Source organism: Diadema setosum, chromosome 18 (assembly GCF_964275005.1).
Source record: "Diadema setosum chromosome 18, eeDiaSeto1, whole genome shotgun sequence".
Classification (NCBI taxonomy): Eukaryota; Metazoa; Echinodermata; class Echinoidea; order Diadematoida; family Diadematidae; genus Diadema; species Diadema setosum.
Window position 1 is genome coordinate 33,825,066 of NC_092702.1, and position 144,179 is coordinate 33,969,244.

The 144,179-nt window shown below is 37.9% G+C and overlaps 3 protein-coding genes across 3 annotated transcripts; 2 read left to right on the plus strand and 1 right to left on the minus strand.

Annotated features, from left to right (window-relative positions):
• Positions 1-14,335: 14,335 nt before the first annotated feature.
• Positions 14,336-52,841, minus strand: LOC140241838 (alpha-1,6-mannosyl-glycoprotein 2-beta-N-acetylglucosaminyltransferase-like). Its single transcript, XM_072321593.1, has 8 exons — positions 52,173-52,841; positions 50,909-51,006; positions 45,418-45,517; positions 30,619-30,749; positions 22,338-22,413; positions 19,990-20,079; positions 15,500-15,624; positions 14,336-14,660 (listed from the first exon to the last, which is right to left on the minus strand). Exons 1-8 carry the CDS (start codon positions 52,752-52,754, stop codon positions 14,441-14,443), a joined length of 1,422 nt encoding a protein of 473 aa, XP_072177694.1. The 5' UTR covers positions 52,755-52,841; the 3' UTR covers positions 14,336-14,440.
• Positions 52,842-58,569: 5,728 nt separating this feature from the next.
• LOC140241557 (uncharacterized) lies at positions 58,570-87,042 on the plus strand. Its single transcript, XM_072321293.1, has 6 exons — positions 58,570-58,774; positions 74,497-74,628; positions 77,853-78,056; positions 79,809-80,042; positions 81,390-81,471; positions 83,892-87,042. The coding sequence occupies exons 2-6, from the start codon at positions 74,553-74,555 to the stop codon at positions 83,941-83,943; spliced, it is 648 nt and encodes a 215-aa protein (XP_072177394.1). The 5' UTR covers positions 58,570-58,774; positions 74,497-74,552; the 3' UTR covers positions 83,944-87,042.
• A 3,449-nt stretch (positions 87,043-90,491) lies between these two features.
• LOC140241471 (uncharacterized) lies at positions 90,492-94,676 on the plus strand. The gene has a single exon (XM_072321200.1). The coding sequence runs from the start codon at positions 90,492-90,494 to the stop codon at positions 94,674-94,676; it is 4,185 nt and encodes a 1,394-aa protein (XP_072177301.1).
• Positions 94,677-144,179: the final 49,503 nt, after the last annotated feature.

The window sequence follows — 144,179 nt, forward strand, 5'->3', positions numbered from 1 at the left end:
AGTCAAAATATTCACCTTTTATCTGATGTGTTTCTAGGAAAATAGAATGGCACATGTATAATCTGTGGATATATAGGCTATGCTTGTGAAGGCTGTATAAAACTGAATGTAATTACATGAGGATAGGAGTGCAATAGCTCCTACTGTACCTTACTTCTAACTGAACTGCATAAGATTATACAGTCTACTGTTTATATCATTCTGAGCATAGTAACCCATGCCAACATTGCTTTATAGAGGCCTTTCAGCATAGGAGTGGATTGGCTGTGGCATTTGTACCATCTGTTGGGCTTGGTTTACAAACAAAAACCATGTCACCTCAAATATGTACATGTACTTCTGGAACACTTGTGGTAGACGCACAGTTAATTTATTCATTTCTCTATTTTTTTTTTTCTTCATCAGAAAAGTTGGTCTTAGGATTATGTTTGGCACTAAACGATTTGTTGGACAACCTTCGAGGTATAAATTGAACTCCTGGACATGAACAACAGGGCTGCCAGTCTACCCAATTAAGCAGGAGACTTGCAGGAAATGTGCTATCATGAGCAAGTTTTAAAGGGATGGTTTAAAGGGATGTTATAGTTGTGGTTGAAACTTGGCTTCAGGTTGCCATCTTATTTGTGAGATAATGAGAAACCTCTGATGAAATGTGAAAGCGCACACAATTCTGAGAGGAATTCAAAGTTAATTTGATGAAAATTGCTGTTTGAAATGGCCGAGATATTACAAAACAAAGAGATTCTATTAAAAGGTGGGACCCACCTTTAATTGGGGCCACTTTGTTTTACTCTTTGTTTTTTTGTTTGGATATCTCAGCTATTTCAAAATTGATTTTCATAAAATAAACTTTGAATACCTCTTAAAATTGTATGCTCTTTTTCATTAGGGCTTCTAATCATGCCACAAATAAGTTGGAAAGTTTGGAAGTTAAAATCTGAATCCCCTATTTCAACCAAAAATATACATTGAACAATCCCTATGATAATAGAGATAGGCATCTCCCTGATATCCAGTGAGAAATCCCTCAATGCTCTTTGGTTGTTGCATTTTAATATTCAATGAATGTCCATGGAGTGTAGGTTGATTTAAAAACCATGCAATTTTTGAAGTATGATCAACACCATTTGAAATGTCTGATATCAGAATTTATTTATTCATGTGAGCCTCTACTGGCAGTGATAAACAATATTTTCACTATGCCTATTACAACAGGGTCATCTAGGAGATTTTTCCTTTTTGCATGCATGAGTGATATACATGTAAGCATATTATGACAGTTCTTGTAACACAAATTATGTATGTACATTTTGCAGATCTAACAAGTTAGATGGTAGGTCTGTTTACATTAGACAAACAGTTTCTTACTTTTTTCATAATGGGTAACTTGAATCTATAAGCTATGGTGTATTTTGTAGTTTGTTTTCTCTTCATTTGTGCAATGCATTTATATGTTATATGACTTACAGTGTAGTTTAAGCTGTATTTTTGTGTCTATTCATTGAAAAAATGAATACAACATTGGTGTCACTGTTCACAGGAGTTGATTTGTGTGTTCATAAAAATTGGACGGTATGGCGTGACATCTTATTTATGTCTCCTAACGAGCATTCTGTGAGACTAGCTTCCGTAATGTTTAAGAGTGCAGTGCTTTACTTCTATGTAGGAGTAGGTTAACATTTCTTATTTATCCTGTACAATTTGGTGTTCGGGCTGGACATTTCGCAGACCTTGTGTCGAAGAACATTGTTTTTGCGCTGTATAATATATGCATATTTTGGTTTGTTTCAACATGCAGGTTGTCAAAGACTGATTTCTTCAGTTATATTGTAGATTTCAAAGCGCATAAAGAACTGGAGGGTATTGAAAATGAACTGCCACTTTGTAGAGCATTAATGTCACAGTCACATTTTACATTGCTTCTTTCGTACTCTCTATCTCTCTCATAATTGCTCTATCTGTGTCTGTCTGTCTGTCTGTCTGTCTGCTCCACTTCATAGAATACCATGCAATCACCAAAGCTGCCTGTGTCCTGTAGGAAGTACATTCAAAATTATGGAATGCAAGTGAGGGATGCTATAACAGTAATCTGTGGGAATGAAATCACACAGTTATTATTTGTGTGTGTGGGGGGGGGGGGGGAGGGATCATAAAATAATGGACAGCAAAGCATTAATAATATTTGACACACTAATATTTGTCTGTTGGACAGTTTTGAAGTCATTGTCTCAACTATTTAAACTTCACCTCCTGAATGGTGACTTTATCATTGAAGCATTTGAGCAAGATGTTATGTTCGCCTTGTTATTCAGTTTTGCTTTCTTTTTTGGAGCAGAAAAAAGCTGTGAAAGACAGAAAATTTTGACATGTACGTAATGGAAGCAGAAGAATGTGAAGCTGTACTCCATGATTACAACAGTAAATCCAAACAAAAACCCAAATGTGATGGTTTGCATTTGGCATGTCACTCTTATCTGTTCACCTGGTAACATTTAGGGCCATTCATAGTGTCAATGCCAGTGATGTGAAATAATATTGGTGCATGAGGGTTTAATTTCATCGCATTGCCTTGTTAGAGATCAGTTATTTTCGTAACTGCTTGTTGAATGTTTTTGTTGCATTGGAAATTGTATGTTACTTGTTTATCTCATTATCAGAGAATAGAGGACCGAGTGGACTAAAATCCTTTACTTTGCATTCTCATCGGCTTTCTTGGTGTGCACTCAATTTGTTTCTTTACATTTTCTCAGCTCAGGATTAGAGGCATATGGAAAGATAAACAGTGTTTTCTTGTTGTCAGCTCTTCATCTCCTGAATCTAATTTTCATTAGCAATTACTTGGTCTACTTCAGTTGATTGTCCTTGACTGTTATGTTTTGTTCCAATTATAATGATTATCCATTTGCTCAATGGTCAAACAGACAATAGACAATACATACATAGAAAATGTGAAGTACACACAACAGAAATGATGATCAAAGTAGAAACAAAGACTGAAGAACAGGGTGGAAAAAAAAAATAGATTGTTGGCCAGGTCTGACGCACTGAAACTCGACATCATTGCTTCAAAACATTGTGTATCCATACTTGCATCTCATTTTCATAAAACAAATAATGGCTGAAAGTAAGTATTGCATGTAGGACACCTAATGCCATTATAAAAGCCAGTTTGGATTTTGATACATTCTGTGCATGAGCAGATAAAGGTCATTTGGAAAGAACTACATAATGAGACAGAGAGTTGTAGTGAGCATGGACAGTGCCTGAATATTCAGTGAAAGAACATTTCTAAATATTTGAGGGAGCCTTTTAACACAAAAGCTAATTTGGATTATGTAAGTGGGTGATATTTAGCCTTCAACTGTTTTGATTTGATGGTTTAAAATCTAGGGTCATTTGAACAACTGCTACCTGCAAACTGATCAAGTGTGTTGTGTTTGTGTGTGTGTGTGTTTGTGTGTGGTTGTTTTTTCCACGAACAAGTATGAACTTGTCAACTTTAGACGAGCAAGAAGTCGTCAGTCTTACATTTGATTTATTATTTTAGTTGGACGGAGAGAGATTGGCGAGTGCTCTGACATGTTTGCTTGTCAAACAGTCGATTTGCACGTCAGTGATGCTTCATGTTTGCAATTGTCCAGTTGTATGAGTTTTTACTGTCGTTCCAGATTGGTAGGTCAATTAATTTGCTGCCATACCATAAATGCATTGCCATCTCTTGAGTGTTTGTCAGGTGATGACTAGCTCGTGGAGAATATTGAGTGGGTCAGCACAGCGGGAAATGGTGGACTAGAGATGATAGCCATTCACAATTCGTAGTGCTTGATGCAACCTATGTTCAATTTATTTCAATTTTTCACCTCTAGGGGAAGATCACAAGAGTCATAAGGTGTAGGGGTTCGGCTTCAGTTTTCACAGGGTCTTTGAGAATAGAGGCAACGCTGGCTGTAAATCTTCTACCTTACGACAATTATGAAGTGTCTTCTTGTGATGTAGGCAGGTGTGGCTGTACGAAAAACAGTATGGGGTCAAACAGTCAAAAACAAAGTAACATACTTCGACTCAAGATGACTTTGGAATACAGCACAAGGATGTTTTGTGACAATATGCCAGATAAGTACTGAAAATTAATAGGCTTTTTACTAAGTCTTCACAATTTTTTTTATTTCGTATCACAGTGAGAATGAGAAGAGTGTATTACCGAATAACACTGATGTGGTGGAAGTGATTGAACATTAGGACAATATTAGGCTTGGATAATTGAACCAAAGTGCAGATCTGGTGTTATTGAAATGTTTATAGTGTGGTGGACAAATTGTACATCCTCTTTCTTCACTTCTTTGATGTATTTTGTTTGTTTCATACTTGTTATTTCATTTTATGCTCTACCATACTAGGCACATACACTGCATATAAAGCTGTTCTCTATGCATATGGTGCAAATATCTACTAGTTTATCGTCTATGGTCTTCTCTAAAAAAAAAAAAAAAAAAAAAAAAGATCACCACTGATACAAATACATCTTAATTTACATAGTGTTTGACTTGTATCAGATGTCCCTAATAAAATGACTTGAAATAGGTGATTTTGGTAGAAGGGGTAACAGCTATGCTCATTTTCTGTCTGGCAACGTATTTGTCTATGTATAATCATATGTGATTTTAAAGAAAAATGAAACACTGAAAAACATACTTAATTGGGAGCATGAATACCTATACTTTCTTCTCTTTTGTGTGTGTGTGTTTGAGGCACTGGATTATGTTAACTGTATTGGTTGTAATATTCAGTAGAAATGCTATGTACAGACCGCATTCAGAGGGTTGTGTGGAATATACTATGATTTTTATGCTCTTCCATAAGGCCTATTCAGTATTGTTAAAATACGAGTCAAATTTGACTCCCTGTAGAGGGATAGATGTACGTCTCATAGGATGGCTTTGGGAATAATTCTGTATCATCTTGCCAATATTGAGGTAGTATTGGATGCATTATAAAATTTGCACAGGATTAAAAAAAAAATAAAAGTAAACAGAAGGCACACAACTTATATAACAGTTTGAATACATAAAGCCATGTAACATGACTCTGTAAAGTCCCTGAAATTAATTTAGCTGCACCAATGGATAGGCCATGATATCTTGTGTTATAAACCGTCATTGACTGCTTGCAAGAAATACTAGTCCTTTATTTGCATTAATTCAACCTATTGGGAGAAATTTCTTATAATTTCGCACTGTCTTGTCTTACACATTAAAGCCATTTTCCCATTTAGAATCACGAAATTTCAAAGTATAACCTGCTATGTCACAGTAAACGGCATAATTTTCCTACTTCTGTGTTTGTTTTTTCTTGATGCAATTTCAGGCTCGTTCTCGGTTCTGTAACAATGCCATCATTACATTTGACTTGCAGTGCAATGTTTCCTTCAGATTTTTTCTGGATTAGCACAGAACAGACTTTAGAAGTTTCGTTGTGCCAGGCCATGCCAAGTTTTTACCGACGTAGTGGGTATTTTGTAGTGGTATTGGTTCAACTTCTACCAGACAAGACATACTGGTAGTTGATTGCATTGCACTATTACACTGTCAGCCTTGAGGGCTCGATGATGCATGTCGTTGTTTTCTTCTTTTAATCGGCAGCCTTTTGGATGTTGGCAATGCTGTAGTCTTGCTCCAGTAGCATGGACCAGTTGAACTTCTATAGCAGAAGAGGAAAAAACAGGGAAGAAAAGCCTAAAAAAAGCCATATTCTATTAGCCTATGCAAAATACCAATCTCCCCTATTTTTGTGCTGTACGAATGTAATTAAAGAGCACAGTGGAACCTTCTTTATACATAGAGGTCAAATATACTAAAACATTGCGATAACAAGTTGTTTTAAAATTTCGAACTCTTTATGTTTTTGTTTCTGTAAAGATATAATGAAAACCCTGATATAACGGGGTTATTGTCATTTTTTTCTTAGTCCTCTTTATAATGAAGTTCCCTTTTCTGAAATGAAGTAGACATAATTTGTACCATTCAGAGATATGACAGACAAAGGTTGCCAATTTGGTACTTAGTGCGACTAACTGAAACAACTCAGTAGCCTTATGTATCAAGCAAGATCATCGTGAGAAGGACAATTTTTTTTTTTTTTTTTTTTCAGGCCTTGTTGCTTGGCGAGTAGTGGTGTTGGTTTGGGTCAGTTATTGCGCAGTGCTTACTCAAAGAATTTTCACATTTGATATGTCTTGTATTAGTATGAGCTTGTTAGTTTTTTTTTTTTTTTTTTTTTTTTGGACCGTCTTTCTAAACTACCTTCATAATTGATTGGAAAGTTCACATATTTATATTTGTATTGATTAGCATACAATGTCTTTTTAGTTCCACTATGATTGAGTGCAACTCGTGTGCCTGCATGCACCCTCCTCTAAAAACTCCTGACACTTCATAGTTATTTAAATTTGCTCTTCAGTTGGCAAAATTTCCCTATCAAACCATGAGGATGGTAAAGCTATATTGCCGTCACTCACCCAGTTATGCAATTCAGACTGAAATGGGGACAGCATAGGTCGGTGACACTATGATATTGTGTATATACGGCATGAACTATAACCAATTTACTGAATTGACTTTAAAGGGGGAAAAAACACAAAGAGAGAGAGATGTAGCCGTATGTTTTGACTACTTTAGATTTCTATGGAGCAGAGGTATGGTACCTTTTATGATGTGTGATATACACCTGTATGTAGAGTTTCAGAGCAGTGCACAATAAATTTTGAGAAAAAAAAATGTTTGTTCTGTGTGGTCTTTTTATCAGTGGCATTACTGTTCAAAATATTTCAATTAACATAGCAAGCCTGTTGCTTTTCAGTTGGGAGTAAAGAAATGCTAATAGTGAGTTTACAGTCTCCTCGATAGTATAGGATTATGTAAGCGTATTACGACTGACTATGTATTGCTATGGTCAAACACGTGCTGGTTGAGTAGCATGAAAACAGGTATGGTAGTGTTTAGCTGTGTGTGTATATATACATGTATTTATTTTATCTATCTATCTATCTATCTATCTATCTATCTATCTATCTATATATCTATCTATCTATCTATTGATATCTACCTACATGTATATCTACGATGTATATATTTCTGTATACAAATATGATGCATTCATAAATATCAGGACAAGAAGGAAAACAAATACACCCATCACACATCTGCACTTTAACAATAGAAACACCAGGGACATAATACCAGTTACCTCTTGTCATTTTATTTACAATTAAAAGGCATTATGTCCAACAACCAACATGTACTGGAATACAATCATAACTTTTGTGTTTTCCAGCTGATAAAATGACAAAACTATTTTAATACAAATTGCTATTCTACCTGATAAGAAGTTTTCTGACCGAAACCCACATTAGTCCACTCCATTTCTACCTTTTTTCTTATTCACACACACAAATAAATGCTGCTCTTTTTGGAATGTACAAATTCCATAATGGGCAAATCTCAAGAATATAATCACTCTTTAAAAGTTTTTTTGGGGGAATTTTGCTGCAGAAATAATCATCTTGTCCTATTGGCAATGCTGAATTTCACCACATAGCTCATACTGGAAAGAGGTTATATGGACTTGGTCAATATATTCATTTAACATGCACAAAATGTACTAAAAATTTCCAAACCAAATAAGGAATTTTAAACTGTAATCTTTGAAATATATAGCTAATCTAATAATTGGGTATAACTTTAGAGCTTAAGAGGCTTTAGAAAATTCCGTTACTGAAACAATTATATATGAACAATCAAAATGTCTTAACTGAAAAATAAGTTTGAAATACATACAATAATACGATACAGCACCAAACCAAAGAAATACAATTGTTTCAAGGAATCGGCAGGTTAAATGACAACACTTTAAGTTCATTTACATCTCAAACTTATACCATATTCAAAATTACAACAAATCCTTTATGTAATTCTTATAAATAAAAAGACGTGTTTGGACGTGTTCCATCATTTTAATTTCTGGTAATTTCTAGGTCTCTTTGGGCACTATCTATCAGACGGAATCTGTTGACAGAAAATCAAGCAAGCAATCTGTGGCATATTTACCACAAGCTACATGTATGTGTATGCACACTTCTCCATCTTAACAGATTGCCATGGTTTATGCATTTAAGGCTCTTTTCTGATGGGCATCACAGTCTCTTGGAGTTGGTGCTGGAATATTTTACTCTCTTGCACAAACACACAAACTAAATAGATATATTTAAAAGATATAATAAAGTCCACTGATAACAAGTCCACCCTCCCCCTTTCTGCATTAGTGTGAAATGCTTAGCACAAATGTGAACCGTTTTCTGTCCGTTCATGTAAAATATCGCTTTCTTTAATAGTGAGTTCACCTTCATCCTTTTCTTTCCACAGATAAGATACTGAAATCTGCATGAAATCAAATAAAATGTCTCTCTTTTAATCGAAGTTTTGTGCATCACGGTTGCAAAATAAAGCAAAATACAACAATTACAAACACTTTTGAGCTCACAGACATTCAGGAGAATTTGGCTGTAATGAGGATTTCCAGGGGTTTGAGGGTGAGGTGCTTAAAAATCACTTAAGTGAAATTATTCATTGCTTGTGGATTGCATTTTTTTCCCAGATATTTGATAACACTTTTGGTTTGCCCTTGTTTTCCCCAAAAAGTCACCTTCTGAATTTGTATGGCATTTAATATTAAAAAATAAAACACCGATGGAAAAAAAAAAAGACACAGTAAGCCAGTGATGATCTAGGTGTCTATTCTCTGTAATGATACGTGAACTTTCACCATGACAAGTATGAATATAATTATACAAATATTTTTCCTTTTTCTGAATCTTATGACCTGCTCCTGAGTATCGAAGTTTTAGGTATGTAAACAGCAAAGCGCCAAGTACTGACTGATGTCGTATTATTACTATAATACACTGTTAACAGCAATCCAGTTGATGCTTTTCAAAAGGAAACATGTTAGTAAAGTGATTAGTATAGGTACAGTGCACAGCCTCATCTGAGTGATATCTTCTGTACACATATTATATTACTGCATATGCTATGTACATTCCTGTAATGTCCCGTGACTATAGTAGTCTACTGGATTCTTTAATTTACTATAGTATGAAATACATATTGCCAAGTCTGACATTTATTTCTCATTTTCTCCCCTAACTTTTAAGCTATCAAAAAGAGAACAAGAAAATTGAGACCCCAAGAATGTAATTTTTGGGAGATGCTTCATATCTAGTATAAGATATATTTCCTAACTAATACTCTACATAAGTCATAAAATCAAACGTAAGTCCATTATCAGCCAATCAGAATGAAGTATTCAGAGATTTATGCTTGATTTTCAGACTTATATTTGATCTCAACTTTTCTGCAACAAGGCCTGGGCCCCGTCTTAAAAAGACTTGTGATTGATTTAAATCAATCACAACTTTACGATTGAATGCAAATCCATCTTACAAAGAAAGTTATGACTGAAATTAAGACGGAGAACTGCAATCAATCAATCGCAGGTTGCGATTGATTGCAGCTTTCAAGAGATTTGTGATTGATTGATTTCTATCACAAGTTTTGTAAGACAGGGCCCAGGTTATCATTAGCACGACTTCATGTACTCGTATCCTTGTATTTCTAAATCGCTGTTATGAGGAGGAGGAGGACGAAAAAAGAGGAAAAGGAGGAGGAAAAAAGATGAGGGAACTACTGTATACGCCATATATTTAGCATGTCTACATTTTTTGTGTGCGAATCTGGACTTTCCAACAATTTTCCAAGTGGTTAAATTCATGATCATGGAATACAGTAATGAACAGAGAAATGTATGCGTGCATGTTGTATCCATGCTGGGATCAAAGTTAATATTTTCCTGCGTTGTTGAATTTGCGAAGAGTGCAAGACTCGCAAAATTTGCGGGAAAAAAAAAAAACCTCCCATGAAATATATGGCATGTACAGGATGGATAGATATAATGTGACGAGCAAAAACATGATGCACCTATGGATGTCCAACACAAATAAAGTATGTATGGATAACAACAATACAAATCTTGAAAAAACTATCAAAAGAGAAGCAAACAATTGCATATAAAACAAATACAGGCACCAAAGAACGAAGATAATATGACAAACATGAAACCATAAACTCGTACGGTAAATAAAGCAAAGAATTTCAAAGACAGTGATGATCTACATATTGACCATTACCTCTGTTATATGACCCCTTTTAAGAATGTTACTATTCAGAGTGCAAACACCCTTTGGTTTCTATGGCCACGGGGTAAGTCATGTAAGGTGTATGTATTGACATGAGAAAATCAGGGCCCTGTTTCATAAAGCTGTTCGTAAAGTTACGAACAACTTACGAGCAACTGGTGATCAGTTCTTGTGCTGAATTATTGAAATTCTGATAAGTATAGCACATCAGCACTGATCACCAGTCGCTCGTAAGTTGTTCGTAACTTTACAAATAGCTTTATGAAACAGGACACATGGATCAAGAGCCACTTAGTTACAATTTTCTTCCTAGTCATTTAAAAAGATATTCACCAAAAACAACCATAGGTGACCAAATGCAGTTCAATTCCCGCCAGTGCAGGCACAACGCTGCAAAGACCATACGGGTGCTTGCGCTGTGAGGAAAATGCTGCTAATTGTACAAATTTGATATGAAGTCTTAATACTCATGAGCTTACTATGAAATTAAAACATATTGAAAATCTCTCACAGAGTTTGCTAATACCAAGCCCAGGTGGGCAAATGGCCCATCAACTTCTACCTCCAGCCAATATCACATAGTGCTTTCTTCACAACATGTGCTCCATGAATTAACTCTTTATTGCTCTTTCCACAAATTGCAAAAAGTCCATCCATGCTTATACCTTCAAATCACAATTGAATTGCTTCAATAATACATCAGTGTTTAGTGGGAATAAAAAAGAATCTATAAAATCTCTCTTACACACTGTATGCTCTGAATCACAGCACTTTGCATTGCACATGGAGACCACATTACAAGATATATTCAAGATATTTATCACAATCAATGCAATAATAGTTTACCGAGCTCAGACAATATCAATTCTTGTTTCTTTTTCTGACATCAGCCCCACGAATATTTGTAGTTGGGTCTCTATAAGTTGCATGTAGCCATAGAATCAAGGTACAGTCAACACTCTGACAGACCACAATCTCCTTTCTGCGAACAGATAAACACAATGCCATTTTGTAACGCATTCTAGGAGCTGCCACGGCCACCTTCCAGTATATTGGTACATGCTGTTGGGTACAAAAAAGCCTATATTGTAGAGATCAGTGCTCCGCAGTGACAACACTTGAACCATGATTGATGTTATAAACGTGGCAACTGGAGAATTGCATTTCAAACTATGTTCGTAAACACCATTCGAAACACATTTTGAAACGTGATTCTCTCTCTCAAGTTAGATAAACGCAACCTTAGACTGCAGTCCCCTATTAAAGTCAATTGTGTGTGCCATCAGATACTTGAACGCAATTTAAAATGAAAGCTGTTGTCGCAGCAGGGCCTGAAATTGCAAAGTGTTGCAGATGAATGTGAGCTGAACGTCAATGGCATGGCACAGACGGAACAGGCTCCAAGTTAAAGGGATGGTACAGTTTCGGTTGAGATGGGGCTACAAGTATCCAACATTTTTGGATGATGATTTTTTGTTGTTGAGATAATGAGAAACCTCGTATAAAATATGAATTTAATTCTAAAGAGAAATTTAAAGTTTATCAATGAAAATTGGTTTTGAAATGGCTGAAATATCCAACACAGAGCAATCCTAATAAAAGGTGGGACCCATCTTTTTTTAGGATCGCTCTGTTTTACTCTGTTTTTGGATATTTCAGCCATTTCATAACCGATTTTCATCAAATGAACTTTGAATTTGTCTTAGAATTGCAAGCTCTTTAACATTTCATAAAGTGGTTTCTAAGTATCTTGCAAAAAGTTAAAGGCTGAATCCTCACCTCAACCAATATTATACCATCTCTTTACCTGCCGCACTTCATAGTGTGGTCATTTAAAAAAATGCATTTTGACCAATTCGATGCTTCACATAAGTATCACTGATGAAAAAGCAAGGAGGGGGACAGCATTCAGGGAGTTTTGTTTGCACACGGGCCCCATTTCATAAAGAGCTGATATGATAGCAACTCCTGCTGGAAAGGCAATTGTCATGATGGTAATGACAAGAATCCAGCTTCCTGATTGGCTGTTGCTATGGGAAGCTGCCATTCCAGCAAGAGTTGCTAACATTTTTTTTTTTTTTCCCGAAATGGGGCCCTGGTCTTCCAAGTTGAGCTCTCAGGGCAGTGTTTCAAACTCTGACGAAGTCATACAAATTAGCTATAAAAACTCTACATGATCATTATCAACCTGCTAATATTTGTCACAAAAATGCTCACAGTAGAAAATGATGAAAAAAAAAAAGAAGACACACTGATAATACTGACCACAAAAGCAATTTGTCATTTACAATTCTGACGGTCAAAGAGGCAGGCATTCAAATTCCCACCTCTGTCGACTCTTCAGCCAATAAGTGACTTTAAAAGATGGAAGCGATACATATTACATATTGCAGTTCATCACCAGAGAGAGAGAGAGAGAGAGAGAGAGAGAGAGAGAGAAGCATACTTACACAAGACTATTTAGCAATCACATGACCATCACATGACACATGACCTAATACAATGGAAACTCAGTATATAATGAGATCCTTGGGGACCAAGACAATTTGTTCTTTATATCAGATATTTTGTATTATCAGTAGTCAATAAACAACACAAAACAAGGATTGAATTCACTGGCACTGGAGAAATCAGTTTGTTATATCAGGGGGGTGTTTCATCAACGAGTTCGTCGGAGGTTTTCACCGACAAATCTGCTATCAGCCAATCAGACGCAAGGATTTCAGTAGCTTTTAACAGTTGTCGGTGTAAATCACTGACAAAAAGTTTCATGAAACACCCCCCAGGTATTCTGTTGTATCAGATCTCTTTATATCGAGTTGACACTGTACATACTGTGCGGCATCAGTTCCCTAGGGCAGTATATTGGCACCCACTCTGGGCTTACTCTTCCATTTTAACTATCCCTAAAAGGATCATAATGGGGGGGGGGGGGAGGAAGGGTGGGTTGGGATAGTCCCATGTGCTTTATCCTGTCAAGCCAGTTTTGTTTTTGTTTTTACTCTCTTTTCTTTGATACCATCGGCTTTGTTCGATAAGATACTTCCTCCCATATTTCACCTACATGTACCACTGTGGCAGACAAAGGGGTATAGCCATGGGATGATTTCTGCTCAATGACGCCAGCCAAGTGCAACATGCCTTTGGATACTGCAAGTGTATGCATACTCACAGCCATGTGGCATACATTATAGTATACCAGTACATGTGACCCTGACACTCAACTGTATGTTATGCGCCTACACGAAACTGGCTTGCTCTTGGTCTACGCTGATGAAATGTTGACTGCAAAGGATTTATACTTGAAATTACATGTGCAAATGTTGAGCGGACAGACCTTGAGAATGTGATATGGTATTATAAAAACAAGATGTAGTAATTTCAGATATGATAAAAATTATACATAAAACAGCTTATGTGGGAGCAAATCTATCAAAAGAATCCTACCTTAAATCTCCCAAATGTCTCCAAATGTCATTGCTGATATAGATGAATATGAAAAGACATAACGGTAGATAGATACACAGATAGATAGATAGATAGATAGATAGATAGATAGATAGATAGATAGATAAATAGATAGATAGATAGATAGATAGATAGATAGATAGATAGATAGATAGACAGATAGATAGATAGACAGGTAGATAGAAATATAGATAGATCGTCTGATGAAAAAGTAGATTGATAGATATAATAGATAGATTTACGGACACTAGATAGATAGAGACAGAAAGAGCACCACTCTGATACAAAATATCTATTTCAACTTGATTTAATACATTGGTCACCTGAACATACTCCAGAACCTGAGACACTGGCAGCAGATGTAAAATAGAAATCAGGATCAGGATCAAGCAGGCTCACAGGAACCAGATGTATCATGTTAAAAAGCAGGTTACCCCGTTGAGGGTGAACAGATTTCCCTGAAACAAGCACTTCTTGTAGACATCTGCCGAAGTATGCTCTGGACTAGTCTTCAAAGGGTCAACTGAAGCGAATATATAGACTGCACAGACCGACAGCAGATTCGACAAGTGCACATAGATGAATAACAAGCCTATTTGCCATTACAGCATCTTTGTCAGTTCAATTTTAATATATAAATGTAAACATTTCATTACTTCAGAGTACAAAAGAAAGAAAAAAAAAACTTTAAAATGAATTTTAAACAGAGTTATAGTTCAGCCTTTATCATAAATTTTTGGGTGACTTTCCGTATGTCATGCAGAGGGCGTGGTCACGCACGTCGCCCCAGCCGCCGTTGGGTTTGGGCAGCTGTGCCTTGAGGGGTCGCGTGGATGGGGTCAGTACCAGCTCCTTGGGGAAGAAGCTGTTACTGTCTGCAGCAATGGCTCGATTGATCCGGTGGATGAGATCGTCGGCGCTGCACTTGCCCTTGTGATGGATACCACTGGAAAGGAGAAGGGACGGTGAACAAGGAGTGAGAAATCTCTCAGGGATTAATGGCTGCTTTGATTATTCAAACCCATCAAAACGTGGGGAGATTTTGCTGCAGAAATTATCATTTTGTCATCCTCAAATTGGCAATGCTGCATTTTACTGCATATTTTCCTATATTGGGGAAAGATTGAATGGAAATGGTTGATATGTTTATGTTCTTAACTACCTGCACAAAAAAAAAAAAAAAAATTCTGAGCAGTCCTTATCAGAGCTAACAGAGAAGTGGGTTGGGTTCTTAAAACATTCTAACTGCACCATATTACAATACAAGTATTACAACAACACCGCAAAAAAAAAGAAGACAAAAAAGAAGACAAATAAGCCTCTTGGGACGAAGACCTAATGCCATTGACTTCGTGTACAACTAGGTTGCTGTTGGAGTTGATGGGGTGGACAGGGTTTTTTTTTTGTGTGTGTGTGTCTTTCCACAGACTGACACATGGCAACTACTGTTCCTGTTCTGTCACCTGATAACAATAAAGGCATGTCAGGTGTGAAACAGCCGGGAGTGTAGGTTTGTTAGGTTCACTCATAGCCTCAAGTATTGCCACTTAAAATGGAGTTGAACAGGTCTTACAGCTGACACAAGCCACATCTGTAAGTGTGTTGTATGTTGGAGACTGAAGACATACAAATCTATCTCATACAATGTGCTGGAATGATTGTTTGATTTTCATAAACAGACATCTGCATTTGAATTCTCATGGTCTTTCCGACGCTGTGGCAGCCATCTTGTTTTCATTCCAGGCTCGTCTGTCATAAAGGTCACTGCAACATGAATGTACTCACCACTCTCCAATGTGGAAGATGCGCGGCGACTTGAAGACCATGACTTTCATTGGCGATTTCAGGCACTTATGGCTGACGTAATTCATGGTCCAGTCCCAGTTGTAGTCGTCATAGGTACAGAACACCTGTCAATCACAAATAGGAGGAAAGCATTATGTAACACCTAGGCCCTGTTTTATGAAGAGTTATAAATTGATTATAAAGTTGATTTCTATGGTAAGTCTATGGTAGCCTCCATGGAAAGGAAATTTATAATCGATTACATACCTTTTGATAAGACGGGGCCCTAGTATCATTACCTACAGCTCTACAAAGTATACATTCTAGATGCCTTTCCTTAAAACACTTTCAAAATGTGAACCTGTGGATATGAAAACTGACACTAACTTTATACATCGGACGAGACAAAAAGAAAAGAGTTTGCTGGTCTAAACAGAACCCAAGAGTGGAGAGAGAATCTTCAAGGACAAACACAGATATTGTTGTTTTCCTGCTTACATCACTGAGGAACTGTATCACGCATCATACAAGTACAATTGGCATTTTAATGTAATCTAGGCAGCAATGATGAGAATTTGGCTTCTACAATCATTCTCTAAATCTACTTCCTGTCAAGTTCGGCTTGGTACTTTCTTTTTTCATTTCAATTTTCTTTATCACGAATAGAATATTGAACATTTACATGCCCCGTTTAAGAGTCAAAGGGCAAGAGTTGGGAAGAAGCCACTTCATTAAAAGAAAAACAAATCATTTCGTTTCCCTATGTTTTGCAGGAACTAGGTTTGTTTCTGTATCTTCCTTTTACTTTTTTTCTCTCTCTGTATGGAGAAACACACACACCAACAAACAAACAAACAAACAAACATACGCAAATACACATACACAATCCCATTTGCAGCTTGCAGCAATAACAAAGCTTATTATAGTACACAAAAAACTTTATATTAAATCCTTCTTCCCTGGCCCGCAAATGATGAATCTCATGGCCAAAACATATCAAATGTAGATATTACATACAGGTTACTTATATACCAAACACATATCAACATAGTTATTTAAATTCAGTCTTTGTTTATCAAAAAATCACACTCAAGTATTTGAAATTTTCTTAATAAGCTTGTTGTGACTGATTTTGTGGCCAACAGTATTGTTCTTAAATGAATAGCAAAGAGATATCTAAATCTTGAAAACCTCAGACCATCCTTCTAAAGACAATAAGTTACTGTGTGTGGGTGTGTGTGTGTGTGTGTGATATAGACAGCAGCTGCGAGAAGAGTCCACAGAACTACCGGAGAGAAACGTTACACTTGGCTGTGTTACACTCTGCAGCAGATCCAAAACGCGGCAAATCTCACACTCAACATCACATGAGAGTCTATAGAGGACGTAAGCCGATACCCTGGAAAGCAATTATTCCTAATTGATGATTCAGCCGCAGCACATGTATACTTCCCTCTCTGTGCAGCTATGTATAGAGCCATGAAATCAGCGTCGTTGGCTGCACAACTCACAGACATCACACAAACTGTCAGTTCTTTGCTCCCCTAAATAAATTCTACATTTTCATACAAAATGTTCTTCTCAGGAGATGCTGTCATGAGGCAACTTATCTGTGAGCAATGTATGCCTTTCCTTCCTTTGTATGAAAGACTCCTGGTGAATTTAAAAGAAGAAAACCACTTACAAACTAATAAATGTAGGACTGTTCTAGACAAAGAGCTTGTAAAATTATTCAATCAAGAACTAAATCTCACCACGGTATATCAAATCATGATTCAATATTCCAGTCAACAATAATCTCACTTTTTTTTCCCTACAGGATCTACATTACCGTAATTAGAAGCGCACGAAACAATGGAAGTTGTTTCTGTCAAGTGAAAAGCAGAAAAGCATTACTGTCTCATGACTTGTATGTAAGCAGTTGAACACCCTTTTGCTTCATCTATTGCGAAGACAATGTTCCATTGCCCTCATCCTTTTCATGGGGACATCTTTTTCAGAGACTCCTACTCAAGCAGACCCAGATAAGGTTATCAGGGTTAACCAGTTGACACTTGACGTAAAATTAAAGGATCATTTTCTGTGGAAACACTATGAAACATTTCTGCTGCACCAGGCACAATCTTTCCTATGCCGAGAACGTTTGCATCAACAAGATGCTATTTATTTAAAAGACTCTTACTCATTATAGAATCAAGGGAACTCAGATGGGCTAAATAAATAGCAGGATTGGCACCTGAGGTATAATTAACCTTTCACATGCTACATTTTAGCTCCAACACACAGTAATTGTCCATGCATAGAAATCTTGGCAGATTGAATTGCACTTTACGTGTGACTGACTCTATCATATACATGTTGTCCCCTTGAGTCTACGAGGTTGTTTCATAAAGCTGTTCTTAAAGCTACGAACGACTTAAGAACGACTGGTGATCAGTTCTGATGTGCTATACTTATCAGAATTTCAATAATTCAGCACAAGAACTGATCACCAGTCATTCTTAAGTCGTTCGTAACTTTAAGAACAGCTTTATGAAACAGCCCCCTGGTCTGTATAGTCTTTTGGTGGAGTCAACAACTGTGGCATCTGTCCTTATATTGGAGGATTAGTTCCTTGGCAATGTCTGAAAATTTTGTGGTCACATTACAGGTTACTAGCACATCTCTGTCTGAAACCTTGATTCACTACAGCCACTCCAAGAGTTCACCCAAGAGGCTGTATACAAGATTACAAGTAGGCTTCTAGCAGTACTCATTATCTACATTTTATTACGGATTTCCTTGATGGCGTGAATGTGCTAGGCACATTACAATAATTTCAGATTCACGGCACTGATTATTATAGAAGTCTATACATATTAGATTCTGACTCATTACGGAAGCAAGTTATCACATACCCAGCCAGGGGCTCCTACAGTTGGCTCCTCTGTCTAAAACGTCAAACTGTTCAAGTAGCTACACATAACAACAACCAGCTACAAAATGAGCTGGATTTGTTCTGTAACTACCACTTACAGTAGTCACAGATAATAACGTTGCAAAATTTCAACTGCAATACCATATTAGTTGAAAAAATAACTTTGATATGGCAGGTGTTGCTTTGTTTTGTTCCTCCTTTTTTTTTTCTGAGGAGATCCTTTAAATATCCAGTTTTATTCTGCAAATGAGCAGGGTGGGGGGGGGGGGAATCTCAAATTGGAGATCCTGTTAAAAAAAAAAAAAAGTGTGGCATGTACATCTATAGATGAAATATTTTAGTCTCTTTGTAACTCTCCGGCTGGCCAGGTACATACAGATGGGTACATGGAAATAGTTCAGTTATATCAGGAGCAGGGTCATCTGAGAGAACAATGCTTAATACACTAATGAGGCTATCCTGTATGAATAGGACCAAATTATCATCGTCACTATCCTTCATCATACATCACTGACAGGAAGAAGAGAGAGTTTCCACCCAACAATATTCCTTGTGGGATACACAGCATGAAGTCGTTTGGTACAGCATTCATTACATTCCACAGCAATGAACATACAATCTACAAGACAGTCATCACTTACAGCTACAACAATGCAGTACTAGTATTAGTCCAGCAGCAGGACAAAAGGTGCACATGAATTATCCTATATTCAAACGTACAGCAAGCAGTGACATGGCAACAAATACTTCAAAGTGATAAGTCATCCCGGAAATGACACAGTCACAAACTATGATTGCTTTACATACTGAAGGGGGACAAAATAGCAAATGAAAGAAGAAGCTGATAGTAGCTCCAGCTTACCATTATGCTTAAGAACAATTCTTTACTTACATACATTTTTAATATTTTAAAAGTGAACTCGCAGTCTCTATAAATGACTATACTCACATGATATAGGCCTACCTGTATTTAGCATCCAATCATATATACCAATTAACAGCATGTATATTTTCTTAATCATGCAAACCTGCAAAAACACTTCTGTTTATAAACCTTTGTCACCTATCGACTCATCAAATGAATCATACTCCAAAAGTTGACACCAATCATACTTCTTGTTTCCTTATTTAAGCAGACATTTAATCCCCATTCTGTATTCTTTTGGTATTCTTCCCATCATTTGACACGAACACAGGATGATATTCCTTCCCAGTATATAAACACAGGGTAAGGTATGAGGTATCCTAAGATATCATATTAGACCCATGTACAGTTACAGTTGTTTTACTTCCTGGCACTTTCACACTACAGTCAATTTACAGAGATTAGCTCAACAATTAACTCTTCCATTCAAACTTGAATCCAGGTATTGTCTGATGTCTAGTAGATAAATGTTAAATACATGTATGAGTTTTGTTTTGCATTTCTTTTCTTTTTTGAGGGGGAACAACTAATGCACAATGTATTTTGCAAATTGGTCCTTCACAGCACCATAATCAGGGCTATATTTACCAATACTGCCCCATAGGGCAATATTTCATGCACACACACACCACACCTCCCACGTCTCACCTGTACACAAGGCTGTAGCTTCTCCCACGTTCTCCTGTCCAGAGACATGCCCATGTTGTGTTTTGACGACTGCCAGGTCAATATATCAACCTTAATAGACACCAGAGAAAAAAACACTGTGAAACAGGTGGCCGAGAATCATGCTCATTTTAACCTCACCAAAGTCACAGCTCCTCTATTCCTGGCAAAAACAAGCACTCCCCAGACAAATCAAACCAAAACAAAACAAAACAAAAGCCCAAGACCAAAAGACCAGCATACAAATTCTTTAAAAAAAAAAACTCCAAACAAACATGTGTTTCAGTAGCATTGAAAAATTAAATCAATATACACTGCATCATGTTAAACATAATGCCTCCCGGCACCACTTCATGGCAGAGGCATAAAAATGCAGGACAAAAAGTGGTTAGTGAGAAAATAAATAAATACATTACTGCAAAATTGCACAATATTCCTGGAACACAACCTCTAGCTTTCATTCCCGAATGTTTCCATGGAATTGATAGATTTTTTACTATTATCTATCTATCTATCTTTTTTTTTTGTTTGCTTAAAATAATGGGCACTTTCTCTAACAGAGAATCTGCAAGAATCATATTCATGAATTAGTATGCCCCCCTGAAGAGCTGATTCACAAAATATTAAAATGCACCGTACCAATTCTTACAATGCACATCTATGATTAACTGTATACGAGTGAGAGAGCGTGTATGTGCACATACACTGTATTTCTTGACTTAACATGTACCCTTCACACTGTTATGTGCAGGGTGGAAAAGCAGAGCAATATACCCTTCAATACATGATACAAAGGGGGGAAAAAATTGGTGTACATTACTTTAAACCGTAAAGTTCAAACCATTTTATATATCACTCTGAAATCTCCATAAACATAGCACAAGACCTGCTCAGCTCCGACAGTATACACAAAATTTAAAAGAAATTAAACAAGCATAAACAGGAGATTGAAGCTGCTGAACAAACATGAAAGCTGTGACTTGTTTTGTCAGTAATCAACACCAGCACCACCAAGACTTATGTTCTATCTTGACTTGTGTACATTGTATCGTGGAGGAAAACTCAAGAGCCTGTAAACGGAAACAGATGCTGAGGCAGGGCTTATATTGATTTTTATCTCCTCACTATTGCAGCATGAGGGTATGCTTCATTCAACCTCAAATAATGTGGGAATATGTAAGTGAAAAATCAATTTGTTTGCCTGGAATCAATGAAAACATCAACTGCATGAAGCCCTTAATGTAATATTGTACATAGCTCTGGTAAAACAGTTGACATTTTGATGGGAGCTGTCAAGTGTCTGTCTACTGATTATGCATATAATTCTGATGAGCTTGTAAATTGGATGAAAATTATCATTACAAACTGTAATTATTAACTAAAGTACATGTATTATCATGATGATGATGATGATGATGATGAAGACTGTGGCGTGGAGGAGTAGGATTATCATTATTATTGTAATTGTTGCATTATTGGCATCATTTCCTTTAATTAGTTATCTGAAGTAAACTGGTAGTTGTATCATCATCATTAATTTTCATCCCAGTTATTATCATCATCAATGGTTTTATCTACCATTCGATATCATGGAATCCCTTATTGACTAAACTTCAATCATTTTTAGGCCAACAGAATTAAACTCTACTTTTGTCTCTTGAATGAGTAAAAACCCCTAAACCACTGATTACAATAGGAAGGAAACCAACACACCCTCTGTCCCTGTTACTGCTTTTTTTTAATGCTTCCTATACATCATTTCCCATGTCAGACCAGTCAGAAATTATCGTGCTAACGGCAATCTTCACAACTTTGGCTACTATCTGCATAATACTGTTAAGGCAGCATATTTTGCAAAGCAAGAAACTCACACCTGAATTATCATGGCACGCTATACAGTATTGCAGAAGGCGTTGGAAGAAAAAAAAAATATCCCAAGCTCCTCAAACAACAAAGCCAAAATTTTACATAATCTACAGGAAGTGTGAAATAATGAATGACTCTTCATCCATACAACACCCACTCAGAAGTCTCTCCATGATTTAAAGTAAAAAAAAAAAAAAATAGATAAGAAAATAAATAGCACTTTCCGTACTAATGATATGGGAGCATTCATGAAGCTCACTGTGCATGTATGTATGACGTAGGGAGATATCTTCTATTGCTTCATGAAATTTGCAGGATGTTTGCAACACTTGATGCAATACATGGCGTAGGTTTTCATGTTTGGATTATGAACAAACCAGAACTGATAAAAATTTGCCACTTGTGAAGAATGGGTGACTTTTTGAGTTAATGCATGCATAAGATGGTTAAACAGATAGACTTACCTTGTCAATTCGATCTCTGTATACAAATGTCTTGTCATAATTTCCCAGTGTGAGGATGTCGCATTCAGGGCATTTTCTGAAGAAGAAAAAGAAAAAAAAAAGGGGTATAAGACATATTTGTTCTCCCACAGAAATACTTTGACATTGGTAAATGCAGCTCTCTAAATTTGCTCTGATATTGAATATGCCATGGGGTATAGACACGTTTGCTTCTGTGCCTAAAGAGAGCAAAGTTAATCTGGGGACTACTGATACATAACATGTATACATTGTACACTGTACAGTAGCACTGTGCTCGTGGTGATACTACCTAATACTACTCGGTCACAAATTTTGAGTGTGTTCGAATGTCTAGCCTGTTCTACATTCAGTAAGGACCAAGATGCAATCGGTGCTCAGATTCTTGAAATTTTCTCTTCTTCCCTCAGCCCAACTGTCATTATGGTAACATAATGAGAATTTTAGAATTCTAAGGAGCACTACAGTAAAAGATCATGCTGTACAAATGTATTCATATTGTACATTACACCTGTGCAACACTAATTTCAATCCACTTCACCTAGGGTCTATGAATTCAAGACCAGTTTGGAGTTGAAAACAGGACATTGTGACATATCTTCACTGGTTAAAACCATTTTGAGTATAGAAAGGTATGACTTGCTTGGACTTTAGTCAATTTTCAACACATAGACTGCGATTAATTTCAAGCTGTCAAGTGAATTTCAAAAGCCTTTGAACCTCTGATCAATAAGGGAAAGAAAATGCAACATGCTAAAAGTTTTGTAATTGTTGCCTCTATTTAGCTATAATTTGCTTTAAAACTTCCTGGATCATGCTATCATCTTGAACAATAAATAAGGATTTTTAACAATTGGACACAAATTGGACACAAATTTTGTAGTGGCATAGAATAATCCTCTGTAACTGTAATGTTCCAAAATAGATGAGATGCTTTAAGATAACCAGTAAGTTGGGTACAAGCAATACTATTTCCTTGAGAGAAAACATTTTTTTTTTTTTTTTTTCAATAGGATGACGTCACCATCTGTGGATTTAAAAATATAAGAAGTGAGACTGTCCACAAGTTCTGCTTTGCTGAATCGTTTGTAAGCAAGAATCAAGTTTGTGCAGTGGCTGATACTCTTCAGGTGTACACAGAATGCAGTCAATTCGTCGCCGGTCACACGAACCGACGAATCCCTCAGGTTTGCGTAAGAATGACAATTCGAGAAAATCACGTTTGAAGTTAGCCCATTTTTGACTTATGGTTGCTACACTTTCATGTCTATATTTTCCAATTAGTTTTGTAGTACATCAGACTGCAATTCTTGCTCTAACATGTGAAGTTTTTATCGAATTGTATTGTTAACAAATAAGCGGGAAATCGTCAAAGAGCTGCATGCATGTATTTTCGGTCTGCAAAGAACGTTGTCATTTTCCATGTGTGTCCATATGTACATGTACATTGAGCGTTGTCATTGTCAACACATGTATTACATAGTACGCGCACTGTGCGCGCGGTCAATGAACTGTTGAATCTCAAAAAACTACACGCAAGTCAATGCGCACTGATTCGACGGTTCGGTGATCGCGAGTACGCGCGGTCACCGAACCGTCGAATCGCCTGATTGTTTAACACACGCGTCTATGGGGAAAACAAATAATTTTCACAAATGGAATTACATACTTCTACAAAAGTGAGAACTACGTAAAAATTACACCGAATTACACACTGAGAATTTCAGAATATGTAGTATGGAATGTCTACTATCGAAATGATTGAAAATCTCAAAATCGAGTGATTCATCGGTTCGTGTGACCGGCGACGAATTATACTGTGAATAACAGCACACAGAACACCATGGGTAAACTTTGCAGAACAATGTAAGCGCTGGTAGTAATAAATGCTGCAATGGTTTGTACTATTATACTGAATAAATATGTTCAGGTGGAAACATTTTGATGCACAGCGGTTATTCACAGTTTTCGCTACAAAGAACAAACTGACATCTGGGATTGATATCAATTTTGGAAAGGTCCAACACAATCTCACACAAAGTAAACAATCCAAAAGTCCAGGAGTGGTGGTCCTGCCCAGTAGACATACATTGTACATGTACTATGCAAATCTGTTTAGCAGCGAATATTCATGATACAATAAGGCCAATTATGATAGAGAATGTACTACTAGTACATAAAGCTGTGATTTCAGTACTGAAAAATCAGAATTTTCTTGTATATTTTGATTTCATGAATTTTGCAAGAGCTACAAGATTCGTGAAATTAAAATGGATGCTAAAGTTCATGTCTACATAAGAGTACATTTCATGCATCGAATGCCAGTGTCAATTCCCAAAATTTTAAGCCGCGAAAATGGCCATCAGCACCAACTTGTATAAATTTCTTGTTTTAATACAATATTTTCAAGAAGGAAGGGGAAAACCAGTGTGATGGAGTCCAAAATGACAAAACCAGACATTTAGTTTTTGATGAGCAAAACTGCAAAATCTCAGTGCTGGAGTGCACACTGCAGCATGACATCCAATGATACCATCATTTCAAGCTGAACTTCATGTGAAAAGTTCATGGCTAAAAATGCGTGTCACTGTTCAAGGACAAAAACCTGAGTCTTTCAGCCAATCAGGGAAAAATACCAGCTTCATTCTTTAGTCGAGCAGGAAGCTGTGGAACAGGAAATCCCGGCATCAGAGGAAGCGAAAACTTACTTTCATCCTCTTTCATATTTGATTTCAATTCACTTTGAAGTTGATATTTATGATCAAAAGTCCCCCCCCCCCAACAGTGAAAACACCTCATTGAACAATGTATCAGGATTATGCATACACCCCCTACATAGTATGTACAGTTGTACATGAAGAGGAAAGGTTAAATACATTTCTCTTGGCTCTACACATATTTGATCAAACAAAAAGATATAGAAAACCTTTGACTACAGCAGATTTTGAAGACTCTATAAAATGGATGACTTTATTCAATGCCAGGCTTTAACTATACTTATTACATTACTGTTTTACAGTCAAAATACAATATTTGAACAGAAAGTAGAAATCTTAAAAAAAAAGAAATTGAACATGTACATATGAAATACACATACACCGTATGAAAATGTTTTTAAATCAATTGGAAGCACTTGCCCAATAGATTCTGATATTAAAAAGGAAATAACATCAAACTTTAAATTTCTTTCTGAAGAATGATGTGACAAGTTTGGCAAATAAATCATGACTTACAAGCTGTACTTTGTACGTACATGTATACTTTCCTTCTGCTACTATTTTTCTACAGCTCTTTATACATGTATCTTCTCTCTATCTCTCCCTCTCTTTCTCTCTGTCTCCCCCCCCCCCCCCCCCCCCCGTTAATTTAGTCACTTCTCCAGCAAAAAATTACATTCTTGCCTGAAAAAAAAGGCTTCTTGCTAGCTTTTCCAGCAAAGTGTGTCAGGTATTTATAGTTGCCCAAAGTGTGAAATACCAAGATGACATCATGACGAGGCGTGTTAAATCCTATAAAACACTGTACTTGTGACAAGTCGTCACACAGGAAGCTGAAGAGCAATGAGCTGGATTATGATTCCATGTGGGTTGATGAACTGGCCCATCCAACACATGTGTTATTAAGATGAATGCAGCATACATAATTATAGATAGGATCTGCAATTGGGGTTCACAAACTGTACAATTGCAGGAATGAGGTTAGGTACATATTGTAAGTTCAAAGGACAAATATGCACAGGAGGGAAAGTACAGGGAGTATCATGATATAAAGGGATGCCATTTAGAATGGATGGAAACTATATAGGGCCTCAAAGGGCCTACAGCTGTACATATGGGAGACTTTAATTACCACACAAAAGATCCTTAAGGAAATGAATTTGATCTGAGCCTGGGATCAATTACTTCTTAATACATCCCTGGTAAGAGTCATATACATGGTATGTATGTGAAACGATTGATACAGATTGATACAAACTACTTGTACAAAAGAAAATTGAAATGATGAGTGGCAAGAACTAACATACACCTTGACCCCAAGCTTTACCCTGGGTCATACAATGTACTGTAATAGGCTTTGCCACAGATTTTCTTGCCGTAGTCATTGAAAGAGTAGCAGGCAGAGGGTTGTTACTCAAGACTAGTCAAGCCATCAGGGAAAGGATCTTCAGAGATCTGCTCAAATTTCTTGACTTTCAAATACACCTTTGAATATTTCAAACCAAATTTTGCTACCAGCATTCGGTAGCAAAACTCTCAAATGATCAGCAGGAGTGCCATCCGAAGAGGCTCATGATACACATTTCATACTAACGGCCAATGAGTAAATTGAGCAATTTCATTGGTCGATGTGACTATTTGATATGAAATCATTCAATGACTGACTCATTTTAATAGTAGTCAGTGTTGCAAGGGGTTTAGGATTTCTCTTGGTCAAGAGTGGTAATCACATTGTGAGTGTCAAAAGGGCTTCAAGCTGACACACTAAGTCTTATAATAGCTTCCCCTCTTTCACCGACAACTGACGGCAACACTAAAAACAGTACAAGGGCCTTTTAAAACATCTAGGTTACCGGTACACTCTAGGCTTGTAAGAATCATCTCAGATGTTTCTACACCTTGAACTTTTGTTCCTAAAGGGTAGTAGATGTTTGTGCAGTGCCACCCACAATGTAAAACAATATAAAAAGTTTGACATCAGACATGTACAGTATCTCTCTCTCCTACAATGACATGATTTTAACAATCATGCATTGTCCAAACAGTGTGTAATCTCAACAGCAGCTGTTTGCAGAGCCTCTAGTTTTCACTGATATCAGGCACATTCAGGGCATGATTGCATCATCAGAGGCACAGAGTCTGGCTGAAAGTAAGAACAATTGTGAAATTCACCAATGTGGCGCAGATTTTGTAACTTGAAGTACTCACACACACTGCAAAATGATTGACATGCATGCACATTATGACATTCAATGTCATTTAAACAAAACGAAAAACGAGAATCTGTATACACGTGTGTATACGTATTGTAAAGTTGAATTAGAAAGTTTCTCTTTCTCTATTTCATTGAGCTTCACTGCACATAATCACATTCCTGTACTATGCGGGCTACATGCACAGATGAGGGCATCTTGAATAACACTGCTCCCCTACTGCTATCAATCATAGTGTGTATTATTAGTTTGTCAAATATTTACTTCCACAGAAGTCATTGGAAGCCATCCAGAGGTTACACTCAACAGTGTGCAATGTATGTTTTGCAAGAGAAGCCACAAAATGTTGGCATTGTATGAGGATCACCCTTTTATATAGTTCAACCACATACCTGGTAGGCCGACATGTTATCAGGCCTATCAATAGGGAGTTTTCGATTGGGTGAACGAGAAGGACGTGCCGCCGAGCGCAACCGTACATCAAGGCGGCACGTCTGTACGTTGACCCGCTGCTAAAACACATTTCGATTTCGGGCGTCACGTCTCGTAGCGTGTGCAGGAGGCAACCTGTGCCTTGGGTGCATATACGCGGAATTTGTGACTTGTTTCTGTACTTGTAATATTTATTTTGTCTTTGACTAGATGCCGAATAAGTATCCTGGGATGGATTTTGTGGATTTTAAAACATGATGCATGGTAAGACTACAAGGTACATGCAATGCACCAGCCTATAAGCACCGAGATGTGATTGCGTACAGCATTACGTGTAAATGCATGTGTGGGACTACGGTATGCAGTTGCAAAGTGCGAAACAGTGAAAGCGGGCAAATAAAATGGGTAACAGAGGCTGTAGTTTGTATGTCAGCGCTGCTGATGTGACGTATCAAGATCATAAGCTTTCATGTAATTAGATATCCATATTCTCTCGAAAGAAAAAGGAAAACAGGCGAACTGAGCACGGATTTCCCGAGAGTCATTGTGCTCTTTCATATGATTTTCGTCTATCGCGAGAGGAGTGTGACGTCATAGACAAGGTGGGTTGAGCGCGGCGCAACCGATTTGGGTGGACAGTGATAACCGGGATTAACGCGTTCGAAATTTGTGCGATGAGCCGAGGGTCGACACTCGCGCATGCGCAGTACGTAAAAACTACGTCATAACAGGGTGACGCCTGGCTCAACGTGCAAATCGAAAAGTCCCTAATAAAGTCAGCATACACCTCAGTGAATCAGATTTAGGTTATGTATTGCTATTGAATTCAGCAATATGCATTGATCACATCACACTGCCCCTCTCCCTTGACACTATGAAACCAAACGGGAAAGGTGCCCTGAAATTGTGAAAGGGGGGCTGGGTGGGGGTCGCGAGTTTCGTTCAAGGTCATATCCACTCCATGACTTCAGTGACTCATGGAATCGCTGGTCGATGCCTCATCTCCTTTTGACCGAGATAAAAATGGCTTTCCACTCTAGCTGCCTACGTAATTCAGTGAGCATTCAACTTGACTCTCGTGTGTGGTGATGTGCAAAGGCCTTGATCATCAAGGAGGTACACTGTATCTCCTGACAGAGGTGTGTAAGATCTTTTAATGCATTACTGCAAATGATAACCAATGTTTTAACCATATTACAATCCAAGTTTTGTGTTCGTTTGTAAGTGTTTTTTGTTTTTGTTTGTTGTTGTTTTCTCTCTCTCTCTGGGGGGGGGGGGGGGGCAGCTTTTTTCAAGAAAATATCAAGGCAACAAAGCAAATGATCCAGTCTTTACAATTTGTACATCAAGAAACAGTACCCTGTTTCTCTTCATTTCCTGTTCTTTAAGGCTGTTTCTATCTCCCTTCCTTTCTCTCTCTCTTTATCAGTCTCTCTCTCTCTTCCTAAAATATATAATTGTTTGTTTTCTTTCCTAATCCAAGCTGTTTTCATACTCTGCAAATCACAGAGCTCAATGTACACGGAAATGGGAAGGCAATCTTTTCAAAAGCACATTTTTTTCATTAATCTCACACACTTTTGTTTTTACATCTTGAAACAAGGCTGTCTAAAGGTTTCAACTGCTCTTTGTTTTTTTCCGGGTAAAGAGGACATGTTGTTTCAGGCAGAAAAAAAGTTCAAGGGTGTATAAAAATATAAAGACTAGCTTGTAATCATGATTGCTACATCTGATACTAGGGTCATATTTAATTCAATAGGTGATACATACAAATTATCAGTGACAATGTTATGTTGTTACCAATCAGTCATGTGTCAGTGGTTGAAGTATTGCCCAGGTATTTCTGACAACACTGATGACCTGGGTAGCTTGTGACTAATCATCACTGATTTAATAGTGGAAAAGAAAAGATGCAATGAGTGCTACATGTAAACTCTTGGCTCTCTTCAAAGAAGCTGGGTTGTGACCCTCATTGTTTAATCCTTCGAAGGGGATTAAAAACCATCGGCCCCATGGTTGGTTGCTTGCTTACAAGCATTCTTTGCTTCCTCAGCAGCCATGTAAAATATATCATAAAACCAAAAACAAAACACAACAACTAGAAAAGCACTTGGAGAGCACAGAACTCTGCCGAGCCAGCAACTCATTTCCACTTATACACGCATGCAGTTTCCCAATATAGAAGCCTTCTGTTTACATCATCAGTTTCCAACTGTGCGACACCTTGCCCGAGTAGCAGAGCACACGCATTAGTGCGCGTATGTAAACCTCCAGTGCGTGCAGCTTGAACTCTAAAGTTCTATGCCAAACGATCAGAAATCCTTCAAAACTTAATAAAAATTCCAAGATCACTACATCTGTTCCTTGTGTCATTACCGACTCTTCCTGTAAGTTTCATTCAAATCCGTTCACAACTTTTTGAGGTATTTTGCAAACAGCAATGGCGATGATCACTTAAAGGAACTGATAGTGCTGGTTGAGGTGAGGATTCCAGGTTTATAACATATTTTTGTGAGACAATGTGAAAACTCTTATGAAATATGAAAGAGCATGTGATTTCAAGAAGGATTCATTGTTTATTTGATGAAAACTGGCCTTGAAATGGCTGATATCCAAAAAAGCAATCCTATTAAAATTGACAGGCCACTACTTTTAATAGGATCTCTTTGTTTTTCATTGTTTTTAGATATCTCAGTCATTTCAAAACAGATTTTCATCAAGTAAACTTTTGATTCCCCTTAGAATTGTATGCTCTTTAACATTTCATAGAGTGGTATCTAAATATCTCGCAAAACGTCACAAGCTGAATCCTCACCTCAACCAGTACTGTACAGTCCCTTTTACCTCCTTCCTTGGTGGAGGTACAGTAATAAGAGTGGTAATGGTTGATGGTTAACTCACTCTTTCTTTAAGGTATACATCTTCTGGAGCATGGGGTAGAAGTCAGGTGCTACATAGTGGTCCTCTTCCATGAAGACTACCAGGCCTTCATGGTTCCTTGTGGCCTCCAGACCAGAAAAGATGTGTTGCAGCTGCAAAAAGAACAAAAGGGATTTTTTTCTGTTGAAATAATTGGTCATTTCATCACTGATATCACCATTTAATTTCATATCAAGGCAATTGTCCCCTGAGGACAATTACCCCTCCCCCCCCCCCCACCCAGGCTAAATACTGGTTAGTGGTAAGGTTAGAGTAGAGATTTAAAGGTGCATAGTCCCGGTAGTGTAGAGGGCGCTGTTGATGATACTGCCGACCATCATTAGCGTTGATACGAAGATTGCCGAAGTTGAGCTGTCATCAAGAGTAAAGTGCGTAGGTGTTGCTAAGTAACGTTGCCTTTGTTGTCTTCTCTGCGCATCACGCAGTCTGTAGTAATGCCAGGGTGCGTGCATATGTGTGTTTTATTATGACCTCACAAAAGAAGTTTACTAAAGCTGTCATCCCCTCAGCCGAATCATGAGCCGAACTGTGATCGGACCACTGGCTACAGTGGATCAGACTTCTTCGGATTCGGGGAAGTGGGCCACAGCGTAAGCGCTAAAGAGGAGTCGATAGCGTAGGTCTCTATAGGAAACTTGCGCCGTGCGCCCGTGTACGCATTTGACTAAACCACCGGGACCATGTACCTTTAATAGGGTTAGGGCAATGGTTAGCCAGGGTTTAGGTTTAGGATTTGGATTAGGATTAGGATTAGGGCTAGGGTTAGGGGAAGCACCTGGGGTAATTGTCCAGGGGGTAACTGCCCTAGAACCTTGTAATATGTAGCACTTCCTAATGTCGGGGATGTCTCCATGTGTTTGAAATAGGAAAAAAGGAAAGTGAAAAGTCCAAGTGAGGATTGCACCAATAGCATGTTGGTATATGAGTAGTACACTTTCTTATCATCATATCTTCCCAGGCAAAAATGCCCAATCTAGCCCCTCCACTGGTAACACAAAGGGACTGTCACTGTTATATCATGGACCTACAACATCTTGCACAATAAAACATGGTGCATGCATGCTAATGACAAAGTATCATACACAAATCATTTTGTGACTTTTTAGTTGGGCAAACTTTACAAGTGGACTAAAACTTGCCACCCCTTACATGAAATACTGCCACTCATATGATGACAAGTTATTAGTTGTAGAATACATGTATGTATCATATCCAATGAGGGAAATCACTAAATTGTAGTATTTACTGAAAAGGGATATTTACTATGTATTTCATTACTTCAATGGTTCCCGCCCCCAATATCAACCACCTGTGGTATCCACAGAGAAAACCTAATTTGCAAAATATTGCACTAAACAAAATTAGTAAGTGTTTTACAGTACTGATATACCCTTACCAGCAGTGCATGGGGGTGGGGCAACTATCAACATGGAAGTTATATTTATACCAGAAAATAAGAAATGCACTACTGTTATAGGCTTAAGGGCAAATATCTAAAAAGTTACACCTCCATGGCTGCCATTGTATTGTCAAGCACTGCATTTTAACCAGGGAGGTGGCTCCCTGATTTTAACAGGACATTATGATCAGCACATGTACAAAATACATAGACAATGATTTTTTTTTTTTTTTAAATCATCTGGCACGGTATATCACAGTTCCTAAACACAACCACGGACATTTTTTTCCTCCAGTAAGAAGTAACAATTGTATCACATGTCCCTCTTCCAATTGAAGACATTTGAGAACTTGCCATTCTGTTTGAATCTAATTTTACTGGTTGTTGCCACATTTACAGACTTGGCAAGCTTGTTGTTGTGGTCATAATCAACCCTGGCATCACAGGTGTGCATGAAATTTGAATATCATACATGTATGTCAGTAAACTGATCTAGAGCAACTTACACTGTATTCTATAATATGCAGACATACAAAGAGGAAAAGCTGACTAATAAAAAGTGATGCCTTATGATACAAGCGCGGGTATATACATAGGCCTACACTCCCCATATTTGTACAGTTGCTGCCTTACCAACTGTCACATAGCTTTTTACGTCAGCATATTACACTGAAAGTCAGCAATCTCATGAAATATACACATGTAATTGATGCAAAACACATGACCACTACTAGGCCTACGTGTATACCAAGCAAGTACCCTACACTAGACCTTGAGGATTATCCTGCCATCATTGCCTAATGGCCGGAGAAAAACCTTCATGGAAGAATGCAGTCCACAGAGCTCCGATGGGAATTGTGATGCCTTTTTGCCACCCCTACCCCTTCAATACTGTACTGGTAGAAAAAGCAGGTGGAAAACTACTTTCACAAGCGGGCTGGCACGTTAACCCCATCACACCCTAGAGTCAAAACACTTGGCATCTTGGAAATCAGTGTTGAAAGGGTTAAAATGCTTTCTTTGATTGACAACATTAATTTTTTGTCCTCCTATTAAATGTGTCATTATAATGTCCTCTAATAGGGAGTGAAAGTTGCTGTTCCCAATGAGGATCTACCTGTGCCAAGACATACTTTACAAACTAGGTCACAAACTGATTGTATATTATATACCCTGTATGTTGCAGTTGGCTGTGCAGTGGCAATGAACTGAATTCACATTATGAAGGATTTGTTGTTGTTGCTGTAATTATAATGTCTCAACAGGGAAAAAAGAGGCTACATATTGAACTGTGCTTGATCTAATTTGTCCACGATTACGCTGTACTTGCAAAGCATTATTAAACTTGCCTTCCAGTTTGCACAATGCTGGCTCCACACAAGTAATTTGAGCGCTAGAGTCAAATTTTAGCTGCAGACAGAGTCATTATTACTGCAAAAGAAACAGGAGTCTTGGATTCTAAGTTTACAAATGCTGTCATGACTACCACTCTTTCTGAAAAGACAATGGCTTTTCATGGATATGACATGTACTGGATATTGATGCAGTCATACAGGATATGATATATTCAGGCTTTCCATCATGGGAAATTGACAGAATCATACCATGTACATGGTCAGACTGAAAATTACATTGGCCCTGGTCGTAAACTTTTGTCCTAGTTCGAACTAAATCTATGCATTATAGCATTAGCCAGTCAAAGAAAAAAAAATTGTAAAATTCAAATGATTTTAGACTGGTAACAGCAACTTGCATCCTTCAGGACAAGAAGCCGCCATCTGTGTATGAGGGAATAGTGAACATTTTTTTTTAAAAGTCGGTGTGAGTTCTTTGATTAATGAAAAATTTACCATAAGACATACATGTACACCAATATAATTATGTACAAATTCAGTACCAATGACATTCCATGATACTGTATGTATGGGACCCTCATGCCCAGCCATACTTGTTCACATTTGTAGTAGAACACAGAAGTTCAAAATTTTGCAACGATTGCTGGAAACAATCGTTCATTATAATTGAAGTACTGTCAGTTTCTGATTGCCTGAACCTGGCGCGAAGTTTGCTCGGTTCAATCCCAAGCACTGAATGTACATCTCAAGCGCTCGGCTCATAATCCCTGCAATAAACTGCATGCAGTTTTTATATGCAGCACACAAAAAGCCGAAGAATCTTGATTGACTGGATTTGACTGTTACCGATGAGTGTGCGCTTCAGGGAACATATTCGCTGATGGGGAAGTCGATTCTAGCAGGCCTGTGCTGATTGTGGTTTCTGAATGTTAAAGGAGAAGCAGCGAACCGAGGTCAATTCAATCGAAGAACCATCAATATCTGATTTAAGGTGACCTTGTTCTTGAATCAGTTAAAGATTTCTTAAACATCTTGAAGATGTCAACACAGATGGCACATTGTACAGTCTGTGTTTCAATAGAGGTGACAGTGACAATTCCATTGACACTGCTTTCTGTGGCAGAGAAGAACTTGACTGCATGAACTTTTTCTGTAGCTGCTGTGCCTTCTACTTCCTGCTCATCCCTTTCTGATGAGAGAAACACACTTGAATTGTTTCCCCTTTCATGCGTTTTATGTAAGCCGACGCTTGCACACCCAGGCAGTGACGGGGACATGCATAACCTTCCAAAACAATAACGATGTGTAGAAACTGAGCATATATGAGCAAACCATGATACAGGGAACCTGTAAAAGCATCAAAGACACACATGTATGTGGTTCACGACAAGCAAAGAAATTATGTTTACAAAGCTTGTGATAGCTCGGAAGACAGCAAGAAATTAAATGCACACTTTTTAAAGGTGAATTTGAAGATAAAGACAATGATATTGACAAATCACGGCAAAATGACCATCATCAATGGTATCTTTCATGTAGCTGTTGTAAACACTATATTCTTGCATTTTCTAGTGGTACTCATGTTTGCTTTGTAAAAAAACATGTTGATTTTCAAAACAATAATGGATGCTGGGGTGTAAAGATGTATATTCATACAAACTAAACACCTTTATCTCGAGTAGGCAGTTGAACTTGATACCTTTGCAATATTACCACTATTCACATAAAGGGTGTCATGATACAGTATTCATCGCATAATCGGGACAGGTTGGGAGTAGCAAACACGGCCCCTTTAAGCGGGGTGCCCGATTTCGCGATGAGCACTCACCATACACTAACGGAATACGACATGTACATGTAGTGCACACACACACACACACACACACATGCACACACGCATACTGACGTACTGTACATATACATGAATACACAACCACGCTACCCCTCGGCACGACCCTCTAGCTCTCCCTGCATTCTCGCAATGATGCAGTGTAATCGCAACCGGGTTCTTCTTCTGTCACCTCTCTCCAAACACAAAATATGTGGATTAAAAGCTAGCACTTTCTTAAACATTCGTAGAATTCTTGGACACGTAGGGCGTTCCATATAAATACATATCCACAACCATGGGAAATGATTACCCAGAACTGATGTGGGAACGTCAATGAAAAGTCCTTCAATCATTCAATCATCATGGCTTGATTGTTTACTTGCCGCGATCACTGCACTGTACATGTGTTGTCAATATGTAGCGATCTAGCTCGCCATATAAAATGTACAGAAAAGCGAAGGCGGGCAGCGAGCTGAAATGTACGTGTACTGGATGGACGGAGGTCAAAACACACCAGTCCGAAGCTTGTTTTGTAAGTTCGATGTAAACGACAACTGATAGGGAATCTCTGAAATATTGTTGTGGTATTTTGGTAGATTTTTTGTGTAAAATATCAACAAAATCAAAGATCGCTTGAAGAAAAATTGTCCTGTTTATCAGAGGTCCCCGCCCGATTATCCAGTGAAAATAACGTGCATTGGAAATGTTTCTGGGAAACGTATGTCATTTAAGCGAGGTTCCCAATTGTCAGATGCCCGATTATGCGATGAATACTGTCTTATTACATGTATGCACAATATTGCATTTCCATGTGACTGGGTCTAAATGGCTGTATCAATACACCTTTCTCCTCTACACAATTCCATTGAATAATAAAAAAGAAAAAAAATCCTACACGAATAATAGCGGTCAAATCTATACAAAACATTATAACAGTTAATCAAACACATGGCATTATCGACATAGCGAGCAGCAGGCGGTAAAGCCATCACAACCTAACACACAATGGGATACAGTATTTAGAAGCACAAAATGTACCAAGGCCTGCTAAAAGTTGTAACAATGTATTAAGCATAATTGTGCATGTGCACGTGTGAGTACACTACCGCTATGAAGTAACTTTAATGCTCTACCGGGAAAACCGTTCCTTACCGGTAAAATATTGTCTTACCGATCTGCTTTCATTCAAGCATTACCATTAGAAAACCGTTGCAAAGCTGACATGACTACCGGGAAAATACTCACGTACAGAGAAGGCTTACCGTTGGCACAACTTTTACCATACCGTACCGTTGTTACCGTACCTTTACCGATAGCGCGCGAGTACTGGTCTAGCCTCTGTCTATCATCATTTAGTCTACACCCATTTAGTCTAATAACCATTGATCTTATTGTCATTTGGTCTAATAGCCAGCCTCCTTGTCCAATCATCGTTTCGTCTATATGACCAACTGGGCTATTTTTTATTTTTTATTTATTTATTTATTTATTTATTTATTTTTTTTTTTGGGGGGGGGCCCTTTTTATTGATGTGTACGCCAAATTTATATTGGACAAATTCGGTTTTATTTTAGACCATTTGATGATTAGACGAAATGGAATTAGACCAACTCATAATAGACCAAAAATAGACCAAATGGCTATTATTAGACGAATTGACTGTAGACCAAATAGTAATTAAACCAAATAACAATTAGACCAAACAGTAATTGGACGAAATGATGACTAGACCAACTGGTTATTAGACCAACTGATATTAAACAGTCTATTAGACCAACTGTAGACCAAGTGGTAATAGAGTGTAAACCGATCCGGACGATAACCTCTTTGAAATGGTTGTTTGAAGGTTAAATATAAATCAAAAACTCGCCTTTTGATATTACATGAGAAAAAGTACCAACGCACCCTTTCGGCAAAACCGGGTGGGGGCTTTGGACGAAGGGTGGGGTTCCAGTCAACGCGAAGCGACCCAACGCACCCTTTTGGCAAAACCGGGGGGGGGGGGGGGGGGGGGGGGGGGGTTAGGGTGGTGTTCCCACTAACGCGACGCGCCACCACCCAACCCACCCTTTCGGCACAAGCTGATCCCAGCCTCTTCGGTGTGCTGTATGTGTGTTGTCTTGTCTTTTCTAAATGTTTGTGTAGTTCAAAGGTGTTGATACTTTGTATTTGTTATTTATTTTCCTAGGTGTTTATAGCGAGGGACTATGCGAGCTTGATGTTGATAGGAAAAGGCTAAAATGATTTGAGTGATGTTTGATGGTGATGATGATAACTATGCTGGTAAAAAGACGGCTTGCTGTGAATGCTGAGCGTACGTGCCGTTTGTTTTATTTCACTTTCCCTCTTACTCTTTCCCCTTCAAAGAATGATTAAAAAAAGGAAATTACATACAACTCAAAACAAAAAGAACCACGTGCTAGCAACCTTCGTAAAGTTAAATCTAAATGTTCAATATCATGATATCACTACTATCAGCAAAGAATAAGGGGAAACACGAATGACAACTAAACTTGGAATTTGTCAAGACTGACAAATTAGGTGATCCGATCTGTTCGGAAATCAATGATGTGAGTCCTGATCCAAATACGCATGACCATACAGGTTTCATCGGTGTTGAGGGGACATTGGACGTGTGATGTTTGGATTCTCATTTAGAAAATGGAGTCAGACCTGCCATCTTTGGTACCGAATTCCGTATACACTAACAAAGATACAGAATGAAGTATATTTGACCTTTGACCCCACTTTGCGCATCCAAGATGGCGTCTGAGCAAAAAGTGATTATGTTATGAAATGATCCTTGTAGCATGGTCTATACGTGTGCAAAATATGGGAAAGATAGGACGTGTATTCATGAAGATACAGGATGAAACATTTATGACCTTTGATCCTAATTTACATACCCAAGATGGTGTCCGATCAAGTAGTTGTTATTTTATGAAATAATGTACGTGATATGAACTAAACATGTGCAAAATATGGGGGTAATAGGGGCTGTTTTTCTTGAGTTATTGTAAAGAAAGTTGCAGAAAGAAGGAAATATCTTAATACATCAAAGATAAGCTTTAATTTCAACCAAGTTTTTTAACGTGATCCCGACATCGTATGAAAAAACGAAGGGCACACATCCGATAGCCCAAAGTCTCAGCTACAACATGTTAAAATCTGGGAGAAATTCACCGAAGGGTAAGTGAGGTAGTGCTCGATAAAGACAATCATGTCAATTTTCACATCTAGAAAAATTCCCTCCCATAGAGATAACACGTCATAACGAAGATACAGAAAGAAGTACATATGACCTTTGACCCCACTTTGCACAGACAAGATGGCATCTGAGCAAAAAGTGGTTATTTTGTGAAATTATCCTTGTAATATGGTCTTTACGTGTGCAAAATATGGGAAAGATAGGACATGTATTCACCAAGATACAGGATGAAACATTTATGACCTTTGACCCTAATTTACATACCCAAGTTGGTGTTCGATCAAGTAGTTGTTATTTTATGAAATAATGTACGTGACATGAACTAAAACATGTGCAAAATATGGGGGTGATAGGGCCTGTTTTTCTTGAGTTATTGCAAAGAAAGTTTCAGAAAGAAAGAAATATCTTAATACATCGAAGATAAGCTTTAATTTCAACCAAGTTTTTCGACGTGATGTCGACGTCGTATGAAAAACGGAAGGGCACACTCACAATAGCCCAAAGTCTCAGTTACAACATATTAAAATCTGGGAGAAATTCACCGAAGCATAAGTGAGCTAGTGCTCGAAAAAGATAGTCATGTCAATTTTCATTTCCAGAAAAACTGCACTCCCATAGAGATAACACGTAAACTGGTCAAATTTGACAAGATTACTTTCAATCCATTTTTACGAGGTGATGCCGTCATCCAATCAAAATTTTGTTAGATACGTATGAAAGAGCATTTAATAAGTCACAACATACTGAAATCTGGGTGAAAATTGGCAAAGGATAAGTGAGATACGCTCGAATAAGCTTGAAATTTGATGACGTCATTTTGAAAATTTACTTTTTTTACTTTATTAAGAAATTTGATATCTTTTAATCATTTTTTCAGCATCAGCAACCCATGAAATGACATGTACGACTCATCAGCTTTCAGAATATGTAAAGAAAATGGGGGGTCACTGACCATCCTGACGAGTAAAATCGGATTTAAAATTGGCGTTTTTTTGGCAAAGTTACACTGTATATCGCCATTGACGCATGCGCGGAATTTCAACTTTGACGGGCCCGTATGACGTCATATTGAGACGGATTGACTTGAAACTTGGTATGAATATTCCTTGACATTTCAGACATCCGATCAATGTGAAAAAACGGGAATTTTCTATAGCATATGAGCTGTGCATGCTTATATGCGCGCGCGCGTACGCGTCCGTCCAATTTTTTCAATTTTTAAAAAATGCTCCAAATGGTCTGAAACGTGTGCAAAAAACTTTTGAGCTTGATTGGAGCATACAAATATTTCAACGCGCGCGTACGTGCTCGTTTTAAGGATATAGATGAATTTTGAGAATATGTGTAGAATCAGCTTGACTTGAACTATATGTGACATAAATTGCATTGAAAAATTCCATTCCGTTAATGATATATGAATGAAAATGTGTTTTCATATAATGATGTCATAGTGACGTCACGGTCGACTGATCACTTCAATTTTAATTGATCTGTCGTCTTTGGGACATGATACATATATGGTATGATTCTGAAATTGGTAGGTAGAGGACTTTCTGAGCTAACCTCTGCACAACTTTTGGGGAGAAATAAAGAAAAAGAAGAAGAAGAAAGAATCCGTACAGAAACAGAAGGTGATCCGAAAGGATACTCGGATCACCTAGTAAATAAAAGCGAATAGATTTTGTATGCAGTCTCTTCGGCCCGAAGAAACTTGACACCCACCACGGTTACAGTTTGTGCGTTATTCCGAAGGTTCGTTATTCCGAAGGCTCTTTAGTCCGAAGATTCATTATTCCGAAGGTTCGTTATTCCGAATTTCATTTTCGGATTAACGAATCTGCGGAATAACGAACCTTAGGAATAACGCCACAAATGTTCGGATTAACGAACCCTTTTTCATTTTCGGATTACCGAATCTCTAGGTATAGGGAATTTGTGTGTTTCGGATTAACGAACCTTCTTAATAACGAACCTTCGGGATAGCGAACCTTCGGAATAACGAACAGCACCCCCCCACCCTCACACCTCTCCCCCTGTGGAAATTTCCACAAAAGCAGGTGCCACACCCAGGTGCGTGCCTCTCACACTCTCACACTGAGGACTATAATTGCAGTTTATAATGTTCGGAACAACTGTATTCTTTATCTGGTATGTGTTTGTTGTTGTTTGCCATTTTCTTCTTTTTAGTTCTCTGTTGTCATGTTTGAACATGTGTTATATCTATCTTTTCATTTTTGAAGCGCCATGAGTACTAAAAAGTGGACCTGTGCGCTATACAAGTACAATTGCCACTATTATCATTATTATTATAATTGCTACTTCTGCTACTACCTCTATTACTACTACTACTACTACTACTACTACTACTAATTGAACTCTGCAATACATCTTGCAAAACTATGTCTGCCGATTCTGTAGCTCCTTTACATGTATCAGTGTTTTTTGTGAGTGAATATATGCTACTGTCATACATTGTATGTACAGTACATATAATATGCGTCAATAATGTGCACAGCTATATTTACCACATTTTTTCCTTTCATCAATTTCACATTTTTCACACAGGAAAACATTCAAAACTAAGCACTCTGAGAGCACAGACCTCCGCCAAGCATGCAGCTCATTTCCGCAACTGATCTTGTTCTTCCTAGAGATATCAGTGATTTTCATCCATACGTAGGATTGTGTGCTGAAAGTCGCCCGATTTCCAAATATAGAAGCCTTTGTTACGTCATAAACCCTCAGATGCACGGCCCGCTTCGCCCTAGCAGAAATTAGAGCATGCACTTTGGCACACACTTTGGCACGCACTTTTGTGCGCGCATGCAAACCTCAAATACGCGCAACCTGAACTCCCAAGTTCATTGACCCTTCCTGCCAAATTATCAAAAATCCTTCATAAATTCCCAAAAAATTCTCAGATCACTACCAAAAGTTAATCGTTTGTTACTTGTGTCATTCTCAACCTTTCCTGCAAGTTTCATCCCAATCCGTTAACTACTTTTTGAGTTATTTTGCACATGGATGAACAAACGGTAACAAAAACATAACCTCCTCCCTTGGCGGAGGTAATAACACAGTAACACCAGATTTGTGACAGAAGAATTACACAATCTACTATGTCTGCAGATTATCCTAGTATTGTTTTGAAAGCAGAAATTCTAAAGAATTTGATAGGGTTGAAGTTTTAGGTGGTATGGAATTATTAAATGGTATTGTTAAATTCTAACACATCAGAATGGCTAATCACTTCTAACATCCAGCTGAATCCCTGCTTGGCAAACTGCTTGGCACACTCTCTTATTGCCACAAACTAGCATTAGACTGACATGAAACATATGAGTGGGACTGTAAGGGCAGCAGCAATTCTGCTTAACCCACCACCTAGGCTTCAGTTTCTGTACCCGTTCACATGGGTGAACCAACATTTAAGAATTTTTAGCTGGCAGAAATGTATCAATACATTGCTTTGAAAGTGATTGCTATACAGAATCAGAGTGTATGTGAGTTTTGTCCTAGTAGCTGATATTACAGGATATTTCCACTGGCAAGATCATTATCACATGGTACTGGTAGTTGTTATATTCATGTTCGTGGTAGTTGTTGAATTCATGTTCATGGAGCACAGCAGTGAACACAGAAATGTACACATGCATGTTACATGATCAGAGTTGATATGTTTACAGGTTGATAACTTTGCTAATAGCACCCAGATCGCAGAATTCCCACAAATAACCCCAGGAAAACAGGTACGGTATGAAGTCTCATTTGAAAGATTGTCTAAATTATGAGTTTGAGGTGACAAAAAATGATTTCAAGTATCAAAACTAAATGCAATCATAAAATTCGCTTTGTGTTTGCTCTGTATTGTGGGCTGCTCAGGTACAGCCCTGTCGCGATTTATACAGCGACTGGGCTGTGTATACGTGTAGTTAGTGTACAGCTAGTGTATTTACATATACTGTGTATGCACAGCCCTGTACAGTGTACTTACATAATATGTGTATGCACAGCCCTGTCACATCATTATCACAGCAAGTCAAGACTGGTACTCTTTGTGGTCTCAGTCTGGTGGCCCCTGGCATCCTGGCATCAGGCCCCCTGCCTTGGGACCGCACTTAGGCTCCTGGCCTCGGCCCGGCCTTGGGCCCCTGGGCCACTGGGCCCGGGCCCACTTGGGTTATGGGCCCCTGGGCCTGGGTCCACTTGGGCTCTGGGCCCCTGGTTCCGGGCTAAGGCCCGTGGCCTTGGGTCCGGCCTTAGGCCCCGCCTTTGGCCCGGCTGTACTTTGTACATGGTCTATGGAAATCAAGCTTGTCTGTAACTGTATAATTACAAATAATTACAAATAATCACAAACAATCAATCAGGTCCGTACTACATACAGGATTATATGAATATATAAATATATGAATATATATATATGATTTATATGAATATATAGATATATGAATATATATATGAATTATATGAATATATAGATATATGAATATATATATGATTTCTATGAATATATATATGAATTATATGAATATATAGATATATGAATATATATATATATGTGAATATATAAATGTGATCAGGCATTCTGTTACGGTTTCGGATCTGCAGTCACTCATATATAACAAATTTTATGCATGTATAAATGGCATACATTCATGTGTACAGTATGCTACATGTACTTGATTGAACCAGCCAATGGAGAGAGATCACACCATTGAACAATACCTGAAAGACATGTACAGTTCAATGATTCAAGAGGTATGCAGCCCTCTTCAGACTGTATGTGGTAGTATTGCTGGTAAATTACTGACATACAAAGTCAAAAGTATATAAAAATGGTGGTCATGGTAAGGTATGCCATGCAGGGAACTCCAAGGATAGTTCGTATATACAGTATACAAATAATGACTGCTATGAGGGGCACAGTTAAAATTATGGGCCCAAGGTGATGTCAAAACCGTAACTAGGCCCGAAGCGAAGCTGAGGGCATGGTTATGGTTTTCACATCACCGAGGGCCTACATAATTTTAACTGTGCCCCGAATATCAAGCAGTCATTATTTGTTTTATATACCGAAAATATAGATTCCGAAATATAGATACCGAAAATATAAATTCTAGTTTCTTTTACAGCACTCGTAATCAATGCTGATCGACAGCGCGGCGGTCATATCATCATTGGTGCGTACATAATATGAGTGATCATCATGTGTACAGTGTACGGGGTCGCGACTGTCTTCAAACCTATTTACACACACAGGGCACAGTGACCACTAGTCTCTTTTACAGCACGCTGATCGAATGCGCGAGGGTCGTATCATTGGCGCGTACATATGAGCGATCTATGTGTACCGGGTCGCGACTGTCTACAAACTTATTTACAGGGCACAGTTATTTACTGTGCCCCGGTGCCGGGCACAGTAAATCAAAAATCGGGCACAGCTATTTTAATGACTCCGCTTTTAACCAATCAGATGGGAGGATTCTATAATGAATGAGGTATATAATATACAAGAACACCTGTACCTGATGTAACAAAGTAATTTCATAAGTCTCATTCGTTGAAGAATCTTATGCTTTATTGCCGATATGACAAGATGCACAATAAACTGAGAAAGTTTCAACGGTCCAAAGTAGCGAACAATGTTCCCCTGTAAGTGCATGTGCATTTCTTTTTTTTTTTTAATATTTGAATGGCTTTCTAACAAAGGATTGCTACATGTACAGGACTATGGTATGTTTACTACCATTTCCTGTTACATGTACATATAGTTACCTGTAATGTGTAAAGTCTTTCTGAACCTGAACCAGTCTACCGGTACATTAAAAAATTTTGCTCAGAGCTTTGTAGTACTGCACATGCACATACAAAGTGGTTGCATGTTATTCATGTCTAGCTTTTTTATAAGCCATGATTTCATGTAAAATTCATATTTAGTGTGAAATCTACATGAACACAATGAACACTATTGCTGAACTGATCAAAAGGTAGCTTGTTATATGTTGCAGTTGACTGTGAAAAGGCCTACAAGCAGGTGTATGTGCTTAAATGAGAAAAGGAGAAAATATGGCTAAACAAGACTCTTGAAGCCTGTCAGCACTCGCGGAAATGAGAAGGTCATGTGACTAAGACCATGTCTTCCTATTCGCAAGTGATGCAGCCCATGGGTGTTATATTTGAGCGATCTATGTGAGGACCACTCAAGTCAAGTTTAGTGAACTCCATTCTAGCATAGAGACAAGCTGAAATCTGATGAACCGAGACCACGGTACATGGGGTATTGATTTTCTTCACATGATACTTTGATGGACACATGAAGACATTGCAGTGCCACAGTTTAAGGTTGGAATCTTTTGTTTTTAAGTGATCCAATTACAGGGAGATCTTTGTATTGACTTTCACTCTTACTTTAGCATTCTCCAACGCATGGTAAAAACACTTGTATGTTTGGGCCACTAATTAAATCTGTTGGGCTTTGGAATGGCATTTTCATTTTCAGATGCTATCAAAATTCAAGTAGAAGAGGACAAGACAGAAGTAGATCCCCCTACACTGTTTGTAATTTAAATACTATTACAAAGATTTCAATAATACTTGTAAACTACAACATTTCCATTATTCCCATAACTAAAAATGAAAAAAAAAAATCCATTACACAGTTATCATGTACCAAGGCACATGGTGTCTTCAGATATTTTATATGCTCACAAGACACGTATCTTCACACTTACTTTGATTTTATAAAAAAGACAACGAGAACTCCAGGATTCGTTTTGTTTTGTTTTGTTTTGTTGTGGTTTTGTTGTTGTGGTTTTGTTGTTATTGTTTTTTATGAACCAAGCTGTTTAAAGTACCTTGAAGCATTCTGGACAAGCAAAAAGAAAACATGTAAACTGTAGAGAATGTGCATATTATGGAGGTACACAAGTAATAAATACTGCACTGGAGAAAAAAAAAAACTGACCTTCCAGAACCAGTGGTGCTTGGTCATCACATAGCGGACCTCCCTGTAGTGACCATAGCTGTCCGGATGTTCCCAGTTGTTACATCTTGTTTGTCTTGCTCTAAACAAAAATAGAACAACAACAAAACACAACCAGTTAAAATCAAGAATTGTCCACAATACAAGTTGTATTTGAAATTAACTATTCTCTTCCCTTTATTTTTTGACTGAACATACAATGTATTACCACAAAATATTCTAGAGCTATTAGCAAGTAAAGGGCATTTGTTCATAATGTTTTACAGTAAATTCTTACTGCCAGAAAATCACTGTAATTCACATGCAAAAATAATAGTGAATATACATTGTATATAAAGTACTGTACGAGCTGAAATTTTCGCGCACAGATATTTTCGCGAATTGCTACTACATGAAGGAGGACATTTTCCCGTGTTGTTAATTTCACGGTTGCGAGGTCTAACTGTACTTATCTATTCGCACGTTGTTATTTTCGCGTGTTGTTATTTTCGCGGTTTAAAGGCGATTCGCGAAATTCGCGAAAATAAAACCACCGCGAAAATTTCAGCTCGTACAGTATATGAACTTGATGCAAACATACACAAAGAATACCAGAATGAAAGTGAGATTTTCATATTTTGAACATCTGCTATCATAGAAATCAGTCAGAAACTATGTAAATATTACATCCATGAAGAAAATGCTAAATCACATCTGCCTAGCTGGATAGTACAAGATTTGATATACTGGTCATTTATACATTCTAAGACATTACCAATTTAGGGAACACATTCTTAATGGTTTCACTAATGCACTCACATGCTTAATGTTTGTAATTTGTCACAATTTGTTCTTTCTAACTTTTTATTAGAGCATTACAAGCAGTGTAGGTGTCGCTTTTATTGAAAAATAATGTGATCATAATCACGATATTGGAGAACATTCATTAAAATCTGTTTAAATCATCACCAACATTAGTAACTGCAAGAGAAAAAACACACATATTTGCTTTAATAAAGAAGGACTTGCTTAATGACATTAAAATGTGCATTCAACTGACAAGGGTAAAATAAACACTAGAAAGTGAGTAAAAGTATCACAAATTCAACATTCATTATCCTATTCATTTTTAAAACACCCACTTCATATTCTATCTGTGTGTCATGGTATAAGAAATTGCATAGATTCTTTTTTAATGCCAAAATTGATCACTGCACTGTTACAGAAATTTGCCCATGCAATGCAGAACAAACATAAAGTTTGCGTACAACTGAGGTCTTATGCAGTCATGTGTAACTGACTGAACATCACAAACGTGTGTACACAGCGTGAGAAATACAGGTGTGAGCAAACATAGAATACTGTTTCTACACTGTGGTATATGTCAGACCTTAGGAAAAATATGGGTGAACAAGTTATCTATTTTTGTAGATGAAAGCCACGTGGCAATTAAAATCACTATGCGTTGACGGTTATACAGGATGTCTAGGGTATCTTGAGAAATTACGATACATTGCACATCATTTGAAGTTACATGTAATATGACTGTAAGCTCATTGTGTAAATATGAATATGGTTTGTTATAATGATTACAATAATAATAGTTAAAATGATAATGATAATAATTCTATAAGAATGACAATGGTGACAATCACGATAATGTTGATAATATAATTACCGGTACTAATAAAAATTAAAAAAAATTTATTATCATTACCATCATTACTTTTACCATTAATTGTTGAAATCATTTTATCTACAGTATGCACAGTATAATCATCACCTACTGTACATCATGCTAATACTGAAACATACAATGTATAGTTATCGTGTGTATATCGTCAACTCTTAATACATTCAGTCAGTCTTAATATAAAACCCAGATGTGAAATAAAACTGAAAGACAGCATATAGGAGAATAGCTACAGGGATCTACATCTTTTTTCTTTATTTTTTTTTTTTTTTTAAGATTGTTTATGTCAGCCCACATAGGTATTTCCCACTAAATGCAAAAACCGTGTCTCTTTCAGTGATTTCATTACACTGAAAGAAACCCTGGAATGCTTGGGCTGATAATTATGATGAATTGCTTTGTCCTGATTATTGAATAAAGCTTTAAAGAATCATTTCCCAGCATTGCAGTGTGCTGATGTAAAGAGAGCATCCTGGGATTGATTCAAACAAAACCAAAGGTGGTCTTACGCAAACTTGACAAGTTACCATATAATTTAAAGTAAATTTATCACCACTCCCAATTTGAACTCAATGATGCATTGCCCTACATATCATCCAGTGTAATTGTAATCTGGACCCACACTACAGATCCAATTTGAATGTTCAGTCAATATACTGTACACCTGGAAATTTGAGTAGCCCATTTCTACTCTGTGTATTGCTTGACTGTGTATTCAACTTGACAAGTTGACTCATTAATAGCAAGTTGGCTCCTAATTGGTTTAGTCATCTCAACTACTGCAATTACAAGCCAATTTGTCTGGTTTCCTGCCAAGAAAATAACCAACACATCTCTAAATTACAAACTGTATATAAAGTATATGGCACAGTGAAGCAAACGCCTACGATGTAGACATGTGCATACACACACATGCACGCACTCGCATGCACACATCGTATGCATACGTAGTACGAGAGACTGATTACCCTGGGAATAGAAACAATGCATGTTCTACTTAAATAACGCAACACTATGCCAGCTACAGTACCAGAATACTGTTCCTGAGCATCACCTACAATTTGTACCAGTGACAACACGTAGCAACAGAAAAGTTGCATAATACACATAAAAGCTGTATGACTATTCTAAAATGCTTGCACCTCTTAACACAGTTGTCAACTCAGGCTTCACACCAAACAGTAAGCTTGAATGATTAAAGGGATCATACAGTTTTGGTTGAGACCTAATTTCAGGTTTCTAACATTTTTTGGTGAGATAATGAGAAACCTCTTATGAAATATGAAAGAGCATGTAATTCTATGAGAAATTCAATGTTTATTTGATGAAAATTGGTTTTGAAATGGCTGAGATATCAAAAAAAGAGCGATTCTAAATCGCTTTGTTGTACTTTGTTTTTGGATGTTTCAGTCATTCCAAACTCGATTTTCATCAAATAAACTTTGAATTGCTCTTAAAATGGTATGCTCTGTACTATATCATAAGTGTTTTCTTGGTATCTTGCAAAAAGTTAAAAGCCCAATTCTAATCTCTACCAATACTGTACCATCCCTTTAATGTCTGGTTCCTGTTTCACGCCATGCCCTCAACTTGGTTTTTGTTTTTTTTCTGGTCATGTAAAGCTATGAGCCCTCAAGACACCATGAATGCAAGTTGATTTTAAAAGCTCATCACAGGTCATTAAAGGCATTAATCTATCTCTTACCGAATGATATTTATGTCCATTTGGCTGACAGGCAAGTTACACGAGGTTTTACAGTACATCGTACTGTTACCTGGGATCTCACTCTCTCTCATTCTTTGTATGACAAGATGGTGTACTGTGTACATTTTGTAAGTTTTTCATATTTGATTATAGGTGTCATAAGTACTGAAGTACAGTTAAACCTGCAAACAACACCTGCTTCAGGCAAACACAAAATTTGGGTGTTATAGATAAGTGGCACACCTAGTTTGCTGTTTTAGACAGATGTGACATGGTAGCTTATCACTTTGACAGACATCTTCATTGCTCCATACATTGTAATTACGTGCATGTCAACTATACATCGTACATATCCACACTAGAATGTCATTGTCAATTGTGGTTAAAAAGCTATCCCCCACTGGGTGGCTGTTGTGCATCCTTTCCGATCATCCAATATAAAATCTACCAATATGTGGTCGCTGGTTGTGTTTAGCAAGTTACTTACACACTGTACAAGATAACCCATTTCATCACAATTTCTTTGTTGGGATATCAATCTGGTCACTATCACAGCGGGTTTTGACTGTACTGCATACTGCACGTGTATAGTTGTTTACAATTCAGACTTCAATGAATCAGTACATCTACAACACTGTATATGACTTACAATGTGTTAAACCTTGAATCACAAAACATATAAAAAGTCAACAGATTTTTGTTGTTAAAAGGTCAAATTTTGAAAAAGCTCATTTTCAGACTTTTTAAAATTATACACATGGGCATATACTCATCAAAATAGGATGTCCAAAAATCACTTAAATAAATGATAACAAATCCAACCTGTCTGAATGAACCGATCTTCAGAAAAGGGGCTTTGAAGCTACAGGTGTATTTGAGGAAGTATAACTGTACATGCATGCAGATTCGTCCATTATTTTGCAGCATTTTATGGGTTAAAAAAGGGATATGTGCAACTACAGTGTCGATGGCAACCACCACAATAAAGGGATTATCAGATTAGCCTCAAGGTTGGTGCACTCAATAACAGTCTATTGTACAATTGCTGGAGAGCATAAAGCCACTGTCGACAATTTTTTCGCTTTCTGTACAGGTTCAAGGAGTATTTCTATGCCAAACCACGTTAGATTTGAAGTTTGATAGAGTAATCTCAGACTTACAGCAAAACAGAATGATGGGAGTTTCATCAAAATAGTACTCGAAATGTAGTAAGGTTACCGAATCACAAAGTTTCATATGTTTTCACTAAATAGTTGTTTTGGTGACAACCACACATTTTAAATTGTATGCAAATTACCTTTAAAAAAAGGTAAAGATAAATTCACTTACTTGGTTTACACACAAATATAATATTTTTACAGACTGTTTCATGGGAACACACACACACACACACACACACACACACAATTGATGTGAAAGATGCATACCATGTACTTAAATTTTACTGTTTGTTCTGACTTGAAAAATAAATGTTCAAAGAATCTGTGACCACAGTGTTTCCTTCAAGTAAAAAGCTGAGCACTGAACAAGTCAATATCATAAATATGATGACTGGCAGTAGAGAGAATACACAGACTGATCCATGTGAAGGCACTAAAATGCTATTTTAGGGGTGTTATAAGTCCGGAGAGGAAGTCACTTAGAGACTTACAAATTTGCCAGAATAGCATGTCATACCCCGAGGCAACAACATTGTGCATCTTATCCACCAACAAATATCTGCTAATATCAGGTGTGTTGATTTTTAATCATCTTGTGAGTTTCATGTTCCTTCAACTGTAGAGTTTTGTCGTAGCCATTTCCTTAGCATTACCAAGGAGCCCAAATTTAGTTGACTAACTATGCTGCAGCGGTGCACAGACTACGTCTTTGTGCCTCATACTCACAGTCAATGCTACTTCCCTCAGTGGCTTTTCGTTTTATACCACAAAGCAGAAAATTCAGAGAAATATCATGCTCGTTGAAGAACATAGCAAATGGTTCTAATTCTATTATCACATGATTACGTGTATGTCTATCCGATCAGTGAATGGTATTTGACTCGCCACTACATACATTTGTAATATTTTCTGCCAAAGTGTCCTTGCACTTCTTACTTTTCTCTTGTGATGTCCCTTGGGCAATCTTTTGGGTCCATTCCAGGAAACTCGTTCTGATACACTTGCAATGAGTAGGGGTAGAATATTTGCATCATCTGTGGTAAAAAGAAAAGCAAAACAAATATATTTAGAGGAAATTTTAAACATTACCTATTCAAAACTGATAACAACAACAACAACAATGACAAAGAACAAAGTAGTGGCCTGTTTCATGCCCTGATAATTTCTCTGTTTTCTTGCTGAGCAGACCAACGCATATATATAAATACATTTGTATATATGATTAAGGGAATTTCTCAACATCCTGGTCTGTCTGTATGTCTGTCTAGCTCACTCTCTGTTCTTATGTCTTTCTCTCTCTGCAAGTATACATCTCAAATGACATATGGGTATTGCATCGAGAGAGAGGGAGAGGAAAAAAGTTTCAGCTGATTCAATATTACCTGATAATTAAATGAAATCGAGAAAAAGTGTTCAATATTCAATCTGTAAATTCAGCATTATTGAAGATTAAATGTCTTGCCAAAAGCAGAGAGAGAGAGAGAGAGAGAGAGAGAGAGAGTTATTTCAGCCATCCACATTTCAGTAGTCTGCCTGAAAGGATACAAGATTGTACATTCAGGATGGCTCTTAAAAGCTCTCAATGGAACATGGCATTTCTAGCATGCAACACTCTTTGATCCTTTCAATTGTACTTTTCTATGCTACACTTTAAAACAAAAATAATATAATCCACTACATGTACAAATGTACATGTATGTGTATACACGTGTCTACCATGTATAGATTTCAGCTAATATCAACCATTCTTCCATTAAATATACATAGACCACTTGGAGCAATTTGAATTTACGAACAACAAAAAAAAAACAAGAAAAAAGAAAAGGCTCACTTTATAAGCAAACCCTACATACAATGTAAAAGGAAACTCTACTGTGACAAAGTGATCATACCTATATGTACAAATATCTCCTAATCTTGTGACACCAGATTAAAATACATTCAAACTCATGCTAGATTTTATGGGAATGTTAACAACATACAGTGATTTGAAATTTTTCCTGTCTGCTTCAATCTTATTTAGATCTTCTTTTTTCTTAGTGGGAAATGTTCGTTACCCTGGTAACTTATAATATGATGATGTTCAAAATCTCTTTGAAAGCAGGCAAGCTCATATACTTAGAGGATACACTCTACTTTACAGTACATTGCATCACATGCATAAAATGTTACATAAAGACACAATTATTGGCCGTAATACCTGGCAGAAATCGACCCGTCTCACAACCCTATTGATGTCCTCTGAGTAGTAGTCATGGCTGAAGATGAGAAGTGCACTACTGATACCATCAGCCTTCCTCAGCGACTCAATGAGGTATTCCAGATACTCCAGCCGGTCGTGCACCATGACGACTATCACGATGCTGTCTTCAGGTCTCACGGGGTAGCGCTCTTTGTTCCAAATCTTCTGCTCGTGGTTGATGGTCAGCATGGCCTCCTTGACGCGCTCGCTCTGTGCTGACAGGCCCAGGCTGATGTTGGGCCTTTTCGTTGCAATGACATCCGGAGGGCCAGCCTCCTCTATGGCCATCTCTGGGCTGTCGGCTACTTGCCGTTTCTGCTGATGGATGAGCTTTTCCTGGCCAACCAAAGATTTGTCCTTCTTTGGTTGGCCATTCACAATGTTCGACTTAACATCAGCTAATGGTCTCTTTGCCACTTTAAGTATGTTTGCCTCGATAGAATCATCAGATTCCCATTTTAGAGCAGGTAGCACCATCCATAGAAGTATCACGAAGCCTACTGACACACACAAAGTCTTTATAGTTCTCCTTGGTCTCATTGTGTGATAGTATTGTGTGCAAGCATGACAAAATAACAAGCCAACTATCACTGCAGCTTCATTTCAATGATGGTAATGAAAAATCAGTTCCTCCTTGATGAAAATACTTGTGATGGCGCCTGTGAAAGGAATCAGAAATCAAGAGAAACAGAAATGTAAATCACACTTCATCAGAATAAAATCATGTACAATATTAAACTTGTTTGCAGTGAAGCAATGAGGAAGATCATGCTGCACATCATATAAAGCCCACTTGACATAAAACAATTCCTAGGACTTAGGTAAAGATACAGTTTTCTTTAAAAAAAAAAAAATAATAAAAAAAATTGCTGTTTCGAAGTTCCTTCTAGTTTCACATAAAAAAACAAAAACTACATGTCCTTCTACTGTACATTTCCACCATCAATACATCCTACATTACACATGTATTGCAAATGACCCTTCACACCACACTGTGCAATAAATGTTGGCCTAGTGATACAATTATACACAGGAGTCACAGCCATATTCATGGCTTAACTATTGTGATTGCTTTGTTAAACATAAAAAATAATTGGTAAACTTATAAAACTGCTGCTGGCTGGCTAGCCTGGCATGGTTCGGTCCAGTCCAGTCCAGTACAGAGAGTTGAACTTACTTAATTTCTAGTCAGTATTTTCGAGTAGTAGTAAATCAAGTAAATCAAGAAATCTATGTTACAGAGTTTGTATGAGTTGCCAAACCGATTACCACCACACAACATGACTACCAGGTATATTACGTACACTTGTAGGCCACAGCTACAGCTAGCAAGGTGATGTACATGGTAAGGCAAGGTCTATAAAAAACGTCTAGGTCCACTCATGCAGAAAATTCTATAAACATAGGCCTACATGCACATCATGTATGTTGATTTTTAAATTAATACTATAAACATAGGGACGCTGACCGCACCGTCGGTGGTGCCCTGAACATGTGCCCTACGTGAATGTTTCTTTGTGTTGCCGCCAATGCCGGATTACGATGTGAAAAATTAATCAAACAACTAAGATTATTCTATTTTCTAGATAATATCCTCTAGGCTCATGAGGCTAGTAGTAGTAGTTCCTCCTGGTCCTGGCGATAAATTATACAGCATTTCAGAGAGTAGCATAGCAGAACTTTTGTGTCCATTCTACATCTACAACTTGTTGTAGTACACTTTGTACAAGCAGTGCAACATGCAACATCCTCCAACTTCCAAGTTCCAGATTGCATAAATTGACAACCCGTGCCATGGTCCTGTCCTGGATACATCACACTGAACTCCTTGGGCTCATCGCTGATCGCTCAGGATTGGAACCGTTGAATGCCCCTCTACAAGTCTTTGAATTACTGGACGTCATCATAAAATAGGTAATTCAGGTAACTCAGTGAAACAGCAGGCAAACAAAGTCTTAACTCTTTAGTCTTCGAAGTTACGTTTTAACTCGAGCACAGAGATATCAATAGATGGGACTACACATTCGAACGGAACGCTCACCGCCACCGTCTCAACGATCGGCATTGGTAAGTGTTTACAGGGGCTAGGAGCATGCAATGCAGCATATAAAGAAAGACTCACAAGGGTTAAAGTTGGCAATCCATAGCTGTGGTGTAGATCAAAATGGGCGTTTAGCTACCGCATAAGCGAGAACAGAGCAGTTTACCGCCGTTTACCGTAACAACAGTAACCTTACAGCATTGCACTTCGCTGATGAGTGAACCTCTAAGCTCGCGGATAGCTGTCACCCCACCATATCCCACACGCACGCTACACACAGATGTATTCATCGAAGCTAGCTTCAAAGGGGGAAGAGTCCGAATACGTCATTGGTACGTGGAAGGAAGCCAAAATGCTAGTGTGTGACAAGTGGGAGAGTGTGATGAATAGTAAGCCGGTTTGGCTGCTGAATTTGTAGCTGAACGGGTGAGTGAACCGGCGTATCTCGTTGTTTCGATCCGGAGGGGTGCCAGGCGAAGGCCAGCACTGCCCATTCCACGTAAAGCGAACAGACACGTCACAATTTGATGAGATCCTGGCTTCTGTAATTCGTTCTTCCCGCTGCCATTTTTGTTTCCATGCAGTGGGCCTAACCATGTTCTGTTTTGATCTATCACCGAACGAAAGAGAATGCTCACCTGATAATCATGACAAACTCTGAGCATAATAAACAGGGTAAAATAGAAACCTGCAATAAAACCGATAGGGTCTACATCCAGGTGATGGTCACTCTCAAAACGACAACAACAAACAAACAAAAAGTAAACAAAAACATGTTTCGAACTCTTTTGAATAAAAGTTCATAGGTCTTCCTTTCTTTATACTGAGTTTCGAATGTTTGAGCATAAGACACAAACGTTTAAAATATAAAAAGTAGGCCTACCAACATGTATCATGTCATTATTCTACCACACTAATTTATATCCAATGTTTCGTCAATCAAATCATTCAGATTTCAGATGAAAAGTGCGGTAGGCATACTAATAATCACTAATTAATTTCATTGTCTCACAGATGGACCCTCGATATGATCTGCAGTTCAGGTTTTATATACAATATCATGATAAACGAATTTGAAATATACGTATACAGTGCTATGGTACATGAAAAGCGCAGTAAATCATCATCCGATCTATACTCGCATCTACCTCCATGACAGGCCCACTAACTGCTCAGAGTGTTTGAAACGCATCGTGTCCAGAGCATGTTATAGGTCCTGTTGGAAAGCAACATGAGAGGTATAAGTAGGCCTAAACAGAAGGTAATTAACAAGAAATGAAATTCCTAAAGACGACCTGAAACCACTTCAGTCTTACCACCTGTTGAAATATTATCACCTATAGCTCATCATATTTTCCACAACCACTATCTTCATAAATAGCTTCTTCCACAAAATTTGTTCCAAGGGGTTCACAGCATCATTGAGCTCTCATTTTCAGCGATCCCTCCATTTTCACAAATATTATAAATTTGCAACGTTATAGATTGACTTATCTAGTATTTTATGCACGTAATCAGTCATCATTGATCATCAGCGTTTACACATGTACATAGATTAAAAATTGAACAGAACATTTTTGTATTTTGTACTCTGTTGAAATATGAAATTAAAATTGAATTGATAAAAAAATAGACTATACACAAGCACCAGTCAGAATGTCGTGTAGCTCTTTTGAGTTACGGCCCACTTTTGCACATTGAACGCTCTGTGGCCTTAATATCAAAGAAGTTCTTATTAACCTCTTTGAGCCGACAGTAGGCGCCTACTGCTAGTACATGTACCATGAAGCTTCATTGCGACTTGCGCTTTTGTGTCATGGAACCAGATTCAACAAACATCACTGCTGCCATCTCGTGTTCACTGCATGCACAAGATTATACCCCCTGACGAAGCGACATCGACACAGTACTGTCTGTCCAGAGAGGCTCTCTCATTGATATGACGTGATGATAAACCATAACAAAGCGTTTATCACAAACAAATAAATTAACTAATAATTCATTAATGTCTCTATATGCACATTGAAGGAAGGAAAATGAAGGTATAAAGGGAAATAGACATGAGAGGGAGAGAGAAAGAGAAGAGGAAAGAAGGCGAGATGAAAACTAACGAAATTTTTACGGTTACAGCACCAAGGCAACCATCGTCTTTGGACAAGTTCATACGTTTTTCAAAAGACCCTCAGAAATCATTTACGGTATCAGCCTGCTTGAGATGCACAGGTAATCAGTTGTTCCATTATTTTAGATTGTCCTCATGAAACAGCAGTTGAATTCCATCCTTTTCATTCTTTTTTCTTTCAAAACATCAGCGACCTGCAAAAGAAAAAAAAAAAAGATGTCTCAGTGTGATAAACTCGTTAAGGCTTGCCAATGCGACACCACAACTTTGCACATTTTGCCTTCAGCATAAATAGACACTTTTTTCTCTCATCAATAATCATGTTTCACAGTACAGATATTGATAGCGAATTACAAATACAAAAGCTTACTCAAAATCAGCATTTATCTGGTTTGCTTCAAAAAGCCACGCAATGATGATTCGAGAATAAGTTAACTTTCGCCTATGGATACTACAATTATTGTACCAGGCATTTCACGGATGAACACCCCCCCCCCCCCAAAGACAGACAGACAACACACACACACGCACACACACACGCACACACACGCACGCGCACACACACACACACACGCACACACATATTACCACCATTTCGACTGAGAGTGGTTGGCAAAATCAAAACACGCCGTTAACGAGAAAGAAAACACTAACAAAAAAGGCAATCCGGTAGTCTTGCACGAACATTACGCAAAATACTTTCGGAATCATATTGCTATAGTGGTCATGGATGCAGCTGTTTTCTCTCTAATGACCTAATCAGAATTTGCGACAAGTTTGATAAGAATATATATATACGAGATGAGATTCATGAGAATACCAGCCATTTCGACAATGTATACTATAGCAGTCCACATGCACAATTTACTTCACTCGAAATGGAGTAACTGTACATCTTTCAACCCATATTTGGCGGCCATAAAGTCATTTTGCATATTATTTGGCAACATAAAATTACTAGTAGAATCTTGTTACCGTAAGTTTCAGTATGATGTTAATATCAATCTTTTCAGTGTACGCGTATAGGCCTATGCGTATAACTGCAGCCATTTTGAATACGGTTGATTTTTGGCTGATTAGACAAATTTGCTCCTCTGCCTTGTATCTAAAAATATGAATTATTGCTTTTCGCCATGCATGGGTTCAATCCCCTGCTTCACTTTACAGGACAATATTTCACTATTTATGTCAAAAACAAAAAGGAATTTCTGTTTATAGGACATTTTGAATATCTCAAAACTTTTAAAGATTCAAGGATTGCATCAACCAGATTCGGCTTTAGCACCCTCGAAATAAGGTAAGACCATCAAATTATTTCCAATTTTTCATCATTGAGGAAATAATTTTGCCGTCATTTTGGTAGTCATCTTGAATAACTAAAAAAACCTAAAGAATAAAAGATTTGCATTAGCCAAATTCGGCTTTCAGGATAAAACCCTCAAAATGTTCTCAAATTTTCACAATTTAGAAGGAAATACATCTGAAGTTTGATGAGCCTTTGATGAGTTTTCGATGGTTATTCTGGCAGCAGTCTTGAAAACTTCTAAACCTAAAGGATTCAAGAGTTGCATCATGCATATTCGGATTCATCGCCCTCGAAATAGTTTAGTACCGTCCATTGTTTTCAATTGTTGGAAAACGCGTGATTTTTCGTTTTGGGGAACCATCCCAGTTGGCGGCCATTTTAAATATCTCAAAAACATCAAGGATGCAAGGGTTGCATCATGCAGATTCGGACTCAGCACCCTCGAAATAGGGTAAAACCATTAATTGTTTTCAGTAATTCTTTACCACTTCAAAGGGATATACATGGGAATTCCCAATTTTGGCAGCCATTTTGTATAACTTAAAATCGTCAAGGATTAAGAGTTGCATCATACAGATTCGGATCCAGCTTCCCCGAAATAGGGTAAAACGAACAACAGCAAAAAAAAAAAAAAAAAAAAAAAAAAAAAAAAAAAAACACCAACAACAACAACAACAACAAACAAACAAACAAACAGGGCAGACGGCAAAAGAAGGTTCAGCCTCTCGCATCCAGACTAGAACCAAGACAAAAGTTAACCTGCTTAATCATTGGAACTCGAGATCAACAGACTGTCACGACGTCGGCTAGACACACCGGATAGTCGAACAACACAAGTACAGTATGACACACATCAGACTCGACACTTGTCGGACTGACTCGACGCTGATTGGACTTGCGACTGAAATTGGAGTCTAATCCGCGCCAATTGGGCATTGCCTCCTGCCAATGAACATGACCTCACTCCTTCTTCCTATTCCGCAGGTGGAAGCTGCCTGAAAGTATAGTTATACGCGCACATTCAGATTGCGTGCTGGTTACTTAGTGATTACGCCTTGAAGGAAGATAGTTTTTCCTAAACTCCTGAACTGGTAAGGTATACTATTTGACTTCAATTCTTGATGCCATGATAATGTACAATAATTTTCTAGCACATCGCAGAATAATTGTGACTTGAAAGAGCTGAGATGTTTTGACAACGCCGTTAATTTTGCATCCATATTATGTTTCACTGATGTGACGTACAGGCCAAACAGTTTCATGCATGTATGATTTCTGAGACAACATTCTAAATCCTTTGTACGGATGTGTCTGAAATATTTCTGATTATATCGTAACTTCCACGATATTTGTTTTTTTTTTCTTTGATAATCCTTCGATTTTGCACTATTTGCTGATTTTGTATAATATTTACGATCAAAACTGAGAATAGGAGTTAAAAAAGAAACAGTTGGTTTGCTTTTACCGGGGCAAGGACCGATTTATCACAACAGGGAAGGTTTACACAGGACGGTGGACTCTGCAGAATCAAAATCGGTCGCCTTTTGTAGCTATCCAATTTCCACGTTGTCCGTGACTGCAAGCAGCGCATTTCAAGGATTGACATATGCGATGTATCTTGCATACAATGCTTGTCCGATGATACCACCACCATTATTATTAAGTAGGTCCTTGCTGCGCAAGACCGAGTGATGAAAATCCACCCATTTTCCTCCGAGTTGGATTCAATTCGTTTTTCATAATGGATTGCTAAACATACCGTAGGATTTGAAATTCTTACGTCAAGATGTTTTCATTGCAACTAATTGACAAATTGCCCTACATCGACGTACATCGACGGCAGAATTTCATGAATTTGAATAATAAAGCAGTACCCGCTGCATGCTGTAAGGATTAGAACCAACACTTGCTGTCGGGCGAAAGCTCGGTGATCTAGTGGAGATGACGCCTGTCCGGTGATCAGGAAGTCGTAGGTTCGAATCCTGCTCGAGTATGTACGCCCATGATTTTTATCATGGCTAGTACTAAAACACTGATCAATTCAGTGCTTATTTACGTCGATGTAGGGCAATTTGTCAATCAGTTGCAACACCGTAGGACTCTTGAAGATATTTGCAGTTATTAGTGGCAGCATATGCCATTGGTTTACCACTGACCATTTCTTTGTGACGATAATTAATTTTCATCAGCGGTCTTGAACACTTGGTGTCACATCCTAAACGACACATCTTAATTTTTCCCCTTGCCTTCAAAATAGAGGGGGGGGGGGTGAAGGGAATTATGGGTGATAAATCACACCCATGCAAACACGCAGTTGGAATCAAGCATTATCGCGTACAATAATCGTCCGATCAGCCAAAATCGACTTGTGATATACAGAGATGACGACCGTTATGGCGATTGGGAGGAACGCGGCATTATTCAGCCGTTACAGCTCGTGCATATTCCAACATGATTGTGGCACTTGTCCTTCGGGTCAAGTGGTACATAGTGATCGTGAACTCCGATCTCGTTCACTTAAAAGTGCAGTTTACCTTTGGGAACAGTGATTTGAAAAAAAAAATAAGATCAAGATATGACATTATGCATATGTGTAGGTCTGTTGTACCACAAAACATACTATCTTATAAAATTTTCGCGACAAAGCCTAAAATATAAGGAGATGATCTGTATTTTTCTCAATAAACCATATAACTGTAGACGGTTTTTAATAGTCTGGAAACATTTTCATTATAACTAATGTTCACATTTTGCATATTTAACAATAGTTAACATCGATTTTACCAATTCAAATTTTTACAGTGGGTGTTTCTATCCACAACTCACAACATTTTAGAACTATTTTAAAGCACTAATGCTGGGCTTTTGTTTCATCTGCAAATGTAATGGTAAATTATGCCTTTAAAGTGACAGCCGTATACGCCTAAGCTGGCATGGAGCTAAGTCAAGCAATCGGAGCATGAAAGTGTCATCAAAATTGTACGAAATAAAGGAAAACCTCTATAGAGAGTATTAAAAGGATGGTACAGTATTGGTAGAGATGAAAATTGTGCTTTAACTTTTTTGCGAGATAACAAGAAAACACTTATGAAATAGTACAGAGCATACCATTTTAAGAGGAATTCAAAGTTTATTTTATAAAATTTGGGTTTGGAATAGCTGAAACATCCAAAAACAAAGTAAAACAAAACGATCGTAACAAACTGTGGGTCCCACACTTTATTAGGGTCGTTCTGTTTGGATATCTCGGCCATTTCAAAACCAATTTTCATCAAATGAACATTGAATCCCTCTTGGAATTACATGCTCTTTCATATTTCATAAGAGGTTTCTCACTATCTCATGATAAAACCTGAAGTTAAGTCTCAACCAAAACTATACGATCCCTTTAAGGTTACACATATTTGCCCAGATGAGTGATATTGCTCACAGTCTCATGTTCCGGCTTCATAAGTCTCCCATTTTGTTCAAAAATCTTCATAGTCACTTCCGTATACTTGTTTTCCTTTCCCTTTTGAAGCTGCATAATGTCCTCGATATAGGTCTGCAGGTCGTTGTCTCCGTTCATCTCTTCTGCTAGTCTTGTTAGTCTTGTCTGTATTGGGATTCTGAAGTTACTTTTTTATTGATTTTCTACTTCAGATGATCCCTCATATTACAAGAACTGTCTTTTTAATGGGTTCCTCCCTTTTTTTCGTACGATGCGTATAATAATCGTTATCCTGGTATGGGTGATTTATTTCAGTGTTTCGTTGTTACAACGATGTAGACCCTTCAAATTCATGAAATTCTTCCGTCGAGATGTTTCCATTGCAACTGATTGACAAATTTTTGTCAATCAGTTGTGATGTAGACCCTGTTTAGCTGACAATGACTGATTTTTTTTTTCATCTGCTACTCATTTTCATATGTACTTTGTTAAATCACATTCTGCAATTATTACAAATATCCTGTACATATACATTGTATATAATTTCTTTGTTTATTTGATGGAAGTGAAAATAAATTTGAATCTTGAATCTTGAATCTTGATGTGCACCCTGTCTCTTCACAACGTACAGTATACATTATCATTTTGTCACCAAAAAAGGTGACGTGCATGTTCTTCGTCTGTCGAAAAATATTAGATTTTAACTAAATTTGAATTTCATATTCCAGATGTCCAAATGATTGTGGTCAAACCGGAATGGTGGAGATTTCATCAAAAAACCGGACGCATGATAATGATCCTTTCAAAAATTTCGTTATAGAGTTTTAATGTTTTCACAAACCAGTGATATTTCAGTGTAGCTTCAACCACCGACTCCAATATTTATGGATTATGACTTCAACAAGAAAAGTCCCATAGAACTTCACCTCAGGTATAGTATGATTGTCACTTGCCACAGACTGTAGGTGCAAAAAGTATGCAAGAAAATGTGTTTAATTATCTTGAATGGTTCGGAGCTTGTCCTGTTAGTGGTGCGCTGGTTGTCCTGCTTATGACATGGTGGACATGGTTATCAATAGGTTATTCTAATTTATTCTGACTTTATTGTTGATGACATCATGAAAGCTGAGAAAACTTTTCAGAAATGGAATGAACACAGTGTCCCACAGTGTGTTCATAATCTGTTCACTTACATAGTCGGCTTTGTGAAAACACTCGAATTCAATAGTGTGAAGATGATGTCACACTGTGGTGTGGTTTTTCATATCAGTATTTACATATTGATATTCTGTTGCACATTGTGAATTGATGATTCACAATGTGTTCACAATGTTAAAACGCTCGAATATAACAATGTGAAGAGATTTGTGTTTCACACTGTGTTCCACATTGTGAGACGCTATGTTGTCTCCAGGAATATATACATAAGACGGTTAAAAAACCCCAATCTAACACCCCGAAATTATAGACATAATAAAATTTAATGATACACATTTCATCTTACTATTTCCTGACTCCGTGATATGAACCCGAGTTTGATTCCAGGGGGCCTTTAAACCCGAATGATGGGGTCAAGGGGCACGAGGAACGCATAGTAATATGCCCATTGTTGTTGTTTTTCTTCAAGCGGATAACCCCGCTTGCCATGAAAACCTGCGTGTAACCTCTGTTATGAGAAAGGTCAACTTGTTATTCTACCGCCGATGTTTTCATGTGTCTTGGCATCTGTCATTGCTCTCTGTACAAGGCAATGAGTAAGAACTACGTGCATTCATTTTACTCCATTTTATTGCTTATTTGGGAAAGTTATTTGAGAGAAAGTTGGTATGTAAAAAAAGTCCTTAGTAATCATAAGATTATGTAAAGACAACAAGCAGAGGTATTCTTCTGTCATTATTGTCACAATCATACTGGTGGTATGTATATCAACGATGTGTAAGATGCCTTCATATAAGAAATGTATGATTTTTATTTTATGATATAAAATCCTAAGAAATGCGATATCCTTTTGATCTCTTTCATACACAGGGCCTATAGGCCTATTTGTCCTTCATCCGTCCATTTCATCCCATGTGTCTATCACGACTTGCTGTAAAATGCATATTAGGTCTACTTCCAATGTATTCTATACCTGTCATTACTGAGGTGTCCGAATATATTACATCATCTTTAAGATTATTAGTGGGGGTGCTATATGTTATAGGATGGTGTTCCCTGAAACAAAATGGAAACGGAATTATTTAGTTATATAAGAAGCGCTTCGGTACCTGTGGTATAATATAGGAGTGCGGGTGTTGGGTGAGCTTCATATTTTGGTTACAACAGATCCGCCTTTCAAGCACCGCTTTGGCAGGTTTGGCTTCATAAGCAACGCTTGAGTTACTATCTAAAACTATTTTCTGATAACACAAATTCCATTTTGTGATATCAAAAATTCGAATTTTTTAATTTCACAAATTCAATTTGTGATATCAGTAATACCCATCAGGTTTATCACTTGAACCAAATTTTTGATATCACAATTTTCAATTTGTCATGTCACTAATTCCATTTTGTGATAATGCATGATTTACATGAATTATTTCAGCACTCACTTTATTAAAAATCTATTGAATTTCGAATATTACTTTTGTGCAGAAATTCAGCGTTTAGTTTGTTCAAAAATACATAGGGAATTCGAGAGTTAGTGAATTCGAACGTTAGTTTTGTGCAGAAATACTCGGGAAATTCGAAAATATTAAGTTCAGTGTCGAAAATCACTGTGAATTTGAGGATTTGAGAAACTCTGATGGAGTTTCAGATGTTTTCTTTGCATGAAATGTAATGATAGTGTGAAAATAATGAAACGAGACTTTAAATAGGACAAACCCGTCAAACAACCTTATTGTTCAAAACTTTGAATCTACAGTGTTAACTACACAAATTCAATTTCTTGATATTACACAATGAATTTGTGGTATCAAGAAATCATTTTTGTGATATCACAAATTCGATATCTTGATATCACAAACTTGACAACTTAGGTTCATCTGCTACAATTACGTAAATTTGTGATATCCCAAATCCAATTCTTTCGCAAACTGAGTTTGCGATATCAGAAAATCGATTTTCCTTTTTTTTTTTTTTTTTGGTTGATGTATCACAAAAGGGAATTAGTATCAGAAAATAATTTTAAATGGTAAAACGGTTAAAATGGTATAACCGCATAATACATGCGCTGATGGCGTGAGACGCGACACCAAGCGGGAATATTTTGAGTGGGGATGGGAGTACCATCCCCTGTGGAGAGAGAAAACGCGGGGATAAGAAGAGGCGCAAAGCCAGAAGCATTGCGAATGAAGATGTCAAAGAAAATTCAAGAAAAACGAAGGAGAATAAGACAACAGTTGCAAGGATGAATAGTCGACAGAGAGAGAGAGGGTGAGTATGCAACATCAATATGTTGCTGCGACGTTCTCGTTCCAGGGTTCATACAGGTCATGGAAAACCTGGAAAGTCATGGAATTTGGCCTAGTCTTTTTCCAGGCCTTGAAAGTCATGAAAAACTGATATTTCCATCAAAAGGTCATGGAAAGTCATGGAATTGCGAAAATTATAGAGGTTTATCTGTTGTTTGTGTGAGATGTGTATGTATTCCCTAAAGTTGCTTCACTTTGATTTGAGATCAAATTTTCAATCTAATGTATTTAAAAAAAAAAATTGTGAAAGTCATGGAAAGGTCATGGAATTCTGGCTAAAAAGGTCATGGAAAGTTATGGAATTTAATTCATGAGAAAGAGTATGAACCCTGCGTTCAGACATCAGAGAGATTCAGGTCACATTGTTTATAGCTCATCTGAGCCAACATGGCCAAACGTTCAAGTGAGCTATTGCGATCATTCATCATCCTTTATATCACCAAAACTCTCCATATTTGGTATATTCTTCTCATGGGATACCAGTCTGCAAGAATATATAATTATGTGGAAGGTGAACTTGCGATATTCAGGTGAGCGCGAGACCCCGGGTCTCTTGGTTATTTATCACTCTATGTATTCATTACATATCTTTATATTATTATGCTTACTTTTTTTTGGGGGGGGGGGGGTGTGGATAGGATCCAAGAAAATGAACATTGTATAATATCGTTCATCCGAATATGATAACAAAAGCAGCAAAAGTTCTTGATGGCATTAATTCAATTAATTAATGGCAAATCAGATTTGTGCTAATTTCAGTTTAATCCATCTCAATTCAAGAAGCTTAAATAAAAATTTTGAAACGTTTGAACTATTTTTAAGTTCCCTCAATGATTTTAAATTTTCCGTTAAAGGAGTTACCGAAACATGGTTGCACACCAATTCCCCGGACCTATTTGGCATTGAAAATTACAATTTTATTCGCAATGACAGCAGCGTGGCATAGGAGGTGGGGTTGCCATGTACGTTAATAATCAAATTGAATTCAAAATTGGAACCGACTTGCGCATTCAGGGAGCAGAACGTTTACTGATTGAAATCTTAGATGATAATGAGAAAAATATAATAGTTGGTACCATTTACCGCCCTCCACAAAATGACATTCAATCTTTTTTTTTGACAACTTCGACCAATGTGCATACGAAATTCTTGGAGAGAGAAAATCCATTTTTTTAATGGGAGATTACAGTATAGATTTATTACAACCCACGCATTTCCATGACATATTACTTTCCAACTCACTGTATCCCCACATCAATAAACTCACCAGAATAAACAACACCACCCATAGTCAAATATTAATAGATAGATAATATACTGTCTAACGTTATAACTGAAACCTGTACGAACGGCATTCTTTATTCAGATATATCCGATCACCTACCGATTTTTATGATTAATGAAAAATCTTTAACAACCCCAATACGCTGCCAACCCAAACAATACTTGAAAATGCATCGAAATGAAACGCCACAAAATATTGATTCATTGAATCAAGAGTTATTCGAAGAACAATGGAATGACGTCTTTAAACTCCAAGATGTTAATTTTTCTTACGAAATTTTCTTACAAAAACTATTAGATTATTATGATAAACATATTCCTTTAATTCCCCCCCCCAAAAAAAAAAAAAAAAAATGGAAGGAAAAGAGCTCGGCAATCCTGGATTACTCAAGGTCTTATACATTCTATTCTCTGATAAATATCTCTGAGAAAACCTACTCCTGAAAACGTGAAAAGGTATAAAACATAACTATAAAAAGAAATTAACTACCTTGATTCGAGTTTCACGTAAATCATGTATTTCAAATGAACTCGAATCTAATAAGGACGATAAAAGTGCTCTTTGGCGGACCGTAAATGAAATACTCAAAAAGAAAACTACGGAATGTCCTGATAGCATTACTCATAGTGATAATGTCATTACCAGTCCTGACCAAATTGCAAATATTTTTAACAATTTCTTTGTCAATGCTGGTCCTTCTCTAGCAGCATCTATTCCCATAAATGATATTAAAAAATCATAAAGATTACTTCCTGAAATTAATAAAAATTCTTTGTTCTTTACTCAAATTTAATGAAACGGAAATTATTGATACTGTTCGATATCTGAAATGTAGTAAATCCTGTGGGCCTGTTAACTTAAGGGTGAATTTGTTGAAAAAAAATAATTTACCCCCTAGCAGCCCCTCTCACCCATATATTCAATCTATTTCTACTTAACGGTAAGTATCCAGACTCCTTCAAAATCGCCAAAGTTATCCCCATTTATAAAAGAGAGGATCCATCAATGGTGAAAAATTATAGACCCATCCCACTGTTACCTGCAATATCGAAAATTTTTGAAAAAGTAGTTTACAAGTGTCTCTACTCGTTCATGATTGAAAATGAAATATTAAATCCGAATCAGTTTGGTTTTAGGAAAGGATTTTCTACCGATTATGCTATAATCAAATCTGTCGACAATATTATTGATGCGCTTACTAAAAAGGAGCACATAAATGGAGTCTTTATGGATCTTAGCAAAGCATTTGACACTATCGATCATGACATTTTACTTGAAAAATTACATAATTATGGCGCGAGAGGGATTACTTTGTCGTGGTTCAGAAGTTATCTAAGTCATCGAAAACAATATGTTGTATTTAAATCCAGTCACTCATCATATTCTAACGTGTCATGTGGTGTCCCTCAGGGATCTATCCTCGGGTCCCTACTTTTTTTGATTTACATTCATGATATTATCAATTCCACTCCTAGTTTAAACTTCATCTTATTTGCAGACGACACCAACTTTTTTTGTTCCCACAAGAACATTGTAACACTGGTTGATACACTAAATATGGAATTAAGCAACATCTCGAAATGGTTTAGAATTAACAAGCTTTCAAAGTTCAAAGTTCAAATTTATTTCATATTTCCATTTCTCAATGATGACATTACAAAATTATTGACAACAAAACAAGAATACAAAATATATACAATCATGTCTTTTGATCGTAGAAGAAAAGAAAAAGAAAATATACTTGACACAAATGTACAAGGTCATATTGTGTGAAAATGTCACTAGTAAGTATAAGAAATATGATGGGGCCTACATAAAAGCTTTAAAGCTTGTAAAACTGTAGGTTCCCGAGTTCATAGGCATATAATTTTACACGGAGAACGGATATGTTTGTCTTGACCAACTAAAATTACACAAGTACAAAAAATCGATGAGTAATAAACTAATGAACCACATAGATATCGCACAAACCAGACTGCATACAAATCTCGCAGTGTTTGAATAACAAAAATGCTATATTATTAAAAGATGTATCGGTACCATGAAATAACTTGAACTTTCACTGAATATTGATAAGACATGTTTTATACACTTTCGTACGCTTCAATCCCAACCCACCCTTCCTCAAAGTATTTCTATTGATGATACAAATATTGCTGAGAAACATTCAACCAAGTTATAGGAGTGACCCTAGACAGCAATCTAACTTGGGATATTACAACATCAAAATCTAAAGCAACTGGTATTTTAAGGAGAATGAAATACTTGATTAACGATCAAATTTTAATAATGTTATATAACACTTATTTTTACCATTATGAATGTACTGCAATATCGTATGGGCAACTGTCTGACTGTAGCAAAACTAAATTGATCACAATTTTTCTTCTCCAGAAAAAGGCTCTTCGTATATGCACACATTCAAATTTCTTGGCTCACACTGATCCCATATTTTATCGCCTAAAAGCTCTAAAGGCCTATGATATACATTTATACCTAACTGCCATATTTATGTGTAAACACACTCGAAATTTATTACCATTTTTTCATAATGCCCTAGTAACCAATGAACATATTCACTCATACCCTACCCGTCGTTCCCATGATTTTCATTTCAGTAATCCAAAGCTTTTACTTGCTCAAAAGTCGATCAGACATCACGGTCCGGATACATGGAACCCTCTTCCTGAGGAATTGAAACAGTATGCCTCCTTGTTTTCATTCAAAGCAAACTTAAAGAAGCCCATTTTAGTGTACTTCAAATACGAGCTAAAAACATATGATTTATATGAATAATGTTGGTCTCCCGATAGCAACATCGCATATCGTTCCCTCTTCCAACAAACCAATTCTATTATTCTAAATTCCAGCCTATCTGCCCTTGTCCACTTTCAAGCACTTGTACGCACATTCACCATCACCATCACACATCAGAGTTTATTTTCTCCTGCTATCTTCGCAATTTGTCTTGTTACGAATCTAATACGTCCCTACCTTTTCCTCGGGCCGGCCATCTTTTCAAGCAATGCTTACAATGGCGGCCCTCTGCATAATCGCTTCTTAACTACAATTGTTATTGTAATCCCTGCTGCATAGACATGCATATACTGTATAATATATCATTAATTTCCTTTTATATCGTTTTTTATGAAAGTCAAACGACTCTGTTTTAAATTTACTTCGTATATTTCCCACATGTTCATGATTATGTAGCTTATGTATATTGATTTGCAGAAAATAAAGTATCTATCAAACAAATTAAACAAATTGTTTAAGATATACTAATATTTAGGCTTTATTTGAAGCGGGCTCTAGGTACTAGGGATAATTTATCAACATCTCACAAGAAGGAGTTATCAAATTACAAGAAAATGATGACAAAGATCGTAAACATGGAGGGTTTTAGAAACTATTTAGAAAGTTGTAAGGATATATTGTTAGGATTGATTTGGGGATAGGTTTTATTCTAAATACGCTTCCATTTCTTTTTCATTGGTAATTCGATGTACTTTTTTTTTTCATTCCATTTGTTACAATGAAGCTTGAATAAAAATATGTGTCTCATCAGTTGTTACCTAATTTGACAGTTCCCATTTCCAAATGCGGGAATGTTACTGAAGAAACTATTTTCGTTACGTTGTACAGTAACAACAGATTGAATTGCTGTTTGGGGGTATTATTCGAATGAAAGTGATTTAGAAAAAGTGTGTGTGTGTCTGTGTGTGTGTATATGTCTGTCTGTCTGTCTATGTCTGTGTCTGTGTGTTTAACACGTGTATGTTGTTTTGTGTATTTACTAGCATGGTTCGTGTTATTGTCTGTTTGACAAACGGTTGCTGTATTTATGGTGCCAGGTAAAAATGTCAGAAGTAAAAATGTCAGAAGTAAAAATGTCAGCAATAAAAATGTCAGAGGTAAAAATGTCAGAGGTAAAAATGTCAGAGGTAAAAATATCAGAGGTAAAAATGACAGAGGTAAAAATGTCAGAGGTAAAAATGTCAGAGGTAAAAATGTCAGAAATAAAAATGTCAGAGGTAAAAATGTCAGAAGTAAAAATGTCAGAGGTAAAAATGTCAAAGGTAACAATGTCAGAGGTAAAAATATCAGAAGTAAAAATGTCAGAGGTAAATATGTCAGAAGTAAAAATGTCAGAGGTAAAAATGTCAGAGGTAAAAATGTCAGAGGTAAAAATGTCACAGGTAAAGCTGTCAGTGGTCAAAATGCCAGAGATGAAAATGTCTTTGGCAAAAATTTAAACGTAGAAATGTAAGAGGACGAGGTAAAAGTGCCAGAGATTTTTTCTTCATGTTTCTGACACCCTTCTCGCAACACGCTCTTTCCGTACCTTCTCCTGAAAAAGCATAGGGGAGACCGCAGAGAAATGGGACACGGGGAGAAATATGGGACACTCTTGTAACTTAAAAAATTCTCGGCCAATCAACAATCCAATTATATCAGTAACAAGATGAGCCTCGGTACACCTCAAAATAGACATTAGCTACTATACAGCTCTTCAGGTAAATTGAAAAAAAAAACAATTGTTTTTATAACCCCTTTTTGTTACCTTTTCATTGTTTCTTACTTTCTTGTCAGTAAAATATCAAACTTACTACATAGATCTGGTACGTCCTACACTATGTTAATTGGTTACTTAGTAAGTGTGCAAACTTCTGAAAATAAAATTGCTTGATAACAGACGTGTATAGGTATGAAACATTAGCAGGGATTTTTTTATTGTTTACTCTGTTACCACTGGCATAAATTTAATAGGACAGTGTTACATTTCTCCCCGCGGCACATGTAAATCCTACTTGTGTAATATAAATTTTATTGCTGTGCAATAGAAAACCTTAGAAAATCCTTATATTGCGCACTTCAGATTTTCTCCAGTTTAAAGCACTCGGAGTTGGCCTAGTTTAAAAAGAAATATATATATATATTTTTTTAATTCTAGCAATCTTTAGCAACACACTGTTATGATAAACTTACTACGTTAAACATAATAGAATCTGACTTTGGAACAACAGCTTAGTTTGAAAGGCATCAAACATTAACATTTTTCTCTCGCCTGCGGATCCGTTCAACAATAATTGCGTTACAACACAAGAGAAATCCCGTAGCAAACTATCGGCTTTTACCCTCACTAGAACAGAGTTCGTCTCCAGTTTTGATAGGCATAAGTTTGTAATCTGATCACAAAGTGTTCATTGAACTTCGAGATATTTGTTTTTGCGCCATATGATACTTTAAAGGGACTGTACAGTACTCGTTTAGGTGGGGATTCATGTTTTGAACATTCCTAAGTGAGATAATGAGAAACCTCTTATGAAATATGAAAGAGCTTGTAATTTTAAGAAGGATTCAACGTTTATTTGATGAAAATTGGTTTTCAAATGGCTGAGATATCCACAAAAGTGATAATAATAAAAGGCGACAGGCCACGCCTTTTATTAGGATCTCTTTGTTTCACCTTGATTTTGGATATCTCAGCCATTTCAAAACTGATTTTCATCAAATAAACTTTTGATACCCCTTAGAATTGCATGCTCTTTGACATCTCATAGAGTGGTTTCTGAATATCTCGCAAAACGTTAAAAGCTAAATCCTCACCTCGACCAGAACTGTACACACCCTTTAACCTTTTAATAAAATATTTTGCAAGAGCTTGCTTATGTCTGCAGGTACATCTACTGTAGTTTGTTTGCTTGCGTTTTGTATTTTTTTACTTGTACATTTATGTCGTGATTGGGCCTTTGCGAGATAAATACAAAACCTGAATTTGAGAAAATAACATAGAACAGGTGGAAAATTAGCGGTTTGCTTAGACTATGCCTCATCCACTTCTTCACACTAAACAGTTAAAAAATGAACAATAATGACTTTATACTAGCCTGGACTTAAGCAGAATTCGTTTGTGTAAGAGTGTGTATGTAAGAGTATGTATACGTTAATACTAAAAGTGGGTTAGGGTGTGTGTGTGTGTGTGTGATAACTTCATTGGGCGTAACAACGTAGGATTATACTGTTTAAGGGGTTTGCGGCATTGTTGGAACCTCTTTATGATAATAATAATGATAATGATAATAATAATAACAACAATAATAATAATAATAATAATGATGATAATAATAATAATAATAATAATAATAATAATAATAATAATAATAATAATAATAATAATAATAATAGTAATAGTAATAATAATTTCCCACGGACAGATTACGCCACTGTACTGGAAATAAACTCAGAATATTGAGAGTGCTCTAATTTTTTAAAAACATAATTCCCTGAATATTCTGTTAGTTATACCAGTGGAAGCTGTGAGAGTTTTTAACGTGTTAATTCGTCGTCAATGCACTCACTATCGCATTATGATAATATGAAGATGTACCTTTCTTAAGGGTTCATTCATAGGGGGCTTAATGTCCCCTAAAACACTTAGACAGTACTACTTAACAAAAATATTATAATAATGTGTGTAAAAACATTGTGTAGCAAAAACAAAAATGCTGAAAACTGCATATACAATCACGACAATAGTTGCAATGTAGTCAAAAGGGGTCGCTTTCGATCACAGCAGAGTCTTTGTCTGAAGCAAAGTGGCAAACATGTAGGCCTACAGGGGAAATACATAAGGACTACACCCAACAGACTAACCATCTGAACGATCTAGTGCCCAAAGATTCGATGCCCTATCATATCAGTAAATCTTTTGGAACTCGTCTTGACACATTCCGAACTTGCAGAGAGAAGCTCTGGATGAGACGTCTTCAGACAATCCAACCCCATGGCCTCAACATCCAGGAGGGAATTGTATACCTAACATAATTTCTGTGATTTCTTACTCTATGCATTGTTTGCTTCAGAATGGTCTCATATTCAAGTAATGTGCAGTTTAATGTTTCCAGGTTAGCATGCCTGTACAGTGTAGGGCATTAAAGTGCACATTACTTGAATATGAGACCATTCTGAAACAAATAATTTTCACACAACAATAAATGAATCCCACAAGAATTGGAACAATCATCCCCCAGCATTCCCACTGATTCCCCCTGATCAGTTACTAGCCAGCCATCCCCTTTAAAGGATTTTAATTTACATATTGATAAGTGGTTATAATTATTTCAGTTCACACGTTACTTCGTTGCCTATATTCAGACCTTTTTAAGAATAACAACTAAAGTTTTTGAGATTTGCATGACAACTATATAGTAACACAGCGAAATTGCAGAAATTTTAAGTAGGATAAGTTCTTCTCCTCATTAATTTGATGTCCTTGTCTTATACAGTGCTTCGTGCACAAACATCTTTCTCTTTAAGAAAATTAAGAGCTATAGTTATGGAGTCTGTAAGAATGGGAAAAGTGATACGTCGTGCAATGTGTCTTGTCTCACGACCCATAACGGTCACTATACAGACATTCTAAAAGCCACAAAACATTTCCCCTACATACCAGGTTTTGGAATCCCCCGCAAACTTAGCATATGGTGAGCAGTACAGGACTTAAAAGCGTCCCGTATCAGCATACATTTAAGGAATGGATTATCATTACATTTTCTACTGTATCTCTGCGCCTCTCGTGTCAGGTAGGATTGGTTTCCGTGTGTATACAAAGTATATTCAACTTCTTGTCTAGTGACAACACAATGGGCGTAGAATTTGGAGTCAATTTCAAAACAAATGTCAGGAAACTGATCCTATCAAAGAATAAAGGGAAAAGAACCCCGGTTGGTGAGAGTGAAATCCGTTGAGGAAGTGAAAGTCTCCCCAATGTGTGCTGTTATTTTTATTAAGCAGTCATGAACTCTAGATATCTAAAGGAGTTTGATACCGGCTTGTGACGTTCACTCTAGTGTTATGTTACCTTACGTTTCGGGTATTTTTGTCGAAAGTGTAACATGGTCTTGATATACCACCTAAAACAAAAGAAAACAAATCATACTAAGGAAACAACAAAACGAGAACGAAGTCAGTCCAAAGGGGTTTTCTTTGCTGTTTTACCCCCCCCCCCCCCACTTTATCAAGTATCAGTCTTTTCAGCGTCAAATTTTCAAATCCTGGAAACGCGCATTATCAAATGTCCATCACATGATGTAAAAGTGACGATTCAATCTCTCTTGATAGAAGTCATCTGTAAATTTGTCAGTTTGGTGTCCAGTCACAAACTTTGTTTTTTATGAGTTGTTTTTGCATTTATTGCTTAAAACATTATCTTCTCGAGATATATCCAAGTGTATTTTTAAGCCATGTCTGACTCTTTCATTCTCTTTCATCTGTATTTCTAGGTTTCATTTCTTTTCCCGTATCACAGGAGTGTCATCATACATGTATCACTTGAAGAAAGGAGCTTCAAAAACACAGCTCTTTGCTTGAATAAAGATATGACGCAATAGCACTACGATAGTTGATAAACGTTCGTCTTCTTTTAGTCCGTTTAGTCATGTTTGTGTTTTCTTCAGACTGTGTAACGTTATACTTACAGACTGCAGGAAGCTTTAGACTCACAGATAGTTATTGATTCACTGACGCGATCTGAGTCACGTCACTAATATGATTCCCTCTCTCCTCTCTCCCTCTCTCTCTTTCTCTCTTTCTCTCTCTCTCTCTCTCTCTCTCTCTGTTTTTGTTCTTTTCCTGAAGCCATCCTGTCATTGTTTACGAAATCAGGTGTTCCAGAGAAAAGTGTGAAATCTGGCATGATGGGACGGATGGAATTACCTATCGTCTTCGTGGCGGCTTCCATGCTGGCGTCTATCATACCTCATGTCTCTGGTAAGTTAAAAATGAAAAAAAAAACAAAAACATAAGTAATGTCAAGAACAAATGGCAAGAAACTGATGCTTTGATCTGTTTGATCTCCAAATGAATTCAGAGACTTGGAACGAACGTTCTATAAGTAAAAAATAAGTACCTCTATTTCAAAAGCGATTGATATTCTTTGGAAGTTGAAACATCTTGACTATAACTAGTCCTTGGTGTGTTGCATACCTCTCTTGTTTTACCTTACGTTAATAACTGTATCATTATATGAGGTAACTAAAAAAAAAAAATCTAAAATTGGTTCGTTATTGCTTTTAGAGATAGAAAAGGAATTCGAACATTCTGCCAATCTACGTCATATCAATTCTTGTTTTCAAACAATTCAAAACCATAAAAGTACACGGTCTTCACATCTATACCAATCCGCCATTTTGTGTTCAAGTTGATATACATAAAGAGACTGTCTTAGATTTCAATGTCCACTCGTATCCTATACATGCCATCGCAAATTGCAATGATTTTCATTTAAGTAACCCAAAGCTTCTCCTTACTGAAAGATCTATATCCGACACCACAGTACCAATGGGAATAATATTACCCATAACATGTCAGTAACGATTCAAGGGAATGTGTACTTTTTTCAAAAGATGAAATTTTGTGAAATTCTCTTTGTACGCAAGTGACATCATACACTGCAGTAGTCTTCTCATCCAGCGGTGACTGCACAAGAACTTCAAAAATTCATAACTTTTGAACGGATTGTCCGATTTTCCTCAAACTTTCAATGATGTGTTCTACTAATATTGCTATATTCTCTCAATCCTTACGTTAATGAAGGTGAACTTGTCCTTTAACTCTTCAAACTATTTGCTTGTTTGACGACAGCCTTCTGCATTCTATTCCACCCTATTCCACCATAATTTAGTAACATCAACTTTGTTCCTCAATTCTGAATAGCTCTAAATCTTTTTATTGTTATTATAGCCTACTGTAAAGGTAAACGTAATCCAGTTATATTTGAATGTACCGATAGTACCATTATATGTCTTATCATTTCCGGAAATTTCATTTGTAATAATGTTCAATGTAGAAAAGTGCATTAACTTGAACATGTGAATTCTAATTTGACTCGAGTTACTGCCAGCATTACGTAATCCTTATTTTTGTTAATGAAAGATTTGGAATAGCAAGTATTGGTGTCCTGTAAGAATAGTGAGGAGAACATGATAAGCTGATGTGAATTCAAACAGCATGCTTTGAAACATGCATGCTAAAGTGCAATCATTATAATGGACAGGACACACACATGGGTACATCAAAGGTGTGTTTTTGTGTTGTTGTTTTTTGCGCATAAAGAAGACCAATCAGGGAGCAGTAATATGGCATTTGTTCATTCTTTATATACCGATATACCGATATGTTCCCCCCCCCAAAAAAAAAAAAAAAATACAACGGGACCCTCCACAATTATACTGTAACTTTAAAATGGTGAATCAATCCAAATACAATTTCAGGATATGAAACTGTCACTTATTACCCACATCTTACAGAAAACAGTGACCCATGACATGCTTTATAACGATCCACATTTCTCTGTGACCACTTAACCACATTGAATGGGGTTTCTGCAAAATATAGTTAAGATGTTACACTTTAAGACTCTGAAAAACACTCAGTTAATTCAATTTAATCATATTAGAAGTTATCAATGCGAAAATCCATTTTTTTTTTTTTTTTTGGGGGGGGGGGGGATACTGTACATTAGTCACATGCAAACCCCCGGAAGTCGACTCTTCTCAGGTTATCTACACGACGATTACCAACATCACTACTTGATTGCACACACTAACTTTTGGTTTCGCCACTTTGAATCTACGCCGAAACAATGTAGGCCTATAGTCCCTCTGATACAGGGAAGCGTGTACAGCCTCCAAATGAGATGTATTGTATAGATGAATACACCCTAAGCAACCACAGCTTGTATATCAAATCATAGTTTCCCATGTTGGTATCATTTGTTTTTGCTAAATAATCAAAAGTTGTTGATATATGCTCGCATCTTTGTTATTTCGGTTTGTTATTCCGAGGTTCGTTAATCTGAACATGAAATACGATTTGTTATTTCGAAAGTTTGTCATTCCGAAAGTGAAATTAGATTCGTTATCCTGAAGGTTCGATAATCCAAAAATGAAATAAGGTTCGTTTTTCCGAAGGTTCATTATTCCGAAAACTAAATAATGTTCGTCGCTGGTAGCAACTTCTTTCATTTCCAAATCTTATCATTTTCGGACTAGCAAACCTTCAGAATAACGAACTTTATTTCACTTCGGAGTAACGCCACAATTAAAGAAGCCCATTTCATTTTTGGATTAACGAAAATCTGGGTATACGGACTTCGCGTGTTTCGGAATAATGAACCTTCAGTTTAACGAACACCATGTACGACAAAGTAGATGACCGTGTATGTTTTGTTGTGTGAAATAATTTGTTTTTGTTGTAGTTAAGCAAGTCGATAGGTAGTCGATAGTTCTTTAAAACTGTTTATTTGTTATTTATTTATTTATTTATTCATTCATTCATTCATTTATTTATTTATTTATTTATTTATTTATTTATTTATTTATTTATTTATTTATTTATGTGTGCTTTCAATGAGGCCCAAACATTGAGCTCGGATTACTGGGAATCATCCTGTATAGTAACTTGATTGTTTACTGTGTTTTTATGTATCCGTTCTCTTTCATAATGATTTGCTTACCTTCCATGTGCAAAATCAGCCATCAATTATGATGAACCATGAGTATATTTCTGAAAGTGATAATTGATGATTTGTTGTACCATGCAGAAACAATAAAATGAATCAGGTGCGAGTTTCTTCACTTTGTCTCCCTCTACAAATCGAATTTGTTAAGATCGCAACTGTTGATTTGTAAAATAATCAACATGTCGGAAAAAGGAACCAGTGGGACTCGAACCTGTCGTCTACTGAGTCCCACTGGTTCCTTTTTCTGACATGTTTGTTAATTTACAGATCAGCAGTTGCGATCTTAACAAATTCGATTTGTAGAGGGAGACAAAGTGAAGAAACTCGCACCTGGACCTTCACCCCTCTGAATAATATCTTTCTTTCTTTCAATAAAATAAATGAAATGAAATGAAATGAAAGTGATGGGATTTGTGATCATCCATTTTGTTTACAGATGAGAGACATTTAAACATTGATTATTCTCCCCCAGCTTCGCTGTTTTCCTGTAATCGGCCGCTAGAGGAATCCATCCCCTACACCGATGCAATTGACTTTGAGGACGAGTACCCTATGGGAAGTAACCTCACTATATCCTGCAAGTTTTCGGACATGCATGCCTACATCTATTGCGATGGAATCGGACTATGGAGGAACTGGCCAGACGGCACTTTGTTTATGGGCATCCCATGTCCCTGTAAGTAGTAAACATGCACATAATTATATTAGGTAGGACCTACTCTATGCAATACATGCATAATTAACCTCTTGTTTACGTCAGAATCTTTAACTCTCTTAATTTTCGCATCGAAATACTAGCCATCAAACTTTGATTATAAAATTTTAGGAGAATTGCATTTTTGTGAAGTCACAAGAAGTGCACACGTCATCTATCAACGTTAGACAAAAAAAAAAAAAATTATGCAACTAATATGTGGTCGTTGTTGTTGTTGTTATACCTGAGTTTGAAGTCTCTTGTCATTCACTTGTAAATATTTACGACTAGGCTATTATGTTCTTAGAATTAAGAAGAAGGTTAATAATATATATCAGACACAATTCAGACTGTATAATCACATTTCATTAACCGTTTTTTTGTTAATGTATTATCTGGCCAGCCCGGTTCGGTATCAGTAGACAGGAATCTCAGCTTGCGCATGCGCGCGCAGCTAGGCCACGGCCCCTCCAATACCGGCCAAGTCTTTTTTGGTGTCTATAAAGAGTGTCTCCTTTTTCGACTGAAACAAGAAAACAAAGTCATTCATAATGATTTCAAGCAATCATAACAAAAAATATAGCAAAGATTCTGGGCTTCATGTGAAGTACGATATATAATCCTTATGTATGTATATCTATTGTATAATTATAATTATTATAAATGTTATGATGCATAAAAGTATCTTACAGAGACAAGTCATTATATGTACATGATAAATGGCGTTTCCATCATATATCAGCATATAATACTCTTACATCATGGAATCCAGTTTACTTGTGTCCACGATTGTGCGTATTGTAGTTTCATCCCCCCCTTTTTTTTTCTCCCTAATTTGATGTCAGTTGACATTGGTTCATTTGATTTCGTTTTATATCTGTTTATAGTTTTGTTAATTCATTATTCGTTCTCTTATGTATTTTCTGAGGGTTCCATATCGTACAAACTTTGCTTTTTAGTGGGACCCTCTATTTTCATTCTCATCCTTATTATATATGTACATATGTATTCAAAAATGCAATTATGTTTTCTTCATTAATTCTTATCACAAGTCATGTACTTCGTTAATTTACTTTTCTTTTTTTTTTTGCAATTATTACAATATGTTCTGCTTATACACTGTATATAATGTTCTCTGTTTATTTGATGGAAATGAAAATAAATTTGAACTGTTAACTTTGAACTTTTATCTGCTGGCCCGTCATACGGGCCACTAAAATATCTAAATCTGACATGTTGATGACTCGTGATAAAAGCAAAACAATCAATTGTGAATCTTAGCTGTCCAATCGAGATACCAAAAAAGATAAATTTGGTGGAAGACACCAATTTTAGTGCCCCGGACCACCGGGCCACCGTTAATGTCTAGCCAGCCTGTATTGTGTTTGTACAGTGCTTTGGGAGAGTAATGTTGAATTTGAATGACTATTTTTGCGAATTTCAAATTCAATTCAAATTTTATTTCCAGTTACACGATTGTTATCGATACAGGTTCAAAGAAAACGAAACATACAATATTGTATCACAACAACAAAAATGAATATATAATATGAAGGTTATTGGTCAAAATTATTGCTTTAATAGAAGGAGGACGCAATTTTACTCGATACTGTTAACAGCGGATATATTGCTTTCCATGGTTCTTTGGATGGCCTTCATAATGTCAAGAGGTAACTTATTTTCAAGACACTTTCATTTTTCTCCTCCACCTCCCCCCTCCACAAACATCATCAGCTGCGGTAGAGTACTGCGGTCCGCCTACTTTTAACAACGATGACGTCGACCCAGACTTAACGTATTACAACGACAAACGTGATCGCTACCTCAACGGCGAAGAGATGACCTTGTTCTGTCGGTACTCTGCCAACAAGGCGCGCATTGCCTGTTACGGCGACGTGGACGGCGGCATTTGGGTATTTGTCTCGCTCTCGGTAGACAAGCTGGTTTGCTTGGAGAATCCTGTCTCTGGTATAGTGTGATTGTTGATACTGTAGTTTAATATGTTGTATAGTAACGCACACTTACTCAATACGCACATACAAAACACACACACATGCACACAGACACTTAAGCCAGCACGCACATACTTATAGGGTGTCCGTATGAAGTGCTCTGTGAGTACCAAAAGTCAAGAAACTGGAGAAAATTCTGAAATTGTGAGTTCTTTTTTTTTTTGTTGAAGGATGATCTGTCTTTATATCAAAAAAAAAAGAAGAAAGAAGAAGAAACATACGTTCAATTCGTTTCGAACTCTGCTGAAATTTCTAACTTTTAGTAGTACATGTAGTTGAGAAAAAAAATCGTATTCAGTTTTAGTGATTGGAACAGCACGTAAATATTCTATGATGATTTTAATCGAAAGATCTATCCACTTGAAAATTAATCTTTAATCACTTCAATGAATTATTGATATTGTCAATGATTAGACCAGTCAAACGTGTCCGATTGCCAGTTTGTAGGGTAAAATTGATAGTTGTTGGTATTTTGTCATCTTAAAATTATTAGTTTTATTGTCCCCAGTGGTTGTCACAGTTTATCATCTCTCCGTCCATTTATGAATCAATAGGTTTATAGATAAATAGATAGGTAAATAAGTAAGATGTAGTGAAAAATTATTAATGAGAGTCGGGTGTTTATCCATCCACGAGCAGAAGTCGTCAGAAAAAAATAAATAAATCCTCCAGCTGTTGAATTCTTACCAGACAGTAAACTTTTAATTGACACAATAATTGGCTCAGCTTTACATGAATCAAACAATCAGAAAGATAAATTATGAAGCTGCTGGTATGCAGTCAAACGTTCGGAAGGCTAGGTATATGTATTTAAACAACAGATAGGACAGTAGAACAAAACACGCTAACGTACTTCGTTATAATACAAATAAAAAGAAACAATTATGTCAAATAAAAATCAGATTGCATAATCCTGCCAGAAATCCTGCCAAAAAAATATGAGCAAGTCATGCTAAAATGTACTTTAATAATACAATAGGGGGTAAAACAGTGAAAGATGGAACAACTGTGTAATCTTATGAACTTTCACCAGATGATGCCATACAGATTCCCCAAAGACTTGAGAAGTAAACAGTTTATCCTCAATATGTGCGCACTCCATGTTTGACTGAATAGGAAGATCAATTGTCAATAAGTGTAGAAAATACCCGTGCCAAACTTTTTTTGCTCTAAACCTATTTGTTAAAAAGTTACGCCATTTTGATTAAGGAGAATTAATTTTTTTTTTGTGTGTGTGTTTATTTGTTTGTTTGTTTTGGTTCTGTGAATAAAGTGTTTCTAAAATCTCTTTCTAAATTCGCAGGGGGATTCAGAAATGCTGCCATCTACGGCGGCGTTTTTGTTGGCCTCACCGTCTTTTCTGCGATCCTCGCGTTTGTTGTTAGGTGGGTCAAGTTGAACGGAAGAGGGCGCTCTTTTTGGACATGCTGAAAAATAATATCCACACAAACTTGTTTGACTTCAACGCCTTGACAAGCCTATACCGTTTGTCTCAAAAAAAAAAAACAAAACTATACACTTTTAAAATGGCTGCCAAATAAGAAATATATGATTCTGGGGAAAAATGTTTATATGTATGGATAGCTTAGGGACTTTCATATGACACCAAAAAGTCTAAAAATAATTCATGCTTGAATGAGTACTGCTCTCTTTTGTAAAGGGTATGAAAATTAGGCTGCGCAAGAATTAGCCTTCCAATTTTGCGAGAGGTGAGTCCGTTGGAGCTTACACAACTGAAGTTGATATGATAAATTCGTGATCAATTGCAATCTGTGGGAAAAGATAAGGATAGTTATATACAGTATGGTTTCATCTTTCATATGACACCAAAGTGGTATTCTGTTACCATAAAAGAACGCTGCTGCGGTGTGAACTGAGGCCTCTCCATCTTTGGTTGTCAGTCCAAGACTCCACACTGCAAAATGTCCGGTGTTAAATATGAAATACCGAGCTGGTGTTAAATTTCCTGTGCTCATTCATGGTGTTAGATTAACACCTCCGGGTGTCATTTCAAAATATAAAACTGTTTTTTGAATAGTTTCTTAGTTACTGCACTTCTTGTTAATTTTGAACTTCAACAAGACGATAAAGAATTTTCCGATAAAGCACTTGATTTTTGAAAAAATGTGTAAACACATTTACACCACAGTAACACCAGTTGGTGTGGTCTCCTGTTGAAGCTGGACGGGTGTTATACCATTGAAATTAACACCACCAATATCAAATCAACACCATGCGGTGTCAGTATTGAATTAACTCTAGCCCAGTGTCAAAAATTTGAGCCACAGTGTCAAATTAACACCACGAAGTGCCAGGTGAACACTTTTTAACACCATCACAATACATTTTCTACACCTGTGGGTGTGGTCCTCTATTGAAGCTTGATCGGTGTTAGATTTAACACCCGTGGTGTTAAATCTAACACCGATGTTTTTACAGTGCAAGATGAATGAGGGCTGAGTAACAACTTACAGCTCTTAATTTATTCGTAATGTATCATGATCAAGTGACATACTGTTACACACTGTTAGTTTTTTAACATCACTGACTTTGAATAAAAACCTTCACCCCACATTGAACAATAAGCGTGTGTAACATGGAAATTGCAAAATGTAACATCACCTCATCCTGGCTCACATGGCTCACACATTACTGAGTCTACCAGGGAAATTTGCAATGCTACAATAAAACAATTTGCAACTGCGGTTCACTCATGCAAAATGGTTTGGTTTAGTAAACCATCATATTCATTCAGCAAACCCAAACTGATCGCAATTGATCACAAATTTATCATATCAACTTCAGTTTTATAAGCTCCAACGGACTCACCTGTAGCAAATTTTAAAGGCTAATTCCTGCGCAGCCTAAATCTCATACCCTTTACAAAAGTGAGCAGTGCTCATTCAAGCATATGAAAGTTGAGTCCATAAGCTATCCATACATATAAACTTTTTCCCCCAGAATCATATATTTCTTATTCGGAAGCCATTTGAAAAGTGTATATATATATTTTTTTTTTGTTGAGACACCCTGTTTTGAGCTTGTGTTAACCACTCGTCTGACTAAATCTAAAATCTGTCTAGAAGGCATTGTTTCCGTGTTAGTATATCTTGGACTCTTCTTATCAAGAAAACAGACGAGATGCAAGGAAATAATATTGAGTTTAAGTACGACACTCCACTGAATAGAATATAAACTTCGTGGCTCGAAATGTGAATCTTCGACTTAATACTCGAAACGTAGTTATGTCTATATACTCCGATCAAGATAATGAATTATTGCAAACAAAATAGCCCCAGACTCAGAGGACACGTGCATTTTTTTTTCAAAAGTGAAAACAGTCTTGAAGAATCTTTGAGCTGAAAAAAACCCCTCTCTCTTAAATTTCAAAGCTGAAGAGAAACAAGTAGGTTCACTAAGATATTAACATGACGGATATTACATTAGATATTATTAATAGATATTTTGAGATGTTAATGTCAACACATTTACTTATAGGAAATCATTAACAAGTATGTAACCTCAATGTCGATAACACCGTCATCAAGATTGGCCGTAACGATTAGAAGAGGGAGCCCTCTAATGCACTCTCTTAGAATTGCAATATAGAATGAGAAGATGCGGAACTAACTTTTTAGTTTGAGATCAATAATGTCATGAGCCAACATATTCTGAGAATATAGGCTGTTCGAGGAAACGATAGCCGTAGATGAGAATTGCGTAGAATAATGATAATATTTAAAATATGAAGTTACCAACATCATTATCAGATTTCAAACTTGTACGGCTATGTACCCTTTTGCAGGTCTATTCGAGCGTGCAGAGAGAAGGACGAATACCCTTGGACGCGTTTCTGAATCTGCGTGACAAATGGACCTACATCTGGACAGATTCACGAAGCCGCGTGGTCTACCGTATTTTATGGGATAGTGCCAAAATCGTTTATTGGTATAGTTCAACTATCCCTGGCAGTGTACAGCAGTATCGCTAGCAATAACCTATACGTTACATTTCATCCTTAAAGAAATTCATTTCACCATTATTTTTTTTTATTAAAAGTAAACGAAAGTATAGATGCATTGAATAATTTTACGGTCTAAGTAAAAGCAAGAATGATTTCGAATACAATACTATGCAATTATACGTCAGTTTGACAAGAGACTAACGTTCGACGACAAAAATAGTGGGATTAGATACTGATTACAATGGGTATAAAGTTTACATGTCATTTCCCCTCGATGGTGCTGTAAAATAGCGCCCTCGTCACTTTGCTTGGCTATAGAAAAATCTTGTTCAAGGAGACGGTGTTACTATTTTATACATTGTTAATAACACACTTGTTCAAAGACCGTCAAGGGAGGGAGAAGGACACTAACAAGACGTGCTTCCGCTTTTTGAATCTTTCAAAATTTCGGTGATAGCTAATGTTCGTCTCCAACTTGAGGTCGAGTTTGTTGTGTATATAGAAGCATGATAGATGAAGGCATGTCTAGCTCACAGTTTGTATATAAATATTGCTTATTAATCATCTGACTTTGTGGTACATTATCATTAAATATTTTCTATAGCACACGCAGTAGAATAACCCTTTTATCTGCAGTTGTCGTGATCATGGTCTTCATTAGTTGCGTTATTGATATTTTAACTGAAAACTTATTGCAGGTGATTACAAACGGGAGCATACCGAAAACTACTAAGCAACCTTTTTTTTTAATTCCTAAAGTTACGTCGCAAACGTCACATGACAAATTTCCATCCGAACTATTAGAATATCATATCTTGTTCAAGTTCAAGTTGATTTAATTTCGTTTCCAACAAAAAAATTAAAGAAACAGTGAAATGTTCGCGCATACAAAATTTTAATTATGTCACGAAATCATTTGTGATAAACATAATAGCATGTGATAAAGACACAGGTAAATTTTTAACAGAGATAAAAATAAATGCTATACGATTATGGTAAAGTTTCTCGTGGTCGTTTTGCTAGGCCATGAGAGTTCGTTTTTTAACGACAGCTGCAGGAAACGTCTGTGAAATCGCACAAAATTCATTCATTTAATACCAGCTTTTCGACTGATAAACACTTACCTATAAACAGAACTCCAGTATATTTAGTTGTGACCGTATAGGATATTCATGTAGACGCGGCTGAAAGGTACATTTTAGGCAGAGAGCAATACTGTGAGTGTTCATGATTTTAATAGCAGCTGATATATTTTTATGTTCTTATCATCTAAAGCGTTTCATGTGACTAATATAGGAAGCTTTAGATTTGCGACGCGGACGTTTTAGACGACAGTAGCGTTGGCCGTTCTCCTCTCTCCCTGCGTCGCGTTGCAAAGTAGCTTTAGATTGCGATAACACGCAACATAATAATACAAAGTAACAATAATGGCGCCCCCATAAGGTCATTGCAGCATGAGCTAGCTCTCTGCGTTGTTTGAGCGTACGTAAAAATGGCCCAGAACCGACCATGAAAACTCAGACGACGCGAGATTGATTTTGTTGATGAGCTATTTTGCGCATGCAAAGAACAGGACCGGTCCTCCTCCTCCCCCGAACGTCCGCGTCGCGAAAATCTAAAGCTCCCTAATGTGAACGAAAGGGTGTTTCTGCTGTGTTGGTGTAATTATACCTTTGATCACGACACGTACAAGATCTAGTCATTATAACGTTAAATCTAACACATGAAGACGTCGTGTATTTGTCGGTGTATGGAATTCAGAGAGAGAATAACTCGTATATGCTGTGTTGCACATTAATAAAGGTATTAATGATTTCACCGTAGCATAAACAAGCGCAAAAGTGTATACTGTACATGCAACTGTTTGGTAATATTTTACGATCATGTACACAGCTGTGTGGAAATCGAGATACAGAATTGAAAGCAGTTAAATTGCTGCTCACCCATTTATCCATACACCAGTCTTCATGTTTTGAAAACACCATATCACCGCGACAAAATCTTTGTAGTCGTCTTTATCGGTGGCAATGGTAATTTTCTTCACAAAAAAGCCAACTTTGCTCATCACCTCGGCAAAAGGGATATATATATATATATACATTTTGCTCTTCTGTGAGAAAAGCAAATAAAAAAAAAACTGATCGAATCAGCTTATAATAGCTTTGTCAAAAATAGACAAAATAGTCCATTTTAGCAGAGAATATTGTAGTAACCAATTTTACCCTCCAAAGTTACTTTCGTTCAAACTTCCATAGAGCATGGACGCTATGATTACAGTGATTATACATTTTAATTTTGAATCAATGTTATATTACATGTGTGTTGATAAAGGCATGATGTAACGAAAGATATATGACTCGATTAATGTGCATACATTTTGAATGAGCATTCTTCATTTTAAGAAAAAAACTCAGCGGTAGAATTGTGTTTCAGGCCTCAAAATATCAGCAGAAGTATATTTTCTGTCGATACGTTAAAAAAAAATTGAAGAAATGTCATTACTTTTCAATCTGTAGTCCTTCAAAGATTGTATTTGAGCTGACAAACGCCGTCTACCTCTTTCTCTCTCGGTCTACTTTTGCTCAAACTTTGTGGGACTGCATATTGGAAAATAAATGACATTTCTTCAATTGCATTTCATGGTTAGACAGGAATGATACTTCTGTATGACAAAACGAAGTCCTAATTACATCTTTTCCCCTGTATGCCCCCTAAAAAGGGGGAAAATGAAAGGCAGACAAACATCACTACTATAAAATCTGGGTTATGATCACGTAAAATACGCCCTCTATCGGTCATTCAGCTAATGGCGTCAGTTTTTCGCCCATGAGCGTACTACGCGAAATCGCGAGAGTAAGCCCTCTTAGCGTAGCTTCTATACTCTTTGATCTATAGTGCTTCACGATAGTGAGAACATTAAATATTGTGCAGTCAATTACATGTACTTCAAACGAGTTTGCATTCAAACGATTTTATGAGCGTGACAAGTGTTTCAATGTTCACGTCAATGCTGGATATATTAGTGTGATGGCTTTACCTCTGTGAGTGCGTATAAATATAGGCCTAATTATGTTACTGCATGCAATTGCCTCTTATTCATGAATCATTTGTCAATTTTTCTTTGGAATGCATTGCAAGCAATTGAGGACGAGATGAACAGGTTCGTGATGCTGGACAACTCATCCAAAAAGACTTACGATACAGGGCACTTTCATTGGTTGGGGCATAAGATACAACACAAAACCACCAAAGCTTCAAGCAACCGTTTTTATTGGCTACCCTTCGTTCTGTACTGTGGACTTTCTTATGCCGAATGAGTCTGTCACATCTTCGCTACTTTTCTGGTGATGCCCCAATGAAGTGTCTGCATAACATGATTTCAAAACGTTACTAATAACCTGATACGGTGCTGCAAGAGGACTTTGAAGAACATATACAACCAAACAACATTAGAACCTCCGCGCTCAAAATGTACTTACGAGTATGTAGATTTTAACATCGGTAGATCTAAAGAAAACGACGAGGACACCCATTTGCTTCCGAAGGATCGATTTTGGGAAAATTATTTAAGTAAGATTCACTACCGATGAAAATGCTTAAAATCATATAAAGATCAGGAAAGTTGTGTGAAATTTTCGAAGTCACTCATTTTCACAAAACAGTGCTTAAACAGTCGATATGAATAAGCAAATGAGTGAGCTGATGATCTCGTCGCCTTACAGCTTGGTGTTTGTTTTGTCTTTTGTTTGTTTGGTTGGTTGGTTAGTTGTTTGGTTGTTGTTGTTGTTGTTGTTGTTGTTGTTGTTGTTGTTGTTGTTGTTGTTGTTGTTGTTGTTGTTGTTGTTTTGTTTGTTTTTTTTAACGTGGGTAACCACTGAGGTTTCGGAAATTGCAACGTACTCGTGCCGAGTAGAGTCTACTGAGGTCCCCAACATCAGAATTGGCTTCAATACTTAAAAGTTGGCCTTGCATTGTAAACAACACTGAACGCGGCTGTTTGCGTGTGAAGTTGTGAACGTAAATCTTTACTGACGCCGAGACCCATTTGCATGATGAAGATGATTAAAAAATATCTGCAGTAAGAGTTGCCTTTTTTTAATAAATATTTTCAATACCAATTCTTCTGTTGATCAAAAATTGTTATAGCTCGATTTTACAACTCATAGAGCAGACATACAGCCACATCTGCAGTATTTAATGATGGAAAATATAAATTGGTCACACACTGACTGTTCCATATCATAATTTCCGAAGACACCTGCTCTGAAATTATTAAAAGAAAGCTCTGTGCGATAAGGGAGGTAACAAAATCTGGATTGCACGTCATTTCTTTTCCCCGTATTATGCATAATAGAACTTAACGGCGAACATTGTGGTAGAGTTTCGTAGACTTTGTTGGTAAGGAGATTTAGAGGCTTGGATAGACAGGAAAAGAGAGTGTCATGATATGACATATTTTGTATTTGTCACGTAATAATTTGTCTCATTGTACTACTGTTTATTAGGTAGCTCATGTAAGAAATTGATGTTATCGCAATGGTTACAAAAGAAGTGTAGCTTTAAAGACAAAAGCTTGCATCAAAATAACCATATAAGGAGATGTTGCGATGCACAATCAAAGTAAAAGAGAGTGATTTGGAATTAAATGTTTTGGGGATAAGTAAACCCTATATGACGTCAAAATACGAGGAAAGGGTATCCCTGGTAGTATGCCTCATACTAACTGGTATGTGGACGTCATTCACGACGTCAAACACAAGTTTCTAGCTAGGTCAAAACAGGACCACTTCAAAGAATTTTGGTTTCTGTAGACAGGAAGTGGTGACGTCAAGCAGAGGCTGACCAATGCAAAATGAGATACTCAGGAAAGTTTTGACAGACAGAAAACGCCAACCAATAAGAAAAGGGGGCAGGACTTCTGTGAAAACTTTCTAGGAAGTCACTTCATTTAATTAATTTTACATGGAGACCTATGGTCCAAAAAATGTATAAATATGCAGTGTTTGGGCATAAAATTCAGATGCCACATTATTTGCGGAACACTCAGGACCAGGCTACGGTACTTCGAGATTGCGAAGTTAGAGAGTAGCAGAGTGTTATTTGGAATCAGTGTGATTCAGGGATTGTTGCATTTCGGCTTGGACAGCCTGACCGTCCAGAAGAGAAGCTAGGAGGATTCGAGTGTAAACACCAACAACTGTTGTAAGTACACGATCATTTAATTGAAGTTGTTTATGCCTTGTAAGTTCCTATGTAATTCCCGATATTGCATTGTATGTGTGATGTTTGTATGTCAAACCGAATTTTAATTGCATTGTTAAAGAAATAGAGAATTAGAACAACGCTTAGATTTTAATGGGCTGATTAATCACCCCTATTCAACAATGAAAGATAATGATCCATGGTGAAACATTATTATGGAAATTATGTGTGGCTAATCAATGTTAATATGATGGAATATACAATCATATGTTTTGTTGAAGTTATATGAATAGAATCAGGAATAACCAAAGACCACAAATTATAAGGGAGGTATCATGTTATTAAATTAACAGGGTGTTTAGGGTTCCAGGGAGAGAGCCACCGTTTAGGGCTCCAGCGAGGACCAAGTTTAGGGTTCCAGAGAGGACCAGAAGTAAGGGGAGACGACCCGCTACTTCAGGCAGGGCATCGTCGACAACCTAGAGCAACCAAGCACGGGAGCTTCTAGAATAAACCAACGGGCAGAGCAACCAAGCTCAAGACAAGTGGAATTGGATATCTGTATTCAAGTTTGTACGATGTTATTATTGTAAATGACCACAATTTGAGACCAGTATAATAAATCTTATTGCTTGTTATATTGTAAGAACACTGTGTGATTGGCTACTTCTTTCGAGGCACTGTAGTTGCACAAGTCGAAAGAGTTGAATGAGTGAATGGTCTGCTAACAATCTGCTGCATTTAGAGAAAGTCAACCTTTGACTATAGAAAAGATCCCAGTCGCAGGGAGGACTTTCGCTCCCCACATTCAGAGGAAAGTCCCCTGTGACAAGAATTGGTGGAGAACCCGGGCAGCAATTGTTAAAAGTTAATAACTAGACCAGTCAACTAATGTGCAACTGACAACTCGAAACAAGAAGCCAAAGGTTAGACCGCCAGTGGCCACTTGCCTGGCCAGTGAGAGTTAGGCTCAAGGTCCAGCGTCTTAAGGTCAGATTACATTGAGTGATTGTTGCTATAGTAACGTGACTGTACATTGCAATGGATGTGTATTCTCAACTCATAAAACTGGGGAAGGAGGCAGGGCTGACAGGCAAGGAATTGGTCGATTTTGCTAGGGATGAAAAGGAGAAACTAGACTTGAAGGAAGAAAAGCTCAGAGAGGAGCAACAAAAAGAAAGAGAGGAACGACAAAAGGAAAGAGAGGAACGACAAAAAGAAAGGGAACATTTGAAAGAAATGAAAGAGCTGGAGCTGCAAATTGCAGCAGCCAGACCTAGGAATGATTCCCCTAGTAATGGCATGAAAAAGGTGAAATTACCTCTTTTCAATGAGAAGACAGATGACTTAGATTCCTATCTATGCAGATTTGAGAGATATGCGGAGAGCATGGGATGGGCCAGAACTCAGTGGGCCCTACCCCTCAGTACGCTGTTGACGGGCAAAGGCCTGGAAGTGTATTCCCGAATGCCGTCAGAACTTGCAAATGATTACGATGAATTAAAGGCCGCCTTACTCCAAAGGTATGAGTTGAACGAAGAGGGATTTAGAGCTAAATTCCGGAGCTCGCAGGTAGAGCCTGGCGAGACTCACAGTCAGTTAGCCGAGAGGCTGAAGCGCTATCTCTTGCGTTGGTTAGAGTTAGCTGGTTTTAGGGCTGAGTTTGATGACCTAATTCAACTGATGATAATGGATCAAATTTATGCCAGGAGCTCGAAAGAGCTAAAGCAGTTTGTCCGCGAGAGACATCCGGCAAACTTAGATGAAATGACGAAGCTAGCGGATCAATACAGTCAGGCCCACCCCCATAAGGAACAAAAGAACCACTCCTACAAAGACCAAAAGCGACCTGACAAGGGTCAAAGTCAGGGTCATTTGGCTTCCAAATTCAGTGGCCCACAAGGAAATAAGGGGTCAAGTGGTTGTTATGTTTGTGGGAAGGCAGGTCATTTGGCTCGAAACTGCCAGGCCAAAACGAATAGTCCGAGACCAAACCGGGCTGCTGCTTTGGATGAAATGAAGGGGTCTGAGGAGAAGACTAGTCAGGACCGAAAGGGGGCTGCCTGTATTGAGGCTAACACCGTTAGATATGAAACGGCAAGACAGCCGGGCTCGTATGTGAAGCTAGCTTCGGGGGATGAAATACCCCTCCTCGAGGCAGGATGCTCTTCGGGAGTCAGACCATCAGGTGTGAACATGCCTGTTCTTCAGGGAAAAGTAGGAGGGCATGTAGTGTCCGTTCTAAGGGACAGTGGCTGTAGTACAGCCGTAGTAAAGTCAGTGTTTGTTAGAACCCCTCAGATTGTTGCAGGGCAGAAGAAGAGGGTGGTTTTGATAGACGGGACTGTCAGAGAATTCCCCATTGCTAGGGTATGGGTAGACACGCCTTTCTACACTGGGGAAGTGGAAGCTCTGGTTATGGAAGACCCAATGTATGAGCTTATTTTGGGGAATATTCCCGGGGTCAGGGACCAAACCAATCCCGATCCACAGTGGTCACTTGATAGTGACGAGGTAGTGGTAAAGGAGGAAGAGATGGTAGAATCATCCGAGGGAGGGGCGGTAGAGACACGTGGCCAGAAAGCGCAAAGTGCGAAACCCCTCAAACCACTGCCGACAGCAAGTGCACTCTCACTCGCGACGAGTAAAGGTGAGTATGAAGCAGCGCAAAAGGCTGACCCGACGCTTGCGAAAGCTTGGCGAGCAGCGGAGAGTGGTCAGAAAACGACCACAAGCAAAGGAAATGAGAGCAAGTTTCTCGTGCATCGAGGCCTGCTCTATCGCGAATTCCAATCTACAAAATTGGAATATGGCAAGCCAGTTCGACAATTGGCCGTACCGAGCGCATACCGTGATGGATTAATGGCGCTTGCCCATGATGGCATAATGTCTGGGCACCTAAAAACGCAGAAAACACTCGACCGATTACAGCAAAGCTTCTATTGGCCAGGTATGGGAGATGACGTCCGGCGATATTGCATATCATGTGATATCTGTCAGCGCACCGTGAATAAGGGGAGCGTGGGTCGCGTGCCGCTCGCGAGCATGCCGCTCACTGATACTCCGTTCAAGCGCGTGGCGATTGACCTCGTAGGACCTTTTGACCCCAAGACCGATCGTGGGAATCGGTATGTTTTGACGCTGGTCGATTATGCAACTCGCTACCCAGAAGCTATTGCATTACAGAGCATTGAAACCGAGCGAGTGGCTGAGGCGCTTGTCGAGATGTTTAGCCGCTTAGGTTTGCCAGACGAGATTCTCTCTGATAGAGGGGCGCAGTTCACTTCTGAGCTAATGAGGGAGTTAGGGCGTTTGCTGTCCGTAAAGCAGCTTAACACAACTCCGTACCATCCCATGTGCAATGGGTTGGTTGAGAGATTCAACGGAACTCTCAAAGCCATGCTGCGACGAATGAGTGCGGAGCGACCCAAAGATTGGGACCGTTATTTACCGGCATTGTTGTTCGCGTATCGGGAGGTACCACAAGCTAGCCTTAGCTTTAGTCCGTTTGAGCTGCTGTATGGCAGGACTGTACGTGGACCTCTCTCCCTGATTAAGACAATCTGGGAAGCGGAAACAGTCGACGAAGAGGTCAAAACAACATATGAGTATGTTGTGGACCTGCGAGCGAGACTCGAGGAGACTTGCAAAGTGGCGCATGAGGAGCTCAAGCGCGCATCGAAAAGATATGCCAAGTACTATGACGCAAAGGCGCGTGACAGGAAGTTTCAGGTTGGCGATAAAGTGCTCATTATAAGGCCAACGAGCGCAAGCAAACTCCTGATGCAATGGCAGGGACCGTATACGGTCACAGGCACACTAGGGCGATGTGATGTGAGAGTGGAGGTCAATGGCAAGGTCAAGACCTACCATGTTAACCTCTTGAAGAAGTATGTTGACCGTGCGCGAAGTAGGGACAATGAAGTCCAAGCGAATGCCATCTCCGTAGTCGAAGAGGAGGTCGAACCCGATCTCGATCGACCGTGCATAGGACTGCCCGCCTTATCGCAGAATGAGAGCATGGCTGACGTGGTGATAGATGCGGAACTGACCGAGTCACAAGCGGCGGAGGTAACCAATCTGCTAACTCAGTTTGATTCGCAATTAACCGATGTACCAGGGCGAACAAACGCGATGGAATGCTCAGTGACACTCACTACCGCTGACCCCGTGGTAAGCAAGCCGTATCCCCTACCACAATCTATGCAAGCTGCGGTAAAAGCAGAATTGAGCGAAATGCTGAAGATGGGCGTGATAGAGAAATCACGATCCAAGTACGCGTCACCGATCGTACTAGTGAAAAAGAAGGACGGAAGTAACAGATTTTGCGTCGACTACCGCAAATTGAATGCTATAACTGTGTTCGATCCAGAACCTATTCCGATTGCTGACACTCTCCTGGCGAAGCTGTCAAGAGGTAAGTACTTCTCGAAGTTCGACCTCAGCAAGGGGTATTGGCAGATACCCATGGCCGAGTCTGATAAGGAGAAAACAGCATTTGTCACCGCTGAAGGCCTGTTTCACTTCACCGTGCTGCCGTTTGGTATGGTGAATGCACCAGCTACCTTCTCACGGCTGATGCGAGAAGTGCTGTTTGGACTCGACAATGTAGTGAACTACATCGACGATATCCTTGTGTTCTCCGAGACCTGGGAAGAACACTTGGATTCCTTGCAAGCTGTACTCTCGAGGCTTGCAGATGCTGGGTTGACCGCGAAGCCAAGTAAATGTCATGTGGGCTTCAAGACGCTCGACTTTCTAGGGCATGTCGTAGGTGGCGGCACGCTGAAGCCTCACCCCGAGAAAGTAGAGCAGATCTTGCAGGCGGAGGTGCCGCAAACAAAGCGGGAGGTACGCGCGTTTCTAGGGCTAGCTGGGTATTACCGCAAGTTCATACCCAACTTCGCAGCTATCGCCGCACCGCTGTCGGACTTAACAAAGAAAGACAGAGCCAACCGCGTAGACTGGGGACCCCTGGAAGAGCAGGCGTTCAACACGCTGAAGTCCCGACTGACTTCATCCCCCATACTCCATCTTCCAGACCATGAATCCCCGTTCATACTGGCGACCGACGCGTCTGACGTAGGCATCGGCGCAGTACTGATGCAGCGCGTAGAGGGAGAGAAGTTCCCTATCGCATACATCAGCCGGAAGTTGTCAGACACAGAGCGACGGTATGCCGTCATAGAGCGAGAGTGCCTCGCAATTGCATGGGCAGTAAAAAAGTTCGATGTTTACCTATATGGGAGAGAGTTTGAACTTGAGGTGGATCATCGTCCCCTCATGTACATTGCCAAGGCTAAGTTGCAAAACAACCGAGTCTTGCGCTGGGCACTTGCCCTCCAATCCTACCGCTACCACGTGACCGCTGTCAAGGGAACAGATAACGTTGGGGCAGACTTCCTTAGCCGATGTCCAGAGTAAGAGGGGCATGTTTACCCATAGCAAGGGGGTTATCGAATGTTGATATTGTCATGTGTATGTACGGACAAATTAATTTCATACGTGAAAATACTATTGTAGATAGCAGTACTATCTTGAAATGGGGGGTTGTGTCATGATATGACATATTTTGTATTTGTCACGTAATAATTTGTCTCATTGTACTACTGTTTATTAGGTAGCTCATGTAAGAAATTGATGTTATCGCAATGGTTACAAAAGAAGTGTAGCTTTAAAGACAAAAGCTTGCATCAAAATAACCATATAAGGAGATGTTGCGATGCACAATCAAAGTAAAAGAGAGTGATTTGGAATTAAATGTTTTGGGGATAAGTAAACCCTATATGACGTCAAAATACGAGGAAAGGGTATCCCTGGTAGTATGCCTCATACTAACTGGTATGTGGACGTCATTCACGACGTCAAACACAAGTTTCTAGCTAGGTCAAAACAGGACCACTTCAAAGAATTTTGGTTTCTGTAGACAGGAAGTGGTGACGTCAAGCAGAGGCTGACCAATGCAAAATGAGATACTCAGGAAAGTTTTGACAGACAGAAAACGCCAACCAATAAGAAAAGGGGGCAGGACTTCTGTGAAAACTTTCTAGGAAGTCACTTCATTTAATTAATTTTACATGGAGACCTATGGTCCAAAAAATGTATAAATATGCAGTGTTTGGGCATAAAATTCAGATGCCACATTATTTGCGGAACACTCAGGACCAGGCTACGGTACTTCGAGATTGCGAAGTTAGAGAGTAGCAGAGTGTTATTTGGAATCAGTGTGATTCAGGGATTGTTGCATTTCGGCTTGGACAGCCTGACCGTCCAGAAGAGAAGCTAGGAGGATTCGAGTGTAAACACCAACAACTGTTGTAAGTACACGATCATTTAATTGAAGTTGTTTATGCCTTGTAAGTTCCTATGTAATTCCCGATATTGCATTGTATGTGTGATGTTTGTATGTCAAACCGAATTTTAATTGCATTGTTAAAGAAATAGAGAATTAGAACAACGCTTAGATTTTAATGGGCTGATTAATCACCCCTATTCAACAATGAAAGATAATGATCCATGGTGAAACATTATTATGGAAATTATGTGTGGCTAATCAATGTTAATATGATGGAATATACAATCATATGTTTTGTTGAAGTTATATGAATAGAATCAGGAATAACCAAAGACCACAAATTATAAGGGAGGTATCATGTTATTAAATTAACAGGGTGTTTAGGGTTCCAGGGAGAGAGCCACCGTTTAGGGCTCCAGCGAGGACCAAGTTTAGGGTTCCAGAGAGGACCAGAAGTAAGGGGAGACGACCCGCTACTTCAGGCAGGGCATCGTCGACAACCTAGAGCAACCAAGCACGGGAGCTTCTAGAATAAACCAACGGGCAGAGCAACCAAGCTCAAGACAAGTGGAATTGGATATCTGTATTCAAGTTTGTACGATGTTATTATTGTAAATGACCACAATTTGAGACCAGTATAATAAATCTTATTGCTTGTTATATTGTAAGAACACTGTGTGATTGGCTACTTCTTTCGAGGCACTGTAGTTGCACAAGTCGAAAGAGTTGAATGAGTGAATGGTCTGCTAACAATCTGCTGCATTTAGAGAAAGTCAACCTTTGACTATAGAAAAGATCCCAGTCGCAGGGAGGACTTTCGCTCCCCACATTCAGAGGAAAGTCCCCTGTGACAGAGAGCTTGTGATAGCTTGAGAGAGGTGGGGGGGGGGGGGACAGGGAATGAGAAGGAAAGAGTCTTTCTACATCAGCTCTCTGATGAAATTGATGTGTCCCTCCCAGATAATCTCTTATATGCGCCAATATCGATTCGTTACTTGGTCATCGCTCGGAGGCCGCCTCCCCATGGAATCAAGGCCAACCGGTATGGGGACGAGACTGATGGCTAAAGTGTTCTCTACCCACGGCGCCGCAGAAGTACACCAAAGTGATACACATATCTGAGGAGTCAACATGAGCAATTGCCCCCTTTGTTTTCTTCACGCAATAAAATAAAGTCACTTGGATTCGCCTTCACCCCGTACGCTTGGTGTGTCTGTGTGTGCGTGTGTGTGGGCTGTGAAAAACCCTTTTATTGTTATATTTCTTACACCCCCCCCCCCCATATAGATTCCTCATAACATTAGTGAATTTAGTGAACAGACAAAGGTGCGATGGTGCACAAAGTGAAAACATGGTGCCGTACTCATTATTCACTGAATGCGAAATCTCGTTTCATTACACGAATGAAAACTATTCACTATTTGTTTTGTTAAAACACATATGACAACAATGAGTATGATATTATTAAATGGCCTGATATAAAAAACAACGATCTTAATGAGGAGGCGAAACTCGGAACTGGAACTTACGTGAAGAAGTCAATATTATGTAGCAATGAACATACAGCGTTGGGAACAGCATAATGCTCTTTCCAGAAGTGCAGGACGGCATAATATTTGCCGCAGGTCTAATGTGTGTTGTTGTTGGTTTTTTTTTTTTTTTTTTTTTTTTTTTTACCTGAATGTCATGTGATTAGATGAAGTGAGTAAATGTGTCATGGTATGACCCACACACGGGGATATCAATGCGATGAAAAACACAGAAACAGAAACACATTGTTTGAGTGCATGTCTATATCCGCATTATAACTTACGCGGATACACGCTCTCAAATAATGTGTTTGCTTGTTTATAAGAGACAATAGAATATACCTGTAGTTACAATGTGTACATTGGTGTAGCTCCATGTTTATTTATCTGTTTTTCGGGACTATTGGACTTGCAGAGTCTTAAATAGAATTTGGCCCTCGGGATGGCCTTAGGAGATTAGACACTTATGCCCTACCGTGTAGCGGTAATATGCATTAGGGATGGTTTTCTTTTGAATCTTGAGCGTGTTTTTTTTTTTTTTTTTTGTCCAGATGGCTTAAAGGGATAGTATAGTATTGGTGGAGGTGAGGATTAGGCTTTTAACTTTTTGCAAGATACCAAGAAACCACTTTAATATGAAATAGTACAAAGCATAGCACCCTAATAGGAATTCAAAGCTTATTTGATGAAAATTGGTTTTGAAATGGCTGAGTTATCCAAAAACAGAGTAAAACAAAGCGATCCTAATAAAAGGTGGGTCCCGCCTTTTATTAGGATCACTCTGTTTTGAATATATCAGCCATTTCAAAGTCAATTTTCATCTTTAATAAACATGTAATTCCTCTTGAAATTACATGCTCTTTCAGATTTCTAAAGAGGTTTCTCATCATCTCACCAAAAATGTTGGAAACCTAAAGTTAGGTCTCAACCAAAATTATACGATCCCTTTAAACCTGTTAGAAATAAACAACTTCCTCATTGTCTGCAAAAATATCTACAATTTTGTTCCAGGTCGATGATTACGCAACTACAAAATCTTCCTCCTAATAAAGGTTCCAATTGTTACGACTAGGTGCTGATACAACACATCAACACTTTTTAGGCCCGATTCTCATGAAATATTTAGAATTCTGTCCCTTTGAATTCCTCTATGTAAGCCTATTAAGATGAACTTGAACTTGTTGAGAAATCACATTTTAGAATGTTCAAGATGCAACACCGACGGGGCATCATTTCGATCGAGAAACCAAGGATAGAAATTGCAATAGCGCCCTCAGCGGCTACTACAGTTGTACTATGTTTGCCTGTGTGGTGTGAGAGAGCAATCATCAGAGTCCTCGCCGGCACGAAAATCGTATCTGAGATCTTTCTGCCGCAGCAAACGTTCTGTTTGATAACGCATCTCTAATTATGCACTGAAAAATGTTATTAAATCAACCAACGTGAACGATAATACTTTAAACAAGAAAGTTTAATAATAATAATAATAATAATAATAATGATAATGGTAATAATAATAATAATAATAATAATAATAATAATAATAATAATAATAATAATACATGAAATTTCTATAGCGCCATTCTCCACTCTGATTAAATGCTTATAGTTTAAGACAGCAACAAAGGAGGCAGTTTAAAGAAAAACAAGTCCATTAGCGGATGAGATACGGACCCTGTAATACCGTGATCAGCTATGAGATAGCAATACAACATTGTTCGTGTTCTGTTTTTTTCTGAGCATTTCACTGGTGTAACTTTATCTTTAATTTTATTTTTTGTAGCTGTTTTAGAGTTGGAAAGTTGTAGAGCGCAAAACACAATAAAGGACAAGTTCACCGTCGTATATATGTGAATTGAGTGAATGCAGCAATATTTGTAGAACACATCAATGAAAGTTTGGGGAAAATCGGACAATCCGTTAAAAAGTTATGAATTTTTGAAGTTTCTGCGCTGTCACTGCTGGATGAGAAGACTACTACAGCGGATGATGTTACATGCGTGTAACGATATAAGGACAATATGAACAGAATGTCACAAATTTTTTTTTTTTTTCAAAGTGCACATTTCTTCGACTTTTCAATGAAATACATGTTAAGGATACAATATCAGTCTCCCTGCCTTCTGAAAGAGGCAAGTCTATTGTTCTTTTATCATACGAGAAAAGTGAAAATATGTTGCATTTTCTTCATATTTTCTTTATATCGTTCTACATAATATAATGTGACATCACAAGCCGTAGTAGACTTCTTATCCGGCAACAACTATACCAGAAACTTAAACAAATTCATAACTTTTGAACGGATAGTGTGATTTTCCTGAAACTCTAACTGATGTGTTCTACTAATTTTGCTGGCATTGACGAAATCCACATGTCCGTGAAGGTGGACTTGTCCTTTAAGCATTTGCGAAAAAAAAAAACAAGCTCATGGAGTGTGTGTGTGTGACACAGACTTGCCTGATCTTTGGCGAGTTATAGAAAATCAAACAGCAGCGATACAAAATTCACCGCGAAAAAGACAAGTGTCAGTCCATTACCCTCAGCTGGACGGCCACTCTGCTAAACCACCAGACCAAAACCGCAACATAAATCAATGCTGATATACAGACAAGTCTACCCAAGGAGGTACGAGAGAACCTCCTTGGTCTACCGAACAAGTCGACTTCAAATCCGTTCACCACGGCTGCCAATTTGATCGGCCTCTATGTCCCCAAGTCCTCTTCACAGACAGATACATACCAAGTCATCGACACAATGCTCTGTACATCAATGACGGCACGTATAGTCATCAAAAAATCTCCGATACATTTAAAACAAAACAAAACAAAACAAAACAAAACAAAACAAAACGCCAGGCCATTACCACCAATTGCCACTGACGCAGGAAATAGATATCAGGTTACTATGTGCCACTACAATGAAGAAAATGATCATAAGTGCGTATATATGGTAGACTAAAAAAATATGTAAATGAAAGCCATTAGCCTTGGATTCTGACACAGAGTATCGTCAGCATTCTCGTCAAACGCCCTTAACAATTACAAGTCTTCAGCGTGAAACATATTTAATGTCAATCTACAGAGTATAAGGCTATTACGCGTGTAAGATATATCTAAAAAGTTCAGTGAATGTTGGCGCGAGTTGTCAATCGTTCCTTTAACATGTTGAGGCTCGCAGAGCATACCCTGGAACTCTCACACAATTTTTGAATGTGTGAAAAATTTTGAGCTTGTGAAAATGTCCTGATCAATCTTCTGCGAGTAACAGATTTTCGCCAGGAATTAGAATCTGGACTTTGTCCAAATTCAAGCAGAAGAACAATTTCCAAGTTATTACATTTACATGCACACAACAGTAGTAATTAAAGAAACTCCGTGAAAGACGTTTTTTCTTTAATTAGTACTGCTGTGAACATATATTGTTGAACTCCTAGTAGAAACCTTTTGCTGTTATATATATATATATATATATATATATATATATATATATATATATATATATATATATATATATAGATATAGATAGATATGTATATATATGTATATAAAAACATGTTGAGATTTCACGTATTGGCTCCACGAAGAAATGAAGAAACAAACTGGTAATGCATTTTTGGCCAATAAAGCTTGAGTTATTCGACTCAAATTTTCGGCTTCCTACGCCTTTTTCAGGAGTCTTGACAATGACAGTATCAAAACAAAGCAAAACAAAAACTGAAGAATAAACTCACGCTTTATTGGCCCAAACTGCATTACCCGTTTGTTTCTTCATTATATATATATATATATATATATATATATATATATATATATATATATATATATATATATATATATATATATACGTTAAGGACGTTAAGTCATCCCTTTCACTGGAGATGCATAGCAAAAGCCACAGCTTGGACTTGAAATAAAAGAAAGCTCATCATTGAAGACATGATCCTTTGAAGTCATCAAGCCTTCACGAAGCAAATCACTCTAGTGATGCGGCTACCTTTTGATGAAGATATCAACTCTTCTTGAACACTGTTTAACACATCTTCCCCTCCCCCTCCCTCTTAAACACCCACACACACGCACAAATAAACACCTGCGAGGGGAAAAAAATAACACCTGCAGTCTGCAGCCACTAACTTTCCCCGTGTCTTGTTGAATCTCGCATTGTATCTAAATTATTACTGTTTGTTTTCCATTGCATACACGGATCTGCCCCAAAGTACAATGTTAATTTGCTGACATTTCATAATCCTCCCAGATGTTTAAGGTCATCAGATTGTAGATTGCTTGTTGTTCCAAAAACGAAGAAATCTTGGGGGGGGGGGGGGAATCGGTCATTTGCACATGCTGGACCTTACTTGTGGAATCAGTTGCCTCAAGCTATCCGTTACATTTCGAATGTTAACTCCTTTAAAGTTGCCCTCAAGACTCATTTGTTTGTAACCGTTTTCTAGTAGAATTGTATATTATAATTTTTTTTTTTCATCATCATTATTGTGTCTTTCATTTTCATGTGCATGTTTGTGTAATGATTTTTGTACTTCATAACTCACTTTTTCTACTGCGCCTTGAGCACGTTAGTTATGTGGAATTGGCGCATTACAAGTACCTTGTATTATTATTATTATTATTATTATTATTATTATTATTATTATTATTATTATTATTATTATTATTATTATTATTATTATTATTATTATTATTATTATTATTATTATTGTTATTATTATTATTATTATTATTATTACTATTATTATTATCATTGTACAAATAAGCGTGTAATTCTCGGATTTTTTTTCTCGAAATGTGTACGACGCGAGTTCCCGTGCATTGGAAGGAGCACATTATTCCTAACGACGTTCCCGCTTTTCTTTCAAAAGAATATCATTGATTAATAGGCCTACTGAATATACTGAATATATTGTTTATGTTGTATATCTTTAAATCTACATAGGCCCTACTTGTATGTTTATTCTTGTATACATATACATAAATTCATATGTAGAAGAGAGATGTTGAGGAAGAGACAAACTTGAATAAAAAGAATAAATCTTCATCGTGCGTCTCTGTCATAATTCTGGCAGAAAATAACATCAACTCCCCCACCCTCCCACATACACACACACACACACACACACACACACACACATCGCGAACATACGCATGCACTCATACAACCAAGCACACGCGCGCCTACGCACGGGCAGACACCTGTATTCAGAATACTGTATACCTTACCTCAGCTTTTACACCGCAGGCGTCCCGCCTACACTCCCGCGGTACAGCAGCTTTATCATAGCATTACAGAACCACAATGGATTTCATTATGATACAGGGGTTGATGGCGTTTTTTAGTGGAGGGAAGGGCTCTCAGATGGGGACGGGTGGGGGGGGGGGTTGGGTTAGGGCTCGTGTTGTTGTTGTGTGTGTTTGTATTTTTTTTTTTTTTTGGGGGGGGGGTCAAGGGACCTGAAATAATCAATGAGTATTATATCAAAATATTATATTTTACCAGAAATATCATGTACTCAATACATTATGATCACACACACGCACACATGCACACACAGACACCATTACCACCACCATCACCAGAAGATGAAACACACCGACACTTTTTTAAATCTTCTAAAATCGTCATGTATGCAGACATTAGGTGCTGGTAATGATCGTCTTCAGTCCGGTTGCAATAGTGCCTACTCCTTGATACACCCAAAACTTTGTCTTGTAGGTCCTGTTAAGAGTGAAAGTTTGCTTCCTTCGTTTACTGTTTACTATATTCGTTATATTCGCCTTGCAAACGGGCGAATCTGACCACTCCGCAATCAGTGAGAGTTGACTGGTCTATCAAACTTGTCCGTGTCCTGTACGAATTATGGAGCAATCACAGCTACCCGTATCATTTTCCATGTGGCGGAAGTGATAACTGTTAACTTTCCAGTTCTTCTCCTTGTTTGCATGATACCGACGACGTACGGCTCACCAAGCCGGCGCGGCGCCGCGATTTTCGAGCTGCCCAAAACAGCCTTCAGTCCCAAGGTACATACGCATAATCGACTGTCGTAGGCTGGGCGTCTCCTAACCGGCAAATATACTCGTAGAAGAAGAAAAAGAATGGCCCAAGCAAAGCTGTTCTGGTCGAGACTAGCACCGTATCAGGAAGGCTTGCACCGACACGAAGGCACACGCTGTAATTACGTTTGAATTGGATTATCAAATTACGCCCATCGATATCGCGGGGAAAAATGGGATGACCTGTATTCTCGCTTGCTTTCTGTTTTTGTTTCGCCCTCTCCCTCTTTTTTTTTATTCCTTCTGATATCCAATTTTTGCGGATTGATGATGATGGATCTAATGTTTCGGAAACGCCGCATGAGGTCTCTGCAATGGCGCTCGCCGGGAATAAATGGAAGTCATATTGAATGCTAACAGGGATGATTATATCAATTTTGGAATGATTCATTAGATGTTTGCGAGAAGCCGTTGTAGCGTTCATTCATTTCAACATTCACTGACGTAAATGAGGGGATATGAATTTAATCACTGGGGAGCATTTCGATTGTGCTGTTACCGTTGTTGTTTTTTGTTTCAAAAAGATGGTTAAAAACATTGCCAGATCACCAGAAGCATATACATGCATCGATACGTAACATGATTTTTCTTGTCTTTGTTTTATGACAAAAAACCTCATGTCGCCATGGTATGACGTATTCAGATCGGAGACTTTGATTGGTTTTGTCTTGTTCTCTTGTCCGTCTACTGAAAGATATTTCTGAACGACAGTTCTCCTCCTGGTTACTGCAGTGTTGTAATTTCCTCTTTATTTGAATCTCTCGAATAATAAAAGAATGTCATGGAATGTAGTCAAGTATTCTGATTTCGTGGGTATTTCTTTCAGGTGCATTCTAAGGAATTTGCAATTCATCCACCTGTTTTGCAGCTGCTGTTGATCTTCTGTTTTAACCTGAATTTGCATTCATTGGATTTTGCTTGGTTAAACTACCTCCCTGATTAAACAAGAGATGTTAATCTTCTTGCTGTCGAATAACATAGTTTGTCCTCAAAATTCGAAGATATTGCAAACATCTTCAATAAATTTGACCATTCTTACCTGTATTCACTCTCTCCTTTGTCATGTTGTTTCTCTTTTTCTATGATGATCCCTGCAGAGAACACTAAAAAAAAGAACATCAGAAACCAACAGGAATACACTTTCCTCAGGAAAAGCTGAATTGAATAGATATATGAATAAAGATGAGCAAATAAACTCAAGAAAGTACTCTCGAGTGTTTTAAAGTAATCCATTGCCTCTGTGCAGAGATCGCCACGGGATTTGATGACCGCTTCAAAGTATAATGTTGCTCAACGTAAGGGCACACAACATTTGGCCACTGTCCCAGGGATCTACAGCTTTGTACTTACGATTGAATCCTAGCCGAGATATTACGGACTTTTTTTATGGTTGTGTCAGCTCGTTATTGATATTTTTTCTCGTTCAACATTTTGAATTAAACCATATCATCCCAATTGTTGGCTTTGGGTTTTGGCACAGACCTACTTGTACCTCCTTTTGCCACTAAAACTTGTTAATATTCCATCTAGCGTAGGAACTCCTTCAACGGAGCAGTGCTGGACGGCCTATAGTGTAACTCCACACAGACCTACCTTTCGACAAGCACCAGACGAAATTTCACTCTCACCCACTCACATACAGAGGCTCCAAGGGCTTTGATTTGGGAAATTCTGAGCACCAACGAAAATAACAACATGAACTGCAACAGAGATAGAACAAAATAAACCAAACAAAACATGATATCCTTGTGTGGAAGTAGGTGCTACTTATGAGTTATTTTAGCTTTGTTTCTCCTTATCGAAAGTACATATTATATTATATTGATTCACTGTTTTGCTAAACTAATAATTGAGGATTTATCATTTTTCCCTGCTACCATCTTTTACCTGATCACTAGGAAATAAGCATTGATCTAGTAATTTGTGTCTGTTTCATATCTTGATATATCAATCTATATATTCATCTCTTTCCTTTTCCCAGTCATCCTTCGCTTTTCTTTTCTTTGTCTCTTTTTTTTTCTCTCTAGAAACATTTCACGAAATCTATAGGCAAAGACGCGTGGCGTGTTTGTTTTGTTTTGTTTTTTTTCAAGCACGGATAATCTGAAGACGGAAAGTTATTATAACTGTTTTCCTTTCTTTCTATCCTTTTTCAAATCGTCTTTGTAAGAAATGGGGTGGGGCGTGATGGAGGTTGTTATATGCTCAAGACAAATTTCTTCAACTTTGAAAAAAAAAATCCTGTATAGAAAGCATCCCCTTAACCTCTATTCTCAATACAGACTCTATTTTTGGCCAGACATAACTGACGGTTATCTCCTTTTGATGTCTTTCATCCAAAAATCCTAGGGGTGGGGATAAGAGAGGCCAGAAGTAGACCCACATCTTTGCTTTAAAGTTGATAAATACGTCTAGATTACTTGTGGTGCCGTTGCATGCACGGGGCATGCTATGAGCTCTTCCTTCAGGAAAGTCGTCCTATATACCTCTCTCCCTCTAACCTTTGAGATCGCATATTTGACCTATAACGCCCGTTCCTTTCAGAACGGGGCCTTTTAGCTCGATCCTTAAAGGCTACACATTTATCAACAAATGGAACTTTTTTTCTTTGATGAAAATATTCTCCTTTTCCACCGTTTTGACTGCATTAAACAGCAAGATGTGTATGGGCCGCATGAGTATGTCTTAGCATAGCAAAGCTAACAATGTAGTAATGGTTTTTGTTGTTGCTGCTGCTAATACCTCGTTTATTGAAGAAACCCCAACAGCATTGTCTGGTATGGTGGACATGTAAAATAAACCTGTTGCTCTCTCTATGTTTTTCCTCTTTGAAAATAACGATTTTCTGGAATGTCATAACTTCTGTGTTAACACTACTCTTTTGGTCCAAACATATGCTTCACTGTGTCATTTAATCATGTTATTCTTAAATCTTAATTTGTTTTTAGTATATGATACCAAATATCGATTGAAATCGTGAAGACCCTACAAGTATAAGGTATGGTTCATCTCGTTGAGTGGACTTTAAAGAAGTGATATCGCATGGTATATAAGGGTAAAGGAGGGAGAGCGGAAGTTTCGTTTCGGGACACTCTTTTCGCATTTCCTCCACTCAGGGCTATACTACATGCATTTAAACTCACCTCCGGGCCTTCTCTGACATTAGAAAGGTTCTTTTGACTTGATTTTAAGATCACCCACCGTTCTGCTTTTCGGAAGTATCGTGAAGAGTTTGCTCCTTTTTGTTGTTATTGTTCCCAGAGATGTAGATTCGACTTATGGATAATTCGTATATCATTGCCTGCATTGGTATGTGACAAAGAACAAAAGCGTATTCAGCACGGTAAAGCCTTTAAACTATCATAAAGCAATACAACGACATTTGTACATATACACAGACAAACATACATGTATATCCCCTCGATTTAAAAATATTCTTCAGCCCTTGATAAGGAGCGGAATATAATCAATATTACTTAAAGAAGAGTAATTGCACTGCTGTTCATACAGTAAGTAGCAAGATTTATAATGCATTTTATGATAGTTTTTTTTTTATGTAATTTGGCGCCATCCACGTAGTTCAGCTCTGCTTAGAAAGATAGTCCTGCTGCATTTCAACTTTTTCCAAAACTTTATTCGAAATGTTTCACTCTTCTACAGTATAACTTCAATTTGACATTGCATTAGTTCTTCACTTTATACGTTTTTCGTAAGATTGTACTACATTATGATTTAGTTCATGCGATTATACCTACACTTTGTTAAATTTTGTTTTAGTGTATTGAAAATGGACTGCAGAAATAAAACCGAATTGAAAGAATGGCAATCAGCTGATTACTAGCACAAAGGATGGGACAAATTATAGCATTACATTTGTCCCTCCAGGAAACTTTTTGATGAAACCCATTTTTAATTGCTTCATATATAAATTTGATACTTAATTCTTGCTTAACAATCTTTTGCCTTCAAGATTTTCTGGGTAGATTACTTTCTACGACCATGAAGCACGTAATTTCGAATTTAATCGCAACAGGAATGGCTACGAGATAGGGTAAACGAGAAAGTAGACATCACTCAAAGTCGTGAAACATCTTCCGCTCACGAGATGTCAACTTCTATGAAAAGCGGCCGTTAAACAGGCAGTGCCCCCCCCCCTTTAACCCTGAGTATCACGAAAGCAACCTTCTCTCCCCATGCACCTCATACGGTGCTATTGCACTGTGTCGGCCACTTTCTCGGTCCATACCATTACGTGGTTTTAAATAGGCTAATGGATTTCACTTGGTAATACATTGTGGCATTTCCGTATATCGAAGCCAAGAAGAGAGAAAATGAAAGAAGAAGACAGAGAGAGAAAGAGAGAGAGAGAGAATGGGAGGGAGATAAAGAGAAAAAGATGGAGAAAGAGAAAAAGAGCGGTAGACAAAGGAAAAAGGGGGAAAATTATCCTCATCTCTCTTGTCCGTTTCAGTAATATAACCAATGAATCATATTTCAAAATGATTTACATGGCATGATGACATTATTCGCGGAAAGAGCTTCATTAGAAGGCGAGATATTACCTTGGGCGCCCCGCGGTTGATATGTCAAACTGGTGAGACGCCGCCGCTTAGCCAGCGGGCATAATACCCATGAAATGCAAAAGGTTCCGGAACTCCAGTTGTGCCTTAGAGGAATGATTGGGATTTTCCCTCTACCCTGTCTTCCCTTCCTGATAATTAGATTTCTGAAACATTTTCAAAGATTCCGATAATGATGATCAAAATTATGCTAATGATAATAGTAATAATGGTGTGGATAATTAGATTATGAGTAACGGTAATAGATATTTCAACATTGATAACACTTATCAATATCTTACTGATAGTAATAGTGATATGACATTAAATGATAGTAAAACTGATATGAATTCATTTGCCATTTTAACAAGTCAACGGAAATGTGCTTTTTGCGCAGAAAAAAAAAAACACCTCACAATACCCCAGAACAAAACTGCCCCGAAATGTAATTTCTTTCTAAGTTTGAAAAAAAAAACTAAGTTTTCTTTCAAGATATCTTCTAACCTGGAGTTCTGTGTTTGTTTTCATTGCTTCATGTGCCTGCCTTATCATCACAAGCATGTGCAAATGTATAACCAGTTGTGATTTGATCAACGTTTGTCTTTCAGTAGTGGATTGGCATTAAGGTGGTACACGTACAAACAGACAAACGCTACGCTGCACACGCTCCAGCAGTGAATTGCTGTAATAGCGATTGATATCAATGGAGACTTCCAGTATGCTAATGTCAATAATGCGACTATGAATCAATTTACGCTCCAATTCAACGTCGGGAAATCTCGCCAGATGCTCACAGTTTACATTTTCGCAAACACAGTTGGAGACAATTATCTTAAAGAAATATGAAATGCTCTGGTTTTATGCGTGCGAAATATTGGCCTTGATTTGATAATTCTAAATTCCATTCATAACGATAATTGTCAGGAATGTAGCATATCAAAGCTTGGAAAGTTGTTTATTCTCGTTGTAATTTCTACAGTTCAACTGAGGCGCTAAGGTTTTGCAAACGCAGTCGCAGATTTGATCTTTAAGAATTCATCAAAATTCTCTGGTTCAATGTGTGCGAAGATAAGTAATAATGATAATCATGAATGACACTTTTTTTTTTATTACACTCAAAGAATGCAAGTGACTCAAGCTCTATATCCCTGCACCCCATCCCTACCCTTCTCTCTTACATTCAATCATGCTGAAATTCATTCATGGCGGTGGAAGCAAGAAATGTGATCAATCATAGCCAGAAATGTCATAAGTCAAAGCCAGTTAGTTTTGGTTTTTTTTTCATTGTTGTTTTCCCAACTTCTTATTCACTAAGTTTGCGTTTTTACAAACATAATTGCCAAAACTGATCTTTTGAAATACAACAAAGTGCTTCAGTCCTATGCGTGAAAAGGAAAGAAAAATGATTAATCCTTAGAACATCAAGAAAATATTAACTAAAAAAAAGAGCATCTCACTTCAGATCACTGTCATCTAACATTTCCCATTCTCTCCAACATTTTCTAAAAGGTTGCTTTTGTGATGCTTTTGTGATTTTCTTGTTGCAGTAATCCCATTTGCAGCTCCAAGGAAGCTATACCTGTTACTCAAGGTTAAAGGGGAGGGAGGACATTGTCAGTTCTGCTAGTTTAATGAGCATCCAAAACATTGAGGTATGAGTTTTCTTCAATTTGTTTGCCCTAAATTTGCAAGATCGCAGCTGCTGATCTACATTTTTTTTGTAAAACAAACATGTCGGGAAAAAAAAAATAAACCGGCGGGAAACGAACCTACGGTTTTGCAGGCAACGACACTACCACCGGGCTATCCCTGGTTGCCGGCAGTGACACGGAGAACTTGGAACAAATACCAAAGTTTCGACATTCCGACATTGTTATGTAAAGAGCATTGTTTCATTTTCGAATTAATGGCCTTTGGAATCCTTCAACACCCTTTAGTAAGACAGAGTAATGGTGTTCGGGGTCGTCCTTTTCGTTCACAGGTGAGAGATCTTTAAGTATTGATTTTTCTCCTTCCAGCTGCGCCGCTTTGTGCTATGTACATGAACATACATTAGAATCAGACATAAAGGAAGATGCACACATACACTCACAGACTTTTTCTTTTTCTTTCTCTTTCCTTCTCACAAACACATGCTTTCAGAGAGGTAATACATCGATCTAGGTAAACAGTAGTATAGTATTAAACCATCATTACAATCTTTTCATTGCACTTTTTCACAACTCACAGTATGCCATTTATACTTCAATCATCCTCGGAATAACGACCAAACAACCAAACACATGCACTAAATATTTCCTTCCTTTTTTATTCACCTTTCACCCCTCCCTCCCTCTTTCCGTGTATTTCTCCCTCCCTCTTTTCCTCCCCCTCTCCTTCTCTCTCTCTCTCTCTCTCTCCCTCTCTTCCTCTGTCTCTCTCTCTCTTTCTCTCACGTTAGGTCTTTCTCATATTACCTAAGAGGCCCCCTCGTTGCCGGGATACGGTCCGACAACAATGAGATGGTCTCGAGGGAGGGGGTATTGAATTGGGCGTGCCGGTTTTTTTGCGGTCGTATACCAGCGGGAGTGGATTAACTCTTGAGCGCGAAATCCCTGCTTGACACTATGCGGGTCCCCACGGTGAGTCAACATCTACGCGTGACGAGGCAAAGTGGTCGGAGAAGAAAACAAAGGCTCCTGTCGCGATTTTGTGAATTCAGAAAGGACAATGTCTTGATCTTTCAAAGAAAAATCAAATTACCTGTATAATGTAGGTCTATACAGTATATAATATTATATATAATACAGTATAATATATTATATTATATTATATTATATTATATTTTATTATATTATATTATATCATATTAAATTATATAAAATTATATTATATTATATTATATTATATTATAATATATTATATTATATTATATTATATTATATTATATTATATTATATTATATTATATTATATTATATTATATTATATTACATTATATCATATCATATCATATTATATTTATGTGACATATGAACAGCTGCATTACTACCAAACGTTTAGGAGAAATCGAAAACACAACATCTTTATTTCTCGAGCCAATTTGTGTCATATCTTTTTATCTCGGAACTTTTCTTCCACGTGGGCTTACTCAGTCAAATGAACGACTGAACGAATGAATCAATGAATGCATTAATTTGCATACATGCATATTCATGACATGTATGCACCACCCCCCCCCCCCCCTCCCCGTCAACGGTATTGCAGTATAGACACATGCATTACAAAGGAAGTAACTCATGATGTGAAATTAAGTGTCGTTTTTACTGAATCGACAGTTTTAAGAACTTTTATCAGGCACATTTTTTCATCATGTCAAAAGCCATTTTGTCATGTAAAGATTATGAAATTCTAGTATTTGGTTTGGTACCTGCGCCTTCTGATAATGGCGTGCATTCTCTTCGGATGTGTCGCCAGGATACCATGTAGTCTTTCTTGGGTGAAGACAGAGTGGATCAAACCCTCCCTGGTGGTTGGTCGGTCGGCCATTGGTGAGGGCTGTCTTCAAGTCATCCCATAGATTCTCTAGCGGATCAGCTTCCGGTGATTGTCCCGCCTACTGCCCCTATTGACGCCATTTTCGTCATGCAACTGGTCCATCTAGGAAGCCAAGTGCGCCGTTGCGTTGTCATCCTTGGAAATGAACGGACGTAACGCGTTATTAAAGGTGTTACATACCAGTGGATGGAAACAGGTGGGATTCCAGAATCTCCCGACATATGGCGTTTCCCATGTTCCCATCTACAACAAGATCGCCAACTCCAGAGATACCCACACATCCCACAACATGCATGCGCAGATTTGAATCGGGTCATACGAACCTGGCGCATGAGGTACGCATCTCTAAGAAGTGTGGCTTTTCTATCTCTTGGTCGAGGCGATTTTACGATCTCACATTATCATACTATTTTGACACAAAGGGGACTTCCAAAAGATGGTCTTGATAAACGTTACGTAGTGTAAACTCGAGTAAATATCTGTCGGTCCGCTCTGGGGTTTTCCCCCGATTACGCTTTCAGCAGCAGGTAACTTTTGTTTCATACCGATAACTTTCAGTCGGTGCTCAAATTAAGCACAGCACATCAGTGTCTTCTGGAATCGAAACCTTTGGGTGGGCGCAAAATATGCGGTGACCCAATGTTTAAGCACTGTCCTTTTTTCCCCAGTACGATATTCGCTCGGGGTATTCGGGGAGCATAAGCTTCGTCCGTGATGAAACGATAAGATCGGCCTACAGTAGATTGATCAACGTGGACAGCATGTTATAATGTATACGCGTTATCAAGAAACAAACTATTCATTCTGTTACAGTCTAACACACGTTGCAAAACATCTCCAACGTTGATTACGTACACATCCAAACGCATCTACCTTTATAGAGGCATTTGGTAATGTTTGTCTGTAGGAGTAAACGAACTGTACCTTTTGTTGTTGTTTTTTTATTTAAAAAATGAATAACACTAGTTTGAATGGTTGATCACATAGCGTGTCGTATGATCTGTGTTCAAGACTATGTACGCTGGTATGGGACCAGCATACCTATGGACCTATGATAGGGGGTTAATCGAATTGCAAGAATGTCAGAAGTCAATTGCCACTATGGTACCCAGTAGGGTTTTTTTTTTTTTTTGCTTTTGTTGCTGTTTTATCCTCATGATTTGTTACGTTTCATATATAAAGTCTTACTTTCAAGTCGTTGAGAGAAAAGCAAGGCGTCTTTTCATTTCTGGCGTAGCTTCTCAAAACTGTGCGGAGGATTTAGAAAGAAATGTTGATTCATACTCCTCGAAGGGGTGCGAGGTGGATTGCATTCTGATTTATTCAAGAGCTACGGTTACAATCACTCTGCCTGGAGGGAGACATATTCTCAAGAGTATCATTGACATGGAGAAGGAGAACGGCAAACATTTCGCTCACTTTTATCCTGGGATTGAGTTTGAATTATTTACGAAATGGCATACACTAAGAAAAGCAAACGCCATGTGAATCGCATTTTACAGGGCGAACTTCGTTGGAGCATTGTTGAGTTTTATGAACAATTCTTCTTGGTTCCAATTTCGATTCAGTTTAATTCACCATCAGTCGTTTATTCATTCTGTACCAAAAGTAATGTGAAATTTAGTTCAACTACAGAGTTTTGTCATGCACTTTTTGCATCAATGACAAACCGCAATTTGTTGACATAAAGGACATGTAGGAACACGCCAAATGGCAAACAGCGCAATAACACGTAAATTACATCACTGTAAATATTTATGCAGATTGATATTTCATGTATACCATTTTCCAAAGCAGGGCACACGGTAAGCTTTAGTTACAAACACCAAAGATGTTATACTGTGCACATATAAGTCAAAGTTGACATTGAGCTTAGTTCTGATTTGTCATAGACAATATTGTATTCGATAAGCAAATGGTGATAATAATGATTTTCTTCAAAAACACCGTACATCCACATTCATGTCTACGGTACCGATGTCTTTTCTCATTTTTATTCGCCTTCTTCTTTCGGTAATGGGAGCCGCTTATTCTATCTACCTGATTGAGGCAACTTTGTGTGACAATTGGAACCAATACTGAAGGAGATGCCTTGTGGGTCTTCGCAATATCGAAGGAATGCTCCAAAGTCAGATTAGTCACGGCGGTAAGTGATGATGCGCAATCAACATACTTCGTGTCTGATTCAGATTTTGCCCCATAAGAACGCAGAGGACATGTCCGCATCAGACAGATTCGATGAGATTACTTGCTCAAAATGAATTGCCGCTTGAGCTTAAAGTTACTTCCTTTATCTGCATCAGATGAGAACGTAACTTTCTCACAAACACGTCGACGCCAGCAATATCAAGATCACGCAGGCTCGATTTGGAGAAATGACAATCGCATTAGCCCCGTGTATGAGAGTGGTGGAAAATAACAGCTTGAAAAAGAGTGCTCGCGACACAAATCAAAATTGACAAGAGGAAAGAAAAAATCTCTAAATTGCACTTAATGCGCGCTGAATTCGTGACGCTGTTCCCTGAAGCACGAACTGGTAGTAAACATCTTAAATTATTGATGTCTGGATCGTCTACGTCATTACTGGCTTTTTGCTTATCTTGTTTATGAGCTGATTTTGACTGCCTATGGAATAGAACAGAGGAATTGTGTGGAGTTACACCCAGCCAAGCGATTTTCTGATGCTCATTACCATCAATAACATCTGATTTCATTTATACGCAAGTATAGTGGTTTTTCTTTATATTATCAAAATTTTAATTCTCTAACGGATAAGCAAAGAAGAACATCTTAATGTACTGAAATATCATATAATAAAGAAATAATTAATCGTCTCTGAATGTCAACAAACAAATTAAAAAAAAAAACTAATGTAAAGGACACCACGCCATAACCTAGAAAACTACTTGTGGGCAAACAAAGCATTAAAAATAAAACAATAGGAGGTCTGCAAACATACACATTATCTCCTCTTTCCCTATCTTCTCATTTCAATTGTTCGTGAACAACTCTGGTCTGCTCTTCAAAAAAAATATTGGACATATGAAACTTTGGCCAGACTTGGAGGGGTAAGATACAAACAACCACGCTCTACGTCACCCTTCGTTAATACCAGGGAAACGCTTGGTCCAGTTGACGAAGAGGTTTGCGCCAAGCCGTTGGCGTGACATTTACAACTGTTGTCTCATGCTCAAAAGTTGGAGTAAAACCAATGCGCTGTGTTGGCCAGGGATCGCGAACCAAGTCGATCCCTTTTACGGCCTATAGTGGCAAGTGTTTGTTTTGCATACCAGTCTAATATGAGTACCCTGGGGAGCCAATAAGGTGGCAGGAGTTCCCGTCGCTAATCACGTGACCACGGCGGCGCCAGCTCAGTGTTTTGCAGCTGCAACATGCCGCCGACCTTTGCCCCGCCGTCGCAATTAACTCTCCAATTACCGCGGGCACCTTCACGGTATTTGATATCACTAGTGTCTTCAAGGGATTGCTCTTAGAGGGTTAAAACACCTTTCGATCAATGGTTTTCGAATGTTCTTGTTTTAGTTTTGTTTGTATAAGATTATTTTTCTCATTTTTTCAAAAATCTTGGACGTTTTAAAGTTCTAACGAAAGATTAGTTCCCTCTAAAGCATTGAAAAACCTGCAACTTTGCGGATAATTTGAGAATGTATAAACTTTCTTTCATATCGTCATTCTTTATGTAAGTCCCCTAAGTCTAAACCAATTCAACCGAAATAGTCAATATAGCAGATTGTTGTTGTTGTTGTTTGTTGTTTGTTGTTTTTTGTTTTGAGATTTATAGTTGCAAAAGGTTTTGTGGAAGCCTACTACCTAACCCTATGTTACAAATTCAGTTCGCTGACTAGAGACTGAAGAGGGGACAATTATGTTTCAGACTAGTGCGTAACTTCGTTACTACTGCCGGAACTTGTATTTTACCCAGGCGGGCATTTTGTATATTGAAAGTACACTCCTTATTTACGGCAGTAAATGTCTTGTTCACTGTTACAAAAAAAAATGATAGCAAGCAATCTTCTGAGTGGTTATCAGCCTTTATTGTAAATCTACTTATAAAACATAAACATATTCCTATCTGAATTGCTAGTGGACAAGACGGTTCCGTCTGTACTCCTGCCTTTTCCACTAAAAGCTTTTGAAATTCATGGCACTGCCATTATACACTTATAAGTTATGATTTATGATTTCAGAATGCATCTTCCCAGGCTATTTTGATGACAAAGATATCAAAATTGCATAAAATTTACTTAATTCAAACTTTACAAACTAAAAAAGAAATAGCGAGTAAACACTCTTCCAAAGAACCTTGTTGTCGTGTACTTCTGATGAATTAGATTGTGAAACAGTAGCTTATCATTATTTTCGCTCCGTCTGTCTGCATTAACGGGAGTCACATAAGGAATCCGAACTAGAACCTAGTAATCATTCGAGTAGCATACTTTATTCACACATATGTCAACATCTTATCATATAAAAAAGAACAGGAACAAGCCTTGTATATACATTGGTCCTTCTGGTTGTCTGTTTATATGTCTTTCTTTTTTGACATTGCAATAGTTCTTCTGCTCTGCTGTTTACCTCTTATGATGTGTTTGTCCGAAAGCAATCCAGATAAAAGCCAGGTGTGGAGGGATGCAACAAATGAAAATTCACGTTTTCGATTTTGTTAAAAACTTTCATCCTCCCGCGTTCTCCCTTCTACGACCCACATCATGTCACGAACGTCTCACAGCTGTTCACATAATAGATGAAGCAGTGAAAGTCTTTATCTGCCGAGAAAACACATTATCAATCAGATTATACTGAATCCTCATACAAAAAAAAAAACAACAACCTGCAAAACAAAATATAAAAAGGCTTAGGGACGTGACAGAAAATATGAAAAAACGAAGATGAAGGTTAACATTCTATTTTGATAATGTTTGAACAATTGAATGTAAAAGATTGAAGGTTGAAGGTTAAAACATCCAAAATCAAAATCTCACTGGCGACATGGACTAAGCAGCAAAAAAAAACCCAACCTGAATTAACATTGTTTGATTCTATAATGCTGGGAGGGTCAAAAAGCTAACTTTACTAATTTTCACATAAAGACACTCCTCATGATAAAGATAACAAAATAAAATGCGAGATTTGTGTATAGAGTATATTTACCTTTCATAACGGGGTCATCCCACGAGACCGACATCCACGAGTCATACTGCCCATTGAAAAAAGGTCCATGGTCATACAACCCACGAGTCATATAGAGCCCATGAGTTCGACACTATAGGCAAATGAAGCCCATGAGTCCGACAAAATGAAAACAAGGCCCGCGAGCTCGACACTAAACGAAAAAGGCCTACGAGTTCGACACTCTGTAAAAACGGCCCGTTAGTGCGACATTACATCACGGGGCTTAATGTGTCGGTCTCGTGGGCCTTGTTTGCTTGGTGTCGAACTCGTGGGCATCATTTGCTTAGTGTTAAACTCATGGGATGTATGAATCGTGGGCTGTATAACTCGTAAGCTGTGAATGACTCATGGGATGTAAGTCTCGTGGGCTGTATGATTCATGAGTGTCGAACTCGTGACGTGCACCCTTCATAACTTGGCTACAATCTGATTTTGTGCTCGACACATTTCATCTTAATGACAATTACCATTTCCAGAACACCAGATAATATAAAATTGATTTGGTAAGAGCTTTGGTTTTGTAAACCCACAAGTGACCTACTCTATGATAATAGTTATTTACTTGAAATTATTTATATGGATGAAAATTGAAAGAATTTATATGAGAACGAAAGCCTAATTTCTCCAGAGACGCTGTACTGACGAAGCATACCATATTGGTATACGTGTATTATTTTGTACGTTGGCTGGTCTCGACAAGTTTATATTCACATGCTGTCAATGCGCTCACCGAGTAGAGCCGGTCACGCGGTCAATGCCATAGCAACGGCTACACACTCACGTACTGTATAGGGAACATCATCTATACGTTTGTATCCTCAACACGTGCTCGATATTTAGACGAATATATCACTGTCAACTTATATGTCAAGCTGACCGACCACTTCTCTCGCTTAAATTCATTCATCCCCACTCCCGGACGTGACGACGCGTGCGGAAAACCCGCACTCGTAATCTCATTAAGGGATATGCTGGTCATCTCGATATGCTCAAAATATCGATCGATGGACAAGGTGTCACTTTCATCAAGATTGACCACTGGATTTTGGACGATGATCCTCTGCGTGTGAGAACTGGATCCGCTGTCTGACTAATTCTTCATGAGGATCTAGGGGACGCAATTTCTTCGGAAGGGGGTGGTGCTTTTATTCAAATTTGTTACTGCAAAATCATAGATTGACGGATTGATAAATAGAGAGAAAAAGAGGAGAAATAGCGGGGCTAGAGAGCGTCAGGACACGCACACACCTACATTTCTAATTACTATAGTAGTCAATGGAGCTGAAACGACCTATCATCTTGTAAAAGGAGATTAAGAATACGGAATGAAAAGTTTGGCGGGCTTCATGTGACCTGTACGACACTTAATCCAGACTTCTCAAAAGGTATCCTCATACGTCGTTCTTAATCATTCAGTAACGACGTTCCTTGTCCGACAACGCCTGCATTGACGAGTCGGCACTCGATATCTTTGACCGTAGCCGGATACGCCATGCGATACGTAGGAGCGCACGCTCCAACGACACGTTCTACAACGCTCTACTAATCACGCCTTCATTACTATCCCATGCGCAGCCTGGAGACTCTCCCTTCATCGGGGGAAGTCCCACCCTTATCCCATCCTACCCCTTTTCAGTGACGGCACTCCCTAGAGTTTTTGACATACCATCATTCTTTATGTTGATACACCACGTGTCGAAATAGGAACTTTCAAATACATTATTTACCTTGTAATGCGACTATCGTTACGTACTAGTTCCAGTCAAAGAGTGGCTACGTGTCTACGGTTCCAGGCCGAAGTCAGGAGTACGTGCTCTGACATATGTGATTATTACATACGGAGGGAAGCTCACTCTTGCGCGGTTACATAAAGGGAAATGAAAGATCTGCGCGCGTTCACACCAGTGTTGAGATTTAAATCCGGTCAACAAAGAGAACTGTGAAGATACTAAAAAAGTCAAATTGTTCATGCCTATATACGGTAACAGGTTATATGGAAGAAATGCTTCATTGCTCCTGATAAGGTGCTGATGGTGATAGTGGTGGTGGTGGTGGTGGTGATGGTGGTGGTGGTGGTGGTGATGGTGGTGGTGGTGGTGGTGATGGTGGTGGTGGTGGTGGTGATGGTGGTGATGGTGGTGGTGGTGGTGGTGGTGGTGGTGGTGATGATGGTGATGATGGTGATGGTGGTGGTGGTGGTGGTGGTGGTGGTGATGATGGTGATGATGGTGGTGGTGGTGGTGGTGGTGGTGGTGATGGTGGTGGTGGTGGTGGTGGTGGTGATGGTGGTGGTGGTGGTGGTGGTGGTGGTGAGAATGATCAGATGATGATAATGATGATGCCAAAAACTATCACGATAAAAAGAATCTCATTGACTCACTCACGTTCTAGGAAGAATTCGTTATAGTATTCCCACAACTATTTCATGTCTGCAGAACGAAACCGTATACGCATAATAATCGCTTGCCACAGAAGATTCTTCCAAATTAAAAATGATCTACATATGCCCCCTTAACTCTTAATACGGTTAGATTCTAAGTCACTTGACATAAGATGTTCTCATGATCAAATTGTGTTGTTTAAGTCGTTGCTGACTACATCCTACATCCTCATATCATATATGGAAGGCGGAGTAAGCTGCTGGCCCAGTTCAAGGACAAAACTCGCAGTATGTCTTCCCAGAGAAAGAAAGGTAAGGAAATTACGAGTTTGGAATGTAAACTAGCAAGAGCCATGGCCATGACTTTGTTTGCATCAAAGCAGATCGATATCCGGTGGAAGAATCGATGAGACGACACAAGCTATCGATATCATCACCAACAATGATTGTCTTGGTATCTCCATGATACGGAACGGTTTATTTTCCGTGAGGAGTGAATACTCGCCAGCGCGCATGCGTTCTCTTTTTCCCTTTTGAATTTCAATGTTATTTTCATATTTCTTGATGGAAAATATATAAAAATATAACAAAATATGATAATACATAATGTCCAGCTTGGATGTACATGAAAAGAAATACGAACATAGTACATAGCGGTCGATGTGTCAGTTTGAATTAAAGTAAAAGAGCAGCTCTTTTACTGAGGACAGAAAGAGCTGTTATATACACCCTTAGATGGTATACTAGAATTATTCTATCAATAGGTTAATATTCACAAAAGATGCAACGAATGTTGACGAAAAGAGCCTTTTTTTTGTCAAGTGACTGACCCTAATACACATTATTCTGTTTGCTTAAAGCTTTCGGTATAGGGCCCATCATGATCCATAGAATATCAGCTAATTGATCGGCAACATTTTTTTCCAACTGTATGCACAAATAATGTTTTGTGGTTCACTTATCACATTGATGAAGACTAAGTATGCATGGATATACAGATATTATAATGCAAGGTACATGAAGCGTGCACGTTATCGTAAAAAAAAAATCAATAACTGAGTTTTAAAAATCATCACCATCATAATTATAATACATTATATTGCAAGATTTCATCTCTTTTTTCGATCAAAATCAATAGGAACAATCATCCTTTGATGCGGTGTTTGTGAGTGTGTGTGTGTGTGTATGTCCGTGTGTGTGCGTGTGCGTGTGTGTGTGTGTGTGTGCGTGTTGTGTATATGAGGGTGTGGGTTTAGGGATCTCAATAACAAAGAATGTTTAAAGTCGTAGCTCATTTCTTAAGGAATACATGTATTTCGAAACAAAGAGACACACCACACCCACTTTTTTCCCCGTGATGCTTCCGTCAAAACAATAATAAAGACACCAATTTAGTTTGGCATTACTTTTCAACATAAAAAAATTCATACAACTTAAGCTACACCCTATCCCATCAAGAGCTCAAAGGAACTAAGTACCCATATTCCACAACCTACCCCGTACGTGTGAGGCAACTGATCCAAATAATAACCCACTATGATTCATTCCATAACCGCAGACGAAGTGCAAGCGGCTCTCTACCACTGTCGTATACAATTAATGACTTTTTTTTTCAGGAATATACTTTTTGCTAACCTTAAAATAGTTACTATACCCATGGATCGATACCGTAGTGATAAACATTGTTGTACAATCATTTGACAATGGTTATCGTCGAAGTCATCCGATATACAAAAATGTAATCAGCTAAAACCCCTATCCCCATGAATAGATTCATCAATTTGCGTGAATAATAAAAAGACTGACCAAAATGGAAACACTGTCCTAACAAATACAAAACAAGAAGGGTTACGTCGCCTTGATGTTGTTTTCACTTATGTAATATAGATTATTGTATGGAAAGAAACCAATGGGGCAGTCACTGGACTGCACTGGCGTAAATACACATGTTTGACTTGACAAACACTGAAAACCCCAGCAACAACAGTCACTGTAGTGCTGCTGCTTCGTGATGCTGTCAATTCATTTTCCTACTGCATTCAATCCATTTTTTTAAAGGATGAAGTTTACTTTGCGTACATTTTAGTTGCTGCTTCAGGTGAGACAAAAAAAAAAAAAACTCTAGGCAAGCTCTACTGACATTTCGAGGAACCTTTGGTGTACAAGGTATTATGCATTAGCAGGGTTATGCCTCCTTAACGTGGCTCTCTCTTCTTTCGAAAAGTAAACCCACGAACGGAACAAAACTGGCAGTTCTCAAAATCTTTCTTTGTAGTCCATCATACTATCAAATTCATTAAAAAAAAAGAATCAAAAGATTATATTAGAATTCGAAAACCCACATACTATCCTTTGTGGTGATTGGAACTTAGTTCAGGATACAACCCTCGATACATATAATTATGTACATGTAAATAACCTTAGGGCCAAAAAACAGCTGACTGTTAATGATCAGTTATTTTTTTGAAACTTTAATGATGATAATACGTGGGGAAACTATTTCTTACCCTTCTTATATTAAAAAGCAAAATATTAATAGAGAAAAGGAATTGGAGAAAAATGTAGAAGATTTAAAAGAAAAATTATTATTGTGTCATGATAAAAGTGAAATAGTAGATGAAATAGATAAACAGAAGAATTTGAAATATTACGCTCAAAAGAAAATGAAAGAATCGCAATGAGAAGCAGGGTTAAGTGGATGGAATTAGGAGAGAAGCCCTCGAAGTATTTCTTAACCTTGGAAAAACAGAACAATGTTAATAGACAAATTCGTCAGCTTTTTTGTGAAAATGATATTATTATGAATCAGTGCGATATACAGAAAGAAGTGTTTCAGTTCTATTCCTGTTTGTATGAAGAAAATGAAACCACAGATGTAGATTTAGACTTATTATTGTCATCTTCCTGTCATTATCACAACAAATGTCGTTATCATTAGAAGGTCCCTTAAATGAAGAAGAGGTATACTCTGTGTTAAAAAAAAAAATGAAATGTAATAAATCTCCCGGATAAGACGGTTTTACCGTGGAGTTTTATCGTGTTTTTTGGAAGGAAATAAAATCTTTTTTGTTAAATTCCTTAAATTATGCTTATTTTTCAGGACAAATGTCGGCAGCACAAAAAATGATGGGAGTAATCACATTAATTCCAAAAGCAAATCAACCCCGACAGTTTCTAAAGAATTGGCGTCCAATTTCTTCATTGAATGTAATATATAAACTGGCATCTGGTTGTATAGCAAACAGATTTAGGAAATTTTTATCATATTTGATACATGGAAATCAAACCGGATTTTTGGAAGGTCGATACATTGGTGAAAATATTCGTTTACTGTATGATATACTTTTATATACAGAGTTACCAGGTTTGTTACTTTTAATTGACTTCGAAAAGGCTTTTGATTCTGTGTCTCATAAGTTTCTTTTTAAAGTTTTAGATTTTTTTTAACTTTGGCCAATCTATGAAAAAATGGGTTCAGTTGTTTTAGTGAACGGTTATTTTACAGATAGATTCAAAATAGAACAGGGCTGTCGACAAGGGGATCCCTTGTCACCCTACCTTTTTCTGTTGGTCAGTGAAATTCTTGGAATTATGATTAGGCACACGAATTCTGTGGTTGGGTTGCAAATTAATGAAAAAAAAAAGTATTACAATACGCAGATGACACACTTTTAACACTCAACGGATCAGATCAAGATCTAAAAGATGCTCTTGAGATTTTTGATACTTTTGCTAATATATCGAATTTAAGAATTAACCCCAGAAAGACTAAAATAATATGGATAGGAAAGAATCGGAATTGTAGAATTAAATTATTGGAAGATTGTAATTTTGACTGGATTTTTCAGGGTAGGTACTTTAGGTACCTGGGAATAGAATTTTCAGTTAAATTATATGAAATGGTTGAACAAAATTATTGTGAGAAAATGAAAGATATTACAAATACAATGACCTCCTGGTCTAAACGATCACTTACTGTTTTAGGAAGAATTACTGTAGTTAAATCATTACTGATGTCAAAATTAAATTATTTGTTGTTATCACTTCCTGAACCAAATTTTAAAAGATTGACAGATATAAATCGTTGTTTTTATTCGTTTATATGGGAAAATAAACCCGATAAAATAAATACAAATCAAATGTGTCAGTTATATTGTCATGGTGGTACTAAAATGATTGATATTTTTATGCATGCTAAATCTCTTAAAATATCCTGGATCAGAAGGTTTATTTGTGATCCGCAGACTGAAAATTACACGTTCCACATGTTCTGTTCTTTCTTGTCCCAACCAGTATCGTTTCATTTATTTATGGGGTCATTGTATTACAAAAAAACTTGCCAATGTAATGCCTAATGATTGTTTGGAAAGAGGTACTTCTGGCTTTTTCAGAATTTCTACAAATCAATACAAATGATAATTGGGCAAGCCAGCCTCTTTGGAATAATCCTTTGATTAAAATGAATAATAATACTGTATATTTTAAGTCTTGGTGTGAAAAAGGTGTACGTTTTATAAATGACTTGTTAGATAATGATGGAAAATTTCTTTCATATTTTTAATTTCAGAGGAAGTTTGGTATACAAACTAACTTTCTTCAGCACGGTGGATTGTGTAATTCTATCCAATCATTTGCAAAAAACTGCATGTCGAAAATAACAGACCCTTTTATTCCTCATGGTTTAAATGTAATACTGAAACATAAGAAAGGTTGTTCTGATATTTATCAAACGTTGTTAAGACACACGTCAAAACATTGTAACAGTTTTGCTAAGTGGAGTAGTATGTTGGATCTTGATGATGAAACATGGTCTTTATACTGTTTAATTCCTTTTCAATCAACTATTGATATTAATATGAGGTGGTTTTAAGATTTAAGATTCTCAATAGAATATTATACATGAAAGACGCTCTTTTAAAATTTGGTTTTGTAACAGATAAAACATGTACGTTTTGTAATGACAGTGAGGAAACCATAATGCATATATTCTGTTCATGTCCTTATTCAAATAATACATGGAATAAGTTTGAGCGATGGTTACTTTTGAAGATAGATAAACAAATTATATCTACAAACCAACATAAGTTATTCGGATTTTATGGTCTCAACAACAGTGCATTAAACTGTATGATGATTGTTATAAGAAGAGAAATTTTTTCAGCGAAATTAAAAAAAAAAACCCGTTCTGTCATTTGAACATATAATATCTGAGATAAAATGTTATTTTGAGATGGAAAAATGTATAAGTCAAATGAATAGTAGAGAAAAAAACTTTGTGAAAAATGGGCTTTACTCATTAAGTGCTTTTGAATATTTAAAATTACATGATATTCATAGTGTTTTCAGGGTTATTTCTGCCAATAAAATGAAAGAATGATATAAGTTATATGTTGTAAAAAAAGTTAAAGAAATTTTGTTATTATAAAAATGTACAAGTGCAGTAGGCCACTGTTTGTCGATAACCAAATTATTTTTCTGTTTTGTATTTAAACAATTATTTGTAAATGTGACTTTCTGAATATGTGTATGAATAAAACACCCTGTGGAAGGGGAAAAAAACAAGAAATTCGTCAGAAAATTCACAGTACGCCTGCAATGTACAAATTAAAGCTAGACTGTATTAACTCTTGTTTCCTTGAGTAATCAAAGTATGTTAGCTAATGAGGCTTGAGTGACAGGTACCGTTGTTTTCTTCTTTTTGTTTAATATTCAAATCGGGTACACTAGAACTCGCCATGTTGGAAATGAACCATTGGTAAGAGTATTTCTCGCATTTATAAACGAACACCCCCCCCCCCCCCACACACACACACACACAATACAGGTAGCTGTATGGGGCGTCAAGAGCTAAAATAGTTCTTACCAAGTCAAACCAGACCAAACTAGTTCACAACACGCTTTCCAAGTACATGTATACATAATAGTTTAAGCTATAACGTGGGCAGGGCTAATAGAATTCACGTTCTGAAAGATAATGATTATGGTTGTACGCTCAAAGGACCATGGTTACCTTGTGCCGATAATACCCATTTTCCTTAATGACGAGATATCAAAGCAACCGCTAACCTGCACGTTTCTTTAATTTCTGAAATCCTAATTTATTGCATTTCAATCGGAACAATATCAAAGAACTTGCATTATATCAAAACTGCACGGGCTGATATAATGGGTATGATGGGTGTGGCTAACCGTGAACCCGTTTGTACCTAACAATGAAGCATACGTATAGCAGAAGTCAGCAGTATCAGAATCAAATCATCGTGAACGTACAAAGAATAATTAATAGAAAATAAGAGAAAGCACGCACACACATTCTCTCTATCTTTCTGTATCACACGCATATACGCACGCACATTCAAACACACACACAAACACACGCAAACACTATATGATATACATGTATAATGTAGATGTATATTTATTTATTTGTTTGTTTGTTTGTTTATCCATAATAATAGACAAAGATCCATTTAGATCTTTAATTATGGTAGTAAATGTATAGTTATGTAAGTTCCTGATTGACATGGAAGGAAAAAGGAGCTATTTTCGAGGTGTAAAGAGAGTTTTCTGCTGCCCCTGTACAGAGGTTTGTTCGAATCAAGGTGAACCAATAGAGGCGACGGTCCAGGCACACTTCATCTTATCGCCTGTCTATTTGTGCGACCTCTTTACGAGTGAACCACTGGTGGCAGCATGCATGCGTTAGCTCATCACCGTCTTGAGGTGTCTTAGGGAAGGCAGCGGCTTCTTCCACGGGGCTTAAAGTGAGACTTCACAGCCATCCTTCAGATGACTTTAATGAAGAGAGTGAAGTCAAACAAAAGAAAAGTGAATAAATTTAATCAAAACATGTTATGAAATTATATTTCATAGTAGTACGTATTTTTGAGAAGCACTGATTCTGTTACATTTCCTATTCAAATCAGTAGAAGTGGTGAAGTAATAGTCGCACAAACAATGTTGACGAGCCTTCAATCAACATACATACTTCTTATAACTGAATCTTAGATTCATTCGAATAGAAGAAATCGAATCCCTTAATAATTCTAGGGTGTAATTATTAACAAATTAACTTTGGATAAGGAGAGGTTGCTACATATTAGTTACGTTCAGACGGCATGGGCGGTGCTCCTTAACCTCGAGGATAGCCAAACTCGTGGATAAGTTCTATGGAGCGCCAAGTGTCGCACGAAATTAACCGTGCGGCACTTGGAGTCCCATAGAACTTATTCTCGAGGTTGGTTATTCTCGAGGTTAAGGAGCACCGTCTGAACGTAATTATCCTTAAATCAAAATTGATTCAATGAAGAGATTTTTTTTTTTTTTTACAGTCTTACGTACAAACAATGAGATAGCTGTAAAGCAATGTAATGACCTTAACGCCTCATTTAATGTACTCATCACTCATCTTCAAAGTAGGCACAGTCCATGACTTGACGAATGATAATCAAAAGTGCTTTTCACCTTCATCACAATAAACTCCATTTCAAGGGCTTATTTTTTTAAAAGTATCGCTTGATCACTTTCAATTCTAGTGACAACATCACTGCGTGTGATGTCAGTAGTACCACCAATAAGTGCTTCTGACAGGGTTAATGGTTACCTTACAATTAATTCATTTCTACTCATTTCAAATGAACGCCTTCAGGGAGAAATGTAAAGCTCTGAGTGGTTGCATTGGACCAATATTGTCTTAAAGTCGTTAGATGGCACACGTCTGCCATTTGATTTGTTTTTTGTTTTGCTTTGTTGTTTTTTTTTTTTTGCTAACCCAATTACCAGTGATAATGTATATCTCTCCGAAGTCTGCCTCGAGTGACCAGCTCTTACGATATTGGGCTTTTAAACGCATCAGAAGGATTAAAGGAGAAATTCTATCGTAATTGGTAAGTGCATACAAACACCTTTAATTCAGGATATAAATTTGTTGTACCTGGCAGTCATATATCATATAATGAAATCCTATTCAATGTGCAAAGCCTCTGTCACGCATTTTATTTCCCTCACCCCCCCCCCTCTCTCTCTCTCTCTTAACGTGGTTTATTAGAGTTTCTTGAGACGATCCTGCGGGAAGGGAATTTAACCCACACCGTGCCGCCCGCGCAAATTACTCATTTGTTACTATCTATTGTCCAGTTTGAATATCGCGTGAGAACCAGGCGGGTTACAAACACAAGAGCAGAGGCCAAAATAGCTTCCGACAAACGTTCATTATCCCGTTTTCTGTCACCATGCGTATTTCGCGTAGCTCTCTCTCTCAGCCAAAGACTCGAAGGGTGACGTGACTGCATCTGATTTGCCGGACAATCTTCGCCGTGACTTTGTCGCTTTCGTGGCAACCTGTTATGAATAAAGATTAGCGTATGAGTACAGGGAAACGCTCCCGCTTAAAGCGGACTAAATGGCGTCTGCAATGAATGTTATCACATTCTTTAAACTCAAATAACAGAAAAGAAGGAAAGTGATTACTAATGAAGCCACAGTTGGGTTTTAGTTAAGAGTTAAGTAGAGAAAAAAAAACGATAAAAAAAAAACAAAATTAGCAGTTTAAAAAGTGCTGAATGTGCAGAGCAACGGAAAATTTTATACAATGATAAAACCTCACCAGATTTTAATGCCTTTCACACACACACACACACACACACACACACACACACACACACACAAAATCCATTAACTTGTTAAGAAGTCATAATCATTACCTCCGGGTAACCATTCTCCAACACAACCTTTTACAACGTAAAAATAGTGACTAGAAAAAAAAATACAACACGTATAAAAAATGTAAAAGCATCGTGTGGTGAATTGTTTATATTTGTATATTGTTTTTCGTTTGTGTGTGTGTGTGCGTACTTGTGTGTGTGTGTGCGTGTAGGCAGGTAGGTATAGGGATGTAGGTAAACGGTAAATGGGTGAGTCCTAATCAATTTGTGAATCCGTTTGACTTGTTTGTATACACACACCGCTGTGAAGACCACTCTATACAAACACCCACCCAGCATCCCGCTTAAAAGCACTGTTGAGTTATTTGCCTAGGATAAGTGCTTACCCATGTTGGCTTCCCACGTCTTTTTAACTAATCTTTCTTTCCTTTTCCTTTCTAACTCCCTTTTTCTCTCCCTCTAGTTTTCGCGCGCGATATGTCAACAGCCGCGCCGGATTTGACATGAACGTGCACCCCTTGGGTGGCACCGAGTGAAATGAATGCGGCGATTTGATACCCCCATCGCCACCGTGCGGGGGCCAAATGACCGAGACGAGACTAGAGATAATGAGATGAGCCAAGAAAAAAAGAAAAAAAGTGACAAGACTCGTGCTGCTTCTCAGTGCGCTCCTCTACGCGCTCGTCCGTTCGTCCGCGAGGCACAAGCTCCTCCAGTCAAAACGCCCCCAACATCCGTGCGTCAGCATCATCGTCTGACGAGCAGGTGTTGTGCATCATTACCGCTTGTGATCCAATAGCAACATCCCACACGGCAGCTTACAATGACGAAAAAAAAAAAAAACAGAATCAGAGACACAGGAAAGTCACCTTTACTGATATTTCCTGCGGGGCAACTCCTTTTTTGGAAGAAGACATGGACTTTAACGAATCAAGAGAATTTGCCGGAAAAGTATGTAGTGAACATCGTAAATAAGAAGTCATGAAGGCATATCTTGGACACTATTTTAATTCATTGATATAATCATAGCATGTCAGTAAGTTTTAGAAAGTAGGCCCAGAAGCTTCCTTGTCTCATTGTAAATTTACAACGTGTTATGCCCATTCCTTTTAGATTTCGTCAACGTGTTATTATATCAGTTCTGGGTAAGGCTATACACTGCAACACAGTAAAGGTAGGCTTTAATGTTAAAAAAAAAAAAAAAACTTCCACAAAAGGGCTTCCTGAGAAATTTTGTACGTCCGTTGCTTTTATTCAAAGTGAATATTTAAACCGACGAACTCCAATCAACGTCCCATTAAGCACTGCAGGGAATGCATCAGTGCCGAGATATAAGCAACGATGTCCGGTCGCACGTACTTTGTAGAGATGAAGATGTTGGCGCATGCGTAATTCGATAGTGGAGGAGTTAAGCCCTGCAAGGGAGTTAACCTTTATTTTTCGGCATCTCATTGAGAGTTTCAACTAAGAGTTTGGGGCGTCCCACCCCTCCCCCTCTCCCTCCCTTCCAAATCCAATCTTTGACTGGAGAAAGCTAAGCACACTTCATGGCGTCGTGGAGTATGTAAAGTGTACGTAAGTGGCTCGCTCTGAGGTTGAAATTACTATCAGCTGCAAGGTAAGGTGTGGGGGATGTAATTCCTCGCTGTCAGCTGCTCGATAGATAGCCATTACGGTCGAGTTGTCCAGCAAAGGTTTCGGCCGTCGTGTCATTAACCTCCACGTCAACAACAAAGAAGAAAAAAAAAACCTCTCATATTCCACACTCTGAAAGGTTGATAGCCCACTACTTCTCCAGGGAGATACAAAGGGTGTTAACCTTATGATGAAATAAAGGGAATAGTCCGTAAGATGTCAGCATTAATACGACCATATCCCAAGATCGATGTTGGAGCTCTCTCAGACAAATGTAAAAAAAAGAAAAAAGAAAAAAAGACGGCTCAAAAGACTCCATCACGCTCCCTTTCTATCCAAAGTAGATCATGGCAATGGAGGTTTTGCTAGTTAAAGAATAACAGAAAAAAGAAATCAAATACAGTTCAGTCAGAATTACGGCAATACAAGATATGAATTATACAAACATGAGAAATGCTCAGTAGTGCTTAAAATTCAAGACCTGGAAAGGACCACACTCTAGTTCATTCATCTTGAATCACACGCTGCTCGCTGAGGTTGGAGTCAAGAAATATAGGAGGTCGACAAAAATTACGCTTCGGCAGTATAATTAGAGCACGGGGTGAGAGTAATAGGGGAGGGCCTCACATCGTATTGTAACTTCTGCCATCTCAAGTAGAAACTCGAAGAGGTGTGTGCCCTTAACCGCCTTCAGTGCAAGTCTTGGAGGCGACTGAACGCAAAATATTATCCCCTCATGCTTGTTTCTTTTGCCTATCTTTTTTTTTTCGTCGTAGGGACAAACCTAAAGATACAAATACACTTGAGAACATGAGACTGATTGCCTTAAAGCAAATCAGTCCGGTGATACAGATATGCATACATCTTAGCAACATATTTGATTATCCAAATTGGGGCAATAAGGCCAGAAAGGGGGCGGAGGGTCGAAGTCCTAGTTTTCTTTTCTCGGTCAGAAATGTCACATTAACCCAATTAAAGGTTCTAAAAGAGCGCCTATGGTTCGGAACGGTTGATAAATATGTTCTTCTGCCCTTATAGGATGATAGACCTCAGGCACTCAACTTCTCTAAATCGGCAACGCCATCTTAAGATTACAGGGCATGATGACTTTTATTTTTAAGCTTTTACATGATTATTATACACGTCAGCCTATATAGTTATTTGGACAATATACAGGTTGGTTATTATGTTTGATATCTGCAAGTTTTGGATTAGTCTATTTGATTCACCATGGGATTGAAACATAAGAGACTTCAAGAAGGGAATATCTCGCGATAGTATCATTTGAATTGTTCTGAGGCCGCCGAATGTTTTCTCGAAAGTGGGTTTGTATAGTCACACGCGAAAAGATGTGTTGAAGAAATGACAGGATTATGTTGTCGCACTTTAACCATTTCCGAATTCATCGGGTTAGATTACATAGACGACGAGTGGTAAGACATCTGAAATGTGTTTAGGTGTTTCGAGTTCCCTCGTCCTAACGCTCTCCATCTCTTCATATTCATCCTTCTCTTATTAAATCTTTTTCTTTTTATATTAACTCTCTTGCTTGTTTGATGTCTATCAGTCTAACCATATTTTTTTTCTCACGCGCAAACGATTTATTTTCGCTGTTTTTGTTTTTGTTTCATATTCATTTTCAAACTGATAATTGGACCCAGGATGGAACCAAATGAAAGAAAATAAAATTGTGTGTGTGTGTGATCACCATGTACCATTAACTGATATTGCCAATAATGTTTTCGTGTTGCAAAATTAATTAAAATGTTATGATTTAATCGTTACAAATTATATAGAAAGACAAGTTAAACAGAATGACAATATACAAATACGCACATTATTTTTTTTTTACATACAAACATTTTATAAGAGGTGATGTACGTGAAGATGAAGATATTATGAAAAAGAATAAAAAAAAAAAACTATCAGCATCACACATGTATTGATTGCGTCACCCACTCACGCCATGTAGATGCATTTTATACGTCATTTCGCGTGAGTCACGTGAAGAAAAATGACGCGAAACCAAATGGCGGCATCGCATCCGCCCTTTCAATTTCCCGGCTCGTTTGGCGCTCTGCCGCTTCTTCCCTCCCCCTCCCTCTCTTCTTCTCCCCCCCCCCCTCCCCCCTCCCTCTCTCTCTCTCTCTCTCGGTATCTGCATTACTTTCTCTCTCTTTTGTTATGCAATCAGTCTCACAGCGGGTGCCCCTCTCCAGTGTCCTCAGATAATGACAAACCATACCCCTCCGCCGAGTGGATATGCGAACGATATTATTTTAACTCTTATATTGGCGGGAAATCACGGGTACAATGTTTCCTACCCTTTTGCGTGACAAAGACATTCGATGGTGGAGTTCAGAACTTGCATCAAAATGATTGAAATGGAACTGTGATTTAAAAAAAAAAAAAGCAGCATCGCCAATAACACTTCCGCTTCTAACAACAATAACAACCGCAAAAATAAATCGGCTGTGGTGAACTAGTTTCCATGATCAGAAAAACAGTCTGAATATTTCAAGCACACATATGTATACATCATACCAGTGTTACTTCATCGGCGGGATGAAAATGTTCCCGCGTGTGCCCGAGATATCACGGGAAAAAAATGACTTGTAATATACATATATATATATTTTTTTTTTTGAGCTGCACTTTGGGGAAAAGGTCAGAGAATGCGTGGGGTTTGCTCTATAGCTTGGTCTTGGATATCCAGATTAATAACAACTAGATCTTGCGAACTTTTGAAGAAAAAAAAAGTGATTTGCACTGTGAAAACAGCTGTAGTAGCGACAAAGGGGTCTGGTGAATGTCTCGCCAATTGATTGGTATTGATGGGGAAAGCGGTAATTACCCGAAACTGGCTGGAATAGACGTTTGTCAAGTTCACGCTTATTAAGGTATTAACCGAAATTAAGAATCCTCATGTTCGGCAGAGGAGGCTGTTCATGTAAAGGGAGAAACTTTGTTTTATTCCATTACTATATATATATATATATATATATATATATATATATATATATATATATATATATATATATATATATATAGATATATATATAGATCTATATATATATATCCACGAGTTTATATAGTTTCAGATATGTCAGAGTCGAGTAGTGAATTGTTCCGTCTATGATTATGTTTCACAGTCGCTTCTTTCGACCTCCAGTCGACAATCATATAGAACGCATCATTCTGCTTTTCCCGTAGATCCAATTCAGCGATGATGCAAGATATGGTATATGAAAAGAATATAAAAGGCGCGCATTCTGACACGAGCGAAAGAGTGACAGTAGTGTCCGCTATTGAAAGCGGTGCCAGTGTGTCAGTAATGAATGCATCACTCGCTAACAGAGCGCATTCTATCTACCACACACATAGCTGAGATTTTTTTTTCCCCTTCTAGTTTAGCCGGAGGGAGCAAACTGACCCGCTTGACATTTTAGTTAAGTTGCCCGGATTATTTTCTGTATGCGCTTTTTAAAGAAAAGGATATACAGTATATTCGCAAATCAATCAATCTATCAGCAACGCAATTTGTTGCTCAAAGAAATGCAAATACTAGCTTCAGACAGCAAATTATGCCAGAGGAGAACTGGGGAAGAACTATATGTCGGTAGTGGAGGTGCATCAGGCCTACTCGTGTCGCGAGCGACGACTCAAGAAATTCGTTCTAATAAAAAGAATGCCCCGTGTAAAGGTTGATTGGAAATGAAGGCTTGCGGGATGTTACTTGTAACAAGCGACTTTTGCTTGACCTAGATACTACTGTATTTCTGGTCTCTCTCTCCCTCACCCCACCCCTCTCTCGCTTTGTCTTTTTTCCCCCTCCATCCCGCATACATTTTGAAGTTTTCCGCTGCAGGTTCTCTTCGTCTTCACTCTATCACTTTTTATATCTCTTTACTTTTTATCTTCTTATCAATATACTCTCTTTCTCGGTTTTTTTTTTTTATTTTGCTCTTCTTCTTCTTACGTATCATAACAATTGCAAAGGGCAGAGAGTAAGCCAAATTTTCGACAGAGTTTTTAACTTTGGTTATCTTGGAATGAGCACAGAAACCTCCTCGTCGCTTTGCGAGGAAAGTTTGGAGTCTCTTTTGTACATGTTTTTCATAGACAATGTACTTATGTATGCGACATAGTATCAAGAGCAGCTTCAGTTATAATGTATCATACCATGTTAGCTTGTGCTTCAGACTGCCCCACCTCTATAAAAAGCACGGCTTGCTACCTTTAATAAGCCCCGCTAGATCAAATACGATTGTATTATTATAATCAATCACCATTTTATTGTAAAGTTTAGAGAGCCAATTATTATGAAGGATCCGGTTCCTTCGTGCAGATAGACAAAGTCAGCTAAGCATGTTTGGGGCTTTGTATTTCACTCACTTATTCGATTCTCGTTACTTTGACTGCACCAGTGTCCACTTAGCAGCTGGAAATTTCAGACGTCTCACGCACATCATAATTTTCTGTGATGTAAAGCAGGTGTAATGCCATTTACCAGTTTATGTATTCGCCGCTACAACGAAAGAAAGGGAGTGAAGCACTATCCAAAGGAACTCAATAAACGAATACTGAAACATAATGATATTTCCCAGAAAAAAGCACCTCACGATGGATGTCGCTATCATCCTATATTTCTTCCTTTTTGGTTTCTTCTTCCTTTTGTGTTTGTTTGGGATTATTGCATAGCGTTGATTTCCCTTTCGATACCATTTTTTCTTATTGTTGTAATGTTCTCTTTGACCCTTAAGTTGTCTTCTTTTTCCTTCCCCATTTTCTCCCCCCATTACTTCTAGTCCCTTCTCTTTTTTCTCCTTCTATTTCATCTTCTTCTTCATCATAAACTATTCTCTTTTCCTCTTCCTCTTAATCCTTCTTCTTCTTAATCTCTTTCTTCTTGCTTCTTCTCCTTCTTCCTCTTCTCTTCTCGTTAATCGGCTGCAGCGTGGGCGACAATTTTTTTTTTCTAGCAGCGTCAATGTTATCAATAAACCAGTCTCAGGCACTTTTAACAAAGTATGTTCGTCGGACTGTAGACACATGCTAGGGTTGATATTTAGCACACCGCGTGTATGCCATAACACCAGGACAGTAACTCTCTGAAGGGCGCAGAGCAAGAAAAATTGTTTCTAAAGAAGGGGAAGACGAAGAAGAAGAAGAAGAAGAAGAAGTGGGAAAAACTGCAACAACAAAAACAGCTGCATGCTGCGTATTCTAAATGTGTCGTGTGTTAGTGGACAAACAGGAACATACCCCTGTCGGTGTATTATTAGGCCTGCTGCAAATTGAATATCCCCCGTCTTGTGAAACATAAAATGCTTTTGGATTATCGCGCGGTAGGCTGACTTCCCGGAGAGCGACAGAACCGGAGATGGTGTGCGGGAACAAGAAGGGGAGAGGACGGGGATCAAAGAGGATAATGAAATGGTTGGACAGATTATTAGGGATGGAGAAAGAGACATTTGTAAAAAGTTGCCTTTAAGTCTGTCCTGTGTGTTTCTCTGAAATCTGAGGGTGGAACAAACGTTTATCAGGAGTGAATAATGAAGGATGATAGGAACGAGGGAAACGTGTCGGATGTAGACGGTGCGTTTTGTTTAAAAATGTAATAGCCTAAAGGTGAGGGGCCCTATTAAGATGGGAGTAAAGTTTACCCTCAGACGAACTGATACAGTGACCTTTTTACGTACCCCTAGACATCAATCACGATCAAAAATTGAAAATGTTCCCTAACGCTGCGCTAGCGGCTAAGACTTCGTCGGTCATTCACAGGAGTTCCATTGCACTAATAAAGAGTCTGTATCTGAATCTGAGAAAGAAATCAAAGAAATAAAAAAGTATCATTCAAACTTACCTTATGATGTGATCAATGTAAGTAATGATCCCCTCCAACTCCCCTCCCCTCCCCTCCCCCTCCCCCCTCCCCCTCCCCCTCCCCCCCCCCCCCAATCCGGCATCGAACATCTATGCCCTCCGTCACTGTCCGTTCGCCCTTTCAACAATGTTTTGTCACGCTTTCGAGTTCAAGAACAGGGGGTGCCGGATGTAAGTGTCAGCGGAGGACCAAGTATCTAAACTTTACACATCGCTCATGAAACGACTTTGACAACTTCATCCCGTTTGAATCTGAAGAATTCTATACGATAAACTTTGGTGACTGCTGTCACGGCGCACTTACTGGTATTTTATAGCAACGTATCTGTGTACAGCGTACACGCTAGCTGCGTCATATCGGAAGCTTCGAATATGAAGCTATACGTTGGACCTTAGATTCAGATGTAAAATACAAACTTAGTACTTTCGATCTCGGGAACATTGTCCAAGTCTTTGATGTGGACTTTCAATTAAGCACAAGGAGAGAGAGAGAGAGAGAGAGAGAGAGAGAGAGAGAGAGGTCAGTTCCATTGTATGTTATGACTTTTCTCATTTGCTGTGGAATTTTGAATTGTGGCAATAGACAACTACAATGACATAGTGTGCCATATATTTAGGGTGCATGATATCGTCAGCTCAAAACTGGAGGAATCAGTCTCAATTTGGACAAAATCTGCTTAACTGAATTTTACAGACAGCATGCAGGAAACAAGACTGAAGAAGTACAGAACATACAACTTTCGAGATCAAATTTCAAAAGCAGCGCGTTCCATACGATTACAACAATGATGTTAAACCCTGGTTTTCTATCGGGTTACATAGCATTGTTCTTCTTTGGTTTTTCTCTTGACTAGTAGATTGGATAGTGTCAATAACGTCTTGGAAGAAAGAAACAAAAAGGTGGGGATGGAGACAAAAAGAAAAAAAGGAGAAGATAAAAACTGAATTTGGAATCAAAGAAGACAAAAACAAGACTGGAGATTAAAAAAGATAAAGGACGTCTAGAATGTGAAAGACTCAACTATAAGATTGTTTTCTTTCCCAAGCCATCGGGAAGGGCAGCCCCTCCCTTTACACTTAAAAACAGTCCACGGTCCTCATTTCCCATAAACAAAGTACCAACAAGTGCCAACACGTATACAATAAACACTAAACGCAATGTTTTTTTCTTCCGAAGATAGTTCATCTATATTTTTCATGTTAGATCTCGACAGACGCCTACAAGAAACAAGTGCTCCATGATTGCTTTGTGACAGCATTATTGTTTTGAGAGAAAATGAAGAGAAGATCATTTAAGTTGTATTCTGTTTCTCCTGTATGCCTGATTTTGTTTTGATATGTTCCTTCTCTATAAAAAATATCAAACTTTTGTATTCTGCTACTATAAAAGCGTTCAACATGACCCCCCCCCCCAAAAAAAAAAAAATGGTCACATACATGTAGTTACGTCAAGTTTATGACGTCAACTACAAACATCATTTTCTACTCTCACAAAGATTAGATGACGGAAACATTGTGTGACGTGAACTAGTTACATGTTTCATCTCTTACAAAGATTCTATGACGAAAACATTCTATGACGTAAACTAGATACATGCTTTCATAGCATGTGCCGCAATAACTTTGTTATGCATGACACGCACACACACTTGAGTACTTGCCATAAAAAGAGAGCTATTAGAGCTATTGGCTGAGGAAATGCGTTTTTATTTTCTTGCTGAACTAGAATGGAAAAAACAAAAGAGGAGCAATTTTGAAGATGTTGATGCACTCAATTATGATGCTGCATTTCGTTGCTCCTATATGAGTTTGTAACAAATCACGTGATATATTTAGAAATAATGAACTATCGACTGTGATTGTTATTTTCGTCTAATCATTTGAAGATTTTATATCTGACTGAATAACAAACACATTCATATTTGATTTATTCCTGAATGTCCTTAAAAAATTAGAGAGGTAAACAAAGTCTCATGCAGCCTTGACATCGCCCATATTTTCCCAAATCAAAGCTTTAGAACACTTTCGATTTCATTTTAATACTCATGATGATTCCCTTTCAAAAAAAAAAGACAGTCAAAGTATATCATTACAATGATTCGCAAATGAGTTTTGACCGGAATGACACCATAGATATCATGAGGAGTCGCCCTTAATGCTGCTCATGTATAAAAGATAATTTTGTGTCCTTCCATGAGCCTCCTCTAAAACCTGATCCGCATTACCAAGCAAAGAGGCATATGTGCTGAGCGTAAACAGCTATGCCACTGGTATATCCACGGAAGATCTTATTACATTCATGTCCCAATTTTAAATGCTATGTTTTCCTTTCCCCGATGCAGGCTAAGTGACAGGAGGATTCAAAATTGGAATATTCCATGCAGTTCTAGCAGAGAAGTTCGTTGTGAAAATCTTGTGATTTCCAAAAGGTCGTATATTATGATTTTCAATTTCTTTCAAAAAACAAAGACAATCAATGAATACGTCAGATTCATTTCCCTCTGAAAAGAGAGCAGCCTCACTCATTCCAAAGCTGCGTGGATTTGATTTTGATTGACATTTACCACATATATGAAATCCTCCACGCTTCATACTAACTGTTACGTCAGAAACCGCGCCAAAGGTTTTCATAGTGTAACCCAATTGATGGTAAAGGGGAGAGAAGTGGAACGGGCTATTGACCAGATGGCACCATTCCAAACACGTAAGAGGTTATTCATCTCATTCCTTGTCTCTTCCGTGCCCTTTTGAACAGTGAAATGAACGTGGGACGGGATGACCCTCCGGTGTAAATCGAGATCAAAATAAACGAACGTTTATATTGGCAAATGGACATAGATAAGCAAAACGACCCTTCTTGTTTTTGGCGGTTCACAGACGTAGATATTATTGCTATTATGATCGTCAATCTTATTTTCTTTTCTTTTTTTTGAGCACGCATGTAGGACCCGTAAGATACACTTTTGAACACATGAACATGAGTTGGAGGGGTCAGATAGAGAGAAGGGAGTGTACTGAAGGCAAAGATAATAACTTGGTGCCTGGAATACTTTCACTTTCTCAAGGGATGCCCTTAAGAGTTGGTATAAGAGCTGGATAACTATAAACAACGAGTTTAATTCAGGCGCCAAAGGAAAGGTCATCTGTTTTCAGGTCTGATTACTCTCGATCGTCCAGTGCAAGAAAAAAAAATATTGTTTTCGCATAGAAATATCATATTTCAATAAATGCTATAGTATCTCAGGAAAAAAATACAGGGAAAAAACACGTCTCTTTGCTACAGCAAATAATGGAATTTATCGAATTGCGAGGGCAAAGAATTTGACCTTGTTTAAGGAAAAGCTTGTATTGATAAATATCAATACATAAAATACCAGGTCTGCCCCTAATGAGACTAACTCATCTCCCTTGTCTGTCTGTCTGTCTGTCTGTCTGGTTCGCTGTCTTGTGAAGTGCCCTTTGAAAAATCATCTTTAGATTTTAGGGATCACAGCATCGACTTGAAGGATTCATTATTGAAACAGCCAGAGGCCCTTGACTTATGCAATCTAAACTATCCCTGTCTTCCCTTCCGTGACAAAAAGGTAAACCACGTTGTATATTTTGACTACTGTTTTCTTAATTGCACTTTAAGATTACATTGTCATGCACTTATACTGTCACGTACTACACGTCTTTCGCATCCTGTGAGCGCCACTTGTGCTTGTATCAAGATATATAGGCAGACCGAACTGTTATATCAAAGGCAGAACCGTTCTCTCACAGGATCCCTGCAGGGGATCTTTCCTTGAAACCACGTACAATATTATTGCCAGAAATTATGATTAATTTCCACCGAAGCTGAAGTTATTATGAACATCTTTTCATGATAAATTGTCCTTTCGATTACTATGATTTCTTGAGCTATATGACTATGATTTTCTTGAGCTATATGTTTCCAAGCTGGTTGTATTTAATGACAAGGAATTCTGATCTGAAGTAGATGTTAACTTATTGGCATGTAAAATATCTGGTGTCTACCAACTCTAAATAGTAAGGTAATAAAATATCAATGTGACAGAGTTGGTTATGTAAATATATATATATATATGATTATGTATATATATGATTATATATATATATATATATATATATATATATTGCGGTACAGTTTAGAATTCACTCGCATGTGTTCGAGTGGAACATTGTTGAAATTGTAAATTGATTGCATGCATCCTAGTTTGACTGCTAAAGAAAGTGACGTCTGTAAGATAATAACAAAATCCATTCTAAATCAATAAGTGATCATTCTGTGCCTTGTGCGTTGGAAGTAATCGGATTCGAAGGATTGTGTTACGGCCCAACTGAAAAAATGTCCCCAAATTCTGTAATAATTGTCTGGCAAAGATTCTGATCACGCAAACGGCAACAGGTCTTCGGACTAGACAAAACAACCGCGGACCGAACGCAAGAAAAGCCAACAAAAGAAGATAATATGAGCCACGGGACCTTGTCCCTTTTTTAACTTTGTATGGAACGTATCGCTGTCGCCGGGCGCAAAATTTCTTTGACGTAATGAATTCCTTGGTAGTAATTGCCTAGTGAAATCTTCCTCCTTCTTTTAATATAGGAGATGCTGGTTCTTCGTGTCTGAGTAAATAACCATGTATCATATAAAAACAATCGGGCATGCCACTTCGCCCCGGGGCTCACGAGCACTGCCCTGCATCATGCATGATATTCGCAGGGTGAGTTTCTATGATCAGCGAATATATAAGGCTGCGAAAATTGATTAGTTGGCTTATGACTGCCCCGTGGAGGTTAATATGGACCTCGCTTCCAACAGGTTATTGGACCCTGAGTTTATCGAGATGTTTTGTGCTCGTTTTGTAACCCTCTGTCTGTCTGTGTCTTTTACTCTCTCTCTCCCTATCTATTTATCTGTCTACCTGCCTCTTTATCTATCTATCTATCTATCTATCTATCTGTTTATCCATCTGTCACCTTATCTATCTGTCTATCTATCTATCTATCTATTTATCTATCCGTCGCTTAATCTATCTATCTATCTATCTATCTGTCGCCTTATCTATCTATCTATCTGTCTGTCTATCTATTTATATATCTGCCTCTTTATCTATCCATCCATATATCTATCTATTTATCCATCTGTCGCCTTATTTATCTGTCTGTCTATCTATCTATCTATCTCTCTGTCTATCTATTTATCTATTTGTCTCTTTATCTATCTATCCACAATTCATCTCTCTATCCATCTCTTTCCCTCTCATCCTCTCTCTCGCTCTCTTACTTTCCATCCTTCCCTCGCTCTTCCTTTTCTCTTTTTCTCTTTGTCCATCTGTCTTATTGTTGACCTGTCTCTCTTTTCCGCTGTTGAAATTTCTTTATAGATCTTTTTTTTTTTTCTACTGGTTTCGTATTCATTTCCCCCATGTTACATACTTTCTACCCTGTCTAGCTGTGCATTTCCTTGTTCATCATGATTTTTTTTTCGAGGCTGTGAATGATCACTTTTTCTGCTCTAAACTTGATCTTCATAAACTTTCTCATTCTTTCGTTCTTTTTTTCTAGGCTGATCGACTTTCGTTTTCGTTTGAACACTTCTTTTTTTTTGAGTTATTATCATTTTTTTCTCTCTCTGTTCTTCTCCTCTTTTCGCTCCATATATCAATCTATGTTTTTCTTTCTGCCTATCTGTATTGGTGTAAATGCATTATCTATCCAGCAGATAAGGATAAAGTAAAAGGGGTAAGATAGATTTTCATTTGCGGTAGTAGCAAACATCGGGCCATCAGTCTAGTCCAGACACAAAACGCCCAAAATCTAATCCTGACTATCTCTTTTAATTCAATCATTCAGGTTTAGATCATATTCAAGGCGCGCCCACCCTAAACTTGATATCAATATCTGTCGTTTAAACATAATTTGTTCACACCATGTTAATGTGCACATCAATGTTCAAGCGACAAACAGACCTTCAGTAACCTTTCTTATTATATTTTTTTTTGTTGACAAAAGAGTGTTAAGAGTTCAACATCTAGAATACAACATCGAATTATCATAATTGTCGAAGTCATGACACAAACATGCTCGTCAGTTGCTGATATTTATTGCCAAACAGAAAAAAACAAATTGAGAAGAGAATAGAAAGAAGTCACCATGTCATGTTTTATACAATTTAGAAAGAACGTGACTTTTAAAGAAAGTCAAGGAGTTTAGGGGAGAAAAAAAAATTTTTATGAAGGTAGCAGACATTATTGCAATCATTGCCGGGTCGCGGTTATTAAAAAGAGTATAGAATAAAATCCTGGTGACATTTTGAGTAGCTCGCCGTAATATTTCGCGTATAATTATCAATGCAATAATATATGTCAGTACAAGTTCATATTAGGGGAGACAGGAGGACGTTTTCAGCACTCAAAACTAACAACGAAGAGAGGGCCAAATCGGTGGGAGATCTTCTTTATCCTTGCTATGTTACGCCAGGCAGAACGTGAGCCTAAATGAATGTCATATTCTAAAGTCATTACACGAAACTAACAGCGAAGAGAGGGCCAAAAAGGTGGGAGATCTTCTTTATCCTTGCTATGCTACGCCAGGCAGAACGTGAGCCTAAATGAATGTCATATTCTAAAGTCATTTACAGATACATTTTTTGGGATTTTGCTTGATTAAATTCAGCTGTACAGTAAAATGTGAAAAATATCCGTATCAGTTTTTAATCAAATCTGCGCCTAAAGGCGGGACCTATGCCTCTATAGACACTAAGGAAATGCATGAGAAACTTACATCCTCGAAATGTATCCCTATCGATACATGTATGTATGAAATAACGTCTAGACTACGATAGGAATGAATCTATAAGCAAATCCTAATGCGACAAACATGGCTCTTTATTTTCAAAACTGCATTTCGTTTGCGGGTTCATTCTTGTCTCGGATCCGGGGGCTCGTTCGCTGCCTCATCTATCACGCCGAATATTTATATATACACACGCAAACACCAACTTCTGAAATATCGCCGGGAGAAAACGGAAATCTATCACGGATCCAATATACGGAATGGAAAGGAGACCTTTCAAGATTGTCTCCACGTTCGTACATATCGCAGCTAGGCAGAGGGCCTCCTTGTTCCCGCCATATTGTTTTTGTTTCTCCAACCCCCCCCCCCCCACCCTTTCCGTTTGAAAAGTGCAGTGCGACCAGGTCAGAAGTTTAAGCAGAAGGAGAAGAAGAAGAATGTGGAGGAGGAGGAGGAGGAGGAAGGGGAAAAACGAATCAAATATATGACTTACTCTTGTGTGACATTTCATCAGTCGAAAATGGGAGGGGATAGGGGAGTGTCTCTTGGACCACAGACGCTGCACTCTGATCACCATGGCAACAGTCATTCACTGCGAATGATATTAAGGCCTAAAGCTGACAGAAAAAGAACTAATGATTAATATTGTAAAGTATGATCCTGCATAATTATCATGATGTGCGATTAGATAAGATGATTTAAACACAGATGTAGATTCATTTTTTAGAGAGACTCATCATTAATAAAAATTAATTAATTAGTTAATTAGTAATTACTTAATAACAACAATAATGATGATGGTGATAATAATGATGATAATGATAATGATGTTTACAATAATAATGATAATAATAATAATAATGACAATAACAATAGTAATAATGAAAATAATAATGAAAATGTTCCAGGTCTCTTGCTTTCAGTAATAATGTGATATATGAAAATATCACTTAATACTTTCAATTAATTAGACTATAACATGCATGATCACGTACGATCACTTACTCAATAGATCATGACGTTGATCCGAATAGCCTCATTGGTCAATTGATGGGAACGATAAGACTTTCTCCCCTTCGCACCCAATATCCGCTCTGGCAGAATTCATCGCGAACACACACCATATTCTTCTCATTTACCTCTCCACCGTAGTACACGGCGCTTTTGATGTCGGCACTCATTCTCGCGTAACATTTTCTGTCCGGCAAATTGATGACATTAAAAAAGCCTTACTTACTAGAAATGCTTCCTCAAATTTTCCCTAGCTGATTTACACATGTGAAAAACTTGTATCACACACCTCTAGCGATGTTCGGTTTGGTCAGCCCAGTGTTTGAAACACTGAAGGTTTTCTGGGCTTATTAGATTAATGTGATGTAAATATTACGAGGGGAGTGGGCACTTTAAGCTACAACATGACAAATATGACTTCACTGACATGTGCTTAAAAAAACCCCAGAAAAACATGATTAAAATCTCTGCAAAAACCATGTCACGGCAACTTGAAGAGTAAATGAGCCGTGTATAGACCGGTCAATCTCTTAAAGTTCAGCTACTGAAAGAGAAAAGAACGAAAGGAACAACATACAAAGAAAAAGGAAGAGTATTAAAAAAGAGGGAAGAGAGGAAGAGAAAAAGCAATGAGAGATAGACAAAAAAGATAGGAAAAGAAAGATAGTAAGAGAGAGGGAAAGAGAGAGAGGAGAAGATAGGTGTGGAAAGGAACTTTGCCTTTTTTTGCCTTGGATCAGAAATTCAGCTCACGTTCGTCGTGTTCGCGTTTTCTCTGACAACACGCACTAGAAGACGAGAAAATGACGATATCGTTGTTGCTGTTGTTGGTGTCGTCTTTATAGCCTTCATCCCCTTTTTCCCAGACTTCACCCCCCCCCCCCACCCCGTTACAAAAAAAAAAAAAAAAAAAAATGCGTCGACGTAAAGATAGCTACACGAGCACGTAAAAGCAAAACTAGTTAGTGCATAAATTTCCCGCGAAATTCGAGCATCAGCGTGGGCCATCGTCATGCACGTTGTGACATACATGTTTTTCTGTAAAGAATGTAATGGCCTGCACTTGAGGCACTCCTGTGGCGGGGGCGGGTTTGGACTGCTCGGGCGCTGGGAGCAGAATTGAATCATAGGCTGCAGAAAGAGCAAGGCGAGTAAACGGACTGTGACATTCTGAGTGAACTCATTTGCCATCTGCACATCGGCTAGAAGATTAATATCACAGTAACGCAAATATCCAAGCAAATATCCAAGGAAATATCCAAGGAAACTCATACAAGCATAAAGAAACCTATGTACATTATCGTCCTTCGAAACAAATGAATCTGCATGACCAGTTTGTTAAATTATATTATATCATAGGCATATTACCCG

What these genes read in the sequence shown, in the direction of transcription:
- LOC140241838 (XM_072321593.1), bottom strand. Translation starts at nt 52,754, where the DNA reads ATGAGACCAAGGAGAACTATAAAGACTTTGTGTGTGTCAGTAGGCTTC. An exon ending in ACAGAGATCGAATTGACAAG is followed by an intron (nt 20,080 to 22,337) that starts GTAAGTCTATCT and finishes GTGTCTATTAAG; the next exon opens with GTTGATATATTGACCTGGCA. An exon ending in AGCTACAGCCTTGTGTACAG is followed by an intron (nt 15,625 to 19,989) that starts GTGAGACGTGGG and finishes TGTGATTGACAG; the next exon opens with GTGTTCTGTACCTATGACGA.
- LOC140241557 (XM_072321293.1), top strand. Translation starts at nt 74,553, where the DNA reads ATGATGGGACGGATGGAATTACCTATCGTCTTCGTGGCGGCTTCCATG. An exon ending in CTTGGAGAATCCTGTCTCTG is followed by an intron (nt 80,043 to 81,389) that starts GTATAGTGTGAT and finishes CTAAATTCGCAG; the next exon opens with GGGGATTCAGAAATGCTGCC. An exon ending in ATCCTCGCGTTTGTTGTTAG is followed by an intron (nt 81,472 to 83,891) that starts GTGGGTCAAGTT and finishes ACCCTTTTGCAG; the next exon opens with GTCTATTCGAGCGTGCAGAG.
- LOC140241471 (XM_072321200.1), top strand. Translation starts at nt 90,492, where the DNA reads ATGAAAGAGCTGGAGCTGCAAATTGCAGCAGCCAGACCTAGGAATGAT.